Genomic DNA, 142,812 nt, shown 5'->3' on the forward strand with positions numbered 1-142,812 from the left:
CAGTAACAAGCTTTCTGCTATAATTCGGTATCAAACACCTTCTTCTAAGAAGCAGGTAAGAGGTTGGTGGCTTGGGGTTTTTTATTATTATTCAACTTACCTATGGGATAGGACATCCATAATACCTCAGTACAAATATCCTCTCTGCCTACAAAGATTTGAGCATTCCCATATTTCCTTGTTAGCACGAAACTACCATACTGGTATGAAATCATCTTGCACTGAGGTAGCTCCATGTTGCAAGGAGCAGAGTACTCTTTGGGATTGAAAACAATGGTAAAAAGCTGCGTGGTAAAACCCATTTACTTGCAAGCAATGAAACCTGGATTGCAGATCCTGCTCCAGGAAATACTTAAGTAAAGCACCAATACAGCCAGCTGCTTAAAGGGAAAGGAGTCTGGAGGCTCACAGGCAGGAAAAGGAACTAAACCTTGGCCTCTCCTTTCTAGGCAATGTGCAACTGTTGAGTATCTGCTTGTATCCACTTGTGCAAGTGAGGGAAAGGGACTTAATGCAGTGCCAAGCACGCTCTCAGGATGGCAAGTCCTCATCCTCCCATCTTACCTATGTTGTGACTCTTAATGGGGCAGAGACATGAGGCACGTGCTCAGCATCTCCTGCTGTCAGGACTCGGTTATGCCCATATGTGTTAACATAAACTTTGATACCTGCAAAATTAGGCGTGGGTTCATAGATGTCAGCGATACCTGTGAACAATTGTCTTATACACCGTTTGAAAATGATGCACTGCTTATTGTGGGAGAGCCACATCAACATCTTGGTCCTCACGGACCTTTTTTCTGCTGTCAGTTGTTATTTCCCAGGCCCCAACAGCTCTCCAAGTCACATGCCCAGCAGCTGTGTGGAACTCTACCCCCATGAGGATGTATGGATGTATGTATGTATGTATGCAATGCTAAGGCAAGGGCCTTAAGTTATCCAATGAAGACGCAGGAATGAGATGAAGAAAGGTGCCTTCTGCTACATGTTTGCTGAGAGGAAAATGACTCATTCAGTTGCAGGGGTAGGCAATTGAAATGCACAGCACATCTCTTCATTGAAGGAGGAACCTACCTTAATCCCATTGCAATTTTATTTATTTAATAACAATGATGGAAGAGATTGCCAGAGGAAAGTCAGCATGTTCTAAGGTGCCAGTTGGGTACGGTTTCTTAAAACTAGCCCCTTAACCCTAAAGACTTAGTTGCACTACTAAACCCAGAAATACAAGAGAATTGGGTTTAATGAACTGGACAACACACCAAAGGAGACCTCCTTGTGCTGAGCTGCTACTCAACAGGAACAGAAACTGCCTTAACATAGCAGCTAGGTTTTGTTGTTTTGTTTTCAAAAACCTCATCGATGCAGTCCTTCACATTCTCATTTGTCATGTTGTGTTTTAACAAGGTCCTGACTATTTCACCCTGAGCTGTCATTAAAAAATTCATCTCCATCCTGTCATGGCCAGCAGCCTGGAATCGTCCTTGCAGTGTTGGGTTAGAAGACACTCCACTTGTGATACTTGATACTTCTAGGACACACATGGCATAAAGGAAACATCGGCTCCAGTGAATAAAATGGAGGAAGCACATTAATACAGCAAGTGCTTAGGATCCCGAAGTAGATTTAAGGAGTGGCATCAGCAGCTCTAAATACAACACTCAGCCTTTCTTTTGAGATAATGGTAAATAAAACAGGAGTGCTGCACAGTCACTGTTCAAATATTGCACAAAGAAGAGATGCCTGCTGAGATTAACGTTACAAAGAACTTTCCCACAGTTAAATAACAGGTGACTGGGCGAATGTTTTGTCATGCTAGCCTAAGCGAAAAGGGATCAACCTCCCTTTAGTAAACTCTGCAAGGGAAGCAACTGTAAACAAGAAACAAGTAAGTGTAAATGCAAGGCAAGTCACTAGCACTTTATCTCAATACAAACTTAGATCAGCAACTTGCCCTCGAGATGATCAATTAGCGATGACAGAATAATTTTGCACAGAGAAGCAAGAAGTGAGGTTACAGGCAGTGCTGCATGCCCAAGGACATGACAGCTGCATGCACTTGTCCTGCTCAGAATGGTAAATTCCAGATATGCCTCTACATCAGGCAAACCCTCTACTCCCCGCTCGGCTATAAAAAGCAAGATTGTTTTAACCAAAAAGCCAAGAAAGGAAGCATCTGGGTGCTGCAGCAATGATTCCCTTAGATTGAGAGGGGAAAAGCACACAGCAGGGACAAGCAGAAAGAATGTATCTATAGATATGTACATATACCACAGTGCTGTAATTTTTGTATGTAGCAGTAATGTAAATAAATGTATGGTTTTTATAAGATACATATTATAAAAATCTATAAAGGCATATTTTTAGTAAAAACAATGCTCTACTTCTTTTGTAAATAGTTCTCTTCAGAATAAAACAGATCATTTATACGATACCGTCTCAGCTCTCAAGTCACTGCTTGTCTTGCCTAGCTGCAGAACAAGCTCACTTTTTGAACTGTCATCTTAACACCTAACAGCACCTTTAGTACTTCATCATCCCAAGAAATTCAGCCACATAAAGCACTTGCATGTGTTCAGAAAAGAATGGTCCTGGAGAAGAACATTTGAAGCATTTACATCTCCCACCACACAGGAAAATAGAAAGGCGAGCTTGTATGTCTTCTCCACCTTCCAGCCATTTGTATCATTTACTGCCCTTTACATGGAAGGATCATCAGACTTCAACAAGTTTAGACACAAAACACAGATGGACAATGAAACACCTCCAGCTTGTGCCAGCTGCAGTTCAGACCATCTACGTGTCCTCAGGATTCCCCTGAACATACCAGAACAGCGCAGACAGAAGAAAAGGCACCTTCCCACAGCCAGCTTTCATCACGCTTCTCCGGAAGTGAGGATTTGCCCTCAGTAGCCCGCTTGTGCATCAAGGGCAGGCAGGGGTAAGTGAATGCTAAGGGCAACAAGCACAGCGATGGCTGCCTAGTTCCTATACAGAAAAACATACGTTCATTTCCTGGGAAAGCAAGGAGAGACTCCAGATGCTTTTTAATCAACTCGGGGTCTGACCCCTGCTGCCTTCAAGGAGAAGCTTTCAAAGCTCTCTCAATGCTTTTTGTTGAACAGAAAGACAAAAAGATTACCATAAAATCATGAGCATCTCACTTTCATGCAGAAATAAGGTTACCAGTTCCAGCTTATTCTTTCATTCACATTTAAAACTAGAATAGCAACTAAACATTTGAAAGGATTAATTGTGGTTTTGCCAATAGCCTCTCCCAGGAAAAAATGCCCTGTACGTACAGCAGAAGAGCTCACCCCTGGCTTGCCACCCTCCACCTCCAGATGCTGGACAGCAGAGGAAACAGAGCCTCGAAAAAGATTTGGCAGCTTGTAACCTTTATTTTTAGTTTTTTAAAATTATTTAAAAAGCATAATTAGAAACTTTCATTACAGAAATAATCCTAGCAAACCAGTTAGACATTCCATTTCTCAACATTTAGGAAACTTCACATCAGCACCACTAGAAACACAGTCCCCACCCCTTCCAATTGAATAGTCAGTGGCAAGAGCAGAGAGATAATCGCTCCTCTACAGCCAGCTCTAGGAAAAAAAAAAATAAAAAAAAAATCCCACTTTAAGCCAGGAAGTTGGACACCTGGATTGGCAGAGTTCGAACTGTGGCCACAAAGACCCGGACTCAAAGAGGACCAATCTTTCCATATAACAGAACACTCCAGGCTTGGATGCACCATTTCCTCATTTTATTGCATCATTTCCAGTAAATTCAGACATTTTCTTTACTTCTGCCTATATGAAGTTACTCCCTCCTAGATCTGCACACATGCTACCACAAGAGTCCCAAAGGGACGCAGCTGGGCCCTTTAATCTGAAAGTGGTGACTGTCACAGGACAGCTTCATTTCAACAGGAAGGCTTTGAGGACTGACCCAGCTCCTTCCTTGGGCACACACCACATTCGACATTAGAAAGCAGACAGGATGGACTGGTGTAACTTACGCCGCCACTTTCCATAGCTGCTCAAGTCTTACAGTTATCAGAGCTCACACTAGCAATATCATTCCAGCTCATTCTTATTCTTGGGTTACCAATGAAAGATATGTGAAGAAAAGAGACGGGTGAAGGCAGCTGGATACATACTCCCAGCACCTGAACTGATTAAAAAAAAATGTGTTACACATTCATTGTTTGCATTTTTAAAAAAGTCTTTAAAGTGATTGATTGTGATGTGATTGTATGATTAGGGGTCTTACCACAACCCATAAAATCTAAAAAAATGCAGGCAAAATAAGTGACTAAAATTTAGCCTCTCCTGGGGAGGGGGAGGAAGGGAGAGAAGTGGGCTGTTTCAAAGCTCGTGGACACTGGTGAATCATATCCTACCAAACTAAGGCCAGCAACTCCACAGGGCCACTTACTGACAAACTGAGTACGTCCACCTTCAAGGTCTTAAAGGAAGTCCCTCCATGCCCTTTAGTCATTTTAAGGAAAAAATCTTTTATTATTATTTCAGCAATTATTCAGGTGCTGAGCATGTACTTTCAGCCCAGACATTTGATATTTTAGTTACACGCACACACACTCTCCACCTTTAACTACATCTATTCAGGCTGATGAACTGAGCCCTTGTTTTCCCAGAAAGGCCAACAAGGGCCAGGAAAATGTTGCTGAGCATAGTGAGACCAGTTTGTTTCCAAGGGTGATCCTCCACCACCACATAACCCAAGCAAGCAAGCTTTCCATTTCTTTACATTAAACAGCAGTCCTCCTTTCTAATAGAAGACTCCTGGGAATGATCCTGCAGCAGCTTTCATGTTCAGACATCAATCCAGAACACCTGGGTTTATTTTCATGCCTTTTCTCTCTCTCAAAAACAAAAGCTTTGCGCCCAAAATTCACATTCAAGTTCAGATCACCTATTTGTGGACAGGGCAACGAGGAGAAGTTTGGGGTTTTTTGGCAGAATCACATGGGTTTTGTTGTTCCCAGAAGAAATGGACCCTCACTTAGGACCCTGGCAGAACCAGAAGCAGAAGTCAGAGGAGTTAAACTTTGCTTTTTTTTAAAAAAAAAAAAGTTTTATCCAAATAAATCCCACTTCTGCAGGTCAGTTTGTTTTTCAGTATCTTGATACAAACTAAAGGACAGCACAGGTACAGCTGGGCTGCAGTGCAAGAAGGTGAAACCCAAGGACCCAGCCACAAACCTGGATCACGGCAAACTGAAATTCAAGGCCCCAGCAGCAGCACCAGCTGCCAGCCCAGGGGCTGGTGAAGTGAAACCCCAGGCTCCAGCAGCAACACCTGCAATCCTGGTACCTAGAAAAACAAAGCCTGAGCCCCAGCAAAAGCCTGGAACTCCAGGTGAAGCCATAGGCCCCAGGGGCACCAGTTGCCAGCCTGGAGCCCAACAGAAATGAAGCCGGAGGCCCCAGGAAGCAGTTGCTGCCAGCCTGACGCCAACTCTAATTAAGAACTTTGTACTATTTCTTTAAAAAGATGAACTCTGCAGTCCATGATTGGTTGACATTTAGAAGGCATAAGCCGAAGCGACAACAGGGAGGCGAGGCTGGTTAAAGCAATATACATTATATACAAACTCTTGGGTTAATTAGTCCACTTGGTAGGCAACGTCCTTTCTTGTCTACAAGGCGCACTGGAATGAGCAGGGGAGGAGAGGGGGGCAATATTCCATCCGATACCTTCTTGGCACTGAAGTGGTAAGGTGCCAGCGCCTCTTGATAGAAAACATGGAGAAAAAATAATCTTTAAATAACGGCACAAAACTGAGAAAGTCCTCCCAAAGCCTGCCCCAGTGGAATTGCCCGAGTCTAGCTGGAGGGGCTGATCTGTCTGAGAGCAGAGTCTCTGCAGCAGGGAAAGGGCATTAGCAGCACCGCTTCTTCCTTTTACTGTTCTTCGTTAGCTTCACCACATCATTCTGTTGCTGCTGTTGCTGCTTTGCTAAGTTTTCTTTCTTTGCTCGCAGGACTAGCTCTGTAATGCAATTAAACATCTGCAAGAGAAACAAGCAAGTTCACACCACCTAGGAACTCAGGATAGCTTTTGCGGGATGCTGTTCTTTCAAAGCAACTCCACTTTTCTAGGTATTTCAGTAATGTTTCAGAGATCTTTCCTAACCCACTATGGGCCAAGCGGAAATCCAGTATCTTCCTGACCCAATCCCAAGTTAAATCAATAGCCCCTCTATCCCCTTTCCCAAACATGAAAATAAAAACAGGTCAGTTTGCCAACTGAGGCCAGGAGTGAAGATAGGGCAGTCCTCCCTCCCAGAAGCATCCTCCCTAGTGACAAGTCTTTCCCGAGACCATGCCTAATATGTTAGCACTGTAAAGCTAGTGAAAATGCAACATAGGCTCCTTCATTTCGCTTCCCTAACTCTTCCAAACACAGTTGGATGTCTCTTCTTGACATTTTACCTACTCACTTGCAACTTGTACACAGCATTTTATCTTTCTTCCTCAATGGGAAGAATGTAATTCTTATTTTTTCCCAAACCATTATCCCAAAACAACTTTATCTATACTCTTCTGCATATTATATTACCTCTTCCACATTAATATTTTCTTTGGCGCTGGTCTCAAACAATTGGATCTCCATCTGCCCAGCAAATTTATAGGCATCTTCTGTTTCTACAACTTTTCGCTCTGGGTCATCATTCTTATTCCCCACTAAAAAAGAAAAGGAAAAAAAGGAAAGTCAGTTTGGTACTTCAGAAGGTCATCCCACTAAATAAGATGTTGTAACTCTCTGATCAGAAACTTACCTAGTATCCGGCAGACATCATCACAATTTTGATTGATTTCATGCAACCACCGTTTTACATTCACAAAAGATTCTGCACTGGTTACATCATAGACAACAATGACCCCATGTGTTCCTCTGTAATACCTACGGAACAGGAAAAGACAATAATTGTTAACTCAAGCTAAGTATCACCTTCTCAGCTCTTTCTCTTTCACTTAGCATTTACAAGGTTCATAACAAATCCCCATGTTAGTTACAGCAATCAAGTGCCCCCATTTTCTTTCCACTGGGAGTCATTTAATTCTTTTACAACAGCTAGATCACATGCTATTCCTCTAAACCTAGAGTTCCCTGCCCATTTAGTCAATACAACTAGGTTTCAAAGTCCGAAAACTGCCATTTACTTCCTTGCTCAGGTTGTCAAGACCTTCAAAGATGAATACTGTCTTCCAGCTATGTGAGCAAAAGGTAGCAGTGCCCTCAATATGTCCTCAGAACCGGCTGTGATGCGAACCTTCGCGTTGTACAAACCACATCAAGTTTTCGCAGAAATTTTGTTATCTGGGAAAGATCACTTAGAGACTAAAATTCTAGCAGATCTCCAAATATACTCAACTCTCAGTCACAGTTCTCACGAGCTCACAAAAATTTCTGTCTTGTTGAGTGACTGTGTTCTGATCGCACCTTCCTACTCAACAGATCGACTCCATATGTGCATTCAACTCTGCTACCTTTAGCCATTAAAAATAAGTTTCATTTCAGTTTATTCCCATTAGTCTTGGGCAACCAGCACCTTTAAAAGATGATGAGCAATTCTGATATGCAAGAAAAATATCTGAATTCAAGTTCCAACATTATCAGCTGCATGAACCTACTAAAGGCAGACAGTATGCACACCATGAGAATGCTATATTAAAAAAAAGTAAGCTCCACCTTCTCAGTTTTCAGCCACATTCACAAGGCTACCAGGTATTTTGCCTACTGCAAATTAGGCAGCTTTGGCCAAAACAAACAAACAAAAAAACCCAAAAACCATAATTGAAACAGTTGACAGTGAGGTCTTCACCAGCATCCAGTTTTTATATTTTGTGTAGCTTTAGTCTTTCCCTTTCATGTCCTCCTCTTTTTTATGATCAATATGGAAATTTTTAATAAAACAAATTCAAGAATCCAGCATACCAAAATCGAGGACTTTCCCTTAAATTGTGACAGCATTTCTAGACCTTAATCTCTTACCACAAGCACCTCTTGCAGCACTCTCCCTTCCACTGCACTTTAGAGATGTCCATAGTGTCTGCTTTAGTCCTCTTTGATAATTTATTCCAACTCAGCGAACACACCTTTGAACTTCAAAGCCTTTTAATCTAACCCAAATGCACTACCTTTCAGAAGATCTCAAAGCTTTGGCTTACTACTTCTACTGATGCCCTTGAGCAAGTCACTATCTCTTCCCCATCTGTAGCCTCATCATCCCTTCTGTAACAGAAGCCGCCTGCCTTTATAAACCATCAAGACAGCCTTCCACAGACAGGCGTGTATCACAGACAGCATGCACGCATCTCCCCCTGCCCCTTTCCTCTCATGATCATTTTGTAGTGACAGTCACTGGGTATCAATACTCTGCTACGATACGATACGTACTCACTCTACAGAAGTAGGAGAGCCTGCTCCTATTGCTCATCTGAGCACTTTCAGAAGACAGTCAAATACTTCTTCCACGCCATGTTCTACCAGTAATTTATGCTGTACATTCACTTTCCTTGGCAATAACTAACTCAGGTAAGAATTCCTTATTCCCAGCCCATAAGAGATCCTGCACTTTCAAATATTCTAGTCCATTCGCAATCAGTTCCTTTAACAGCTTTAAAACTTGCTACAGCACTGCATTTTTGCTTTACTTCGTTACAAGTCGACTTTATTTCATAACTTAGATCCTTTAGAGGAAGAAGTATTCCATAGCCTGAATCCACACATTGCAAAAATAATCCATCCTCTCCTGACAATAACACATACTGCACACCATTTTTGATGAATACTGTTTTGTGTGATAACATCAGAAAGGGAAAGATCTCTGATCCTATCAACACACTAGATTTCTCTACATCTGAACAATAAACTAATTATCTTCAAACTCTCCCATATCACCTAATAGTCTTTTAATTCAGCAACCCTCAGGCTGACATACCACTTCCTCCCCGAGTATTACATTTGCAAAGACAACACTTAGCCTTTAGAGAAACGGAGTGGTTCAGCTACACCTACGCAGAGCTGCTTCATTCTGCTGTGCACACCATAAAACCATGCCTGGTATCCCAGTCATCCAAACCCGAGGACCCAACGGAGCATCCTGCTGCTCCTACCTTGCCCACGCACCTAGGTTTTCTTCTAAGCAAAGCATATGATGTCAGGGAGTAGAATAACATGCACCCTGCACACATAGATCCCACTCCTGACATGTCATCAGCACAGTCGTCATTTGCTCCTAGGGATGAGGACTCGGGGCTGGACCATGCAGCACAGACCACTATGGCATTCAGAACTCTGCAGGAGCTGGGAGCTCCTGCCACAAAGCATAATATTGCCAACCTACTCATCAGAAATATCTTCCTTTGTGCAAGACAGCAACCCCTGACTCCTGCTGAGTTCCTACCAGCATACACTGCTTCTATTTTTGGAAGGGAAAATTGTCTGGCACGTCGTTCTAGAAAGGTTGCCAACCCCTCACCTACACTAAATGTCATTTTCTCCATTGGCTGACATTACCTTTTAGCAGCCCCAGAGATAAGACCATGACTACCTTTTATTCTCTAACTCTTAAGCCCTATAATACACATTTTTCCTCAAAAAGCTAGTCATGCTATTTTCTGTCATCTGTTAGGTACAGCCTTATGTCCTACATAACATTTTAGGTTTAACAAGTACGGCAAAGATTCTCCAACCCCAAGTGCAGGACAGTAATAGAAAACAAAATCTGATTTATCCTACCCCAAACTTGAAATTTCAGAACGATGCAGTGCAGAATTGGTTTTATAACAAGTTGTAGGCTTTGGCAAGTAGAGAACAGATGGGGCTTTTGGCATTCAGGGAGGAGTAGGTGTAAATTTTGTGTTTTTGGCAACCAAGAGGTAGTTGAGGCTTTGACACCAGGGAAAGAATGCCTTATCTTCTTCCCAGCCACATTTTAGGGAAGATGGAGACCACAGAAATGAGAGCAGAAGAGAAATGAAGTTCTCAATCTCAGCCTTCCATTCAAGGGTTAAACGACTGATGCTAGCTGTCCTCTGTAAGGTAGGTGTGCTCTGCCATGTACCCTACAAACCTCAAAAGCCAGTACCTGCTACTACTCCTAGTAATAAATACATTAATGAAATACAGAGAAAAAGAAAAAAAACAGTTATAGAACAGTTATTCATGTTTAGAGTGTTCATGAAAGTATCTTGTGGAGGTGAAAGACAACCAAACCTGACCTGTATATGACCTTGGATGCTTGGTAGCAGCCAACTATCTTCCATACAGTTGGAAAAGTTTCCTAGAGCTAAAGGCTTTACATTTAGCTTTGGTGTGGAAAAGGCTTAAGAATTATAACATTTAAGTTGAAATAAATACAGTACCACCTAAGTTGTTTGTTCTACTTACAGAATTATATTTAAAGAAGCTTAAAGACATAAGCTTACTGCCTTTGAAACATTACCTACTAATACTGCAGACTTGATACAGAAAATCTTCAGAACTGGTTAACCAAACTCATCGTGTCGTTCAGCCACCTGCATTCTTCCTCCCCATCTCTGAAGATTACCTTTCTAAGCAGAAGGGAACATTTTTCCATTGATTGTGGTACTCCCTACTGCAAGATACTAATAAGAAAGTTCTCAGATTTCCTCTAGTAATTGCTTCCCAAGATTAGCATCTGGAGTTATAATAACTACTTTCGTGAAGCATGATGGTAGCTAAGTCAGATTTAGAAGAGACAGAGTATTATTGACTGTATCAGTTCAGTAGGACACGTACATTCATTTTTCCAGAAAAAAAAATGTAACTGGCCAATTTGAAAGATAGGCCATTGGATAAATCCAACATCTTTGTCAGTATTTCACTAGTTTGTAGTATACATGTTTTCTTGGTTTTCAGTCCTCTAACCAATTCCACAGACTTCTAACAATCTGGTTTCATACTCATCTTTTCTTCAGCTTCCTGGAAGCACATCTATTGTCACAGGTCAGTTGACTAGTCTTTCGACCATCATATCTGGTTTACAAGATACAGCAATTCTATCATCTCAGAAAGCTTATCCCTCTCTTGAACATGCCATTCCACAGAAATGCATGGCAGAAAGTCCCTCTGCTATCACTATTCATCCTGAGCTAGCATCTGACAACTATTATTTAAAGCTTAAATCCTAAGCCCACAGTCCTGAATCAGGACAAAGTAGTCCTATCTAAAAGGTCAAATCAAGTACAGGAACTGGTTGTTCATGCATCTTAAGTATTCCTGCTAATACAGCTTGAGTCCTGGCCTGCTACATCTCTGGTGAATTTAAATCAAATTTAGAGTTTGGATGACGTTCCAAGCCAACCAAATTCACACAACTTGGCCTCTCCTCCCACTAGGCACCAGCTATCCCAGTATTTCCACATTTAATAGACAGTAAAAACAGCTGCTGTCTTTTATACTTCCCAGTCTGAAATTCTGATCTAGTTTATTTTTCCTGAGTTTCTGTAGAATACTCCAGATCAACTTGATTTCTGTGCCTTAACAGTTTTATTCTGTTCTTCAGCTTCTGTAGCTCTAGTCAAGTAAAATCAAAATAGTATATAACCTTTTTATGTTTCCCAATTTTCTACTGTTAACTTCCTACCACCTCTACCATTTTGCAATTCTAGTACCCAGCAGTACTTCCAACCTATTACTATTATGACCAGATGGGCTCTAATTTCAGACTTCCTTGCCAGGCTTGGCTCAACATCAATCTGAGCTCTACCTTTAACTGTAAAGAGACTTCCTGGCCTACAGTAATACTGCAGGAGCACCTTTTTATATTCTTAACCTCAATCTAAACCTCAATCTCATCAAAGACTAAACAAAGACTACTACACTGTTGACAGTGCACTCACACTCCACCCATGATTTGGTAGCCAAGCCCTTTCGTAAGTACTAGCACGCTAACTCAATTTGTCACGCAATTTGGGATAAGCATATCAGTTATGGTAATACTTTGCCAATAAAAAAACAAAAAAAAAGATAGAACCATTTCCAAAATCAGAATCTTGTTATCTCCTGGTTTTATAGGTGATATGTTTAGGTCCAGAGTGCCTCTTGAAAAATATCAGTGAAACTAGACAGTCACAGCTAGCCGACCTAGCAGCAAGAGGAGCCCTCATGACAACGTAACCAGCATTCCCAGAGTGTTTTCCTCAACACTTCAAACGCACTCGGACACAGGAACTTCTTTGCTTAAAGTTGCAAAAAAATCAAATCTTTCTTTCCTGACCATGGAAGATTCTACAACTACTCTACCAGAGTTAAGGCAGGAAAACTGGGGCCTTCACTTCCCCAAGAGTAAAATGTACCTCATTTTGGTAAAAAGCTATGCACAAGAAAGTAGTAGCAGAGTTCAAACAGGTCATGGCACAAACGCCTTCATTTGAGCTTCTCCATTTTAAATGGTAATCAAAGAAAAAAATGTACATAAAACACTACACGAAGTCCCATCTGTGGCTATTCCCGTTCAAAAAAGAAAGCCTCCTTTCCTGGTATTCCCCGTTCAGTGCCGGATACCATGGCTTTCTGAACTAGCTGGCATCAGCCCCACAATCCAACACTCATTAACACAGCTCCAAGTCGTGTCAGGGAATCTGAAAACAGGAAAGCCATTTGCTGACTCAGCACTAATTGGGGCACTCTGTGACTAGCCTGTACGCACAGCTGACAGGAGCCACAGCAGCGCATTGCTGCCTCCCCCTTCGCCACTTCCTGCCCGAAGCTGCCTGCAGCGCTGAAACAAGAAGTGATGTCACACACAGGAACCCTACAAGAGGCAACAGAGTTTTTTCAAGCTAAACACTTCAGAAACAATGGAAGTAATCCAGTAATACCCGTATAGGAGCACAGAGGAAAGGGGCGGTGCACACATCAGGTTCAATTTTCCCATTTCTAGCTGTTTAGATGTAATGCACATGCAACCAAACTTATTATTTTTATGTCTGAGTAAGTTAATTAATACATCAGCTGAAAACGATCCTCCTCTCAATTAGGAGCCAAAAGATAAGTCAGTCATGAAAGACCAAGTGAAACACCTAGGTCTTTCAAGAATTTTTAATATCCAAAGGAAATAAAAGTTCCATTTCCAAGTGTATTTTTTCCTCTTCCCCCAGCGCCACGGTAAGCAGTCCCACCTTTACTGCAATCAGTTTACAAACACATTTTATTCTTAGTTCCCACCGCTGCAGCCCTGGGTGTGGTTTCTTCAGGAACAGGAAAAGCTGTGCACACGCTGTTCAAAAGGACAATGAGCATGAAACTGAACTCAAACCAAGCAAAAGGTTAACTTCATGTGGGCGTCTGCTTCAACAGAACTCCACACAAAGATAGCCGCTAAAATGCATTTTTCAGAAAAGACGACTAAATATCGGAAATCCTATTCTTCGATCTCAAAGTTATTCTTTAGTTATATGACACTAACGGAGGGGTTGCACTCTGTACTCCTGCAATACATACAATCAGAGGATGACCTTCTTGGACAGGCTTCTCAGACAAGTTTTCTAGTATATGCAAAACAGTGAAATAACTCCAGTTCTATTGTTTGGAAACTAAAGCAGACGAATAATCCAAAGCCATCATAGAAACGCCCAGAAGAGTGAGGAAATCTGAAATCCCAGTCTCAAACCTAGCCACAATATCACCACCACTATCTGTTCTGAAACAGCTGAGAGAAGTCCCACTGTACAGACAGCAAAGCTATTGTTAGCTAATCAACTGCAAGGTTAAAATATCTAAACCGTAACTCTAAACTACAAGATCCATACATGAAGCTACATATCACAAAGCCCAGTTATACTCACGTTGATGTGATAGTCCGGAAGCGCTCTTGTCCAGCTGTGTCCCAGATCTGTAGCTTCACCTTCTCTCCATTGATCTCAACTGTCCGGATTTTAAAATCCACTCCAATTGTGGTAATGTAGCTGCCTGAAGGGAAAGCGTGGATCAGTGAGAACCTAAGTCTTGTTTATTTTGGACGTCCCAAAGCACACTTCTGAACGCTATTTGGCAGTAGCTCTCAGATTGGACAGGAGTACAAGGTTCCCCCTATCTGCTTATCATTTAAAATACCCTATCAGGTTATGCTGATCTGCATATTTTTATCTGCAGCTAACAGCTTTTTTCTAGCCATAAAGCCACGTCTCCCATCCCACCCTTAAAATTTAAAACTCAGTGTTACAAAATAAAATTATTCTTCTACCGCATTGGTCATCAAGAGTAAGCATCCAAATATCTCAAGAAATGGACAGTAACTATGCAAGTAATTCACTTGTGAAAATTCTGAGACACAGCTTTGCTTTAAATGCTCGTGCAATCACTTATTTTGAACACAGTCTGTTCTAAGAGTTTTCTCCCAATAAATTAATTATGTCACAAATGTAAGTGGTTTAGCCACAATATTCAATCAGTCTAAATCTCAAAGGGACAATGGGAAGTCTGCACAGAGTACAGCATAGGCTAAAAAACCTAAGCTATTTCTGGAACCATGGCAGTATTTAAATACTGTGGTACTTTCAGTTGCAAGTGAAGATCAGACAGGATGGCTTGTATAGGCTTATACCAAGAGAAGCAAAGTTAGGAACGTAATGTATTCCTAGTACAGCTATCAGTGGGTAAATGCAGAAGAGAACTTGCCAACCAGCGGCACTAGAGCAGACCTTGACCATTTTGCTTATTGACGTAAACAAAACACTTACCTGAGAACGTATTATCTGCAAAACGCAACAGCAAACTGCTCTTGCCCACACCTATGACAAACAAAGACAGCAAGATCTTTGAATACAGTCATCTTGGGTGTCAGGTAACATAACAGTATTTTACCCATTCACTGCATTTTTAACTCTAATTAGGATCTTTTCTCAGCAAATCATTTAGTACCATCCACCTTGACTATTCAAGTCAGTACTCCCCTTGAAGATTTGATCCAGCACACTGCAGTCACTCCAAGACTCGGTATGCTTCTTGGAGCAGTACGGGGAAGGGGGGGGCGGGGGATGGTGGTGGTGGTTTGTCCCCTCTTTCCTCCAGCCCTCAGCAAACTCTCACACAGTAGCTTTTGAACTGTGGTCAGTTCTAAGAGGTCATAAAAGAGTAATAACTAAAAGCAAGTTTACGATCAGTAGACTTGCACTTGCTGAGGAAAGATCCAAAAATGAGTATGTCATGCTAATTAACAAGTACTCAGAACACTGCTCTAAACTACTCTGTTGAATTCCACTTGCACATCGTGCTTAACACCACTGCCTACCTCCCATTCATTTATGCTGTGCTGAACGGCAGTGGAATTTGGACTACTTAAGACAATGAGACTAGAGTTACTATAAAGCTTATGTTATCATGGCCACAGTTTAACAGAAGCCTAAACCAAACAGGGGAGTTGGGAACCATTGTTCTATATTGCCGTCCAAAACAGGCTTGTTCCACATCTAACAGGAAGGACATAGACCCTTCTAAAATTGTACCTTTTGCCAAAATGTTCCATGAAACATTTCTCTAAGTGCTTTAAGTAGCACTTCATCCAGGCTTTCCTTACATGATTGTCTGCACCATGATCACACCCTGTTGCAGGGAAGCATTTTTCACAGTGCTTCAGACAAACTCATTCCTGCACACCCAACCAAGGGAACCTGCATATCAGAACGCCTCAAAGCTGTTATCTTTGCATAACTTTTCTGCTGTTAATGTCCCTTCCTCTCCCTTCTCCCCAAAAAAGAAGTCTGCTATGGCGTGAAGATGAAATTAAACTTCCCCAGGGTGATTGCCTATTAAATCTTTTCAGGTAGAAGTTATTTAAGCTAATCATTTTGATGATGTGTAACTTGCAAGTTCTTCTTAATAGAAGACCTGTGTAAAAGGCAGATGCAAAGACTACACAGAAGTCCACAAGTTCTCAGCTGCTGGCATCTGAAGATAGCTACCAGCAAAAAAAACCAAGCCTAGAAATCTGCATGATTCCAGTAAGCCAAATCTCATTTACAAAGAGTTCAAATCACAGGACATCTGGAGAAACCATGCTCATTTCTCACTGAGTAGTACAAATCTTAAAGAAAAAAAAGCATGCTACTAAAAAATACAAAGTTACAGTGTGCATACACTGAATACCTCTGAGCTCAAAAAAGGTAGCAGAGCAGTTCCTAAACTTTAACAGATGACTGGTTATTAAGCAAGAGCTAAAACCCTGCAAAATAACAGTTGGCTAAGGTTAAAAAAAAAGAAAAAGGCTTCAAAAAGTACTATGCTTCTTGATCAAGCAGCCTTGGCCTTCAGCTTAATAAAAAGAAAGTAGATGCTGAAACCCACAGACTCGTCAGACCACACCACCTTCTTAAAACATCAGTCAGCCTCAGGCTACACTGCAGAGCTGCCCGGACTGCACATGACCACTGCTTTGTCAGACTGTCCACTGCTGCACAGACACAGTCTTGTCGATACTGCTCTTAGCACTCAGGCAGCTTCCAGAGAAGAGAAACCTCCTGAACTTAGGAAGTTCTACATGCTCCCGATGACAACGATCTCACTAAACAAACACTGCTTCTGACCCATACTGTTCACATATAGAGAAACCACATTCTTTGTGACCCTCTGCTTCCTACACAGAGTTATTTGAAGAGTTGAAAAGAGAAGGCTAGCAGGGCCTCTTTGCTTGTTGAAGACAGCAAAATGAAACAACAACAAAAAAGGCCTATTGGCTTTGCAAAATCAAAATTAAAAGCAAATTTCTGTGCCATACCAGTTTCTAAACCCCATATTTTACTGAATGGTAGAGTGAATTAAAGAAGCACAAGTGAATTAAAGAAGCACATGCAAAGCACAGCTCGTCTGTATTATTTTTAAATATTTGGCACAACTGAGATCACCAGCAGCTTTTCAAGATGATCTGGTCTAAAAACACACAAACCTACTACCCTCTTGACATATTTGCATACAGGGGAAAGCAAATGAGACACAATCATCCTATCCAGTATCAGTCCACTTCCTATTGCAAGGAATAAACATCAATAAACAAGGCAGGCAACCTGTTTTGTGAAAGCAGGGACAAAGCCTTCCTGTTGGGGTTAGCAAAAAACAAAAATCAAAAAAGAAAAATCAATATTCAAACTACATAGTGAGATTTAATTACAACAACAGAGAACCACAGGCAACCCAACAATTCTCACAACACTTTTTTCCTCTCACTGGATACACTATAGGGACTCAAGAAGATGCAGCTGAGAAATTCCATTTAATTGTTCAAAATGAGAAGTCTTCCTCAGAGTTTTCACCATCCTGTTTATCTTGCCTGAACAGTTTTGAAACTCATCAGCAAGCAACAGAGTTACTGCTTTACTCAGAACACAGCATTTGGGTTTACTAAATCCATAGGCTCCCAAAAGTGCCTGGGGTTTTAAGCTGTTTTGAAGCTGTTGCCCTTTCTCCTTCTTTAGATCCCTTCACGCAGACACAGTTTAGTATAGAATAAAACATTTTTACATACAGCTAAAGCTTCTGGAGGTGACAACTGCCAAGATCATGCAACATTACACTTTCACCCAAGAGCCATGCCTAACTGCATGCTGGGACCTGCTGCCTTATGGACCACACCTCTATTAAAAGAAGAGGGTGGATGCCTTCTTCTCCAGTTTATGGAAATTAAACTGTAAGCTGTTGGAGTGTTACCAACACTGAACTGGACTGAAGGCAGGAATCTTCCCAGTCCCAATTCTTACGGACCTAGACTAAAGCACCAGACACATGCTGAGTTCATGCTCTAGCCCTCCAGAAGTTTCTGAAACTGCTGCAGAAATATTCTCAGGTCTATTTTCAAAAATCTAACTACCCCTTATCCATAACTATTTTACGTATTTGCATCCTATAGTGTAACTAGAAGTACACAAAGCTACCAGCTCTTCAAGGATTTATTTTATAAAAAGTGACAAACTCTAGAACTGAGACTTCAGGTTGAAGCATGGAAAGGGTCTTAAGAAACGATTAAGATAACAAAGAGTATTAAAACGTAGTAGTTGCCACACTGGAAACAATGGTGCCTAGGGCTGAGGAGCAGCCAGCCCTTCCCATCGATGCCTTAAACCGCCTGTCACAGGGGAAGGGAATTCCCTCCTCATCCCAGCGAGGGCTTAGTAGGCGCCCCCAGAACATGCGGCTCGCGAAGGCTGATGCTAGCGCGGACGCCGACGCTGCCCTTACTTCTACGTGCCTAATCTTCCTTTTCCTAAAGCCAGCCGGGCTATTTACCATAACATCCTGTGGTAGCCAGTTCCGCAGGTTCATCAGATAAAAACTTAGGAAGCCCAAGCAAACGCGCCCTCTCATTCAAAGCGCGGGGGTCCCCAGGCGACCCGCCCGAGCAGAGGCCAGCGCCGCGGCACCGACAGGACAACGGTGGCGGAGCCCCGCCGCCGGGGAACCGGCCGCAACGGTCCCGCGGGTGCCCCGGGAGGGGGCCGCCCTCCCCGCCTCCCCCGCGCCGGCCGGCCCGGCCCGGCCCCGCCGCCTCCGCCCTCAGGCCCCTCACAGCCCGGGCGGAGGAAAGGGGCGGCCACCCCGCCAGCGGCCTACCCCCGCCCCCGGGCCGCGCCGCCCGCCCGCCCTCACCGCTGTCGCCGATGATGAGCAGCTTGAAGAGGTGATCGTAGTCCCTGGCCATGACCGGGGCGGCGGGAACGGCCGCGGGCGGCGGAGCGAGCGGGGAGGGGGGGAGGGGGCGGCGGCGGCGGCTCCGGGCCGGATCCACTTCCCGAACAAACAGCCGGAACTGACAGCGGTGCCGCCGCGCATGCGCACCGCCGACAGAGGCCGCCAGCTGCGCCGGCACGCCGCCGCGCACGCGCTGCTCCCCTCCTTGCACGCATGCGCACACTCCGCAGAGCGCGGCTCGACGCGCCTGCGCGGGAAGGGCGACACCCTCCTCCTTCCGCTCCGCGGCGGTCGCTGCGCATGCGCCCGCTAAACGGTGCGGCGCCCATTGGCCGCGCCTGCGCAGAAGGTGGGGCGGGGTGAGGGCTCCTCACGGCCTTTGGTGGCCATGACAGAGCTGTGAGGGACGGGCCGTGCTGCGGCTGTCGCCCTCCCTCTTCCGTACCGGGGCCCGTGCCCTGCTTCCCCTCCGCTAGTAGCTTGTTTTCCCCCTTTGCTGAGCTGCCGGGTCACCTCCGGCAGGCAGCGGTGTGTCCACCTGGGCTCCCATAGGCGCTTGCAGGAAGCCTGCAGACAGAGAAGGGGGGGCTGCCCCCAGGAAAGCCCCAAAGGCGTGAAGGAACCCCCAGCGCCTTCAGGCACTGTCAGCTCCACTTCTGGGAAGCCACAGGAGCAGACCACAATGGCTAGGAACGCGTTTTGCTTCTTCAACAAGATGCCTGTGCGCCAAAGCAGCAAGCTGCACAGCTTCAAGAACAGTTCCCATCAGAGCCCAACCTGCAGGTGAGGAAGCCCACAGCAAAGTGATATGAAATGCTCAGGTGTGTCATGCAGGCCTGGCAATTCAGGCCAGTCTGGAGTTAGATTCCACGGGTTTTTAGTCCAGAGATACGCCTGTGTTGGCTCAGGAAGGGCCTTGACCTCACACACGTTGGCAGTTGTGCCTGCACCATCCACAGCCCAAATCCACAGTTTCAAACAACACTCTGGCGATTGTCTAACACACAGTCCGCCTGAGTGATTTTGCTATCAGTTGTACAGATATTGACTACACAAACTCTGCAAGACTCTGATCGCTTTTTAGGTGATCTCCACTTCTAGGTGAAGACATAGCACAGGAACAGTGCTGGTTTTCTCTTTGACTATTTTTCTGCAAATACATTTGTTCTTACTGGTACTTGAACTCCTTAGATCAAACAATGCAGTGTTTAGGTGTAGAATATGTAAATTACCTAGGACTTCCTTTCCCAGTTAGTAAGGCTATTCAATACATATGTAAAAACAATAGCAAAAGGCAATGTGCTAGGTATTGCATCTATCTTTAAAGTAATTTTAGTTTAGCATAGATTCAAACCAAAGTATCGACATGATCATTTAATTAAACTAAGTTGATTTTTTTTTTATTTTAACCATACGTTTACAATTCATTGACACAAGTATCTCATTAACATGCATTTGTCTTTCAAACGGGAAGAGCTGTATTGGCACTGAAGAACACAGACCTTTATGGTCAACTGAGCTTACAAAAAGGCAAAGGAAAGGTGTCACAGAATCAAGGATAGTTAACTTGAAAATACCAATCCATAATGCTTTTGATAACTACAATCTAATTAGGTGTTCTGAAGGTGCTTGAAGAGTAGGATGCACCTACTTTGAGGATCTTTTTGGTAGGACCCAAGCAGAAGTAAAAGATTGAAATCAGTGGAACATCAGCACTGCAAACCATGTCAGCGACACTGTGAGGGTGTTCCCGCACCAGAACAGGCTGCCCAGCGGGGTTGTGGAGTCCAACCCACCTGGACAGTGCCCCGAGCAACCTGCTCAACTCGACCGTGCTTCGAGCACAGGGGTTGGACTAGCTGAAATCCAGAAGTGACTTCCAGCCACAACTGTGCTGTGATTTGTGAATGTTTCTTGAATGATGGACAGTTTTTAGCAGTATTGTTTTTTCCCTTAACATTGACTTGAAAGCTATAGACTCTTTTTCTCTGGATTTATACAGTAGGGTTTGGTTAAGAGGAATAAGCGTATTTTTTAAGGCAGTTGTCTCTAACCAATTCTAATTTCCTATTTCTTCTGCATAGGCTATTGCGGTATGGTTCCACAGTTATATTTGTCCAATTTGTATGCAATTCATCTGGAAACAAACCAACCCAGTATGGCTAAAATAGCATGTCTGGGTTGAAGATTATTTTTTTTAGCACATAAAATTGCATCTTCTAAATACTTCTGATCAGCAATATGGCTAATGTCTGTGGTTTTAATTATAAACCTTCCTTAATATCAACCTTCAGAAAAGTATTCTAGCCTTCAGAGCTCGCCCCTGCCAAGTCCCACACATCCTGAAATCAACTTAGATGACCTCCATCTCACATTCACTCTGCAACCCATGCTTTTAGAACACCACACCCTGTAGCTCATTCTGCGTTATCCTCAAATGTACAATGTAGCTAACTGAGGAGCAGAAGAAAGGCTGGAGCATTACCAGGTGTGAGCATGTGTTATTTAACAGCCTTATGCTCACAGAAACCCTGCTAGAAAAGGGTTTGCAGCTAGCCCAATCCTAAAGCAACCCCCACCACATATCACCCACCCCAGTAATGCGCTTGGGCAGCCCATCATAGAACCCAACACGTGCCCCGAGCATCAGGGACATTGCGTAGCTGCAGGGAGATCCCTTGAATCCAGCGTACAAACCACCAGCTCAAACCCAACATGACAATGACTCCTATTACCTTTATTTTTAAGCTCATGAAACCTCATCATGTGAAAAGCGTGAGATGGCATGACATAACCAAATGAAATGGACAGTACAAAGTGTGACTTACCAAAAAAAAAAAAAAAATTAATATTTTATGCTTTCACATTTGTCTCTTTTCCATTGAAATTTTTAGCACCTTGTAAGTTCAAACATCTCATAAATTATTTTTTGATCTTGAAATACACACAGTTCAGCTGTCACTCAGAGGCAGTTGCTTGACAGTTCAAAGATGTTATTACAGTCAGTTGTGGGGAGAAATTATCTTTTACTGACAACTGGTATTTTTAAGACATTTGAAATGAGAAAAAAATTAATTCTTTAGTCTCTGAGTTGGCACAATCAATTTATCAGATCTCATGTTGTGGCAAAAATTATGGGTATTTTATCTCTGATGTATTATATTGCAGTGTATAAATACTTTAGTGAAAAGTAGCTATTAAAATCCAAATTCAGTGTTCCGCTGTAATTGAAAAATCGGCATATTCTCAATAAGCGCAAGCGAGCTCCTACTTTTTACTCCTTCCTCTCAGAAACAACTAAACTGAGTGCAGAAATTCAGCTGCTGTTTGGAAAGATGGGTGAATTTTTCCACTTGCTACTACATAAGCTGGAAATACAAATCATCAAATTACCCTTAGTAACAAAAGATTTTATTGGCTAAAATTAACAAGTTAATAAAAAAAAGGCTTCTATTTCACTGTACTTCTCTCCACGTTTACGTGGAGCATCAATTAGAATCGAAGATAAAATCGGTAAGCCAAGGTGCCCATGATCAAGAGCTCAAACAGCCATTCTTCAGAGAAACTTGCTGTTTTTTTCTTCCTTCCTGTCTGCAATGATGAAGTGAGTGATTCCGATACAACCACTGAGCATTTTGCCACCTATTTAGTAGTTTTTGAATGGCATAAAATTTTGTACATGTTTCAGTGCACAGAAGTGTTTGCATTGCTTGGTTTAACTGCTGTTCCTCTGTTATCCCAAAACATGGCTAATTCATTATAGGTAAAACTAATTGCAGTGCCCTGAGACTGCCTAATCCTTAAGAGCATTTAGTTGAGTTTTCACTCTTGGATTGTTACCAATTCAGTGCAAAATACATAGTTTTAAGATGGTTTAAGATTTGCAAGTATTTTGGAAGGCAAAATCAGATTTAAAAACCACCTTCAGAATGCAGATAAATGTTATGAAATAAGTAGAATACAATTTCAGTAAGACCAACTGGAAAGTACCGTAGTTCTGTAGAAATAGCCAACTGCATAAATACAAGATTGGAAATAAATGGCCAAAGAGCAATTTTGTAGTTTGGCTTCATAGCTGATGACGAACTAAACACGTCAACAACACTGTGCTGTTGCAAAAGAACACCACCCAGACCTCGTGCTGGAATAGAAAACAGTGAGTTACGTAGGGCTTGCAAAGTAATATTCTCCCCTGGAAGACCCGGTCCAGCAGCGGACACCATGAGGCAAATATGAATCAGAATGGAACAAATACGGAGGGCAGCAGTTTAAGTTTAGAAAACATGAAAATCTATGAGAAAAGACTTAGAAAATCTAAACTTGTTTCATCCAGGGGTGAGAACAGTGAAGTGACAATGCGGTTGCTGCAAAAATGAACTATTTTCCATGTCTGTGGGAATAGGACAAGCAGCAGTGGACTCAAGTAGCAGCAAGGAAGATTAGTTTTTTTTAGACACAAGGTAAGCTCTGACAGTCTGAAAAGGTTATATAATGAAATATATGGCATAGAGAGGTTATAGAATCTCCATCATACAATGCTATAAAAACCAATTATATGGAAATCAATTAGGAATGGTTCAGTTGGAGCTGAGCCTATCTTAGGTAAGGGGTAAAACAGCTGATTTGCCCAAGTCTCAACAATATTCCGCTGACTCCTACAGTGAATCTCTGGTGCCAGGAGCCTACACCACAGGCTTGGGAGCTGACATAACATCAAGATCATTTTGACAAGTTCTGGTACTTTTGACCAGAATAGAGCACAGCACTCCCAAATACCTATTCAAGATTGTATCTTGCTGTTTGAGACATTAGTATCATGAAGGTAAAATGTTTTTCTGTTTGCTGCTACTGCCATAGCCATCAGCAGATTGGTTCTAGCAGAATGTGTGTTCCCATGTGGTTACATTTTATGTTCTATTTTTACAATGCGTAGTATTGTGTTCTCCCTTCATCATGGTTTGAGCTATCCAGAGTTACATGCAAGGAAGATTCCCCCCCCACACACACACCACCCACCCATTTGAAACAACAAATCTTAATGCTCTGGCTTCTCAGGTGCAACCAGCTTCTGTGTAGTTTCATAAAATAGATAAGGCTCATTTAACTATTACTCTACATAGAATGTAAAGCTCATTTTTCCTTCTAAAACTTTGTATTCTGCAACAAGATTTTCACTATTTCCATCAAATGGCATAAAAGGTATTAGTAAATTAAATTTTTTTTTTTAAAAAAAGAGGTATATGTGGCCAGGTAAAATAAAATACTGCTTTCTTGGAGCAGTACAACTCATTGACACAAAAAAAAAAATCTGTATGTTGGAAGTGCCAAGTATCTTGTGAAGCCTTTGAAGACTTAAAAATAGAGGACTTTCCACAAGTTGAATAACTAAAAAGCTGTCTGTAGTCAAAAATTCTTTGAAAATTAATAGGAGTAATTACTTACAAATTTCATTAAGTGTCAGTTCTGGCTTGGTTTTAAAACCTAGCTTGTCTCTAGTTTTGCAAAAGGTTTTTATAGATTACAGCACTACCCACTCTACAAACTGTATGCCCTAGAAAAAGCAGGTCCAAAAAGTAAATCACAGTATAAGTTTGTTGACAAATGAATTTGTAAAAAGAACAGTTTACACCAGAAGGATCAAAGTCAGAGCCTTTATTAAATGTTCCTTCTTTAAACAGGCTGCATTTAATCCCCCTTTCGCATTTGTGATTTCTAAGGCTATTTTAAATACTTTGTTTTACAGGGATTTTCAGTCTTCAGAACCGTCACAAGCAGCAAGTTAGCAGTACACAAAAACAATATGCTTTAACTTCCACCAAGTTCTATGCCAGCTTCACAGGGTCCGTGGAAAAGACCAACAATACTTCCAATACTGGAGTTTTTGCACAGACCCTGGAAAGGAAATAGGTGTCACCAGAGTTTAAGCCTGATGTGCTCTAGCCACATCTCACAGTTGGCCACAATTTACCAGTATCGATTAGTATATGTTTCTGGTGTATTATCTGTTTCAAAAAGGGGACCAAATTTTCAATTTTCAGCTAATGTGGGTCTAATTAAGGCTATTCTGGTATATTTGATACTAAAATACTCTCTGGGAGTCCTTTTCATGAAATCCCATCAGAATTAACATTTTCAAAAATGAAAACATTTAAAATAGGTGTTTGAGTTGAAATGCTGATGCAGCGGTTGGTTCAGTGTTTTCTTGTCTTCTGGAGCTTTATTATCACGTCAGTATAGTGTCATCTATCTGTTCATCAGAGTCAGCCTGGCCAGCCAGCTTCTTCAGAGATCTCCTGCAGCTTTCGTTGAGAAGCTCCAAGCTGGCAGCATCAAGAATCTTGGAAACCGACTGTGGAAGGAAGACAACATCAATCACCAATTCCTTATGACATACCATTCAATGTAAGAATAAATGTAAGTGCCTTACAAGCTGTATTTAACATCTTTCAAACATACCCAAATCCTTCATCTGGTTTCATGATTCCAGACATGGCAACTATCCAAAAGCAGCTAAGACTTAGAAAAGAGGTCTGGTAACGGATGTACAAAGTAGTCCATCCTAAAATACTCTCTCTAGCACCACTAATGCTGCAGTAGGATTATACAAATGACAAAAGCAATAAACTAGCAATCCTAGCTACGGTAACTATAGCACCGTAAGGGCTTAAGGCATTCTGAAAGCAAGGCTAGTATGTTGAACATGGGAGGTATGTTAAATGCATGGATTTTAGCAATACTGCACTGTAAGGTTGTACATTACTAGTATTGCTTATTTCTTCAAGGCTTAGCATGAGAATACTGATGAAGGCTTAAATGCAACTAGGAAGGTCCCACTCCATCTATTTCGTAAGAGACTGCCAGCACGTTCTGAGGCTCCAGGCACAACGCTTAACCGTATGCAGAGCAACGTGACACAGCCTTCTACCAATGATTACATTTTCTTCTGCCTCATACCTCAAGCACTTCTTCACCCGCTCTCATCTTCAGAAGATTGACAATAGCTTGGTCGCTGTACGCTCTTACACTGGTGTTTTTGTCCTTTGTGTTATCCAGAAGTGCTTTGAGAATTGGTTTAATTGTCTGAGGATCCAGTGAGGGAAGACGGTTTTTATTTGCCCACCAGATCATCTTTTCTGCGACTAACTTTATGTCACTAGATGAGTTCTGGAGACACTAAAGGAGACAAAGGCAGACATAAATTCAGATATACCAAGGACACGTATTTGAAACACTAGTTTATCTTTTTTCTAATTTAGGTATTTTAAACTATAACAAGAAAAGCAAGCAGTTTTCAACTTACAGGTACACAAGAGACAAACTTGTTATCAACAAGTTTGACTAAACTGTGTAACAGTAAGAGAAGATCAAACCTTGAAAACAAGGCACTTTTTCAAAAGAAAACCTCTAAAAATGTGGTTGATGACAGGGTCACACGCTTCTCTCAACTGTCTCAGGAAATGACAATGACCACTAAGTGCAGCAAAAGCTGGTAGTGTCAGTGCCTCTGTAAAATACGCTCCATGAGCAGCAACAGCCAAGTCAATCTCTGGTTGGAGTATAAGGTGCATTTCAACAGTGGATTTCATTTTAAAATAATAAAAAAAAAATTAAGAGCTTTGTATTTTTTATTTAATCTCAACACATTTGAAACATGAAAGCTGACATCTGAATGTCAACTGCATTATTAATACTGTGATAAAGGTATTGTGACAATTGTGATACTTTATATTTTAACACAATACTATGATACAAAATAATATGTGAATGTGGGATTTCAAATAAAAAGTCTGCTTTGAAGAATGATGGCATGCATCACATCAATTTGCATGTTTGGTAGTTTTTCAAGTAAATTGAAAAGAAACGTAAAACCTGAAAATGTAACACATTTTTATTTACGATAAGGGTGACAGACAAATTAAAAAGCACTCTGTCTTCCCCTATCTTTTCTCAGACTTTAAAAACATCCTGAGATTCTAATGTTCAAAATTCAGATCCTGTCTACCATGAGGGATACATTTATGGGGAGGGGGGAAAAAAAAGGCAAAAAAAAAAACCTACACCAAAAAACTCAGAACTACCAAGAAAGAAAGGAATTTCGACATAGAATATTGAAATAGAGGTGAACTGAAAAAAAGTTAACTTCAATACTCTCTTTTATCTCAGTCTTTAGGAGCTAATCCCTTCCACAAAAGTGGAAGTCAAAAAGTACTGCAGCAAAACCAGTAAGGGAGGAGTAGGTGTTTGATGCATTTCTAACAAAGGCCCTTTAACCTTTAGCAACCTTAAAAAATGGACAACTCCCCCTCACTCTTCTCTGCTTCTCTGCCAACTGTTTGTTACTGCAAAGGGAAAAATTAATTCATAAGAATCAAAACTGAAGTTTACCTCAGAAAGATCAAGAGTCAACTTTCCATATTACAGCAGGGACAGCGGTATTGTATTCACAACTGCAAAGCAGTCCAATGAAGTGACTCTGTCTGTACTTTGCCGCAAAAAGAAATACCTAGATTTTCAGGGATCAGGGGATTTAGAGCTTCCCAAGATAAGGGAACCGAGCTTTCAGTTTCCATCCTGGGTTACCATACAGAAATTTTGTAGAGAAAACCATCCATGAGTTAGCTCAAAGAGTCAGATCACAGGAGAACACCACCAGGTAGTTCTCTTAAAAGTCTTACCTTAATAAAGAGGTTGGAAAGTTTTGGAGGCAGGTTCCCTCCTCCTTCCATGTGGTATTTCATAAGAAAGCCCATCCCTCTGATGCCGCTAACTGCAATGGGAATCTTCAACATAAAGGCAAAAATTGGTATTACTACAGCAGAGTTCAAAAGCCTTTATAACTGGGCTCACAGTCACACAGACTGGTGAGCTGCTGCGGAAGGCTAAACACATCTTTCAAAAAACTGCAGCGTGCAAAGCAGGTTAATGTTATTAGGTAAGATGATGAAAAAATCATAATGCGATTACGAGCTACATGGAATAAGATGGCAGGCCCCACAGAGCCCCCGGGTTCCCTACACCAAATTAGACCCTAGATTTAAAGTCTTCCTCCTAAAATGAAGTATTTGCACTTCTTGTAAACCTGGCCCGTGAATGAGAACTTTAATAGGGAAACAGAAGCATAATTTACTCCCAATGAAAACTACCTGGCAGTTGAAGATTATTTAATCTTCATCTCCACAGAGGTCAGAACTCAAAGAGTCAGAACAGTCACGTAATTTCACTATAAAACTGCATCTAGCCAAGGGAGACCCTTCAGATGGCACCTGGGGATTTTTGTTCTGTTCTGTTTGGTAACACAGCGAACCTGCACACCTTTTAAAACTACTCCCAACAAGCGCTCGCAACAGAACTCGCCCACTCTCACGTAGCACTTACCCTGTCGGCAGTGGCATTGCTGAGGATCATCTCCTGAACGCTGTTGTAATATTTGGGGGAACACAGCCTGCTAGGAGCAACATTTACGGCCACGGAGAGAGCCAGGCTTCGTCCGTGTCTTACCATCCAGTCAATGCCAGAGACATCGGCTGCAAATGCAAGAACAGAACAATAGCAAGGCTCCCCCTATCCATTCCTCCTCATCTAAGAAAGCTTTTGTCAGTTTGACAATTCACTTCCGTAAAATGAAATAAGCAGCAGCATCTAAAGCGATACCTTGCTTCCTCCACTCCTCCCAAAAAGCCATATAAACAGCACTAAAACACACCACCTCTATTAGACAGGAACACCACTTGGGCAGATGTGGAAAACAGACATAAACAAGTGACTCTGTATTGTTCAACCCAGTCAGGCCCACATCCCTTACTGCATGAAGGAGCTTGGCACCGGAATTACACGAGCTTTGACCCTCTAATAAAATTATAGAAGTCATCTGTAATTTGAAAGTAGCTAAGAGATTCCCTTTTTAATTCCATAGAGGAGAGTAATCCCATAGCACTTCCAGCCACTATGAGCTCCTACGAAATTCATGCTTTTATCTAACTTAGAGACAAATCAGTTAATTCTCCAAAAGCATCTGAAGCCATCAGATGTGGTCTGCAATTAGCATAAGCCAACCTAAGATCACAGTGTCATCAAAAAAGGTGGAACAGCCCTCCCATCCACCCTGCCTGAACATCCTGTCACCTCCCATCCTCTCTGTGTCAGCACTAGCAATCACTCAGCCATGCTGGTACTTTCATCAACTCATCTGAAAACAAATCCAGAAAAAAAGTATGGGTAATCCCAAATTACAACCACGACCCTGTGCTCCACTACGTACCAGGGTGCACAACTGAACAGCCACGAGCAAAGAAAAGTACAAGAAAATCTAGAGTAGAGATTCAGGTTTAAGATAAAGAGGAGGAACCTAAATAATTAGTCAGAAAGTCTTTCCGAACCAGTGGCTAAGAGAGTATCTTCCCCTGCTTTTCAGATTCAGTTCCAGTCACCGTAAACAGCTTCACTTACCCAGCAAGTGCTGGTGGAGAACAGTACTGAGCTCCTCTTCTGACAGAAATGCACACAGTTCTGCTAAGCAGCCAGCTGAGGCCATGCGGGTGGCATCCTAACGAGGAAAGGAAGAAAAGAGTAACACCAGCTGAGCTCAACACACATCAGAGATAAGGAGCAGGAAGAGCAAGTGACAGAAGATGATATGAAATAGAAAGAGAAGGAGGAAATAAATATTAGTAGTATTTCACTCCTACCACCTGTGGATTTCTGTCAGTTCGCAAGGTTTCTTGTACATAATGGAACTTAAAGCCAAATCCACAGTCAAAAAAGCCAGCAGAGACTGAAGAATTACAGACCTTATGTAAATTCTGGCTTGTTAAATGGAAAAGTCATAAAGATGAAAGTGGACATTTTAAAAGACGTGTTCACAAGAGTTAAGTTTAGATCCACAATCTAGACAGTCAGCATTACTTCTAGCCATCTCTAGATGAGCTTCTCTCTGTGATAAACTCATACTACTTTTAATTTAAAATGTCCAGGCTTTTGTTGTTCTAGCTTGCTTATGTGATCATCCCATCAGTGCTCCTCTCCACCCTGCAATTTACAATCCAGTGGGAATTTTTCAATTCTTCTACTTCTAGCAGCCAACAGTTGCTTGTCTATGTTGCACAGATTAAAACATAAGGAAGAAATTACTAGATGATTAATTTTATTCTCACAGAGGATACTGTTGCTATCTGCCATATACAGAAGACTCTATATTCAACTTGGAGAGCTTCTTGCTCAGTGGAGAAAAATCTGCCATTATCTGAAAAAATTCTCACACTAAATTTCAAACCCCACCTGAGAGCCTACAAACACAAGTATGGGCATGTAGTGAAGGTATTGCACGTTTTCTCCAAGACAACAAGCAAATCCTGACTTCAGAGCTGCCTCAGACACGGTGGTGAGGAGCTGCAGGTCATACCCACATACATGGTTACTAAGGAAACATTAAACTCACAGATTTTCAGAGTTACCAGTGATTGGCTCGGGATCTCCAATTCTTGCACCTGACTCTCAGCTAACACACTACAAGGCTCCAACAAGATTACAGATCGTATTCAGTTTATTGAGTAATGCCCAACCACATGCTTCTTCATATAAGTTCCTTTCCACTCTATCATTAGTAATTTCCCCCGGAAGTTATTTTAGAAAATAATTCTGTTAGAAAGTTCAGATTTTAAATTTAAGAATAAGACTGTCTGTAGCAGGGATCCTTTGCAGCTGGCTGAAGCAGTACCTCATCATGTCCCAGCATCCCTAGAAGCACCGTGCTGATATTCTTCCTAATTGCGGCATCAACTTTTGCACCAGCTCCTCGTGTTACAAACCGCAGAGCTTGCAGCATCGTGTCCCTAGAAGTGATCACAACGTACAGTCAGCTGTTGCCTCTCCACCCACCCTAAGGAAGAAATTGAGCTCTGGATACCTGTAACAGTTTCTTACACAGCAATGACACTAATATGACTTACACTTCAGGAGACTGATACTCCCTCTTCACTGCTGAAAAATCCACGCTAGAGAGTATTTCCGCATTTGTGTATTTGTGTCTGTCTCTTATAATGTAAATATTTTCTGACTAGTCAAACATTTAAGAAATTCTCAAATCAGGAAGTTCATTTCTCAGGGATCTGTGCAGCTCTTACAAGAACAGCTGCATTACTTCAGGTCAGACTGACAATCGATAGAGTCTTGTATCTGAAAGCGGGCTGCAGTGGGGTGTGCAGGAGAGAGAACGAGGCAGATACCATGCAACACTTCCCCTGATACACTGTCACAGCTTAGCTTGTGACCCAGGAAGTCCGTATCATCAATGTTCTTTGTTTTACCACCCTTGATTAACAGTCAACTGCTTTCACTAATATATCTTACTCTCAGAATTAAGGGCGGGTGGGAATAGCTTAATACTTTTGTTCATTCATCCTAGCCCTTTCTTTCACCCTCAATAAGCAGGAAGGTCTGAGATATCACCTATGGCTTACCTGATGGCAGAGTCATCACTGGAACGAATTCCATTCAGTAGCTCCGTAAAGAGAGGATCCACTTTTACATGGATGACAATGAGTTTACCGAGAGCATCAGCAGCTTTCAGGCGAACAGCGCGGTTTGAGTCTTGTAGAGCTTTGGTGAAGGTTGTTTGCAACTGGGGCAAAAATGGTTTCAGGGCAATCTCAACCTATACCAGAGATGAAAGAAGGGAAGTGGTGCAGTCAAGTCTGAAACAGTGGCTAGAAATCGAAGCCTGAAAACAGTATGACCTCTTCTACAGCAGTTAGTTATCACAAATAGCCCGTATTCAGATCTAACACACTGCTAAAATAGGAAAAACACAAAACAGTCTTTTACCATGCAACTTTTATCCCTTTCAAATCTGATTTTATTTTCTATGTACTGAAATACAAGGGTAACGTTGTTGAAAGACTTTACACTGTCATGAAGTCTTTTGTACACAGAGCTCTAAATAAAAGCTCAGCTCAGTTCAAATACATCGGATGATCATTTTTGGACTTAACGTTTCACAAAAATGGTGGACACAGGAGAGAAATTAATTACATGATAGTTTTTAATCATTTGAAAGTGTTATCAGCATTTTGCAATATTTCTATGAGGTCCCGAAATTGAAGCATTGGGGGCTTTTTTGGTAGGCCAGAGGCTGCTGGAAGAATATAATCCAGTTACACTGCCATTCCTAAATATCAAATCCACACCAGCAGACATCCCAGCAGTATTTACATGAACAGCAACAGATATTGCTGAAGGTTACCATGGAAAATGTTCACAAACCACAGTCAATTACTTTGAATCTTACCTTGGCTAAAAGAAGGCTTAATGTTTCAAGCAGAGCCACCTTGACATTCCAGCTGAACCGATCTCCCAAGATCCGAATAAGTGGCCCAGTAATGCTCACCACAGATGGTTTAAGAGCTTCAGCAGAAGTCAGCTTAATAACTAGCCCCAAGGCCTTTGCTGCCTCCTCCTTCTGCTCTGGATTACCAGTTAAAACACCTTCCCGCAGCACCAGGAGTATGGAAGTCACTCCCTGTCATGAAAATTGGATGAGAAAGGTTAGAAGCTAAGATGCAAAAAATATGTATCTTATTTTTTCTCTTCTCATACACCAGATGCACAAACTTGGAGAGTTTCCTCTCAATTTCCTGTTGACCTTCAGCTGCCTGCTTCCACATTTACAGAGCTACTTTTATTTGGTTTGATTTCGTGCATCTACGCCTTACTAAGCCAGTTGCTATGAGAAAAGTGGTGGCAGCTCAGGGAATTTTTAAACCAGAGAAATTTGGCATAGAAGTCCAGTTTTACTCCCCCGCAAAAAGCAGCCAGCGACCATGACTTACATACATAACAGAACTGTCAAAGATCTTGTAAGAAGAAGAGTCTTCTGTAGGGTAACTCAAGAGCAGCAGTAACCTACAAAAAGTCTCTCCAATACACAGGTTTGGAATGCCCCAGTAGTCACTGCTTCTAACAGCTGTAAAGTCTTATCAATCAGTTCCCCCAAAAGGTGGGTATTATGGCTGTGATGAATCCATGCTCAATCTGATCCTTTACCTTCTTAGGAATACAGAATCCCGGCACATGCTCGCCTTTGGCCTCATTCCCTACAATCCGGATATCCTTGTGCAGGTCCTCAATGAGAGCAAGCTGGTTCCCAGCATCTAATTTCTGCAGGAGAGAAGGGTAAGACAAAGATGAGGCAACATGGCAATCAGCTATTCTTTGTGAATTCTCCTCAGGTGTGTCAACAGAAGATACCTGTTTCCTGCCTCCTCACTCACAATGCTGAAGTCAAGCTCATCTTACAACTCTCAAATCTTTGCATCATTTGCAAATGTAAACGTAGTTTACAGTCAAAACAGAAGCTTCAATTTAGGCAGTATGTTACCAGCTATCCCAGTTTTCTCCTTGCCAGGCATTGCCACTGTAACCTTCTTCAGCTGCCTCTCACCTTGGTGATGGAATTAAGCGCATCCCAGCTCTCATTCAGAACTACAGGGTTGGTATCATTAAATAGACGTATCAAGCCTGACACCAAGCTCTTGAGATGACCAGTATAGTCTGCTTTTGTCTTGGAGCAGTAGATATTCAGAATGACAGCTGCTGCCTGTCTCATTCCCAGCTCAGGGCTGCGGGTAGCTTCTAGTAAATCTTCAGTTATAATTCTTTGTCCAGCATCATCTTCCACAGACAGGATTACAGACTGACAGTTTGCCATCTCCTAAAGAGTCCAAATTAACTTTATGTTAACTCTCAAACTGAACAAAGCCAGATTTAGCCCCAGGTTTCCCCATGTTATCCACAGCATTATGTCTTCAAGAAATACTACAACGTATCCCACTTGCTAATTGTTTCTCATTAAATAGCTGGTCACATCACCACTAAAGGCTCAATTCAGCCCTGGAGCAGAGATAGGTATACAACCAACTCTCAAAATTTAAGAAGTGACCAAACTCTACTGAACTGATTGCTGCACAGGTCTCTCTCCAGCTGCAAAAGGCCTAATTTACAAAAATGAGAGTAGCTCAGTCTTCCCCATCTTACTCACCCCTCAGAGACCGTGGGTCTTGTCAGATAACATTTTTTTAATTTAGGTAGTTTAATGCTGTGTGTCATAATACTAATTACAAGCACGTCTGTGGGTACGTTAGAGATCTCCAGGCAGAATTGGGGCTAGAAGCTGAGCTAATGGGCATCTACAGCAGACAGACGACAGGACTCTGTCACTAACATTTCTAATTCACCAACTTGTGTGCATGTCTATCTGCAATCCCAACTCCAGGATGTTCTCTGGAGTCCAAATACCAGATGTTTTGGAAAGCAGTACAGAAGGAGTGCTGCATGCAAAATGGGAGATTTCCTCCCTTCAGCCCTTTAATCTCTCAGTCTTCTATACCAAGAATAAATACAAAGTTAACTAGACACTCTGGCAGTTCTCCAAGAATAAGTAAACTGAGAATTGTGTCTTGTTGCAGGCCAAAGAGACTTTTACATGGATACAAATAGATTTGGAAAGCATACGTTTTTCGACTCACAATATGCCACCAGGCAAAAAGACTCATCCTGAAGAAGCTAATGGACTGAATTAAAACATGCAATCTGTGAATCTAGAGAACACAGATTCTGTGCTGGGAAGTAAACCTGAAGCTCTATCTTCAGGCAACCTGTCATAACAAAGAGCTGAGCCGTGCTACTTGCCAATTGCTCTTCACTGGTCCCCAGCTTCGCTTTCAGCGCAGACATCATAGCAGGCAGGATGACACTCAAGTGCCGTGTCAGAGCGTCCCCTGCCACTGATGAGAGGAAAGCCAGCACACGGGTGTTCACAGGGGGAGTAGTCAGCTAAAAGAAAAACCAAAAAAAATGAGACAAGCAGAAAGGTTTTTTCAGAAGGAATCTCACTTCATCTACAACATGAAAAATTTCTAAGTATAAATGCATCACAACCCAAATGACAATGTTTTGAGCATAAAATTTCAAACTATGCTCTTCCTTTTGGCATATCGGTCCAAAGAAAACTGGGAGCAAGCAGATGAAAAAGCACAGCTCTGAAGTTTAAAATTTGTTTCCAGTTGTACCTTTGGCACCAAATAAGGCAGCACCACACGGCTCTTGACAGCCATAACTTGTTTAAGACCATCCACAGCAAAGTCAGATGTCTCTTCATTATCCTACAGGGAAAGAGAAAATTACAAACCTGAGAGATGATTTGTGACACACCAAGCTAAACCCTATTTCAAGTGACAATTTACCATGTGATCATAGAACCAACACACAAGTCCTTCTATCAAAAAATGCTCTCAGATTATGTAGCAAAAACCCAAACCAAACTCTTCTGTCACATCAGAAAGATTTTCCATATCAGGAATGGTGGCTAAGCAACTTAAGCAGGCGACAATGGCAATTCCCTAGAAGAGCCAGATGTAGCAATTCTTAGGCCTATGCTTTAGCCACAAGACCTTCCCTACCGATGACTAGGATAACTCCATGGAGGAGACAAAATAGAGTTGCCACTCCCTGGAAAGTCTGCCACTACAATCCTGCTTCTCCTTTAAGTTAATTATTCAAAACCTGTCCCAGAACAGCATTAATCAAGTTGTTGACTAATGTTGAGCAATGCTTACCAGCTGCTTCAGCAAAAATGGCAGGATATCTTCAAGAGCTTGATGTCCAATTGTTGAGTGCAACTGTTCAAATGTTTTAGCTGCAGCCTCTCGGACTTCTTCCAGAGGGTCACAGAGTGCTTTTCGCACTGTAGGAACTAGGGACTCTGAGAAAAGCAGTACCTAAAGATGTAGAGGTAAAATTACAGAATGTCTAAAGCATAGACACATGCATCTCGGTAAAGTAGCTAAGAATGCAGAATTTGCACAACTGAAACTAAACTGCAGTTTGCTTGAAATATATTGGAAGAAAAGCAGGATTAATCAACACAAATAGTTGCAGTGCTCTAAGGCTACCTAGTGGATGATTTCTATTATTATATCTCACGAAAGTCAGAACTGTGCAATGTTTTAAATTTACTGACAGATACAAATGCATACGTTTTCCTGAACAGCAACTCATGTTAGTTACAAGCCCTGAATTCAGTTCATAAAACAAGTCCAGCACTAGCTGTATTATTCTGTCTCAACTGCAACACCTGCATCATAACATAGATACCTAGGCAACTGGAGATTTCACCTTCTACATTTAACTTACCGCATCCCTGCTGGTAGATTTCATTATCTCACTCAACCCAATGCAGACTCCTTGCCTCTCATCACTCTTGTCTGACCTCAGTCCATCTTCCAGAATAGGAATGATTTCAGGAAGGATCTTCTCTCCTAACTTTCGGACAAGGTCTCCTAATGTCCGTGCTGCAACCTGTCCCCAAAAACATACTAATTAACTATTTTCCTGTTTTATAAAACTTAAGAAGGTGAACTGTGGGGAAATATTAACTTTTGACCATAAACTACTCTTCACAGTATAGACAGAGTAGCAGGAATGGAAACATAACTATTATAAGTAACCATAGCAAACTGGTTTTACTGTCATCACAGTTGCCTTCAGCAAAGAGAGAACTCAGACATACTCATGCTCAGAACAGTTAAATTAATGACAGCTTTGGAGTGATTTATAGAAAAGATTTATCCTGTGTTCTTCAGGAATTAGTTTATACAGTCACCTGCAGTAACAGGAAGGCATTACTCAATTTCTCACCGTTCGCTTATCTGCACAAGTACTGGCCAAGAATTTCAGCAGAAGCCCAAAGAGGGTTGGCAAAATTTCACGCAGTGTGCGAGGAGTGTTTGAGACTACAATCTTCCAGACATGTAAGGAGGCTTGACGCACTACCAGCTGGGTGTCAGAGCGGCCCATGTACAGCCCTGCCAGCACCCTGTTCCTCCTCTCCACACCAAGAGCATTAATAATAGCCTGAAAAGAAACAGCACGAAGTTGTATTACCCACTCCTGAAACTTATAAAAAGAACAAAAGACATGATTATTCAATATGTCTTTCCAGCAGGCTTTCCATGCTGATTTAAAAAAAAATTTAAAATTAAAAAAAAAAAAAAAGGCACAACAGACAAGAACAGCTTTACCTTGTTTGACTGGGCTGTTCCAAAGTTGTCGTCCTCTGAGGCAGTTTCTGTGGTCATTTTTCCAGTGACTCCTGAGATATGGAATAGAAGATCTCCAAGGAGCTGCACTGAGCTAAACCTGGCAACAAGGAGCAAGTCAAGTGTTACAAATAGGGTATTCAGGTGGTACCTGTCCAAATATGCCAGTACATCAAATACAGACGTGAGCAAAATGCAAGGCAAAGAGCTAGGTCTGCACTGAAATGCTGCATGGGCTGATATGTAAGACCAGGCTGCCTACATGACTGAGAAGAAGCATGCTGAAGAGCAAGGGAAGGAATGAATTCCAAACAGGAAGGGGCTGAGAGAATTCCCATATCAAAGCAATGAATCAGGGAATAGCCTAGACTCTAAAAAGTAACAGGACATTGCCAGCATCTGTCTCAACCCAAAAGACATTCACCTGGGATAAGGGCAGCACTCAGTGTCAGCACTCGGCTGACACAAGCCTTTTAGTAAAACTAATTTTTGAGCAATTGCTATTAGCTGTGAGCGCTCCACTGCACATTTCCATACACAGGAGAACAATAACTTACTCAGCATTTTGAAAAATGAAAAACAATATATGAGGGCTAAATATTGCCACATCAACTGCCTTGAAGTGCTTTTCAGAGTCACTACCAGAATTAACAATCTAGTAGGAATGCTCTGCAGGTACCAGGAAACCTGATCCACAGCTGGCAGGGCTTTGCAGACTCAGTGCTACAAGACACCATGTTCAAATCAACAAGCAAAAAGAGAAACTTGCTTTTGCTTCCCAAGAGGTCTTTGCATTTGCTTGAGGAGCAACATAGAGTCTAAATCACACCAGTTTTCCAACCATGGAAGAGAAATGTCTGAGAATAAGATGGTTCTCCCTTACCTTATCCTCCACAAGTCATCAAACAGGCCATCCTCAAGCTGCGGCAGGAGAAGTGCAATGGCAGTCTCAGCATACATGCTTATGATTCTCTGGCCAGCACGCAGGGCAGTGTCCCGCACAAACTCATTCTCATCTGCCAGTGCCTGAACAGAGAAAAAAGGGTCTGTGTTTTTTTCAGCACAATATACAAGGCCAACAGGAGGAAAACAAAATGATGTTTTCTCTCTCAGCCATGAAAAGTAAATACACTATAGAGTTGTGAATGCACAAAGGTGATCTCAAGAAATTACTAGTGACTACAAACAAAAGACAGCAAGCAAATAACCTGGAAGAGGAAGTAATTTATAATTTAATTTTTACCTTTTTTTAATAGTCCAGCAATGCTGGACAAGTCTCTGCATGTCCCACAATTACTGGAAATGATGCTTAAAATACTCTAGAGGCTTCTTTTTATCCTCTAATAAATACAACTCTTTGGGCCTCTGCTACATACCTTAAGGATACAAGGAATGATGGGACCAACATAGGGAGTGAACTTGTCTCCAAAGGTAATGGGCAGATAGTTGAACATCATGATATAACCATCTCGTACATGTGGAGCAATATCCACTTTACTGGCAGTAGCTACAATCTCTGGCATAAGTTTCTCCAGCTTTTCTACTCCCAAACCAGCCATAACTTCAGCTAGACCTGGGGAAAAAAAGCAGGGAACAGAGCTGATATACACAAGAAACAAGCAGCTAATCTGATTTAATAGGAGAAAGTCCGAGCTCAGTATTCAGACCCAGCTATCCTCACCTTGAGCAGCACCGGATCGATCCACTGAGCTCTGCTCATATGTCAGTGTCTCCATCAGCCATGGCAACAAATCCTCAAAGCATGATTCTCCCATACCCTTCACCATGGCTCCCAGTGCCTTTGCAGACACTGTACGTACCTAACAGACAAGAGGGATGGAGATTTGCCAAATATCCAGTCAAAGTTACTAAGACAGAGATGTGTCAGCCTGATTACAGATCTACAGAAGATCAGGACAAAGTCTAAGCTAATGCACTGAAAGACAAACCGTATTTGTACAAATGACTTACTTCAGGTACAGGATCCAACAGAGATGCCTTCAGTCCCGGAGTCACACTGGGTAGGTAAGGAGCCAGATCCTGAAACAAAGAGCCCAAAGAGTAAGAACTGGATTCAAAACAAGAAAGAAACCTAAGTCACCTTCAAGGAAAGGGCATTCAGCCCCTTATTATTAGCAATCACCCATAACATCCTGAAAGTTTAATCAGTTGCTTTCACAATCCTGCAAATAAGCACATTGAATTGTTCTGTAAGTCCAAGAAACACCACCAGTTCCACAGAGACCACTCAAAACCTTTTTGATGCTCACCCACAACCTAGCACTTTGTATCTAAGGAAAATCCAACACTCTAACATTTACACAAGGTTTAAAGGTAGAGATTATCAGTACAAAATTAAACATGGATCTTTAGCCTACAGTGAAGTTCTACAAATACTTTTCAAACAAACCCTGGATCCATTTGTAAGCAGCTGATCTGTGGTTTACTGGTACTGGTTTTGCTTGTTTGTTCATTAAGGCATTTCTTATATGGTAAAAAGACCTTTTTGCAGGGATAGATCTGATAATAACTAGATGATCGAAGTACAAAGCTGACAGTCTTAAGCACCTGAGAATTGTCACTATCTTTATAGCCATTAAAGAAGCTGTGTGGATTCTAATATTGTCTACCTAAAACAGCAAAATCCCAAAACCAAATAAATTCTCTCTAGTGCCTGCTCTGTTATCTCCTACACAGTACCTTCAGCATACAGTTAGAGAGCACTTTCAGCACCATACCTTCTGATCAGTCAGGGAGTACATGTTCCCAATGATCTGGGCAGCCATTTTCCTGGTGTCTGTGGAACGATCTTGAAAAGCTCTCTGAACAATTGGCATGATCAGTGCTAACGATGGCGCATCAATAAAATGAACAAATTTGGTATCCAGTAGAGTTTGCAGACACTTCTGGGTCTTCCTGGAGGGGTCAGTGAGAGCATCCAACAAAACTGGAGCGATTGCTGAACATTTTTAAAAAGGAAAGAAAAGGCTTTATTTGTACATAAAACAAAAACACATGTCAGGGTGAGCTGGTGTTCTCTCATGGGATGTTTTAGATCCTTCTAAAGCAACCAGCAGCACAAGAACATAGAAAACCCTATTAATATTAGCTGACAAAATGGAAAGGAGCATTCAAAAAGCCTTGAAGCAGACAGCTGCTGTTAAGCTTTCACGTTATACTTTTCTAGAAGTAGTTTAATTTCTATAGAAGTTTGGATTTAATCCTAAATACAGTGAACATAAACCTTGCTATTATAAACCACGGTCATGTCTGGACTGCTCTTTGGCGTTAGAGATGCAGACAGTTCTTACCCAGTATCTCTGGATTCCTGATGACAGACCCAATCTGCCTGAGAGCCTGCTGACCTGCATTCTGCACTTTCACATGAGAATCTGTGAGCACTTCAGTAAGTTTTGGCACAATATTGGGTAAGCAGGAAGAGAGCTGTTTGGGAGCACAGTACGCCATAGCTCCCAGCAGTTCCACTGATCCTGTGCAGGAAGTACACAAAAAGAAGCAAAATAAAAAAAAAAGACAAAACACAAAACAATACACAGCATTAAGAAAAGATATGAAAAGATGATCACATTTACCTCAAACTCAAATCTACAAGTGGTATGACCAGTCAGAGAACACACAGAATGGCTGAAATGCATTAAGCCGCTCTATGCCACTTTAAGACACTAAAAACTCTTCTTTTTTTTTTGGTACCAGGGAAAAGAAGGAAGCAGGGGGGAGGAAACTGCCAGCTTCTGGAGTACTTCTAGAGAGATGGGCGGTAAAAGTGTCCCTTGAATCTGCTGGGGGGAAAAAAGTTGCTCAAATGTGTCAGGAAACTCATTTGTACCTCAAAAGCTCCAAGTTCCACAGTTCCCTTATGAGACAATAAACTATCACAGCTGTCTGGAGGGATGAAGGAATAAACAAGGGGAATGACAGCAAAGGGAGCTGTGAGTTACTCTCAATCACGTCAGTCAGATATTGGTCCGTACCAGCTTTGGTTCTCCAAGATTCCTCTTCTAGCGCTGCAAGAAGTGATGGCAAAACCAGCTTCACTCCATGAGTACTCAAGTTGCTCATCACGGCTTTGGCACAGTCATCTGCAGCCTCCAAGGAGAAGGGAACATTTACAAGCTGTGTCACAACGCATGTTTTTTCCTTCCTCAGAGACTCAATGCGAACAAAGCCTTCGTGTAAAATAGTGTCTAAGTACAACGATGCAGCTAGCCAAGTAGCTCCCAATTAATGGCCAATGAAATAAGATTCTTTCAGTTATTAAGAAGATCAAATTGTTAGTAGTGGTATCTCAAGGGATAGGTCACCTTCTCAGTTTGCCTGGTTACAAACAGTATTCATATCCATTCCTGTTTTCTCTTAACACTCTACATTCTCAGAAATTTAAGGCATCTTACCTCTCGCACATACTGGTTCCCATCTCCAAAACAAAGCAGCAAGTGAGGCAGCACATGAACCACATAAGGCTCAAAGAGCTTTCCAAGCATGCTGCAGAGCATCTCGAAGGCAAACAGAGCCCCTAAAAAACCAAAAAGGACAGTCAGAGGAAAATAGAACTTCATATAAAGGAGGTGGAAAAAGAAGATACAATTTGCCAAGTATCTGTAGAATTTCTCCAGAAGCACTCAAATCTCACAGCTGAAAGTCTCTTGCCTTCCGACACTTGTAGTTAGTGCTGTAGTGGGGATTTCTGGTCTCAGAAAGGACAAGAAGCCTGGTAGCATTAAAAACAAGTAACAGTGCCCCGAGTCCTAGCCTAGGTAAGCAGAAATATGGACAGGAAACGTCCAGCAGCAAAAGGAACACTTAGACTGTGAGAGCCCCTCTGGACGAGCTGGAGCAGAACATGTACAGTCTCACAGGGAGCAGGAGGCACCCCAGCAACACTTGCCTTTGAAAACAGGAAGGAGGGGCGCATGCATATTGTCTAGGACCAAAACCCCTTCTTCCACCACAACGCAAATAGAGCAATTTTAGGACACTACACACAATCAATGGCCTCATGACAGACACTCCCCATTTCTTTCTCTGCAAACTTTAGTAAAATAATCGTAGATAAACCAAGCAGAGGGGTTCAGGTATCATTTGATCTGACCACAATGGTAGTAGGTACAAGAGAAATACTAAATATTTGGAGGCAAAAGCTTTTGTCCCTTACCCTCACGCCGACGGAAGTTTTTCTTGTCCTGGATAGCATCAGTCAGTGTGGTCATCATCTCCTGCTGCTTGAGAGAGAGGATGCCAAGGCCTTTCACCAGGCCTGCCAGCCCATAAGCCGCACCTTTGCGCTCAGCGTACTTATCAGACTCTAAAAGCAACTGCATTAGCTTCTGTATCATTCCTCCTGCATCCTCCTTAATTGCAGGCACCAGAGGTGGTAAACAGCTTGCCACCGACTCTTGAACCTGTAAAACAATCCACCAGCTATCAGATCACAAAATATTCATCACAAACATAACTTCCCCCTATCTGCACCCACAATGACAGCTTTCTGTCACCAGAGCCATTTTTCATCTCTCTGACATCCCTAAAAGTATCATAGTGTTAACCTGCCTCTGCGTGGAACCTGAGAACTCCTCCAAGAAGGCACCTACCTGCTGAGATGGTGTGGACAAGGCTGCTATCAGTTTGCCAACAATTGGTTTCACTTTAGGGTCACTCTTGTCCAGATGTTTTGCCAGTGAACCCATCAGAATGACCACGCTTTGCCTGACAGCATCATAACTGGCATCATTAGGAGCATTTTTCAGGAATTCTTCAAACACTGGCAAGAGAGAGTTAACATTGTCCTGAAAAACAAAACCACAGAACTTGCCACTAGAGTCCACTCAGAACGAGATTTGCTATGCTCAGTGGACTTGTTTGTTCTTCTCTGAGCCAACAAACTGAACAATCACACTGTATTTACAGTTCATTTAATGTGTCACATCACATAAAACCTTATGCCACCCCAACAGGCAACAAATACTTCCTGCTAGAGAAAAGTTAGCTCTCAAAAATCAGATCCCCCAAACCTGCCAGCATGATGTTCTGCCAGAAGCCATGCAAGCTACTAGGCAAGACTGCCAGCCTAAACATCAGTGCCTGCTCGTTTGCTTGCTCTATTTGCAAAGGGAGAACAGAAAGATAAAACAAACCTCACACTGCTTTCCTAAGAAACAGAAGGAAAGAATGAATAATATGAAAATACTCCAACTGTCTTGGCCTTAAGAGGAATGCAGAGGGCTGTCTAGAAGAGGTGACTGGCACATATGAGGAAATCAGAAGCTGAGCAGTTGACACGCTGCACACGTCCCCCATCTAACACCGCTAGGGAAGGGCTAGCAGCGAGGAGAAGGACAGTCCTCAATTCTCTGAATTACTTCAGTTGTTTTCAGTTTAATTAAGCCAACTATCAGCAAGCTTTCATGTTTTGCTTTGCATGAGGCCTGAAAAGGAATTCTCACCTTCCCAGCATTAAAAGATCTGTGGTCTGATTTTACTTTTATTACTGTAGTTTTATATCATTTTAATTCCAGTTAATTCAGGGCTATTTCTTTAGCAATGACAGGGAAGTACTACACTTAGTCAACACTAGTCACTAACAGTGACTAGTCAAAAAAAAACCTGTGGGCTCCAACACAGTATCTACATTTTCATTCCATCTTTTTCCACTGCTAGAGAGAGATGCTTTCAGACTTACTTTGCCATGAGTGTTGAGCGTTGAAAGAGCTGCATCTAACATGCACTTCCTGACTTCAGGACTGCGATCGTTCAGAGCATCCGGTACAAAAAACTGAAAGAGGGGCTTCACCTGAGAACTGTCCAGATGCTGTGAGAGCTTGTTGAGGGCCAAAGCTATGCCACACCTGTAAAGATGGTGAGCCTGTGAGCCTACTGACTTTTGACAGAATTTGCTTGAGATCACAATCACATTTGCTATCAGTAGTACATTACAGAAATTGAGAGAGAGAACCACTATGAAACCGAAGAGCTTCAGAGTGTCCAACCTACATGCATTCCATTACATAACCACATGCTGCAGGTTCCCAAAAAAAGGGCAATCCTTCAGCCATATAATGACTTTTATCCCAATTAAGCATTACAGATACTTGGGCCAACAAAGACAGACATCAGGATCACTTCACCTACTGCTGAAATACAGCTGCTTTACAACAAGGTACATCAGCGCTGTAGAACAGATTAGACAAGTAGTGAACAAGATGATCTCCAATTAAACCTGTACAGCGCAGTAGACAAAAAGCAATTATCCAAACTGGAATTTGTCCAGTTCATTAATGCTTGCACTGCTGCTCTTCAAATAATCAATTGCCCATACAGAGGTGGGAATCCAGTAAGATAAGACAAAAATCAGACAGTCTGAGAGGGAAAGACTCTGTTCTTCTCAGAAGGACATAGAGAAGATAGCATCCAATATTGTGATGGAACTGAGGGCATTTCAGTTCCATCTGCCCAGCCTGCTTGAGGGGCACAAATATTCTCTACCAGAAGGAAGCATGAAAACAGCAAGTCAATACAGCTGCATATATTTTGTTCCTTTGACATTCCCTTATTTCTCCACAGCCTGAACTTCTAAATAAAAATCTGGAACAGCTCATTCGGATGCACAGGAAGTGATGAGATCAGTCTGAAGATGACTGTACCTTGCTTCCCACTGGTCAGGTGGCGATTCAGATATCACTCGTCCCAAAGCATCCAAAACTGGAGGTGGCCTCTGCAAGGAGAAAAAATTTCATCAGAATGCCTTTTCCAAGGACACACACGCAGAGAATACTGTCAGCCATACCTGCAATGCCATTTTAATACTGCACAGAGGTATGACACCACAAGCAGAAGAGCATGATTAAAAAAAAAAAAAGCAGAGAGCTAGCGTAGGCCCATAAAGACTTAGACTGACCCTGCTCTGCCACAGTCTTCCTGTATCACCTAAGGCACATCTTCCACCTGTACAATGGTGCCCTTACTGGCTGATAACTTGAGGATCAAGACACTAAAGTTTGTGATAAGCTCAAACACAGCAACAGTAGGCTTCATGCACATCCCCAAGATAGAGAAAAGGAAAAGTGATTAATAAAAGATATAAAATATAGCACAAGCTTCTACCTGTCAACCTCTTAGGACTTACGTAGAGCTTCTCCTGGTAAATCTCTGTAAGTTTATGCATGACCTCTGCTGCTTGGTTTCGATATTGAGCTACAGCTCTGGAAAGAGCTTCAGCACCTGCTTGTCGCACTGCCTCTTCATGGTAGATGACATCTTTGATCAGCAGAGAACAGAGGTCAGGCTGCAGCTCCAGACCCATGGACTCCCACAACCTGCAGCGCACACAAAGAGGTGACAGATCACCCTTCAGCAAGGGGAGCCACTGCTACATGTAAATAGCAGGGTGACCTAAAGCTGCCCTCCTGCGGGAGGCAAAGCCTCTGCCAGTGGAGCTCCATGAGGTGAGCAGAAGAGAGGTCCGCTTACAATCCAATCAGACAGGAAGAACTCTTACCTCTCTGCCAACTTCTGAATCTCATCTTCCACATCAAACTTCACCACCCAAAGGCGACGCAACAGATTCAGTCCATTCTTTTCATCACTGTCTGGCGTTGGTAGAACCATTTGTAGCTCCATCAGTCCCTGAATTAGTTTACGGGAGAATCAGTGCAAGGATTTTATTTTAGAAACAGGTCCTTTAAAACACTTAAAACCTTTGCCAAGTCAATCTCTCAGTGATTGGAAGAGTCAAAATTAATGTTTGCTTGCGCAGCACACTGCCAATGTTGATCAAGGACTTCCTCTTGTTAATAGGTGAGATGGTGAAACTCAAGAGTAGCACTCCACAGGCAGGTTGCAGAGAGGCAGCTAGGCACTAGGTTGTGCTCTGGTGACTGCAGTCTTTTCTGCCTCTCAGTACAGAGAAGCCAGCTCAGATGAGCTAAGCTTAAATTTGTTTCATGGCAAAGAAAACCAAGCACCCTTGGTTTCTTTTCTTTTTTATGTTCTCAGAAATGACTAAGCCTGAAGCTTTCCAAAAACACTGGGCCCAATACACACATAGGAATTTTTTGACAGCTTCTCTCTTTAAGACTAAGGTCTATGCAACTGTAAAGAGAAGGTGTTAAGTTGCCATAATTATACCTGTTTTAACAAAAACAAAGGCATGGATAGACCCAGAGTATTCCTTTTTGCAAGATAAATCTAGCACAAAGAGCATTACTTAGAGCATTATCTTTCAGTAGCTACTGCCTCCTCCTGCAGACATACTGCCCAATGACTGGCAGCACAGCTGAAGCCTTTCTTCATCAGTGTTAGAGAAGATTCACCTCCCAAAAAATTAAGGAATTCAGTGTGACCCTGAATGATTCCCACCTACCCTGAGAGCTGCATCTCGAACATTCATGCATGGAGATTGCAGGGCCTGAAGTAACACATCAATCTCCTCCTGTTCTGCATAGGCACAGCCGTCCTCCCCGCTGCTGCTTGCGCACAGGGTGGTCAGTGCATCGGAAGCCAAAACCTAAAATGCCGTGAGGAAGCATTAGAGATTCCACCACTGACTTCTGCTGCTGGGCATTTGGTCAAAGCAAGCGCAGGGTGAGGGTTGAGTGCTATCACAAGAGAAGAAATGCTTCAAGAACAGTGACAAGGGTTTGTGACCAAAATGAGAACTGATGGGTTCAGTCCAACCCTCTGCCTTTTTGTTATTTTTGACCTTTCTGCCATCTCATCCCTTAGAACAAAGTTTACTGCTGGTTACTCAGGGAAGCAACTACTAAACTTCTTTGCCAGAACAAGGCCTTAGAAAGGGAATAAAATGTCATCTGTGGAAAACTGAAGAATATGTTTGGTGCAATAAAACCCACAAGAAAAAATATTTTATCTCAAGAATACCATAAGCATAGGAGAAAATCAGTAATGTATCAACCACCAGCCTCAGAGACTTAAACCAGGTGGGTGTGTTTCCCTCAGTTAGATGCTGATGAAACTTAGGCAGAATCCTGACTGTGGTTATGAAGCCGAGGACTCACCTGTAACCGTGGAGAACCCATTCCTATCACCCGGGTCAGAAGAACCAGCATGTCCCTCCGGGGCAGCAACTCTGGGCCATTCTGAAAGGTAGGAGGGAAAAAAGGCAGACAGAGGAGAAAAAGCCTTATGTCTTGTGACTCCAAAGCATCTTGCCTGTATATGGCATTCCTTATAAAAATCACAATCAAAACCTAGGGCTGGATAGGTAACCAAAACTGTGACAGAAAACAATCTTACATTGTTAACTTTAACTTGTATAATTAATCTGCTCTGTCCAGTTTATACATCGGCAGTTTTATCCCATGCCTCATGTGAACAACTGTTGAAGCAGATCATCTGATCCCCACAGCTCTTACTTACCTCATCCACCAGCAAAGCCTGGCCGTTTGCTGATGATCTCAGCTGAGCATGGACTGTAAGGATCTGCAGAATCTTGACCAGAAACTCCTCCTTGTCTGCACTGTCATGAGGTGTCTCAGTCATAACAGTCTTTAGGAGAGGAAAGACTAAGGAAAACGCTGGAGCTGATAATGGGGCAGCACCTACAAAAAGAAAAAACAATCGTGTGAGCATAGCTGATCTTGTTATATTCCCAAACGTTTTAACTCTAAGCATATCTTTGTTTCATAATATCGACTGGTGTAAAATATACAACGTGGTAGTGCGTAATGGATATGGCCAGCTTCAGCCTTATGTACAAACAGGCGAAGTGACCCCAAGTATTTCTATGCCCCTAGAAACACCCGGACTAAAGGACACTGTCTCATGTGTATCTGGACTTACCCCCCATAGACAAAGTTTAGCCTGTTCAAAGCAGCGCACACAGCCGTCCCCCTGTTTAGCCTCTACTACTCTGCCACTTCAGCTAATGGCAGCAACAGTATGGCTCCAACAGTGACATTTAGCATTTCAGTGTTAGGTTAATGGTTGGACTTGATGATCTTAAGGGTCTTTTCCAGCCTAAATGATTCTATGATTCTACCTAATGTTGTTGTTGCTTGCTACACCAATGAGCCAGCTTTAATTAAAGTCACATGAGGATTCCATATTACTTTCAATGCTTCAACAGTGCGAAAACACACAGTGTAAACGAAATCGAAACAATTCAATGGATTAAAGTAGACAGACAGGCAAAAATGAGGTTTTGTCTATCCTGGAAATACTTGCGGGCAGGAGGGATAGGACACAAAATCAAATCCATCACACAACCAAAGTTGAAATAAAGTATATTAAAGTGCATTACGTTTGTGTGTACACTCTGAGAATTAAAATCAATTAAACTAAAAAAAAAAAATTATGGTTGATTTTACTGCTGAGCAGGAGGATCCACACAGGGATCTGATGCAATTTAACTAATTCACATTTAAAGTTCATTTGTCCCAAAGCAGGGGCCCATTTGCCAGATATATTCCCTTCAAACACTTCCTACCAACCTAGCTAACCTGTCATTCCAGTCTTCAGCTGGGTTCTTGAGAATAAGGTTCCTCTAATTCTGGTGCAAGTCTCAACTTGCCTCCGCCCTTGAAAAAATTAAAGCTATTGGATTCCCATTGTTAAAGATTTTGATCCTTCCTTCTCCCAGGGGCTTGGCTATGGGACAGAACACATGCTTCTTCCAGTCCTCCAGTTAGTCCAGTTAAACCTCAAGCACTAGATGTCTAGGGAAAATGTTTGCTTTCTACATCCGATCTGTGCTGTCAGAGAACACCAGATTTTAAATTTCTAAGATGCAGATGAAGAGCACTGCAGATAGAATACTGCAGTATTAGTCAGCTTATGTAGGGCACAGATAATGCAAAAGTAGTTCAAGGGAGAAATATTAAATACCAAATACACTGTGAGCTCCTAACTATTTAACATGAATAGCTTAAGTAAAATGCCCTCTGTTTCTGATGTGGGATTTTTCTCTCTGTTTGCTCGGTATCTGTTTGCTTTTATGCTTCTTTATTGCTTTTTTTTTTTTAAATTATTAGCCAGATATTTTTAGGCTTAAGCAACTGTCCCTCTATATGCAGCAGGAGAAAGAAAGCTTTATCTGAGAAGACAGATGTTCTATTAGCACAGTAGCTTGTACTGACCAATAGGACAAAGATTATAAAATGTATCTTGGCATTTCAGCAATGAATGATAAATTTTATCACCCACATTATAATGAGGTATGGTCTCTCTTAGGTCTCATGGTAACCTAAGAAACTAACCTCTACTAAATAATATTGCAAGATTACACTCCAAAGGACTTCGAAAATGAGGAAAAATCATTTCAGAATATAACATGACTTGTCCAAGTTACAGAACCTACTTCCTTCCTCTTGCAGGAGAAGTGGAAAAAAAAATAATCAGATATTCATTTAAGTACTGTAGGAAATCTTGAAGGAGGAGGGTTGAAAATACTTCTACTACTTTCTGGAAATAAGCCTGAAAATAGATTCAAATGTTAATGAACTTGCACTTACTATGGAAATAAATTGCATAGTGGAGACACTGACTTATCACTGAGATATTCAGCACTGAAGTGGTGCTCAACATGGTCAATTGCTACTACTCAGCTGTGAAGATTATGTGTGCCACAGTCACACAACTGTGGCTCTGACTGGCAACAGAACAGTAAGAGGAGAACTGAACTACTGGGGTAAGGGACCAAACGGAATCCTACATTTCCTTTAAAAAATTATAAACCATCTACCACAGCAGCTTTTGATTGAGCTAGATGATGAACAACTCCAAAGCCTGGATGAACCACCTCTATCACCACAGTACACCAGATGCTTTAAGACAGCCTAAGCCATCCCTGCCTCCAAAGGAAGCTGACCTACCCTCCCTCTACTGTCTTCAATGGAGTGGTACAAGTACTTGCGCACCCCATCATGAAGCAGATTCTGGAAGTGTTCTAGATTAAAACTAACCCGGGAAAAAACAAAGAAAAAAGAAAATTAAAAAAAATCATTTTAACCCAAATCATATTCTTGCACTGTAAAACATTGGTGCTTCCCTTCGCATTACAGAGCGGGAAAGAACTGCTTCTTCTGCAACTGTGCCAGAATAAAATATTCATGAACTGCAGCACTACCTAGCAAACAAGCAGAGGCCACAGGCACTTCACTGCTGATATCACAGATAACAAGCAATTATTTTGTCTTTCTACTTAGTCTCACTGAATCGCTTATGCTAAGTGGTGTTGAAAGGTAGGAACTGTCCTTGGCAAAGATGAGCCTTAATTTCACTACTATTATTTCTGTATGAACCATTTTAAGAAAAAATACTATTTCATTTCTACACTTACTGTACTTGTAACATCATTTCTACTACTACCACCACAAAAAAACCTTAAGGTTTTTCGTATCTGTGAAGACTTACTGAATTTAAAAAAAAAAAAAAAAAAAAAAAAAAAAGAAGAGTGAAGTCTCACCTATGAAACATTACACAAACCATCAAAACTAAAACAGCTCACAGAGTTATTGGGGGTGTGGGGAGGGTCAGAGGGATCTACAATACTTTTTACCTGGCTCTCCCTTGCCTGCTCGGCTAGGAATGGTATGGGCATGCAGCAAGCTAACAACTCTGTTCAGAGCAGTAGGCAGCTCTTCTTGACACCAGGATTCATCTAATTCACATTCCGGTTTCATCAGGCGCAAGGTCACATGGCTCACTAAAGTACCTGGTATGAAAGAATAAAGAATCCATGAGAGGTCTAAATCCAAAGATTTCTTGAGAGAAAAATCCCCAGGAACACACACTCCAGAATTATAACAAAGCTCTGGGCAACAGGCCAGCCTGCAAAAGAGGCGCAGAGAAGGAAGCACAGCCCTGAGGCTTATAGGGGACAGCTTCCTTCACACACATATGTGTGAGTTTCTCACATCCTCCAAACTCAGCACAGGGGAGACAACCCCATTGCGACCAAGTGCTACTGAGAGGTGGTCACAATGACTAGACAACTCCTTGTCTTTGGACCCAGTCCTGTCCAGCAGTAGGATCTCTGGGATGTCACAGTCATCTCCCTAAACATTGTTCCAGGGTGTTTTTTCCTCTTAGTTTTCTGTGGTACATGGTCATGATCCACAGCTTGTAAGAGCAAGGATTTTCACCGCCCTGCCATAAAAATAATGCACCCTGCCCTTAAATAGCAACTGCAAACACTAACCAAACGTTTTCAGTCGAGCAGGCATGACACAGGAAGCTAAGGAAAGAAAAGGTTCCTTAATCCTTGGAGCAGCCAAAGGCGATCGAAAAAGTGGCAAGAAGGAACCGATGAGACCAGGGATGTACTGAGTTAGACCAGGAGGTTTTCTCTTTATAACAGTGTCCAGGAGCCCTAGAGCTGTTTCTAGCTCATTATCAAGCTGTAAGAGACATAATTCAAAAGGTTACCATGAAAAACTCTATCGTGAAAAAATCAAGTTGTTAAATCTAATTTCTAATGAAAGAAACAAATAGGTTATTGCCAAATATTCTCTATGCTACTCCATTTTCCTTTTATGAAAATGACTTGGGTCATGGTAGCTGCAGAGTTGGCAAAGACCATCAAAACTTACCTCCTTCAGCCGTTTTCTTATCTGAGACTCCCTTTCCAGCTGTGCATGCATCAGCTCCTTCTGCTTGCTAGTCAGTTGCACCTCATCCTTTATTCCTTTCTTCTTCTTTATTTCCTGCAGTAGAGAGCCATGGACATTATTAACCAGGAGCTATTAACACCATCCCCTCAATTAGGTAGATAAGAAAGTTGGACGCATTGGGATTTTTTGCAATTTCCTTTTAAAACAGTATCAAAATATTCTTCCAAGCATATCACTCCTAAGAGAAGACACAAAATGGAAATCAGCGGGTTAACAACACTGTAGTGTCCTATTAGCAGCATAACACCAGTCTCTCCCATGATTAAATTGGTCACAGATTATTTGATATCATTAGAAAGAGCTGTCCAGCTCTTTCTACAGCGGATGGGCATGTCATCCTCCCCACAGCAAACAGAAATCAACCTTTAATAAAAAGAATGCTCCAGCCAACCTGGTACGTTCCCTTCCTTTCACCAAATTCTTCCCGACACCTACACACAGTGCTCTGGGTGGACTGAACAGAACTGCTGGCTGTCTACAAGATGGAAGCACCTATTTAACCACCCTTACTGAAAAAGTTACACGAGATACATTGAACAGAAGGTGAAGAGAAAAAACAGATATTACCAACTACTGAGCACACTCACAAACAAGTAGAATACCACATAAATTGATACAAATACAGATATAAGAAAAGATAACATTTAGGTATTCAAAGAAGTTCAGAGAATCTTTCCCAACAGTGTACAAACATATGCGAGAAGCCATGCAATAAAACATATGAGATAGCCTGGTGTCAGAACCTTCACTACTGGCTTTTCCTTTCCCATCAACTCACCTCCTTCAGCTCCAGCTCTATGATTTGCTCCTTGAAGGAATAAGCTTTGTTCTCCCTCTTCATGTTAGCCTTTTTCATACTATCCTGTTGAGCACTGAGAAAGAAAAGCAGAGAAAAGAATCAGCACGGCTCTGGACTAAGATCCAGGCACACAAATCCAGCAACTCCTGTCCAGAAAAATCTGACGAACACACGAACCCACTGGCTAGATGCCAGCAGCAATCAATCCCCGGGTGCAACAGAGAAAAGCAATTATAAAGTCTTACCTCTGTATTATAGATTTGTCATACAGTTCTCCCTCTGGTGTCTTCATGATGGCAAATTCCTCTCGAGTAACCTGGCACAGAGCTGGATTCTCCATTGATGCTGAGATAGTGCTGATGAGCTGTGGGAGCACTCTAGCCGGTGAAAGCAGAGAGAGAGATCCCACTGCATTCATGGATGACTATCAAGAAAACAAAGGAAAAAACATTATTATCAGTATTCCTTGAAATTGTATCAAAAAGCACGCCCTGCTGAGGCAGCCCATGTTATGTTCGAATTCCTGATTCCTTATTCAGTGGGTACTTGAATCTTATCTAGAATTCTACTCAGTTGCTGGTACGCATTGTTCCCCCCTTAAATCCCAGCTCCTTTTCACCAGAGACATTCTCTTTGAACCTGCCTTTTCCCTACCTTTCAGACAGATCTCCTTCCTTATAGACCAGTTAGTACTTAACTCCTCCAGAAAACTCTCTGGTTCAAAGTATCTCCCAAAACTAATACAAGGAAAGCAGAAGTTTATCACCTGGTTCTCCGGAGCGTAGGCAGTGATCCTGGGTAATATGTCATTCAGGTGTTTGGTAATGAAGTCTTTGGGATCTATCTTCATCTTGATGAGGAGGGCTGGCCAAAGACCCGGCTGCACTGCCACTAGCAAGAAGAATAAATAAGCATAATCAATATGAAGCAGACTGCTGATACAATGAAACAAAAAGGTAAGATAAAAAGCTCATACATTGGCCATGAGAGCGGTCTTGTCCCTTCACTTACCCACGGATGGATGATGGCTCACCAGCAGCATCTCCAGAGCCAGCTTTTCTGGCTCAAAGGAATCCACATCAAGCCCTGCCACGCTTGAGATGACACAGAGTGCCTCATGAAGGACACGGGGAGGAATGTATGTCTTTCCTAGCTCCGACAGCTCTCCCGACTCCATCACCAGGACCTCATGAGGCAGAACCTGAGTAGACAACTTGTCATTAACACATCACACCAAGCTTTCCTCAGCCCTGAGCACACTTTCCCACAGTAACACCGTATACCAAATACCAACGATCAGCTCCCTCTGCCAGTACCAACCACCTGAAGTTTTCAAAGGAAAAAAGGGATAAAGGGTAACAGTGGAACCAAAGAACAGAGATGACAGCAACAGACAGACTAAGAATGGAGGACTATACTAGATTTGGCAAGCTGGGGTAAAATAAAACTAAAACGATCATTTTTGGCAAAGAGGACTTTAGAAAAGGTTGAACCAGCTGGCTGGGAACAGTATGGCCAACTTCTGCAGCCTAATTTTACCCAGTATCTTTTCAGAAATACCTTATTCAGGCTGTATCTGTGACACAGGAAGACTGTTTACAAAGTCCCTGCCTTGGTACCTAATTAATGCAACTTAATCTATTATACAACTTGACACGGTGCTGGCTTAGCAGCAAGCCAAGTAGTATAGCACTCTTTGTTTCCTTTTTTTATTTTATTTTTATTTTTTATAATAGCCGCTACTAAAGTATTTATATTACATTTATTTTAAATAGGCAGCCTGAGCTATAAGCCAGGGCCAAAGAACTAGAATACCAAGAAAGGAACGAAGTACTTGGTCTTCCAGTAAGGATTAAATTTGGATTAAAATAATAGAAGGATATGGAAAACTGCAGCTTCCTCCCCAAATAATTTTCAATAATATGTCTTCTGTGTATATAGGGAAGACTAAGCACACCACAGACACTGATACAGTTAATATGCAGTAATCTAGTAACAAGTGACATTCTAGGAGATCATCTGGAACTGAACCATCTTCATATCATGCTGTATGTCAATACTAACAGCAAATCTAGGGTAGGGAGGTGATTGGCAGCATACAAACAACTATCTAAGCAGAGCCTAGGCTTCTTGACTACTCACCTTATGAGAACTGAGAACTACTTTCAACTCCTCCAAGAGCCCATAGGCCAGTTTGTACCCTCCCAGAGAGGACAAGAGCTTCTTAACTGTTTGATGAGCCTGTCTTCGAACATGCCAGGTCCGACTCAGCAGTACTGCAACAAGGGCACGGTGATACTGCCTGAGAACGGAGAAATAAAAAGATTTAGCAAGAGAGGCAGCTCTGCAAACCAAATGGACACAAAAGCACAAAGAGTTCAACATTTTGTGCGAAGTCCCAAGCCCACCCTCTCCGCTGCTTGCATTAACGTTCAGGGATCAGACACAGATCAGTGGCAGCAAGTGCACTCTACGTACTGAACTTTACTTTCAGGCAGCCGTTGTGCATGATCCAAGAGAAGGCGCTCTGTCAGCTGCAGTACTGTACACATTGCTGTGGGAAAAGACAAATATTTAAAATAGCATGAGACTTCATAAGGAAACAGATTTTTTTACCTAAAAATAAACAAACAGCAAGCGGGACACATTAAAATAGCTACCCAAACTGAGCCTCTACATAATCTTCTCAGTGAAGCTCGAGACAAATCCAACTCAGATCTGCCAAGACTGGAAACAGAACCATAATTTCATAGAAATGTTGTTAGCTGGGTCCCAGCAGAATTTTCCTGACCACTATGTGTGACCTGTTTTTTGTCTAAGTCAACAGAGCAAACCAAACAATAAACACCATGCTTGCTGCATCAACACTGTTAATTCCTGAGCCCTGCCAAAATTCTTCAGTGACAATAAAATGTATACTGAATTCAAACACAAGCGCATAATGCTATTTGAATAGCAGCCTTGCTATTTTACCTCATACCATTTTCTGAGCTTCAACTGTCACTAGGCCCTTTGGTTTGTGTATCAACGTTCAACCATATCACAAAAGCAGGAGCAAAAAGCCCTGAAACATGGGTGGGTTATAACCCGTATTATGGTACAGGGGACTTTCAACATTCAAGGCATCAGATAGTTTGGGGATGTTAAGCATGTCAGCTGGACGGTTTTGCTTAAATAATCAATAACAAATCATAACAATATTTACTCTCAAAATATCAGCATTAGCTTTTGGAGCTAACATCCAACAGGAGCAATACAAAACTTTCCAAATCATGCTGTTTCAGGATATTTGCAGACTTGGAAGGGAAAATGAATGGATATACACGTTGCCTTCAGGAAACAGGAATCACAGCAAGCAAAGGAGAAATGCTGTTATTTCCCACTTAGAAAACTTTACCTCTTAAAAGCTTTGTACAAAAGGTAAATTAATTCATTTCAGAGAAATTATTCGTGAACTCATTTTCAAAACTTTCAGTTTAAAATGTAGCCAGTAATGTTTTCTGTTGGGCACATTCCATTAATTTTTTTCCAACTAATCTTCAAACACAAGAGAACAAAACAGAGCATAAAGACGCTAATTTATAACCTAATTTATTTCCTACCTGCTATTGCTCTTCCCCCACATAGCTTAAGATTTTCACCTACATGTTTTCTTCTCCAGCCTTATTTTACTTTTTCCCATCATCATCTTAATTTTAGGCTTCTCCACATCCCTTAGATTGGCTGCAACTATTTACTTACAAACTGGGACACTGCACAAACACATTTTGTATTGCAAAGACTTTTACAGAATATACGCATTTGGAATTATAAATGTTTGATAATTCAGGTTCATTAAGACATAAATTAATTCATTGTCAAGCTTAGACTACAACTACTCTAGACGTACTTCTGACAGAGCACACTGTTCATTTTAATATGAGACTAGATCCTCCAAGGATCATAGAACAGGGCTAACAGCAGCAGTAGCTCTTATAAGTACTAAGTAATAAACAGCAACTGGATACACAATAACTGACAATTTACCTTCCTCTGGCGCAGACTGCAAGAACTTCTCAGATGTAAAGATTTGTTTTTTCTCATCCAGAATCAGCTGCCAGAAACCACTCAGCTTAGACTCTGACAGGAAAAGAAATAAATGTCTATCAAGGATGTTTCAAAATAAGTCAGAACTCACCAGCATACATAAAATACAGTAGAAGTCTGTCTCCTGAAATCGCTCAAATTATTTCTAACTTTATTTGTCTTCAGCTATGAAGTCTCTCATCTCTCTCAGTCAGAACTATAAGCATGCCCCAAAAACACCTGCTGGAAAAAAAACCATATTCTTCTGACTTACACTCGTGAAATGTAAAGTCTGTTTCAGCTTAATCTTTCATAGGGCAAGCCTTCCTAAAAATGAAGGAAAGGAGGAAAGTGGTATGTTGCTTTTGATAGACAGAACACACCTGGATTTTATATCCTGGCAGATGTATGAATTCAGACAGTTCTTGTAATATCCTCTAATAGAAGACAGAATTCCAGTATTCCAGTCCTCATGCCTTCCAAAGATGGTTTGGAAAAATACTACCCAAATAACAAGGAAGTAATACTTCCAATGTATTAGTCAAGTCCTAGCATGTGAGATCTGGGTGAACATCTTCTGCCAGAATAAAGAGGAATACTGCCCTAAGTGAATGGAAGCTGGAATTTGCAAAGCCACAGAAGAGCAAGAACTCTTCATTGACATAACCGAGAGAGATGGGAATAAATCCTTCCCTGGTTTACAAAAGGGCAATGATTCTCTATGTAGAAACAATACACAGATTAAGGAATAATATCTCATGCACATTGTCAAGAAAAAGGGTTAATGCTCAGAACCTGTTTATATTGGATTCTACTAGATGTTTTGTGACCTTACCAGTTTGTCCCTCAATTACAGACATCCTGCAGATCAACAAAGCTGCAGCAACTCCTTCAGTTACCATGGGAACCTGAGTACTTTGAGATGCTGCTTTTTCTACTGTCTGGATCAGCATTGGCAGCAAGTCCATTCCCTGTAATAATGTGTCACCTGAGGAGACAGAAAGCGACAAGTTACAAAACAACATCGTCCTTCACACTATACACCACAAAGGTATCAATGGTTCTTCTGTTGTCATGAGACAAGGAAAGGAACCAGACACATACTGGGAAGACTCTGAATCTCCCAGAGTATTTGCCAATCACTACTATCATTACACTTTTTCATAAACTTTTTTTTCATAAAGTTTAGTGGGAATAGGACCAACAGAAGCAAATCTCAAAAAGATCACCAAAAGTTTAGAATTTCTGAAGATCTTAATTTCAAATACATTACTTCTAATTTTTTGTATTGTTTTAAAGCTTCTGAGAGCCAAAGCCACAGACCAGGATGCCAGTGTGCTGGGTGCTATATAAAACAAAAGCATGGTCATTGAGCTAGAAACCTTACAATCTAAGTCTAAGACAAAAATAAAGCAATCAAAAATTACTTTGGGGGTATCTGAAAAAAGCACGACGGGCAGTGATGCTAGTTATACAAGGAGACAAACCATCTTTATAAACTTGAAGGCAAAAGAGAGTTTAAGGAGAAATACAAAGGAGGTCATTGAATAGATACTGCCTTTTAAAATCTTTCTTAATCCACACAGCTATCTACTTATATCAGGAAGTACAAAAGTTGATTATTCTTCTCTTAAGTCACACAGTCAAGAGAGTTATTAATAGCTGCACAGTTTTACCTTTGAAAGAGGCTAGCATGCACTGCAGGTAGGCATGTCTCACAGCTGAAGTAGAGGTTTTAAGGCTGAAGGCTTTCTTTAGCCATTCTATCAGCTTCTTAGGAACTTCTGTGGTGAACCGAACACACCAAAGAGCCAGGACAGAGACTGCATGAACCAATGTGCCTTCATGGACTAGGAAGTGACACAAAGTTCACATCAGTACAGCAATTGCATAAAACACAGGAACATAAAACAGAAAGCAGGTAACAACATCAGGAGCAGGCAGGAAAAGAACGCACGTGCTTCTAACAGACACTGCACTGTGTCCATGGGGCTCCTCATCAAAACAGGGCAAGGGATTTTATAACACAACAGGCGAGAATCCAGATTTATCCTGCGTAACAGGCCATATGAAAACCCTGCTCAAGACGAAAGCAGCTTAGCAAATCCAGAACAAAGGCAAGAGGTCTCACCTTCTTGTTGCAGGAAAGGGATGAAAAGCTCAGCCACAGTTCCAGTCAGAGCTTGGCTAGAGGATCCAGAAACCACGTGATGACTAAGGCTGCCAATCCCTGAAAGGACATTGTTCTCTCATTAGTTGCCGAACTACCAGCACTTGCTGCACAATCTAAAAACAATCAAGAATGACCCTTCACATTTCAACCCTTGCACAGACATCTCTCTCTCGTCACTACATCTGGATGTCACATCCACCATGTACCAACACTGCAGGACCTCTGTCTTTATTTTAACTCAGGATACAGTCATCTTCTTCCTTGCATAAAACATTTTAGCCTACCAGCCAATTATTTCCTTTGAAGAGAAAGTCAAAAAGTGGCATGTGGTATCCAGCACCCTCTATGACATTAATAACAGCCAATTCAGAACGACAGGCAGGGAATCCTAAAGGTCTAAGTACAGATCCCTTTCATTCAGCCTTCTGCTGAATTTCCTCCACCAGAGAAGCAGCTTTCTTCTAGGATCCTCACCTGAAAGGACACTCATCTTCTGAGCAACAACTGTCAGCTTCCCTTCTGAGCCTGCCAACAAGAAACAAATGGGTGACGGCTGACTTACAGACAGCTATGTGCTACATCAACAATCTTCTCCTAAAACACAAAAGCTTGCCCTATTAACCTGATCCAGGTTGAGCCACCCCCACCATACAGGCAGCTAAAGACAACAGAAAATACAATACACAAAACTCCTTGAAGCTGGCAAACCTTTATTCACCCCCACTGCTTATCCTACAATTTACTCACCCCCTAAGATGGCAAAAAGGTGTCTGCCCAGAGACTCCACAGCCGAAGGATCACTACACTGTCGAGCCAAGTTCTTTAATGCCACAACTGCTTCATCCATCAGCTGCACGCTGTTGGATTTCAGATGACCTAGAAAATAATGCATACGCTAAGAGCTCCTTATGACAAACTGCATAAAATCAGCAAGACAAGGACTTATCTTTACATGTGGCTTGACTCAGCTTCTGAAACCATCACGTGAACTACTCCAGTTCCAAGCTACAGCATCATCCTCCCTCCCACATAAAACAACCTCTTCACCAGTAATCAAGCTGTTAGATGTACAGCCAGAAAGTTGAAGACAGCTTTATTCTGAATTCATCATTCCCTCCAGAAGTTAGAGTACTTACTGGCCAGTCCTTTCACAATGTCTAGAGCATACTGGCTGAGATCCAGGTTCACAGATACAAGCAAGCAAGAGATTGCTGAAGACAGAAGAGATAATGGCATATTACATTTTGTTAAGTAACCGGTTTTAGCATTTTAATACACCCTTCCCACAGTTCACATCGAGAGCAGACAGGGTAATTAAGGGGTAGGAAGAAAAAATGCCGAAATTGATGCCCAGTGAACAGATTAATTCAGGTTTATTCTTAGCACTCAGCTGTGAAATTCTGTCCTCGGTGCAAACAGTAGCTATCACATACCCAGACACTTGGGATCACACCACAAGTGTTGCTTCTCCACATCCAATCCTTAGACGCCAGACAATCCGGCTGCCTGCGCTCACAGGACCAAAAGCATAGTCCAGAGATACACACTCCCCCGGCAACTCCAGACCTCTAAGGAACAACTGTTCATGCTCTTTGACAGAGCAATGCAGAGAGATGACAGACTCACTTTCGATTACATTCTCAGGACTCCGTAGCAGGGATTTCTGCAGAGTTGGCAAAACTAAGTCCTTGAATTCAGCGTGAGACATGTACCGAAGAAGCGGGGAACAGCTGTCCTGCAAAGGGAACAAAGCGCTCAGCACAGCAGCAGATACTGCACTTAGGACAAAAGCACAAACAGCTCTGTAACAGTATGTCTCACCAGCACATGCTTCTGAGGCTTTGTCTTGCTCATAAGGATGGTCTTCAAGTAGAAATCCAGAAGAGCACTCTGAAAAAGCAGAAACACCAAATTACAGCCACATCACAACTTATACACAGCTCCTCACACACCATCAGGAAGCCAGGCTTGACACCCCACCTCATTCTGCTCCAGAAGGCAGGCCTATCCACTAAGCAGAAGCTTTGCTTCCATCCTCACATAAGACAGTCAAGCAGAGATCAGTGCTCTCTGCTCTACCCTTCAGCCCAACGCTCAAAACGCAGAGAGCTAAATGCTGCCTTCCATTCCTACAACAGGGGAGAAGGCAGAAAGCTGCAGTGTTAGTCATCTGCATAAATGCACAGGCCACAGCAAAAAGCCACGTATCTGGCACCTCCTCTATAAATCTATCCCAGATGTTTTAGTCAGAAGTACATGACTACTGAATTGACAGATAATGAAACCAGGGGCAGATGCAAAGTACCAACCTCACTGAGACATCTGTTCAGCTCCCTTCTCCATGATGAGAAATGACGCTACTTATTACCAAAAAAAAAAAAAAAAGCAGTACAACAGATTTACCTTGTATCGTTTAATAATATCAATCTGTTTCTGGGCTGTGCAAAATTGCACCACAAGTCCCAGCATTGCAGTGTAACTCTGGTTTGGTTCAAGACCAAGAATGACGGATAGGTACTGATCCACCAGATCCTGGTTCTGAAATGAAAAAGAGCAAGGCACGTTAACACAACAGAACCTAGAATAGCTATTGAATATGGTCACGTAAGGCATACATCACCTCTTTCCACAGCCTGTTCAATTTCTTCACAGCCCCATCCACTGCCTGCTTACGAGAACCTCCCAGGACTTCCAAAAGGAGCAAACACTGAACCTCCACCTGCCAAGGGAAACAGCCAAGAAAACCTTCATACACCTGCTTCTCAGAATGCTCAGATCAAACAAGACGTGTCAGATTCCAGTGATTAGCTGAATCTGCTCAGGAAAAAGTCCTTAGGTCGTGTAAGTTCTTCCAATAAGCTGCCATTGCTTTCATCCCACACACACCACTTTGTAGAACCATATATAACAGTTTTGGAAACTCTGCCTTTGAAAACAGCAATTTTGTATGAGATTACATCTCTTCTTAAAATGTGTTCCAACTATATTCCAAGGTGCTATGAGCATGGTCACAAGTTCCAGTTGTCAAAGTAGGTGAAAATAAAGCAAAAAGCTACTTGACACAGTATGACAGAATATCACATACAACTACTTCAAGGGAAGCACAAGGAATTCATGCCATGCTGCAGACTGCACCTTGGAGGCACCACTAGCACACCTAGTCTAGAAACACTGGTATACACTGCAATATGCAGAGTAACTCTGCACAGGTGCAAGACTGCCCCACTCTCATGCTTTATACACCTCCTGCTTTCTCCAGCGGAATAGGAGAGATCAAAACACACCAGAAAGCAAAAAAGACTGTCATGTAAACCTGGATTTTAACACGACATTATCAGTTATGTTCAGAATTATTTGCAATGTTTCAGCAACTTAAAAGACATTAGAAATGTTTAAGTCCTTATCTCCGAAGGGATATTTCTGCAAACCAAAAAGAACGTACCAGTTTTTTCCACGTTTCTCCCTGCCTCTTGTCAGGTGTTGGAAAGACTGTGCGTACAAGCAGGCATGTCCAGGAGAGGGCCAGCAGAGCTGCAGATCCACTGCTCTTACTGTTGTACAAATTGGAGAAGGAGGTAAATCTACAGCTCCCAGTATGTAACTTATACCTACTAGTCCATAACAGACTCATCTCTGCCTAAGTCAGAATACCACCTTATCAATGTTATCACAGAAAAATACAGCTAAAGTCTTAGCATTTAAAGGAAATAATCACTGCTCATAAGCTTTTTTTTTTTTTTTTTTTTGTTCCAGGTCCTGTTTAACTTAGGACTTCTGAATGGCATAAAAGAGGCTAAATCTTTCCTGCTGGGAATGAAAAACCTTAGCAGAAGAAAGATCATTTTTGGATCTGTCCAGTGGCATTACAGAAATAAGAGTTAAATATTTTGCCAACTGAGAGTGCCCAAAAAGTGACTCAAGATTTCTCATCTGCTGCTCATCTTTACTGTCAGAGCTTCCCAGCCTTAGATTGCCAAATCGTTTCTGAGCTTACATTCCCTCCTGGCATACTGCTCAGTTCTGGTTTCTGATAACTCTCACCTCCTCCCTCCACTTCACGTAACAGATCCCACCTCGCAGCTCCCTGAGGATCCTCACCCCATTTTGATCTCTCCTTCAAAGAAAGAACATAGAAAGTGTCCCTGTGCACAAGGCCTGCCACCGTGACTGGAGGGTGAGCATGGTATCACTGCAAGCCTTTAAACCAAGATCAGATATTTTTCTAAAAGCTACACTTCTATTCAGCCATGGAGGCACTGCAGGATGGCACTCTGTGGCCTGTATCAGCTGAACAATACCTTATATCACCTTTTGGAACCACCAGTGTTCCCACATGCTACCACAATAGAAGAGCCATGTGTTTCTCAGCTCAGTTTCAAATTTCATTATCTCCCTGTCTATAATAAGGTCTTGAATTCCACCACCTGAACACCAGATGGGCGAGGAAATCCTCTTTCCTAGTAATTTTGGAGACTGTTTCTTGATAAAAGAGTTTGTTCCTCATCTCTCCCGACTTGAAGGTCAACAAAGGCAAAACCGTAACTCTGACCCAATCCACCAGCAGTAACACCAAGAAAGTCCTTCTGCTTTCCCAGAAGACATGAAAGAGGTAAGACAGGAACATTTGCATGGTCATTACCAGCTTTGTCTCTAAATGTTTTTAACACCTCTGGCAAGCAGCAGCAGAAGAATCATTCTGAACACAAGAGCAACTACCAGCAACTCAGAACTGCTTCCCCACAAAGCAACTCATTCAGCACCTGGGAGCTCCAGCCTTGCCGCCGATCCCTGAAGACTGAAGCGACTGCAGAAGGTTTTTTGCTGTTGCTTCCGGCTGGGATTCTGCAAGCTGCTGAAGCGCCAGCTGCAGGGCTCTGCGGGATGCTGCATCGCTAGAATGAAAAATGTATCTCCGTGAACATTATAAATCCTGCCAACATTACACATGACTACATTTGCGTCACACAAAGGGCTCTGCTTTCTTGTTTCAGCAGTCAACCTAATAGTTATTTTATCCTTGCTGTTCCAAGAAGAGGAGAAGTTTCTGGCAAAAAGCTCCACTTCCCTCTTCAGCTGACAGAAGTTACGTCGAGGCTCTCTGGCAGGTTACAGAAGAAAACATGGGTTCTGAACAGCTTCTCTACAATAGGCCGCAATTTAATCCAATCTAAAAATGTCTAAAAGACATCTAAAAGACATCTTAGTCTTGCTTCACAAGAACATAGGCATTCATTCTTGCAAACCGAACCACAGGATGCAAGTTTTAATTTCAAAATTAAAAGTGAAACACAGGGTAAACGTTGTAAAACTTTTTAATGTCAAACCTAACTTGAGAGCATAATTATCAGATGGCATCTTCAGTGTCATACGCATCTATGTGACACTGCATGCTAGCATTTCCAGATGCTCCATATCAGTTTAAGTAATAAATACATAAATACTAATAGATTAAATAATACAGCCTTTCCCCATCAACTTACTCACCGGTATCGATGCAGAGTAAGGCAGAAGAGTTTGCAAAGGCCTTTCACTGCACCCTCTGGAAGATCTGTAACAGAATGTATTTCAAAAATATTTCTTCGTAAATTGATGAGCTCTTCAACACAAACATGATTCACTTCACAACTGAAATCAGTGAACTGCTCACAGCCTCTATACATCTAGGAAATTGTTTGCAAGGATCACAGTCAGAGTTCTCTCTTTTTATACATTTTATGCCTATTTTTAAAAATAAGGGCAAAATTGCAACACATGCTATTCCACAGTCACCTTCAGAAAATGAAATAAATCAAAAACATTTTTTTAAATGTGTTTCAACCATTTTATTAAGGCTATTAAAATCTTCCATACGCTCCCTCTCTCTACATATATATATATATATATATATATATATGTAGAACTAACTGGAAAAGCACACATGCTAGTAACTGGAGTTCTGTGTTACCTTCAAAATCCATGCTTAGAATTAATGCCATGAGAAAGCATAGACTCCAAATGCTGCCAGCCCCCTAGTTTCAAAAAAACTACCTACAAGTTTCACACGGCCTTTTAAACAAAACATTTTAAAATTCTTCTCCACTCTGGTAACCAGAACAGTGCCCCAAAGCTTTTACCTTTCCCAGAAATGCATTTTCCCAGTTCACTGAGGATCTCTCTCCGTTCCTTCACGCTGGCTGTAGTTACTTTTACCGCAAACCGCTTCAGTGTATCAGAAATCTAAAAATCACACACAGAGAGGAAAAAACATCAGACTGCCTTCGATATCAACACAGAGAACACAAAACCAGGGCAAGCAAAACATGTCGTCTGCTGCTACATGACTTCTTACTGACCAAATGTGACCACTCATGGTCTTGTCTGCTGGGGAAAGGGTCACTGTACATCATACATGATGAAACTCAGAAACCTCCCCCTTCAGCTGAAGGATGACTGCTTTCTGTTTGGGAACCTGTATCCCTGTCACCGCACTCATGCTCTCTAATACACATTTACCCCTCTAAAAGTAGGACAGAGTGAGAGGTAAGATCAACAGCCTAGAGCACAGGACCATTAAGAGCACCAAAAAAAAGAACTTCAAGAATGCAAAGGTGCTTTTCAGTGTATGTTATCTCCTAAAGCTCATGCACCCCAGAAGGGGACTTCTAACTGCTGACGGCCCAGGGCTGACTGTAACTGCCTGTCCTGAAAAACTCATCTGTGGTTTCAGCCTCTCAATAGTTGTGAAATTCTCTGCACAGGCCCAGCAAAAGAACGAACCGCTCGCCTTTAGTCTTTTCCAGAATTAACACGCACGTTGCAGGGATTTTGTAAATTGGACTCGCCAGATTACAAAAGGCTGCACTTCGCTATCAAACTCCTTCCATGCACTATCAGTAGCGCCCAAGGTTACCCAAGCAAAACAAAAAAAAAATCATATCACACAACTGATGGTTTTTTTTTTTAATGCCTGAGCTACTGTGTGCCTCTATCTGCCAGCGGGAAGGGAACAAGACCGCTCACTGAGTTTAACTCCTGTAAATAGTTTGTTCCAGTTTTCAAGTGGTATTGAGACAGTGATAAAAGACTAAAAAAGTTTAAGTTCTCCTTGACCTGCTCCTTGACCTACTGAAACTATTTCCATGAACTTCCAAGTTTCACAAAATATGCAAGACAAAAGACTTCGTGCAAGCTGAAGAGGGGTCAGCCAGGTCTGTGCTCACGGCTTCTCTGCATTTACGTAAAACAAAACACAGCTCTCCAGGAAAGGCTTTTAAAATTCAGCTCTTAAAGCGAGCAACTTTATATCTTAATAATAATAATCATCATCACCACTATCACCAGGAAGAGTAGCAAATAAACATGCCTTTGGAAACTCATTAAAACTGTTCCTTCCCTCTTCAGGCAAAACTCCGTCAGTTTTGCCAGAACAAGACTTTTTATAAGCACAGGAAACATGGCAATTGAGAAATGGCAATTGCCTTCATCCTTCTCAAGAGCTGCTTTCAGGGAAGCTTTTTTGCTGACAACGCAGGAAGGGTGATCCTGTACAGTGGCCACCTGGGGTTTAGAGAGGCCATCCACACCTGTGACCCCAACCTGGGACCATCTCACACCCTGAGCTCTCCTTAAAAACTGGCTGAAAGCAGGGCTGCACCTCTGAACAGTAAGGTACAGGTCGACCTGCGGAAGAGGACCAACATCGTTACCATCTGAGCTGACAGAACAAGCCACCATTAAAGAGCTCATCTTCTTTCAAACCTTTCAATTACATGAGTTCATCATATGCAAACTCAAACCAAGCTGCACTTATTCATGCTGCTTAATCACAAGCAGGGAGATGTGCAGACAAGAAAAATACATTAAAATTATCCCAACCGTCTAGAAATCAAAAATATAAATCATGTTTAACACTACAGGACTTCCCAAGCAGCTTAGTGACTTACATGAACGGCACAAACTACAACTCCCCAGTCTCCACAGGGGACAGCCTACAACCATTTGCTTTTTCTTTTTATTAGGATGTACACGCGTTACAAAGTTAGAACACAAGTAATGCTGCTGCAAACAAACACAAAGAACAAACGCAGTATTTGTACTAGTAAGGACCTGATACAGAGCAGGCTGGGTTTGCCTTGGGAATATCCCAACCAAACGCACCAAGCTGGAGGAAAAAGCCCATCAGGGCGTAACAAGCCGATCCCAGGCAGCCCGGGAGCGCTACACCCCGGCAGGCCGCGCTCAGCAGCCCGGACCGGAGACAACACTCGGGTTCTTCCTTCCTGAACGAGACCCCCGGCAGCCGCGGACACGGCGGGGGCGACCGCAGCCCCCGCTGAGGCGCTGCGAGCGGGGGGGAGCGCCGCGGGCCCGCCGAGCCCGGTGCAGGGCCGGCAGCCGCAGACTAGAGGCAGCCGGGAGGGACGCAGCTTGTGCCGGTCGTTTATCGGGAACTCACTTCGGGAGCAGGCGGGACCCTCCCGAGCGCGACAGCCGCCGACCCTGGCTTCTCTCCGGGCCGCAGCCGCCCCCGGCAGCCGTTCAGGGAGCAGCGGCTCAGCCCGGGCTCCCCGGCCGCCTCCGCGCTGGAAAGAGGCCGGCAGCAGGGCGCCCCTTCCATTTCCCCGCGGGTCGGGGCACGGCGCCGGTACGGCCTCCCTGCGGGCGACTCCAGCGGGCAGCGCCGGCGCGGCCTTCCCGCCCCGGGACGCGCCAGGGCCGGCTGCCACGTCCCCGTCCGGCCGCGGGCGCCGGGCCGGGCCCCACAGACGGGCCGAGGGAGCGCAGCGGAGCGGGAGCACACGCGGCCCCGGGGGCGGACCCCCCCCCCCGCCGCCACCGTCACCGGGCCGCGACCGCCGCGCCGCGGGCCCGTCCCGCACTCACCTGCGTGTCGGCCGCCATGGCGCCGCCTGCGACCCCGGAAGCAGTAGCGGCTTCCGGTGCGGGCCGCGCGCGCAGCCGGCCGGGGCGGGCCCATCTCCCTGGCGACGGCGCTGCGGCCTGGCCCGGCCCGGGCTGCCCGGCAGCGGAGCGCCACCTCGCCCGGCCCGAGGGCGGGGAGCCCCGGCCCCTGGGCACGGCGGAACCGAGCCCTGAGCGCAGGGGAACGGGGAGCGGTGGGCGGTGCCTCCCCCGCCCAGACAAGCGCCAAGCGAGGCCTCCGCTCAGCCCTGGCTGCAGCAGCCACCCCGCGGGGAGGGCCGGGCTGCGCCGCCCGCAGGGCAGAGAGCAGCGGGGCCTGAGGAGCAAGGGCTCCTCTGCAGCACGCGGGAGCCCCGCCGATTACGCTCTTCCCAAGCCCCCTGTGATTTCAAGACTACGCCATCGATGCGGGCACGCAGGAAGGTGTAAAATAGCTTTTTATTTCTCCAACTGGACCAACTCTGAACACAAACAGACAGACGGTGGCTGCCGTTAGTCAAAGAGACCGAATCCCATGTCCTCATCAGACTCCTCCGATTCCTCCTTCGCTGCCTCTTTTGCCGGAGCAGCAGCGGCGGCGGCAGCAGGTGCAGCCGCTTCAGCTACCACAGGGATGGCTGCCACAAAAGCAGAGGGATCTGCCAAGAAGGCCTTCACCTGCAAAAGGGGGTAAAAAAAAAGGTAAACTCAAAGGAAACAAACATTTTGAAGGACTGAACTTTGCAATCATAAAGGCAACACTTGCAGCTTGTCATAAGCCAAACAGATGCACTTATCATGGCCCTATATGAAGAAGCAGAGATATTTCAGCTACACTCAAGTGTAATAGCCCCAGGGAGGAAGGAATGCCAGGTAATTCAGCTTTCTCCTGCCATTTCTACGCACCATATGGAAGCAAGCGCCCCTTTTCAGGACAGGTCCCTCGCACACAGGTGTCTCCAAGTCCTTTCAAACTTGGTGGCACACAAGGTGTTTCTGTGAAAGTGCCCGGCTGCATTTTTAACACCCCCTGGAGCAGCAGATCACTCGGCCATTACCTTTTCAGCCAGCGGGAAGGTGTAGTCGGTCTCCACCGCCACGGCTAGGACCCGCTTGTACCCGTTGACGATGGAGTGGGGCACAGACGCAATGGTTGGGTACCCAATTTGCAGACAGACACTGGCAACATTACGAACACCCTGTGAGGAGAGAGACTCATGTTTCTGTGCTCTGAGAAATAACCTGGACAAGAAGCCTTGGCAGATGATGGCACATTACACCAACGTAACGAGGGGTAGCACGCAATGCATACAAGTAACACAGATCTAGTGAAATTATACAAGAAATGAAGATTTAAATGGCCTCAAACGCTTTCTGAAGTAGCTTCAGATGAAAAAGCCTACAGCAGGTACTCCCTGACACACTGTTTCTGCAGGGCACTGGGGAGAGCTCCCAGCTCTGCAGGACCCCGCAGAAAATACCAGAGATAATACTTCATTCTGGGGCAGTGCTGGCTGCCACAGCAGTGAGGCAGAGAGGTAGAACGTAACGGATAAGGGTTGTGGCACTCACTCACCTCCAGGAAGCGCTTGTGCAAGGTCTCCTCGGTGATGTCCAGCACTTCAGGATTGTAAATACTGCCATTGTCAAAGACCTGCTGGATCACCAACCCGAAAGAGAAGGGGGAGATGTTCAGCATGTTCAGCAGGGTGGCTTCGCTGGCACCCACTTTGTCTCCAGTCTTGATGAGCTGCACATCGCTCTGAGGAAATAAGGGGAAAAGGAGTGAATATGAGCAAAGAAATTTAGGCACATCAATACAACAGGACACAAACGCACATTCCTAATGGCAAGAAATGGAACTGAAGGAACAAACAAGCACAACAAAAACAGGCTCCAGGTTCAGCTCCACAAGTCGAGAAAGCCCTACACCACACAAGCAGGTCCATCTCAGCTAGATGAGAGGCAGCGCCCTTCCTGCATTACCTACAGGTAGCTCGCCTGTTCCTCCAGCAGAGCCTACCAACACAGCTGAGATCTGATGGAGAACTTAAATCACCCCGCACAGCACACCTGAGCCAAGCCAGACACCCTCCTTCAAGTTCCCAAAGTGCAGCAGTCAGACTGCTGATGCAGTATTTCAGCACTAACAGGAGCTTTGATCTTTACAGCTCCCTCAACCGCCACAATGGGGGCCCCTCCAGTCAAGGAAGAGCTTCAACAACAGCAGCACGCTGCTCACTAACCAGAATTTCAATGGTCCCTCTGGAAATCTTTGTGGTGATGCCCAAAGCCTGGAAAAAGGAGGTCTTCTCAGGTCCGAGACCAGTGTTCTGGGCTGGCACAGTCACGTCACAAGGAGCAATAGCACCGGCACGGGCAGCGGCTGGCACCTGGAGAAAAGAGAAACAAGAAGCTGGAAGAATGCTCACCTCTCAGATCCCATGGGATGGCATCAATTCCTTTCTGAAGCATTCCTCCAGGATGGACAGCACCCAGGCACACAAGTGAGACAGCTGAACTTAAGCAGTTTGGCTAAGGCTGCAGGGGACTAGTTCCCAACCCTTGAGGACTCCTACTAATCAAGTATCCCCCATGAAGATTCAGTTTTATTTCTAATTCTGTATCTGCCAGCCCAGAGACATGGCGAGGGCTGATCTCCCCTACCTTGTTAGCCAGCAGCATGTCCCGGATCTCAGTCAGATCCTCCTTGGTGAAGACAAAGCCCACGTTCCCACGGATGTGAGGCAGCAGTCTGAAGGAAAGATGAGAGCCTTCAGTTCTGCCTCTCAGACAACACCTCCTCCTCCCAGACAGAGGTTCCAGGAGTACATTCAGACAGCGATACCCACTTTTCTAAGGCAGGGTTATTCTCCAGATGACCACGAATAGCTTTGCGCATCATAGTATTCTTCCCCATCAGCACAACAGCCTTCCCACGCAGGGACATACGGATTTGCTGCATCTGCTTGGATCCAACATTGTCTGCTCCCACAATGAAACATTTTGGGTAATCATCCAGGAGTTGCTATAGCAAGAAAACCACTGTAACTATACAATGAAATCTGGACCAGTGCACAGAGCAGCATTAAAACCTCAACAAGTTAAAATGTAAAAAAAAAAAAAAAACCTGTCAGAAGTCTGAGAGTGCTCAGCTCAAACTGACGCTGGGTGCACCACAAGGCTGCACCTTTCACTCAGCTATCTAGTTAGACCCCTGAACAAGTTATCTCTGTAACTGCCACAGCAAATCCTCACAGGAGCCTTAAAAATGGTCTGGACTGTCTTAATCTCTTCCTATTACCCCGTAATCGCTCTTCAAACAGACAAACTATGGCACCCCATCTTTTTTTTTTAAAAAATCCCCCCGCAGACACACTAGCCCGATTCTCGCTGCCCCGAACAGCTCCAGGACCGCTCCCTGTGGGCCGGGATCGCCCCCGAAGCCCAGGCGGCGGCAGCGCACCACCAGGGCCGGGCCTCCGGGGCGGGCCTCGCCCTCCGGGGCCGCGCCGACACTCACGATGATTTTCATGAAGTAGTTGGACTTCCACGTAGCCCTGTCTTCCCTGGGCATCGCGGCGGTGCTCCAAGGATCGCCCGGTGGGTTTAAAGACGAGCTGGGGCCTGCCAGGGAAAAGCGCGGCTCAGGCGGGTCCGCACCCTTCCCTTCCCTTCCCCCGCCTCCTCCCCGCGGCTCCCCGCCCGACAGTCCGGCCGCGGCCCAAGACCCCGGGTACAGTCCGCGTCGGGTCCGGGTCGGGTCCAGGTCCGGGTCCGGGTCCAGCCCGGCCCCACAGGAGCCGCCGCGTTGCGGACCTACCTCCACGAGGGCTCCGGGAAAGAAAGGCCGGAGGGTGGGGCTACCTCCTTTTATACCGCGGCTCATGCCCAATCGCAGCGAGCGGCGGCTATAATTCAGCTCATCCCATTGGCTGCCTGCCGCGTGTCAATCAGGGCAGGCCGCCGTTCTTACTGCGCAGCGCCCCTGTCCCCGGCGGAAGGCGCGGGCGGCGCAAGAGGCCGCGCGGCGGTGGAAGGCGCGGCTCGGCGCGGGCCGCCCCCTGGTGGCCGGAGGAGTGCGCTGCGGGGCGGGTAGGGCTCTGCGGCCCCGGCGGGGGAACGGGGCGAGCTGCGGGGCCGCGGGCTCCCCCGGGGGAGCTTCCTTCGGAGCACCCCCACCCCAGCAGCCCCTGAGGGGTGACCCGCTTTGTTTCTGGTTTCTCTCAAGCTTAAGGGCTAGAAACAACAATCGCAACACACAGGTGAGAATAATGGTAAAAATTTTATTAGCATAACTGCAAGAATTTTAAATGGAAAAAAAAAAAAGCGGAGTTAGAAGTTTACAAGGGAGAAAGATATCAAGTAACTGTCGACCCAGCGGAACATCCCGCAGCCCAGCCCGGACGTTGTGTGAAAGCCCTGTCCCAGGGGTAGCACTTGGTCTGGGGGGGCTGCACCCAGGGCTGAGGCCTTTAAAGACAAAACCCCCCCAGAGCAAACCCCCCCCAGTGCTTGGGGTCCCTCCTCCGGCAGCACCCCCAGCCCTCGCACCCTGTTTCTCCCCACACGCCACCCTCCCGGACAGCTCGGGCAGCACTGTGGCTGTCCTACCCTAAAACTGCATCAGAAATGAAATAACACACGTTTTTGGACATCCACAGTGGCAGCAGCCACCAAAAGTCATTATTTGGCAGAGTAGCATCCGTGTAGCATCCCAGCATGTCAGAAACCAGACAAATCCAGGACACACTCAACATCTCACTCAGGAGGTAAGTGTTTAACGATCTGTTTAGCATTAAGGACAGACGAGCCTCCCCTTCAGCGCCATGCACCACCAGCACCCCTCCGCAGCACCCCGCACCCAGGGTTTTCCGTGGGTGCCAGAAGCGTCACTTACACAAGCCTCAACTAGCAGTGAGGTAGGTTAAAGACTCCCCGGACAGGGAAACTGAGGCACACGATTACACAGTTTGCAGGTATCACACACCGAGCAGTAGTGCCAGAAACATCTTCTCCCCCCGGCTCTGGCACTCCTGACACAACAGCTTTTCGTCCAAAAGAAGTTGACCTTTTTAGTGAGATAAACACACCCAACTGAGAAATGTCCGTTTTAAGTCAGACTGATTTCAAAGATGAAAACAGAAGTGCGTAAGGTTTCGTGCCTTGCAAACTCTCCAGGAGCTGCGCTCAGCCCTGCTGACACAGCTTTAGCTCTAGTGCTTCCACAGCTCCCTTCTGTCTCACAACCACAAACTGAGGTTCATTTTTACAGAGAAACCGGTGAAAAACAGTTTCAGTGACCCAAGCAGGGCAGTGAAGCACTGCAGCAAGGTTAGGCGGGACAGCAACACGTGGATTCCAGCCTAAGGTTGGGCTGGTTTCTCACACAGTTGCCCCCGGACCCCTAATGCACCTGCCAAGCTGAAAAGCACAACCAGACATCGATGGCGATATTGCTGTAGCGCTCTGGAGAAGTAATTCCAAACACTACACCCCTGGGCTGCTTTGGCTGTTAACCACAGAACGCCATCAGGTATTTCAACGTAGTATTTCACCTTCCATAGCACCCTCCAGTCAGAGACCTAAAAGTGCTTTAGCAAACATGAACTAAGCCTCATAATAACCTCACAAATCCAGGCTAAACTGCCCCCATTTTACAGATGGGGAAACTGAGGCACGGTAAGGTTTAGTGACTGGCCCAAAGTTACACAGCTAGTCAGGAACTGAGTCTGTCTCTCCCAATTTCTTCTCCTTAGTCACAAGACCTTTCTTCCACAGGAGAAAAAGGAACCCTTCCCCAATTAGCCCTCTTCCGGTTTCAGGTGGCTGAAGAGGAGAAACTGAGGGCAAAGGTATGAGCTCTTCCCCCCTGCAGCATCATATTAAGACTCACTATAACATCCTGCAAGCTGGGCTTTGGGAGAACGGCAGGTGATTCAAATACAGCAGTTTACAGGTTACAATAAAAACCAAAAAACACACTTTTAGGTGACCCAGAGGAAGGGGGAGAAAAAAAAAAAAAGAAAAAAGCTATTCACAGTTCACCTGCCTGTGCTAGGAAAAAAAATACAAGTCACATTCCCTTCCCCATAGATTCCAGCCCCTCCCAACCCGCAATAAAAAGAAAATATTCAATGTTAGTTAGGCTTAACAAAGCGTTGAGGTTACAGATGCAGTAAACCAGCACAACTGGCATACTGCCTAGAACAGCACAGCTTGATATAAAAGTTGCTTTCTTAAAATCACTTCAAAACCAATTTCTGTATAAGAGGATTAAAAGTAAATTAGATATGAATTCAAAATCAGTGTAGAAATCTACAGTTCTTATCAAAGACAGGATACAGTATTTACTTCGATAGTAAAACTGCAAGTGTGTCACACACACCTGACCCAAGGGACTTGTTATACCAGTAACAGTCGATATAAAAGGTTATTGCTCTAGCATCTCTCAGTAGAACACATTTAACAAGAGCACAGAAAAGGGAAATACCAAGGGCTGACAGGTCTTATTAGCAAAGAGGGGAAGAAGAAAGGATATAAAGTTTGGAATTTTTTTTCCCTGGCTTCTTAAACCCCTCCACTTCTCCCTGCTCTTGTGAGAGTTTCAGGTCCCAAAAGATGGGAAAATTTCAGGCCAGATAAACATACACACATCATACTTGCTCATGACAGGGATGGATGAAAAATGCTGCTCTTAAAGAAGTGATGATGACTCTTCCTCTCTCCCAGGAGCAGCAGGCAAGGGGAGCAGACACCCTGAGCAGGCCTGGGTGCTGACGGAGGTGCCTGGCACAGGATGTCACCCACAGGAGCAGACATCAGTGCTGAGGAACGGTCAGGGCTTACTCCATCTCCTGCTCCAGTGTGTTGAGAAAAGGCAGGAATAACAAACTAGGGACAAAAAAACCCACCACCCCACACAGTAACATCTTGATTCCTCTTTAAAAAAAAAAAAAAAAAAGTGGTATCATCTCCTTACAGTGTAATGGAACTGGAGAGACCCTTGCAGGGTCTTGGCTGCCTGCGCTGATGCTCTGATCTCAGCAAGTCACACATGCCACGTGGCTCTAGTGAGCGGAGCCAGGGTGGCGCTGAGATCACAGGGTGCCCTCGCTGTGCTATTGCTCAGACTGCAGGCGTGCAGACAAAAGCCTGAGAAAGAGGTGTCGAAGCAGAGGGCTGTGTTGTCTGCAAGTGTCACAATTTGCCCAGAGAGCTGACACAGGCTGAAACTACTGGCAAAAACTCCTTCTGCCAGGAGGGGGCTGGGTGAAGTCTCCCTTTTGGAGCCCTCGAGCTAAGCTCAGCTGTCAGTCACACACACAGACATGCACATGTAATGAGGGGACTCGGCCTCTCTCTACTGAGACACAGCAAGGGCATTTCCAGTTTAATGGTCCATCTCATCTCCGGATCTACTGCCTCTCCATAGCAGCAGAAAGCACTCCCACCCCACCCCGCCCCACCCTCCTCCCCTGCCTGGTAAGGTTTCTAAATCACAGTAATGTTCAGAGAGACAGAACTGCCAAGGGGGTGGCAGAAAGATGCTTAGCGCCCATCTATGATGCCTCTAACAGAAGAGCTTGAGAAAGCAGTTCTGGCAGTAGGGCTTGTCGTTCTGTTCTTTGAAGGTTCCTTTGTTGAGCTGCTTGAGGCAGAAGGCACAGACAAAGTGTTCAGGGTGAAATTTCTTGCCCATAGCAGTGATGCAGCGTCCTGTGATAGGCTTCTGGCAACCGGAGCAGAGCGAGCCGCGACGCTCGTGGTAATGCACCTCGCAGTAGGGCTGCCCATCATGCTCAAAGAAGCTGCCATTGATGAATGGTGTGAAACATTCCTGCAGGAGGATAAAGCAGAAGGGGACAGATTGTATAACAAGCTGGGGACACGGGCAGCTCCACAAGCCTCCTCTGTTCTGTGACACAGCCCAGCTGTACTGTAAGCAGGGTGAACTGCTGCCTTTCAGCATCGTCCTGTTGTCCAAAGAGCCAATCTCTGTCCATCAAGAAGAGTTTCCAAGGAAAGGCTGATAGATGGACAGATACAGCCATAAGCAAGGGAATTAACCATGCCCCTTCCCCCAGCTGGTTTCACTTCTACAAAGAAAATACTACAGATGAGCTATCAGATGTGTCCAGCCAGGAGAAAGGAAAACACTCCTTCCCCCGAGATGGGAAACACTGCAGCACCTTTCCCTCCCCCCCCCCTTTTTTTTTTCTTTTTTTTTTTTCAGTCTCACTCCAGCTTCCCCACAATGGCAGGCAGAAGCAGGGACCAACACAGGTCTCTCATGCAGCAGAATTTTGATGAACATGGGACTGGTTCCAGCTGAGAAAATGAGGCACAATTAATCTTTACAAGTGATCTCTCCAGAACGGCTGGCATTACGCAGGTACACTTTGCACAGGATCATCCATCCTGAAACGTCTCCACCAGGTACACACACATTGCTACTGGGAGAAACTGTTTGTTCTATAGTGCTAATGATTTTGAATAGATGAGGAAAAGAGGATACACCAGCTATGCACTTACTAGTGTCCAGAGCTCCTCATCCCCCTCAGTGTCACGCAGCTGAGGATGCTACACTTCAGAACTTGCAACAGTTAGCACCCACTGGGTGGGACTCCCCTCCTTGTGCAAGTGGGAAACTGAGGCAGCTGGGTGTGGAGGAGAGTCGAGGATACTGTCAGATTTACCAAACAGATCGGCAGCAAGGACCAGAGAAGCCAGACTTCCAGAATCCTGGTTTTGCTCAGCCCTAACACCATCCTCTTCCCCAGGAAGGATATACAGTATCACACACAGCTGGACACCAACATGTACAAAGGAGTCCAGCAAACAGCATGCAGAGCCATGGACAGCTAAACACTCGCAATACTGGGACGAATGATGCAGTTTGCCTGCAGCGAGTCCAAGACTTTTCTAATGCTGACAATCAGTTCAATAAACAGTCTCCTCCCTCAATCAGCAGGACAGCTGAAAAGTCTGCTCTGCTTTAGCAAAAACAGGAAGAGCATCCCATCTCATGTCGTGAAAGACATCAGTGCTGGCCCCACTAAAACTCGCAGCGTGGCAGCAGGGGGAAAGGAAAGCAGAACTCCCTGACAGAAGTCTCAATCTCCGCACAAAAAGGCACAGCCCTCCCCAGCCCCACACAGCCAGGACTGCCACCTTCTGCTTCCACTCTCTGCACACCACTCTGGGAGCCACAGATAGTTCTGGGCAGACAGTCCCAACAGCATAGTGACAGTCTGCTCTGAGCATCATACCAGGAATCGGCAGCTTGTGGTTCTGCTGCTTGTTCCGGTCTCTGCTTTTCTTTCCCACTCTAGGAAACACTGGCTGATTTTGCTCATCTCTTGGGGCCTGTAAGAGTTAATACTTACAAGGCTCTCTGAAGGAGTGCCAAGCATTTAATCTGCAGTATTCCTGTTTATTATGCCTGTTGTATGGAGCCTGCCACTATTTCACTGACTTGCACATTTGCCTGAACAAGGTCAGTCTCTTTAGTTTACATTGTCAGACAGAGCATAGGAGGAAGATCCTCAAAATCTGATTGCTGAGGCAAGTGCTTAGAGAGAAGCTTAGCTTATAATTATTTAAAGGTCACAGAAAATGTCTCTGTTTATCTGTGAGCTGCTGCAGAAGCCCATAATTGCAGCTGGGAACAGAAAGAGCAAAGCAGCTAGAAAGTTTAATGTAAACAGGCAGAGGAACAAGAAGGTGTTTGGTTGCTGACATGTTTTTATCTTGTGGGGCTGGCTGTCCTTCACTGCCCCACAGACGCCTTTTCCTGATAAGGGACCAGATGCCTGCAGGGTGGAAATGAGAGGGGTCGTACAGCAGCAGCAAAAGACCTTGGGCTTCTTACCCGACAGACAAAGCATTCAGGGTGCCACAGGGTGTTCAAGGCAGAGATGTAGTTTTCCAGGATAGCCCGGGCACAGCCTCCACACTTGGGAGCGAACATGTCAAAATAGTCCTTGCGGCAATAGGCTTTGCCATCCTTCTCATGAAATCCTGCCAAAGGAGAGGCAAAGAGCATCAGCTCCTGATCTTTACCCATGGACAGCCAAGCTTTGCGGGGTAACCAGTGTGGGTAGGATTATCCTTTCCCCTGCCGTACACACACAACAGGTAGCTGTTCCTTGTTCTGCTGCCCTTCCTATCCCATGCCCACACATGCACACCCTTCCTCTCCAAGGAGAAGATTACTGCTAGCATCCTTCCCCCATGAACAGCTATATCCCTCGGACCTTCCGTCTTCAGTAGTTCCCCGGTCATCTCTCAGGCTGTCCCCTAATAGCAGCCCTGCCTTATACACTTGTCTGCAGTTCAGGGAAGAGATTGCATAAACCAGCAATACCTTCAGGTCCAAAGAAAGCTCCACATTGGGCACAGAAGAAGTGCTCAGGGTGCCATGTCCTGTCCAAAGCCGTCACCACTTTCTGTTCAGAAGACAAAGTGCAAGTCACGTAAATTATTGCTTCAGCTTAGAGGTAAGGGGGTCTGGGTGGGGGGAAGAACGCATTCATGTTGGTACTGACAAGAGCGTGCATTAAAATAGACTGTCCTTTAGAGAGCTGAGTCAATTCTCCCCCGCCTCTGGCTCATTCAGGCTTTCCCCATGGCACACTTTTTTTTACCCTAAAAGGATCTTACACACTGCTTCCTCCCTTATACAGGGCCCCGTCCAGCTCTCAGGACTAGCACTGGTGCCTGTTACTACAGGCTACCAATAGACAAATGCTGAGGAATCGTTACCGGAATGATAGAGCAATGTGGGGTTCTGAAGGAACTTCAGTTACAAGTAAGAGGTACTAACTCCTCTCGCTAGTGTAAGAATTTGACTGGGCCAAGTTGTTTCCCTTACAGAGCCAGGGCAAAGGAAAAATTGAAGTCCCCAAACAAAATCTTCCACCCAGAGACACATGGGTGAAGTGGAGTTTTTAACACCCAGGCCTGCAGCATCTTGCCAGCGCCCTTAATCCCCCCAGGGAACTCACATCAAGGATCGGCCCATTGCAGTAGTAGCAGCGAGGGGAGAAGAGGTTGTGATAGTCCTTCTCGCAGTAGGGCTGACCATCCCGCTCAAAGAAGTTCCGTGACCCGATCTCCTCCTGACAGTGGGTGCAGACGAAGTGCTCAGGGTGCCAGGTTTTCCCCATGGCTGTAACTACCTGTTGGGAAGACAAATTATGAAGGACAACTCTATCTCCCTCTCCCCTAGACCACATGACAAGATACCAGCTGGAGGTCAGCAAGAATGACAAGTTCTACTACTCAAGTGAGCCCTGGACTGGGGTAGCATGAAAACTGAATTACCTATCATCTCAGGAGAGGGCAGTCCCTCAAGGGCAGGGTAGAGGTCACTGGAGGAGCTTACAGCGTACCTAGCCAGTGGATAAATAGAGTACTTCAGTTTCTCCAGCATCTCCAGTCTCTTCAGCCTCACGAAACAGCCCTCCCCGTTACTCCCAGCTGCAGCCCAAGATGCAGCAATGAGACACCACCTTCAACTCACCTGCCCAGCAATAGGCTTCTTGCAGGCTCCACAGACACCTTTGGCAACTGTAGCTACACCCAGTTTGTTCAGGTCAGACTGGAGACTTCCCAGCATGGTGTCCAGCTGACTGCCAGGCTTCGAGGCTGTGGATGGAGGGGAGCTGCTCCCAGCCTTCCCCTGTGCCATGAACTGCAGGGAAGAGAAAACAAAAGACTGTAAGGCGAGTGCTGCTGTGCTTACAAGATAAATGCCTACTGCTGCTGCCAGTGGCTCCTCTGTAGAGACAGACAGGAGATTGCTAGGAGACAGCTACACTCTCTGCAGAAGCCAGTGAGAGCCAGGATCAAGTACACACATGTATTCTGCCCATGCAGAGACATGCAGAGACCCTGGGATGTGTAACAGCAGAACTGTGAACTGAGAACTTGATTTTCCTTCACTGCGCATACAGCAGAAGTCACCAGCAGATCCCAAGCAGTCAGTACAGTGATCTCTGAGCCTCTGCCAAAAATCTCCCTTTACCTCATCAGTTCCTGGCTAGCTGACAAAGCAGAAATGCCATCCAGAGGGCCCCTTCCCCTTGACCTCTCTCTATTTCTATGCTGTTGCTCTCTCCCAGTTATCACTCCCTCCTCTCTGACAGAAAGCCCTCTCCTCTTCCTCATATCACCTCCCTTTCAGCTAGAATAACTTCTCCCTTCCCCTCCCTCTCCCTTTGCACCAGCTTCTGCAGATCTTTTTGGCAAGTGTCCCTCACCCCATCAGGTGGCTCTCATCCCACACCTGAGCTAAGCAAGTGGAAGCAGAAAGAAAACAACTCCTTTCAAGTTGCCTGTTTACCTACAGAGAGGGCAGCGCATCCACAGCAGAGCCCTAGCAGACAGGACTGCAATGGAAAGACTGCCACGTTTATTGTCGGATCGCTGGAAATGCACGGGGGTGGGGGGAAAGGGATTAAGATACTTGTCTCAGAGGCCGTTTCTGAAACTCACACCACCACAGCATACACAAAGGCTTCCCAGAGAAGGGGAGAAATGTTTTACTTAGGTTCATTAACTTATAAACAAAGTATATATTCTCTTTGGCCACCAAAGCTCCCTTTGCAGGCAAACTACAATAATGAAATATAGATTATTTTAGCTGACTTTGCACGGCAATAGCTACTGTCAGGTTTAGAGACACCCAAATAAATCCCTCCCCAAGATGTTGGTCTGGAGCACGTTTTCTCCTACTAAGACGATAGATCAAAACAGACATAAAATCTACACTTGTGAACAACCCACCAGCCTGCTGCCAGCACAGCCAGGGGAGCAGGGATACGCTGAAGTGCTTCACAGCCTTGGCAGAACCTGCCCTTCCAGCCACAGGAGGAGCTCTCTTCCCTGTCCCACAGCTGGTTGTACTTGTAGTCAACTAGTTTAGTCAATGACAAACCCTGGTTTCTACTCATTTGTATAAAAATTCTCATGACATACATAATTTTAGTTTTACACACACGCTCATCGGCCTTGCCTTGCATGCAGAATGACTCCAAAGGGAGCCTAACACACAGCTTTTCCCTTCCTCTCTACTCCCAGCCATCTCCTAGTCCAGCAGCCCAGAGCAGCCCCATCACGCCCTCCACATCCTGAGCCTAAAACAAACCCTCTGCCACGCAGCAGTTATTTGCTACCAAACAGTTACAGTGAATGTCTCCAAAGCACACCAGTACAAGGAGACTTCTCAAAGGAGGAAGACAACAGGCCTTTGTAAACAAAGCCAGGCCAGAGTCCCAGGACAAAGCCAGGGCTTCCTGCATGGCACAGCAGGAGGAAAAGGGCTGGACCATGTGGAGAGTATCACATCCTCTCTCACTCTGACCAGGGGCTTGGGGCCACCAGGCAGGGCAGGCACAAATGCCACGCACAAATGATGAATACCATCCAGAGAGAAAGGAGATGAGATGAATTCAACATGTAGCAACCACACACTCCTGCAAGCCACAGCTGACCTCAGTGCAGGCACAACCACCATGCACACTACAATTTCTACCCGGCCTGGTGATCCAACCTTCTTGACAGCTCACAGATGAGTCTCCACCTGAAAGAGGTTTGTTTCCACCTCTTGCATGCAATGCCTGCTGTTTACAGGGGACACTCAGCACAGCATCCACATAAATTCATCATGCAAAGGCCCTTCAAATTCCCACCCTTCACCCATGAGATCTGCCATCACTCAAGTTCAGTTAGGAGCTGTACGAGCAGCAAACCATGCACTATAGGATATCATCTACATTAAAGGCGCTGAGAGCTCTCAGAGTAGATCCTAGTAGCATCTGCAGCACACATCGACCAGAAGAGCACACCATGCTGAGGAAAGAGAAAGGAAGTCCTGCCTTCTCAGGGGTGGGGGGGCCCAGGGGTGTGACAGCAGCCAGCAGATTGGCACTGCGGACAAGGGGAGGAGCAGAGGTCACCTGAAAAGTACAACAGTTCAAGATGCAGAGGTGTTTCCTTGCTCACTGCTTGAGAGCTGTCTGTACACATAACATTGCACACCACTGCACTGCTCATAGACATTAAGACTTCCTACCATCCTGGAGCTGCAGCCCTTCCCTGAAAGGAGATGCAGAACACAGCTCTTGATCATACCATCGCCTCCCCAAAATCCACTCACACTGTGGACACCTGTCTCAACAGGCAAACACGGGAAGGACTGCCGATTTGCTCCTTCCAGTATCAAGATTTTGCCATCTTTTACTCCCCCCACTCCAAGAGAGATTGTGGCACGGAGAGTTGCAGCCTGTGTTTCAGAGCTACCTTCCTCATCTCAGAGGAAAACAGAGTCCCTGCTGCACAAAGTGATCATCAGGACAGACAGGAACCACACACACCCCCCAGCAGGTTACTGCACAGACGTGTACTTCACGGCGCTAGACAGGCACAGCTGGTACTAGATATCAGCAGTGAGTCCTCTCTCCTATCTAGCAGTTCAGTACCAGCCTTTACCTGAACATTACATCTACTGAGCTATCAAGTTGGCAGCAGTAGTTAGACTGGAAAACACTGCTAAAAGAACAAACCAGAAGAGAGAAGCCTGCCTGCATCTGTGGGAAGAAAGCATCATCTTCAGTCTGACAGCCAACAGAAACAACTGTCTTGGTGCTAGGGGTCCAGGTCTGGGGAGAACAGGAATGCCTAGGATCTTCAGAAGGAGGGGTGCCGACAACAGAAAGCTCATGATAATCATCATCAGAAGTTTCCCACTGGAAGAGAGGCTGGGGAGCCAAGCTGAAGGAAGAGGAGGAGACTGGACTAGGAGCTGGGGTAGTTGGCACATGGGAAGGCTGAGGTGGGAGTGGGAGGAAAGATGCAGGGCCAGAGAGATGAGAGGGAGCAGCACTAGCAGGGACTGTCTTTGCAGCTTCTTTGGAACGCTGGAGTGGGGGAGAGGCTGGAACAGAGACCGTCCTCCTTGGGGGGAGTGGGGATTCTGGAGGAAAAACCACCTAGAAAGACACAGAGGAAGAAGAAAGGTGAATAAATCCAAAGAGGAAGCAACAAGCACTTCCTGTAACAGGAAGGCCAGTTGTTACCACTATGTTTATCTAATGGGAAAAAGCAGCAAGAAAGAGAAGGGAACTAGAAAATGTGTTTCCCTGTGTACCTCAAGGAAGAGCACCATCTTGCACCCAGAACTTCCTGCACAGGTACAGTATTGGGGAAAACAAAGCACGCTTTTATGACAGACGTGGTTTTAAAAATAATCCCCACATGGACATCTGGTATATGATAGTAGTAGACTGCCCAAACAGATACCATCAGCAGCACCCTCAGATCCCACTCCAATTCTTAAACATCAAAAACTAGGACCTGAGTGCCAGCTCCCTTTTCAGGCCAGACAAAGGTGAGTAGAAAGAGTTAGTTCTTCATTTTGTGTTGCTTAGGACACTCAGAAACTTAATCTGCACCTCCACACAATACTATCTGGATAGAGGGACATGCTGGAATTTCCCAGCACATATCCCTGCTTTCTACCTTCTCTACTTGCTGTCCACCATTCTGCTCTTCCCCCTGGGGTCTAGCAGTGATAATGACCCCTGCTGTCAGCCAGTCATCCTGGCTTTTCCATTCTTCCTGTTCCTGTTCAGCGATGCCCAGTCTGTCCTGCAGCTCTTCAATCAAGCGATCTTGGGACTCAGTCTTGTGAAATATGGCAGGACCTAGTTTACGCCTTGGAGAGAGGTCACGATACATTGGATGCACATTCGCAGTCTCTTTTGTCCTCTTGATTAAAGACTTAATCTAAATGACAAAGGTAATAGTATCAGCATAGAAGAGCAATGTCAGAGCAAGCCCCAAGATGCAGCAGCACAAGCTCAAGCCATTAGTGACAACTGTGAGCAGGAAGAGTGATGACATTTATTCCACAATGCCAAAATTCCTCTTGGCACAACCCAGAACAGTGACTCAGTGCAAGGAAAAACCCCGTAACGATAATCACAGCAGCCAAAAATAACTATCTAGAAAAGGAAGGGAAAGATTAACCAGCAGGAAGCCAAGATAGGAGGTGCAGCATGACCACTCCACTGAGCATTAAAGAAACCGCAGCATCACAAGGACACAGAGCAGTCTCTCTGCATTTGCCCTTTACAGGCATAAGACTCTTGATCAGCGATGTCTGGTGCACAAAGTGTACTTCCAGCACTGGAAGGAACACTAACATCCCCAGCAACGAGACCTAAAAAGGCGAGCAGAGCAGAGGAGCTGCCATCCCAAGTCAGGAACATCCTCCAGTGGCATGAAACAGCTCTTTCAACTTTTCAGAGGCCTCTATGGACTGAACCTTACCTCAGTTAGGGAGTAAGAGTCCATTCCACAGGGAAGTCCCTACAAACTGCCATGTTCTGTGCTGCTGACTGACATGCAGAAGAAACCACAAGATAAAGCAGAGGATTTCACACCTCCGTGACATGCAGCTGTCAGTAACATTGCTCAGAGCTGCATGCTGTTAGTGTGGGTGAGTCCAGGCACACTCAGAACACACACAACAATGTTAGTACGCTGTCAGAACAGTCCTAGCTAGCACTCATCCTACTCCTACATTCATTCAGTGCCTGCCTGGCCTGATGCAGAAATCCTCTCAATGGGTGGTTTGGAGACACATGGCAGATCCCATTCAGCTTTCCAAACGTTTTCAGGAGATTCCGGTGTGACTGCAGAGCTTCTGAACTGCTCATTTTCTTGGTCTCCTCTGGCTTTGTTCATGTTAGCAGTACCTGCCTTCCTAGTTCTCTCTCTGCCCTGCCTCTTCTTGACCAGATCAGGACAGCCATCTAACTTGGTTTCATGCGGTACTTCAGCTTTTAGTTCCTGTCCTTGCTCCACTACAAAGCCCAACTGGTTTTTAGTGTCTGGGAAGACATGCCACCGATCCAGGAGCACAACAGAAGGTTCATACACAGGATTCAAACCACTGTCACTCTTTGCATGTGTATCTGGCACATGCGCAGACAGCTCCAGGGCCTGCAGCTCATCTAATGCTGTTTCCACACTTCTGCCCTGGGAAGAAAGGGCTGAATTGTCCCCGAATGCTCCCGGCTGATCCAGCTCTTTAGATATCTGCCCCTTCCCCTGACCATTTAAAGCATTTGAAATTGGTACATTTGAGATTCTGGGTTCAGTTTTCTGCTCCTTCTTCTCAGTCTCTTTTGCCAGATCTTTCTCTAGGCCTTGTGCCTCCACATTAGCAGATCTACACAGAAGCTCCACACTGGAAGCCGGCACAGCCTGGGAAGAGTTTCTAGAAGACTCAGGCTCTCTGCTCAGCCAAACCAAGCTTGCAGAGGTCATCTGCTGCCCACGAGTAGCATAACCAGAAGAGACCCGTGGTGGGGGCGCAGGGACCGTTTGTGGCACACAGGGCATGCGTGGAGGAGTGGCAGAATGCCCTGAAGTAGGCAGAACTACAGTCTTACTGCCTTCCTCAATGCAGAGGACTGCTGAGGGGGCAGGTGCTGGCACTGTTGAGTCCCCACTGTGACTTGCAGAAGGGTGTTTGGAATGGCACAGCACTGTTAAACTGTGAGGAGTGTTGCTGGAGTCTACATTTGCTGAACTGGGAACTGGTTCTAGGAAGGGTTCAGAAATCAGAGACATAGTGGAACTAGTCTGCAAAAAGGAGACAGAAGGAATAAGGAGAGAAAAAGATAAAGACTGACATAAGGAGAAGAAAAAAAGCAAAGAATTAAGCGTTATAACAATCACAACCTCCAAATCAAAGAGCCATTTTGATCCAAAGCCTTACTTCCAAGAGTAAGGAAGGAAAATGAGATATCAAAGAGCAGAACCAGCATGACACTGTGCTGCTCTTCACATGAGATTACAGGAGATGAAGTTCTACAGCCATTGAGATCCTTTTCCTATGCCCTCCTTCTAAGTGACAGCTCATGTGTTCACCTGCAGCTGCGATGAGGGCATGCAGCGGCCACTGGGAAGCCAGCTACAAAACCAGGAATGTCTAGACTATGAGTAAAGGTCACATTAACTTACTCAGCGTCAGTGTAAATTTTACATTTCAAAGCTGAAAAAAAAGCAATCAGTGACTAGAACAAAGCATGACATTTTCTTCTTGATACACTAATAAAATGCTCCAGTTGGCTGAGTACATGGCAATGAAAACAAAGCTTCAGGGCATTCACAGCAAGAACAGATCACATGGCCTTTGTTCTATTCACATCACTAATCTCACCTTGGACGCGACACATACTGAATCTATACAAGTCTGTCAGTCACTCCACGCCCTTGTAAGCATTGCTTAGGTGGCTAGATTAGTCCCTTCCCCTTAGGCCAAACGCTCCACATTTACATTGTAATAAAATCAGGATTAATTTTGATCCAAAATACACTCTAGCAAGAGTGACTGATACAGAGTTTTTGGTTCTCCTTGACTTACAGGGTCTTTTGAAAACAAAAGATCATGGGCCCTCCTCTCCGCATTTTCAGTGGTTCCTGGCTGAGCTCTAGGAGACGAACTGGCACTAGTCCTTTTTCTTAAAAGAAGAAAATCAGAACAGTGGCTTGGACAAGTTCACACAGCAGGTCATCCTAAGACCAACGCTGAGCTCTCCCAGTTTTAAAAACTTTTCCACAAAGGATTTCCAAATCCAAGAGCTATCAAGACCTGCTCTGATTCTTAGTCACATTTTCCAAAGAAGCCTCAAGAAGTTGGATGCTTATGCTGTAAGGTAGTGGGGCACATAACTTCCTAAGCCCATGTATGGTAGGTATCTCAATCTTTACTTACCTTTCTGGGATACTTATCATGAATAAAAGGATAAAATTAACCAGAACATGTATAAAATCTGCCAGTAGATGGAAGAGACATATACCTTCAGCTGACCTAAGCTGCCACCATCCCGAGGGGTCAGGAGCTGGTGCACACGCACACATTCGTGAAGTCACAACAGCACTACAGGGAGACCGCACTCAAAGAAAAGAGCAATAGGGGACCACAATTCATTACAGATCGCTCCTCCCCTCGAGTAGCACAGCAAGACTCACAGTCACAGCAGAGACAAAAAGGACTAGTAAGTATATTCAGTAGTTACAATGGGGGAATTTCCCACTACTGCCTTCCTCCTGTATTTTGCCTAAGCTGCATGCACCTGTAAAAAGTAACCTGGTTTTATGCTGTGGTTCACACTCAGTTTCCAGACTTCCTAAAATGAAGTCAGCCATTTTCAAGGCAAGACTACCATTTCGCTCAAAAGCAAGTATCTCCAGCATATTAAAAACATACTAGCTCCAAAATCAGAGCAATGGTTAAACACTCAACAGTAATAGAATAGTTAAATGCAAGCATCTAGCTATGCAGTAAGCAGGCATCATATTACACAGAAATGGCAGAGGTTGAAAAAACAAGTGCATTAAGTAATCTCAGTGCCCACTGACTGATGAGCCAGATAACCAAAATCAAATGGATTCTGTAAGCAAAAAGAACGAGCAACTCATTAAAGCGAGCAAGAGATGATAAAAGGGTAATGTATCGGTCTGTAATAGCACCTTTTACTCTGGGGTATGAAGGAAATTAAACATCAGGGCCTCTACTCCTCCCATCCCCATCTTCTGCAACTTCTAGTTGTACCAACTCCAACTAATTACACATCATACTTAGTTTTTCCGTCCTGTTTCTTGCAACCATACACAGGTCTGGTACTCGAACGATAGCCTTTCATCTTTCACCTTTGCAAAGACTCCACTTCTCTCCCTTACATCCTGCCACAGGTACAGAGTAGAAATATATTTTTACAGACAAGCTAACACCACTAGTTGGCACAAGCAGAGGAGGTAAAAACAAACAAAAAGGACTGAAGGGAAAATGAAGCAACCTGGAAGACAAGAAAAAGGAAAGTAACTGTTAAAAACAGTTAATGACAATATTAACAAAAGGAAAATGATCACAGAAACCATGTTCTTCGTGCTTCAGGAAGAACATTTAGACACAAATGAGCTCAATGCCTCACAAAAATACTAATGCTGTGTTTATAAAACCCAAATCTTAACATCTTGCTGCAGTTCAGTTTGCTCTTAGAGCTCAACCAGAAACTAAGCCAGGAAGGCGAGCAGTATTACAGAAAGCATCTAGTCTCTGTCATGCAGATTTTATTGGAGTTGCACAAAGATTCTAAGGCCTTTTCTCAAGACCGCAAAGCATTTGAACACTTAAAAATGTCCCCACCTTGTATCTTGCAAGAAAATCCTGTGCTAGGCAAGGTCGTTCTCAGTTGCCAAGAGCTCACCTAGGAGCAAAGGCTGGTGGCAGCAACCACACCCCGAGCTTGTTTTCTGACCCCTGATAAAAGCAGCAGGGGCACGAGGCCATAACGCTCAAGCTCCCACAGCATGCAGAAGGAGCAAGGCAGGGTATGCCAGCAGCACAGGTGGGAACTCTCTCCAGCTTCGCAACAGTGCAGTTTTTCAACCAGATTGAACAGACACTAGTGCTTATCCTGCACACTACCTTAGGACTGAATATGAAGAAAAAAGGCAACATTAAGGTGTCAATATTTGCAATTGACTAAATACACACTACAGTAAGCCTAGAGAAAACAGTAACTTCTAGATTCTCACAAAATGAAGTACGTGTGCCAGAAATGGCAGACTGAATTCAATTCCAGCAAGTGCAAGGCAAGCGAAGTCCTGCAGAGCATGCATACTCACTGCTGGGTTCTGAACTCACGCACTTGGTCAAAACCCCGGGTATTGTAATGACCTCCATGAAACCCACAGCACACATCAAAAGCGCTCACATGAATGGTGGCACAGAGAGAACAACAAACAGCAAAGCTGTCATTGAATGTCCTGTCTACCACTCCTCACAAAACATTCCTCAGCTCTGGCTTCCCCACCTACAGTTATGGTAGGAGGAGATGGAGGTTCAGCACAGACAAGAAACACCAAGCATCAGCAGAATCTTCCATATGAGGAAAAAACAAAGAGTTAGGGACTTTCTTAGGATTAAAAAGTAGACTTGTATGTGTATGCAAGAAAGGCAAACCCAACAATGACAAGAAAGAGAATATATTGGATATTTGCTTTCTCCACCTCTCAGAATTATTCAAGTGAATAATTCAGTAAGGCTATAAGCAAAGCAGCTGAAAGTAGAAAGTAAGAAGAGAAAATATTTTTCATTTTTCTATGATTATGTGTAAATGAAGTCTCATGAAAATAAGCTCCACAGTTAATCATGTAGTGCAAGAATGATAACATACCTATATGAATAAAGAACAAGTTATCCAAGTACGTATGCCGAGTGCTTCACATATCAAGAGGACCATGGCCATGTTACTCCTGAGCTTATCCTATTATGGGATTTTTATGTGCTACTTGTGACTGAAGTAGCAGTTCTTTTCCAATACAGTAGTTTGACTTCCAAACAAGATTCTGAATAGTATTTGCCATCCTCTGCACCCACAAGAAGCTCAGACTTTAATCCCATTTTGAGATGAATAAGAGATAATGTTTTAAGATGGAAACCTTTGAAGTCCCCAGCTGCCTGATGCAAAGGCTTCAGTGCTCACACCACAGGCCTGGAAGATCCTTCTCAGGGAAAGCACATCAGGGTAAAAATACACCCCAAAGAGGAGGGTCATCCGACAGAACAGAAGAGTCTGGTCTCTGTCAGTAAGCAGACGGGTGTCTCATGCTCCCCTACTTCTTGTTAAATTGTAGCACAGCAAAATAATTCACCCTGTACTGAGCGGTAACTAAGCTCATTATCTTTGGCAAACAGACAAACTGCAGAACTGCAGGAAAAAACAGACCCCAGAACCGCCTTACTGCCTTACCCTGCCAGTGATGAGAATTTATAGCACTTGAGAACACCTACAGCAGAAAGCACAAATATCACCACAGCAAGTTTCTTGGAGCAAGTTTGAGAGGTAAAGAGGGCATTCTGGGAGACCAAACAAGGTCAGCAGATATGGCTAACAGCAAGAGAGTCTGGGGGTGGAAAGGAACAAGATGAAGTATTAAGTTGTCATGATAGGGTACCTTGAAGTCAGAAAGAGATGCCATCAGCTCATCCAGTTCTCGAGTAGCTGAAGAAGCAGATATACGGGTCTGCTGCTGACTGGCAGTGACCCGCTGGGGGCTGCTCACCTCGCCTTGGCTCACAGTGATTGCAGGTCTGACAAGGAAAAAAAAAAAGGGGGGGAAAAAAAAAAAGTATGTTTAAGCCTGGGAGAGCACTCCTAGGCTGAAAGTCCCACCGTTTCCCCCAGCAAGCACAGCATGACGAGTTTCATCACCACTGCCCACCCTGGCCAGCCCTCCCCCAGGCCTAGCTTCCACAATGCACGCAGGTCCTGTCTCTCTGCCAAGTCTAACATGAGTGTGTACACACGCACACCATCCATTAAGAAATGGACGATGACCAAACATTCATTTTGTCAGACAGTGGGTATTTGCCATCAGTTATAAATCTGAGTTCAAACAATCCACCTCTCGTAACATAACTGAAGTATTTTTTCATCCAGGAGCAGATAATCTTCACATGCCTGCTTGATTTCCGACCCTTTAGACAAAGCGCATCTTCTGTCTGTCACTCTCCTGCAACATCTGCCCCTACGCTGCCGTCACTATTCCCACAAGAGCCTGCCCTGCCCCACCCAAGCCAGCAACCACCAAAACACTACTCACACTGGACTTGGCACAGAGCTCTCCAGCTCATCCAGCAGGCTTTCCACACTGGGACGCACATCTTCGATCCCACGTGCACCATTTCGCTTTGGCTTTTCTTTTGTAGGGGGTGCAGCCTTCCCACCCACAGAGCTACTGCTCTCCGGGATGACGTAGTGAGGTCCAGTAACGCTGGGCAGCGATGGGCTTCTGCTGGCTTCGTCTTAAGAAAGGGGGAGCAGAAAAGAGTCATTCAGACCCCTAAGTCCATACATACATGCTAATCACAGACAAGAGCAACAAATTGCCCAGAAACCTTGTGGAACATCCATCTTTGAGGATATTCAGACCTTAACAGCGCAAGGGCCTAAGCAACCTAATCTAACTCTGAAACTTTAGTTAAAGCCAATTTTGAAGTTGGCCCTGCTTTGAGCAGGGTGTTGCACCACAGACCTCAAGAGATCCCATCCATACTAAATCAATCTTTGATCAGGAGCTGGAGGGGCCTCCCTCAATAAGGATGCTGGAAGGAAAAAGTATGCTACTATTTTGAGAATCAGACTATCTGCTCACACCAAATGTCTTGCTATTCCTTACCTGCTGGGAAGCCACTGGCAGGATTATGTTGAACAGCATTCAGTTCCAGAAGAAGTCTGTCCAGTTCTGAGAGGTTGCTGCCCAGAGAGGAACTAGTCATTGTGGGAGACGGTTCTGCAGACTTCTGCTTGTTCGGGAAACTAAAGATAAAAGGGGAGTGTGACACTTCTACATCAAGATACAGCAGAAGGATGGAGGGAAACTTACATTAGGTTCACAAAGTTTACACATGTACTGTATTCTTTTCAAGCCGATGCTTTTAGCTCTGGGGGAAAGACGATGTGTGCTTTGTGAAATGACTACAGCGCAGGCACTGCTTAGCCACATCTTGAGTTGTCAGTTACAAAGAAATAGCATTGATGGAAAGGGCCTCAGGTTTTAGGACTGTGTGCTGTACAGCCCTGTAACAAAGAGTTAACTGTCTGCAGATCCAAGATGCATAGAACAGCAGCAGAAGCATTAGCTGGCATACAGGAAAATGACTTGTTTCTGCTGACATCACACCAAGCAGCAAAAACCTCCCCCCCTGAAGCAAGGGAATGCAGGGCCAGCACAGACTGGAGAAAGAGGCAAAGTACAAACCTCAAGCCATCAACAAAGAGTCAAAAGCAGCAGGTTATGTGGCAGCCTCCTGCAGCACTCAAGGTCTCTTTTCAAGTCCTCAAACCTTTAATTTGGGGAACTCTAATCAATTTATAAGAAAGTAATTTGAAACTATTTTCTACTGTGTTAAATACACAAGCCTTGAAAGAAGTTTACCTGTGCACAAGCATGTATAAAACACTGGCTGTAATTATTCCTTATCCTATATGCGTGATCCCATTTACCACACACAACTGCAAACTGTTTCAAAGCAAAACTTAGCACCAATACAGTGATTTTTATAGTAATTACACTGTAATAACAGTTTTCCCATTGTAAATGGCAGGAAAATTATTTTCTCCTCGTTTTACAAATGGAGAAATAATTTCTCATGCTCTAGAGGTTCTTATTTCATCAAAAAGATACTTTCCAAATCCAAAATGGCAACTTCTGTCTTGTGCACACTACCATATTATGCTCAGAAAGTTAATATGTAACAGGCTTTAGGACTCTGACACCTATAACACCAGCGACAAGCATGAAATTCTGTAAGGGCAGTTATTACCTTTCTTTTCAGACTAAAAAAAAAAAATGCAGTCTGAGGAGGGCATACTTCCTTCCTGACCCAAGCACACAAGCTACAATTCAACCAAGCCATGCCAGACCCCTGCACAGGAGGACTTATGGCTGTAATTACCTCCATTTTGTACTAACTGCATGCAGCCATCTGAAAAAAATTGCAATTACTGCCTCCATTGGGCCATCTCTGGATATGCCTGCCTCTACCCAGAATTAGTTCTGGTTGAAAGCAACTTCCTGCTCAGCAGAAAGAGCTAGGCATGATTAGCACACGACACCAGAGAAACACCAATCTCCACACTGTAAGAAGGTACTCAGGACAGAGTGCACTGTACAGGGCCATCAGAGATGAAGTTCTGACAGCCTCTTCCTCACTCATCCCCATGTCAGCAGAATGGTCTGTCCTACCATATAGGCTACTCCTCCAGCCTCTCAGTGTAAAAGCAGCTGCCTTTGCAAGTATAAACACTAGTTATCTATATATCATCTACTGAGATGAAAGTTTTAAGTTCTAATTTACTTGAAAATTCAAGTCAATGCACATCCTTGCTAGGCCACAGGTAACTGAGTTCCCCAGGATAAATAACCCAAAGGCCACCCACCTCCTAAAAAACTTTCAGGCTGCTTAACAGGGGGATGGATTTGTCACTTGTCTCTGGATTGTATCCTTCACAACACAATCCAGATCCTGTTCTGTCTGATGCATCCTTACCTCTTCTGCAGCTGAGCAAACCAAAAGGGCCAGGTCAATGTTTGAAGTGAGTATGAAAGGCCTCTTAACAACAGAGGTAATCAAAACCAACACAGGGCAACATAACATACACAGGGAGTGCAGTGTTTGTTTCCACTTATAGAAGGCAGCTTGAGCCACAGCAGGCTCAAGTTGTGAGTTGGGCTTATCTCTTAACAGGGACAAGATACCTGTAGACGTGTTCCTCTTCACTGGCACGGGGAGAAGGAGAGCTGAGCCCGTCTCTAGGAGCTGAGGCACTGGAGCTTTTGGCACTAGAGCTGTATATAGGAGACTGGGACTGAGGCTGTGGAAATGAGATTTGCATTGGAAACAGAGAATACAAAACGAGTATGTACACTACTGCATTGCAACCCCACACATGGATAGGGCAGCACAAAGCCCAGAAGAAAAAAAAAAAAAATCTGCTATATAGCCAACCAGCCTCTATCAGATGAGCTACACCAGGAACAACTGTTCTCCACTTGCTTCAGATTTGCCTATGAGTTACAGATCTGTGCTGGAAACCCCCAGTCTGCTTTCCATAGGCTACAAGACAGATGACTAACACTAATCTCATCACACTACCATTTTGTCAGAACAATGATGATGGGTTTCAAATTCTTTTCTGCCATTTGCTCCAAACAGTCAGTTCTATTAAAAACCCACACCTTCCCCCACCTCCCCACTCTGTTCATAGCCAAACACATCCCCACTTCTTGCTGCTCCCTCCCCTCATCTAGTTCCTTGAGAAATACTCTCATGCATGATAAATACATGAGAAATACAAGCATGCACCCTCCCCATCTGCACACGCTCACTTACTTGCTGGTGGACGTATCTGGATACGTTGGGTTGCCACTGGTCTAAGGGGTCAATCACAGTGCCATTCAGGGCCTCATTGGAAGGTGGCGGGGGCACTGGAGGCGGCACAGCAATCTCCTGGTACGTGTGGTTTCCAGTTGGATAGGAGTAAGGTGTTTCCTCTGTTAGAAACACTGGTCGTTTGGAGATATGTGAAGTGGTGGATTCCAGGTCTGCCAGTAAGGCGTCTGCAGGAAAGGGGAGAGAAAAAAAAAAAAAAAAGGTAAAATCCTGGACTACAGCTTTTTCTCTTTCATCTCATTAAGGATATCTGTATCAGAACGTCTTTGGGAAGTCTTTCCATCTAGGATGATCTACTCAATGCCCTGAAAAACATTACTGCAGCCCAGGGCTGAATGGGTTAATCAAACTTCTAGTACAAAGAAAATGCCAAGAGGTAACAAAGCAGCCAGAAAAACTGTGTCAGTCTCATATTTTTGTCTTAACTGGGAAACCAACGCAACAACAGGGACCTGTAGTCTCACTGCACCCTGCAGAAGAGCAACCTAAGAGAAACCTGCCCAGAGATCAACTCACAACAGGATATTGACAGAGACTAATTACAGGACCCACATCATCATAGAGTCATTTACTGTGGCCGCAGGCACTGCTTTCTGCAGGAAACAAGATCTTGGGAGGGGTTTTCTCCAGAGTCTAAGGTAGTGGAAGGAGTATGAAACTTTCAAATTAGTCCATTGGCGCAGTAGGAGTATGTGCTTTAGTTTTCCTAACAAAAAATCGCTCTCAGTACATCACACAAACAGTTAACTAGTTTCCAGAGGCTGCCAGGTAAATGCCATTTCTTCTCCTGGAAACAATTCTCAACTTGCTGGGTGGAGACTGCTCACAAATTCCTGAAGAGAAGAAAAACTTCCACCAGCTAGAAACACCGTCACTCGTGCCAGACAGTGGAACCCACGTCATATAGTTAGCACCTCTCAGAAATCTCAAAGCAGGAAAAATGCTCTCCCTCAAAGATGGGTCATGAAAAGGCATTCCCACCTTTCCAGATTTCTCCCTCCAGCCTATCCTCTGCCCACTCCCAGCCCCGCACTCCTCTGCGGTGATTCATGGGCAAATCCCAACTTGTTGGACCTTCTGTCCTGTGAACCCACCCTGCGGAGCCCACTGCAGTCGCCAGTGGGGGAAACTTCAGCAAGCGACTGCAGGTCTGCACTGTACTCACTTTCTAAAGAAAGTCTCCCTGGCTGGGTGCCCAGCTTTCCACCGGGGCAGCAAGCTCTAGCACACACCTCTCTAAGGCTATTAGAGAGGAGCCGCTTCGCTAGGGACATCAGCGCTCTCCATTATAAGAGCATCAGGACATAGCTGGCAGGTCCTTCAGAGATGCAGAATTCAGCCAGACACCAGTAACATAAATTCAGCAGAATTAGGAGAGGGGGTTCCCGGGAACCCCCGGGATCTCCCTCCGCACAGACCCAACTGTCTTCAGGCAGTCTCAGTTAGCAGGATTTGTCTTTCTCCTCCCGCACACAGCAGGTACTTGATACTCAGGTTTGGGCTGTGAGGGCTCAGCCTGAGCGTAGCCATCCTGCAGTATCCTCCACCAGGGTCTCAAGGTGCCACCAGAATAGCAACCGAGCAATCGCTCGCCCTAATGGCTGCCTACCGGCTCTAAGAGGGCAGGCACCTGCCAGCTCAAAGCCACTTCCTGAGCAGAGCAGACCACATCAGCCAACGCACTTAGCAACCCTTCAAGAAAATATATTAAAGGGTCAAATGGAGGACAGTATTATTGCATTACAAGACGAGGAAGGTGCTGCTTCTATATTCACTCTCTTCCACAAACCAAAGCATCAGAAAAGAAAAAAAGCAAGCATCAGAAAAGAAAAAAAAAAAGTGGTCCTGCCCTCAGAAAACAGAATACAGCCATCAGAGCAAATTAAATACTGTGTTAAATTAACTCTATACACCTTTCATTTAGCCAAAAAGATGCTCCAAATCATTTAAGCCACAGGCATCTTCCTACAGGGGCCAAAATACCCCAGAAGCAGTTTCTCCAAAGGGATACAAGCTTTCTGCAGTTGGGGAAAAATGAACTTAATCTTCTTTTTAAGCAAAAGAACAGCTGGTGGATTCCAGAGTGAAAGGCACATACCTCAAGGGAACTGCCGAAGAGCTGCAATTCCTTCAACCAGGCAGGTCCTATGACTGGAGCTTTCATGCACACAACCGCCAAGAGAAGTGCTATCTGAGAAGGTGTGGTTTTTGCTTCTCCGCACCAATGACAAAGGCAAATCAAACTCCACCAGGAAGTGAAAATCCCATAAGGGTGCTGGGCTCCTCCAGCCCTGCAGTGGGGACCCTAACCATTTTTCCACCCTCCACCTCCAGCCCTCGCTGCAGGACAGGCAGATGTAACCATCTCGCCACAAAATTCTCCTCCTCAGCTCAGCACTCTGCCCAATGAACCATCGGACAGAAATCCACTGCTTTTTACTAATGGCACAGAAGTGCGTTCGGCTACATTTACTGGGTTACTTTTGTAAGTCTGCAGAAGAAGAGGGGTCTAGGAATACCAGGAGCACTCTGCCCCCAGGTTGCGAAGGAGTTAAGGAGAAGACATTACAGTTTAATGATTAACTTCCCCCATACCCTCCCCCCTCCTGACTTGAGCAAACAAGGCAGAGCTGAGGAACAGGAAGCAGAGGGAGGAGAAAAGGCTGGAGAGGAATCACTCGGTTACTCAAACTGCACTTCAACTTTACAACCGATACCGAAGCAGCTGCACGAAGGCACTACCCCACCCAGCGGGACAGGGAAAGGAGCAAGCCATGAGCAGGACAGGCGCACGCATGCTGGTTTCTGGGTGGCAAAGGACCTCTCCTTGTGCTTGCTCGCCCCCATGTTCTGCAAACCCATGGTCCACCCTCCCTCACGCCCCAGGCGCTCCCTCCAAGCTCGTTGCCACACAGAGGGAAGGTCTTCCCCATTGGCATCCATCCCCACTGCTGCTTCCAGCCACACAAACTGTTCCCTCATCCAATCCCATCAGCAACCACAGTCTCCTGAAGTTTTGCTGGACTGGGGACTTCTGCTGCCCTTGTTGGACCCTTTGAACGGGCACAACTGCCCCGAAGAGGGCAGGGCGAGAGCAGTGGTGGCACAGCACCCACCCAGTCCACCCCACCTTGCGGGGCTTCACCCTGCGAGAACAACTCTGAAATCTGCAAATCTCTCCCTTGAAGGTCAACCTAAGGAGTTTTACAGACCAGAGACTGACTAGAGGCAATTATTCAAAACCCAACCAAAGGGATTAATATGTCGTTTTCCACACAGCACCTCATCCCAAGAGGTCCCAAAGCACTGTGCATTCATTTAGGATTTGTGCAACATTTTAACACTACCAGAAGACAACGTGAGATAAGAGGGGAAAAGAGGGGAGATTTATTAATGGAAAAGAGATGCATCACTATCTTTCTTTCACAAAAGGGACCAGACAGCTGTAACCTGATGAACTGTAACAAAGATGCCATGCCTTATGCAGCGCTGCACCTCAGGTTACAGGATTGAGTTCACTACAGTGACCGCTCCTTAAATAGAATAATAAATACTTAAATAGAAATATTAAAGGTTCAATCGATTTATTGGGTAATGAAGTGTTCCTTCCCAAGGCGACTCCTGAGGGACAGTGCTGCAGGAGGTGTAAATCAACCAGTTAGTCCCTCCCAACCCGTAGGAAGCAGTTGACTGGATCATCCCAACGCGCTGACGCAGACCAGTCCACACAACCACCAGCCATCAGAGGGCACCACTACATCCTTACATGGAGAGAAAGATGAAACCCGACAGCAATGGCTAACTTGGCAGTAACTTCACCTCACTTGTTCTTCCCCGCAGAGTCAGGAACCTGTCCCTGTTTTAGGCACGCAGAAACTTGCCGCCGGTGCCACGTGTGCTGCACCTCCCCACAGAGATACTGCAGCATCTCAGGGACTATCGCCCAGTACTCTGGAAACAACCACACACACTGACCTCACCACAGTTTTACTGCTGCCCCAAATACTCTCTAGAATACTACAGACACAGCTCTAGGAGGCAGAATCTCCCAAGGTTAAAAGATCAGAGATTCGTTTATCTCTAGAGGATAGATTTAACCATTTTGTAGCAATAAAGTAAAACAGACAAGGTTATACTAGATCTTCAAGCCATTGTTGCTCCACAGGATCACCCCTCCCTTCCACTCTCACCCCTACAAGAAGCCACTAACACAACCCACGAACAACATGTCAACTCACAGACACGTGGATGGAGTGGAATCACAGCGTCCAGTTACCAAAGACTCAGCAGGGCTCAGCCTACCCACAGGCATGGGCTGTGCATATAGACATTTGTATTTCCACTCTATTAACAGCGTGCTGCTCAGTGAGGTATGGAAGAGTGAGGGATACTTGCTAGCACACCACCAACCCAGACACTCCTGCTTGTCATCCCTGTGCTGGTGCAGTCACACAGCTGATAAAACCCTAACTCACTGTCCGCTGCAGCACAGTGCATCTCAGTGTGTGCGTGCCTGGGTACTCCACGGGCTCAGGTAATTTGGCCAAGCACCTGGTAAAGCTGCATGCAAACATGAGACAAAGTCTTCTTCCCTCCACTGGGCAACCCAAAAAAACCCCAAAATTACGTGCTCAAGTGAAATCACGTTCAGGCCAAAGGGTTATTCAAACCACAGCCTCCCCAGTATGGGAGGACATTTGTGTTCACATTCGAGGTGTTTTTCTACATTTTCCTATGGAGGAGGGACAGTTAAAGAATGGTCTCACATTGGATACCTTTACTGCTATATAGCACTCCAAGACATCTGGAGGTCCAGATGCATTAGTTTGCCCCCTCTCCCTTCCCTCCCTTTTGCCAAAAATCATTATTAACTATAAAGTCCTTGGGATTCTGGTCTTCAAATCCCATGCACAGCTCTGCATATACATTAGATATGTATGAGTGGTCCTTAACAACAACTGCATTGCTTCAAGGTAGTTCCCAGCATCTGCCAAAGCTCTGCTAGTCACTTAGACAGCTTGGGACAAGAACTCTCAAGCTGATGTCCAATGCATTGAACCACTCAGAAAAATCCCTTTTACCAAGAAAATCAGCAAGGTAAAAGAGCGGGACAATACCTTAAGGTACGTCCCATTTACCAGTTCAAGCTGCACTAAAAAGAGTAATCATCTCCCAAGTTATATACTGCACATTCCTGCACTATCTCCCCGGCCCACACCTCTGTCAGGCCGAGCAACAGCTCACACATTCCAGGGGCTCCGATGTAGGCTCCTTCACCATCGCTGCGTGTCAGCACTCGCTGTCCTGCAAATGCAGTATCCGCTGGCAGAAACGGCCTCCTGTGCAGCCGCAGGGGCACATTCTTCAGCTTCCTGCATCCCAGGTTTGTCTGATAAACAGCAGTAACACCAGACTAGGGATCACAACGCAGTTCTGAGCTACAGAACAGGAATGGATAACACGGGGGCCCCTTTCTACTGACGCGCACATCAATCCCCTTTTCTATAAACCTGAGCCACACTCAGCTCCCTTAAATAGATGAAGTTATTAAAAAGATTTAAAAAATTTAAAAAAAAGGTATTTACATGCATCTTCCCATGCGTATCAAAACATACTCTTTGTTCACTCCCCTCTTCCTGTGCCTTTTGTGCATCTCAAAAATGCTCCTGGATTAAGGTGGCACAGGGAAGCAGAACACATTGTGAACTAGTTCTGAAAAAACCTACATGACAAGGCATTGACAAATTCACATTTGCCAACTGGCATCAAGTAGCTTTTTAATGCTAACTTTTCCTCAAGCAGTAAATAGTTTTCCACTATTCATAAGCAGTCTAGGATTTTTTTTTTTTTTTTAAGTGAGGCAATTTAGAGAAATCTAAATTTGTTTTCCTCTGTTAAGGAGAAGCCTTCTACTACTGAGTGTCCAGCATAACTCCAGCCTGTGCAAGGGCTAGAGAGACACAGCATACTCAGCCAGCTCAAAGATGGTAGCATTAGTGCCAGAAGAGAGAAAACTACCTCAGATTTCTATATGCAGTTCATCTCTCTCAACAACTGAGAATGAGCTATTAAGCCATGCTGACACAGCAAATCAGAGCATTATCAATATATTAAGTAGATCAAAAGGATGGTGGTCTTCTCCCCAGCAGTAGGAAATGGAAGCATAAGTGAGGCAAGATACTTCAAATGCCTCAGATATCAGCCTTTCATTTTCAACAGCTGAAAGCCACATCTGTGCATCCATCAAACCGCACGTTGCCTGTAGCTCTGCTTCTTGCATGAGACATCTGGAAAGTGAGCGACACTGGAGACAGGATTCTTCATCCAGCCACCGCACAGAGCAACTGCCTTCAGCATTCAGCCACAGAGTCCCATCTTCCCCAGCATCTCTACTGCCACGTGTCCCTGGTAGCCCCGACACAGCACACTGGGTAATCAGGATGAGATGTCTGAGCACAACTACAGTATTTCCTCTAATGCAGTTGCAGAGAACAGGTGCCTGCACCTCCCCTGTTCTTCCCCAGGCCCTGTTTACTCAAACAACTAGAACTGCTACAGGTTTTCCTGGTTTAGGCAGCAGAAGATTCCCATAGGACTGGCAAATGGACAACAAAAAGCAAGATAGCTGTAAGGGCAGGTCTAAATGAGGACATGGACTTCACATGATAATCGTGTCTCACTTGGCGAAGACAAATTGCAGACCCCTCATTTGCAGAATGACACACCATTCTCCAGCCCTTTTTTCCTTAGTATCTGTAAGATGATTAATTCAAATCCTTGATTTTTGCTGTCTCCTAAAAGAACGAGGGGAATTGCATCGCCAGAACTGAATCCTGAGCTTGCAGACTCATCTGAGCAGCCTCTTTGAAAAATCCCTGAATGCAAACTTTAAAAATCTCATTAGGTTCAAATAAGTCTTGTCTCCCCCACCTCCAGGAGTAAATGCAACTCCAGCTCATATGTAGGGAGAGAGCTCAGGGCAGTAACCCAATCCCTGGCAAGACAGTTTTACGTTGTGAGTAACTGCAGAGGAATGGGGAGCTTGGGTATATTTATCTTATTAAATAGCCTTTCAAAAGAAACATTTGCAATGCTCTAGAAGAGCTGCATCAAAAAGACTTGTTGGAGCCTTGCTATAGGACTTCTCACTGCCCTCTAGTTTGAGTCTGGAAGGGGTGGGGAGCCTCAGAGAGAAACACTGACAACAGGAATTCCCTTTTTAACAGCAGCTTTGACTTTTCTCAGCAAAATGGAAGAGCATTATCAGAAATAGGAAAACCATGAACAAACAGGTGAATGCAGGCATTGACTTCCAGGTAAAAGAAATGTAATAACAGGTTCTTAAGGCATTATTTTCTAATCAATGTTTTTAAAGATCAGAGACTACAAAAGCAATAAAATACAAAGACCACACTCAAAATGAGACCTTAAAAATTCAAAGTGTAATTAGATGCTCTTAAAATCCTGAAGTTCTCTGGTTCACATATATAGAAAGCATGTAAAATAGCTTGGCTTACTTTCTAAAACGTTTTGGGACAGAGACATTTAAAAGTTTTCCAAAATTTAACCAATACGGTGAGAAGGTGGCTAGAATACGGGACACGTAACAGCTCTCGGCTCTCTTTTGAAGCTGGGACAGATTGTTATTTACGATACAGAAAAATTCAAGGCACAAAACGTAAGTCATTTGCCAGACCTAACAACTGCTGGAGTACCAGTACAGAGCAACCATTGGTATTTTTACTTCACGCTGTCTAGACCTGCCTAGAGGAAGTTCAGATGACATGATTTAAAAAAAAAACAAACACTCAGCTATTTCTTTAATGTATTCCCATGACTGATGTTTATTCGAAGCCTTGCGCTTTCTCATTATCAAGGTATTGGTGCAAGTCATGCCTTGTGTCACTGCTTAATAAAAAGAATGTCCAGCCTAGTATCAATACGTGGTATGGTAAACTCCGATAGAAGACAATATGCATGAAAATCCTTGAAGCTTCTCTGTTCTTTGAAACCAATACTGCCCCTTAGAATTAGCTAGACTATGCATTTGTGGCACAGATTTACAAAGTTGTGCGGGTGCTTCAGAAAAGCTTAACAGCAAAGGCAACCATCTAGTAGTTGTTACACCTAGCTACACCAGGCTGCAGAGACAAATTAAACAGGAATTCATCCCATGACAGACAGAACTGCTTTCCAAATCATGTGATGGCAGCCACCATGAATCCCATCTATGCCATAACTTGAATACGGACAGCCAAACCAGTTAGCTTTCCCCAATACAGCAACCCATGCACCCAGCTCTGACCACTATCAGCAAATGTCTAAACAAAGACAAGACACTGCACTGCGAGATGTGGTCTACTCGATCAGCTGCAGCAGTGACTGTGGCTTCCTGTCCCAACCGCTGAGACCCAAGCTGGAAACTTTATTCCAGAGCTTGTGGCCAACTAACTGGTCACAACTAACATGCATTACTACCATCCCAAGCACGGGGTTGTAAAAGAGTGTGCAAATACAGCCTGTTTGAATGGAATTTCAGTAACTGTTTATCAGTAACTACTCACTGCACATTTGAGGATGAAATGCAAACCCCTTTGAGTGCTCTGGCTGTAGTTTCAGCAGAGCTGACACCACCACATGCTGCCAATATAAGGGAAGGCCCCAGCAATCCCCCCTTCCCCCAGCATGCAAATCCCATGCTGTTCCGGGAACTCGCCCTACTGATCGCCAGACACTTTCTGAACTCATTCAACTTACTAATCCCGTAAAAGTTTGCTGGGTTGTTGGTTTGGATTTTTTAGACAAACTTGTTACATTTCTTGGAAGCATAGCTCCAGCCACTCTATGACTTAAGCAGCTTTTAGAAAATGCTTTAAAGAGAATAATGCCAGAATTTAGCCCTTGTCTAAAGCCAGTGCATAAAGTTTCTGCTTTAGATAGGAAATACCATACTTTCACCTCCAAAACTCAGGCCAGGACACAAACTGTAAAATCCAGCCCCATCCTGCCATTAGTTGGAAGAAATCACCCATCCTCCTGTCTGATTCCCATAATTAATCTGCATCTCAGATCAAGATGAGAAAAACTGCAGCCTGAAAAGGGAGCAATCAGCAGACAGCACAAACCGAAATGCTCTTAAATTCTGGAGACATCCCTCAGCATTACCAGCTACTTCCACCTGAGCCTATATTGACATTTTGTTTTGGCTTTGCAGCCCCAGAATTATGATATGCCTCAATCAGTAGGGCTGCATACCTTATGCACCTACTGGTGCTATCTCATTTGTGCCACTGAGCCGAAGAGTTAGCTTTTGACACAGACTACTCCTGACCATAAAATTTTGAAGATGAGCCAACTCTGTATACTACAAAAACCCAACAGAAGCCATCATGTCAGCTCAGACCTTCCACCAGATCCCTCTGAGGGGCAAGAGGGCTATTTGTACATGTGCTAGAAAAGCATAAAGGTCACTGCAAGATCCTTCCTGCAACTGGCCACACTGTTTCCTTTCAAATTAACACAAGCATCTGAAACTCAGACCTGTCCTGTAACCTCAGCAATGGTGTATTTGTCAGCATGGCGAGGGTGCTAGAGTGCCAGCATCACAAGGGGTCAGCTAGTTCCCATATAACCCAGCAGCAAGGCTTTCAAGGGCACAAGAGACACTCTGTAGGAAGCCAGCTGACCAGTTTGCAGCTTGACACCAGCAGTCCCTGGGACTCACAGCCCCATTCCTTAAGTGAGCATCTCAGATCCACCTCCTGTCATCTTTGATGCAGCAGGCTGGGAAATCCTTCAAGTGCTGGCCTGGCTCTGTTCACATCACCGAGTTGGCAGGAAGGTAACCTAATCTTAACTAGACCCACAGGGCATGGGATCATCAATGCAGCATGCAGGCTGAGAGACACTGCAACTGCCTCTAAGATCTGAGTCAGCACAATTTCCTGGATGAAACAACACAAATCCACAGCACTCTCCGGCCTACAGTCCAAGCTGTGTGAAGGAACCACAAAAGATTTTCCTGTAGGACCAGAATTTTTCCACTTAGCTCTTTAACACTAAATTAGACCCCAGCTCAAACTGGCTGAGAGAAATGAACCACCACCTACAAAAGAGAAATGCATAGTCATTCTGCTTTCCTCCAACTTCCTTAGAAAGACTTTCATCCCCTTTCCGGTAACTCAGAACGGTTCATTAGATGGCTGAGGTAAGAAAAGTCTCACAAGGCACATAACTGCTTACATGGTCAGAGAGAATTATTCCTCAATATGTTACAGGTTTGCTGAGCATCCTCACACTAGAAGTGATGTACCGTCTCCTTTCAGAAGGGATGTACCTGATGCTCCAGAAAAAAACAGTAAGGTTACCAGACCAATTTCCAAAGAAAATATGGTTTGAATATGATTTTTTTTTGGTTTTCAGATGAAAAGCTGATAAACCAACCAGAGCCTTTTCAAGTTCTTCAAATTAACCTAAGCTGTCCACTCCACTGCCACGGCTATCCCATTCAGAAGCCGTCAACAGAAACACCAGGAAGAACAAACTCTTACTAGCACTGAAGATCTAAGGACAGCATAGAGCAAAGCAAGGTCATACAAATCCAACTTAAGCTGGCTGTTGTATTCTTCATGTATTGCCTCCATGAGGAGTACCTGAACTTACTAGCAGCACTGTGACATCTCTGGTTTCAGAGCCTGCTCCCTCCCAAAGGTGTGTCCGCCCAGTTATTTCCCATTTCCAGTAAGTGCTGGCAAGGGGCGGAGGGAAGGGTTATTTCCTGTCATATACAGCATCCTCTTTTTTATAGCATGGCTTTCTCCACCCCTGAAGTGAAGAGACATCTTATATTTACTTCCCTCTGTTTATAGTCCTGAGCAGCAAACAACTCATGCCAGGAAAAAACACCCTATGCTAAGACCTGGTGCCTTAAACTAAATTCATGTTCCAACTTACACTAAACAAATAAATGTTTTTAGTTTCACAGTTACCAAAAGCTTCTGAGAATGCCAGATCCCCAGCTACAGAAGCCTTGAATGCCTCTGTATAGCAATTCACAGACAGATGACCCACAGTTGTGTGGAGCTAAAAGAGAAACTAATCCCTTGCATGGTTCCTTTCTATCTAGATTCACTGTACTCTCAAACTGAGTCCTGAACAACAGGAAACAATTACCAAAGATGGATAAGCTTAGTCAAAAAATTCTTCCACTGCTCTATGAACAATCTTCAGGAGGGTCAGGAAAAGTTTGTAAAGGGTTTGCAAGTCATAGCTCCAGCACATCCTGTGACACAGCACATGCAAAAGGAGTAGGCAGAGCTGATCTCATCACTTGTACAATGTTTAAGAGCACAAAGCCAGGTTCTGGTTTACTGAACAGAGAAGCTGGAAATTGCACAAGAAAAATTTGTGATATGTAAAATGTTTCACACAGACTTAGCCAGCCTTTACTCAGTACTCCATGACCTCTAGTGATTCAGACCACCATGATTTAAGTACTACTGTCCTCAGATGATTGTCCCACCCCCAAGTTACAGTACTAACAGCGGAAGCCATTTTCAGACACATTTTTCAGTCACAGCAGTTGACAGCTCCACACCCTAAACCTCCACATACTTCATTTTATATTGATATAACAGGCTATGACCTGCACCAACTATAGGCAGTAACATCCACAGCCACTGCATCTGAATTCCAACGAGGATCACAAATCAGAATCCTCACGTTAACATTCACATCTCCTTGATAGCATGAAAAAACATCTACCTTTCAGAAATTGAGAACTGATATGCAGCCTTGAACAGCCCCACATAACATGGCAAGTCCATGTTATATCAGAATAGAAAGCAAGTCTGAGTCTCAGGCCTGTACTAAAAATACTTAAGTTGGAATTTCTCAGTCTGAATCTGCAGCCTGCTATGAGTTCCACCTGCTACTGAGTCTTTTGTCAGAATCCTCTCCTTCTGGAAGCAAATAGACTGGTTCTCCTCTGGACAGTTATAGTTATCCCTATGAGAGATTACAAGGAACAACAATCTGCACGAACCAGAGTCCCCACCTCTCTCCCTGTGTGTCAAGTGCCAAATTGGAAACAGCTTTGGTCTCCAAGGAGGGCAAGTACAGCCTCTGACGGTCCTCTCCTAGAGTAGCTCTTCTTGTGCAAGATCTATTTCTGATGTCCGCCTGACAGCAAATAGATCTTCAGGCATTTCCAGGAAGTCCCAGACAAAGGCATTAGCAAATGGCCAGTATTGACCTAACTGTCTCGGGGAGGGAGGCATGCTGGCTCAGAGAAAATTTAAGGACATTCATTAGCTCTGTTCAAACTCAGCAACACTCAAACTGAACAAGAGTGAAATGGCATCCTGGCTGAGTTTGCTGGAAGGAACAGACTGGAGTGAGTGTAAATGTTTTACACAAGCAACTAAGCAGTTAATACCATCTCAGTACTGACCTGGGCTGGATTTCAGCCAACATTCTAGATGGGGAAAAAAAAATTAAAAATCAAAATAAAAACATTAGTCACCAATGCACTAACCTTTTTAGTCCTCTATTTATCCTTACGTGTGCAAAATAGTAAGTTAACCCTCCCCTATGCATGTCAGAAGAATTTTTATTTGCTGCTGGCTTTCCTCAGAAAGTTTCTAGAAACTGGGATCAATGTTCAAAAAAGTCCAGCAAGATCTGCTCTCCTCTGCCAAGACAAAAAAAAAAGTATTCATGAAAACCAAACAAGCAGCCACTGAACTGACCCCGCAGGGACAATTTCCCAGGGCCAAGGCCTCTGATCAAAATACCAACTCCCTTGTATTCCTGCAGGAAGAGGGGCTCAGCCAAGCCAGCTATCTGAGGAACCAGACCCTTCCTGCTATATCAGCATGCAGCTACTCCACAAGCACTAGGTCAAAACACAGCGCGTGCGTGCTGCCATTTTACAAATAATCTAACAAATCTGGTACAAAGGAGACCTCCATTAACCAGAGCAAAGAGTCCAAGGATGGGTATAGACACAGCAGGAAACAAGACACTATAGATTTTAAACCACAGCTCTGGTAAAGGGAATAAACAGAAGCTCAGGGCTCAAGACATTTCTAGTCCCTTGGCTGATCAGTCAAGCAAACACTCATGGAATAGTGCCAGCAGGCACATCACAGCGCTGGGAAATTTATCATACCCTACAATTTTGCTACAGCGGATGCCACTCTAAACCTGTGCTGCTCTCTCCAAGACAGGTATGTCAGGTTGATGCCATATGATTAATATCTTGCCAAAAGTCAGTTTGCCCTCCTTGTGTAATGAAAGGAAAGACTCCCTCTACCTATTATTCTTCTTCCCTAGCAGCATGTAGAGCTGCTGGGAAAGAAAGTCATCTGTCTCCTCCAGCAGACTAGCTTTCTTCCTTCAACACGAAAGTATGCTCTTTAGAGACCTGAAGTGGGTAATTTGTTCTCACGCCTTTCTGGAAAACAGACAGGCAGAGAACAGTAACAACTACAAGGACAGTAGACCGGAGTGGAAAACACTGCCATCATTTGTGTGCCAGACCCTGCTCGGCCCTGGGCTACAGGACTTGGAGAAAAACTGCCAAGTGCAAAGGTGTGTGGCACCCAGCCACTACCAAGCAACCCTCTACGTGCCCACTGAAATGAGGGTAGACAAAGGCATTTTTTAAGCCCTGGGTGGACTGTATTTGGTTGAGATTTGCATAACTGTAGGCAACTGGGTCTGACTTGAACTGAAAATTGTCATAAGCAGCATTGAGGTTACAACACATGCTAATCCAGTACTGGATAACTCTTTTGAGCAGCAGCTTAGTGCCATAAGCAGTGGCAAATCAGAACAGTGTTAACACACAGCAGTGGTTTCCAAACCTTTGTCAAGAGCAAGCCTTGTTTGCTGGCACTCCAGGGCCCCCAGGTGGAAATGACAACTGTCTAAGTTTGACCACTTAAGAGGACACCTTACAACAGCTGTAGAGCACTTACCACTTGGAGATCATAACTTGGTAACTACTGATTCTAGGGAAGGAAAACACGTTACATCAGGGTTTACATGGGAACAGAGCACAGGAGTTCCATTGGACAGTGAGCACTGTGGAACGAAGGATACACTTTCACAAAATGCAGAAAGGTGAATAAACAGTTCACCACTGCCAAAAATGGAGAGGTTTTACTCCCTCTTCCAGACATGTGCTGCTGCCACTTGGGCTCTGGCTCTCACAAGACCACTCTGTGAACCAGTTCAACAGAATATACACCCAGCCAAAAAAAAAATCGACTGCTTTATTTTGGGTTAGAAAAGAGAGATGAGCACAGCTGTCAGCAAGAAGGAAGGGGTATATCCAAACAGCCAGATAAGGGAGCAGAAAAGGGGTAAGGATGAGTGAAAAGTAAAGCCAACCCTCCTTTCAGCAGCAGCAAGCCATTATATTGACTCAACTGCCAGTAGGACCCCCACCTCAGATACCTCAGCATCTCACCTTTGCCACAAAGATAACCATAGTCAATAAGATGATTGCCAAAGACCGTTACGATCCTATCCATCTGCATATGTAAAAATGGTGTTGGACATAGCCAGAGACAAATACTGTCCAAGCTTGCACATTGTAAGTTAATTATCTGCGTTTTAAAAAGTAACAGAAGCAGGAAACCATGTGGACCCTATAACCAATAAAGGGAAGGATAAGATTTGCATGATTATGCAAGAATAGACGTGAAACTTAAGGGAGGAAAAAATAGTATCTTTTAAACAGTGGAAATCCTATCCAAGCAGCATAAACAGATCTGAATATAGACCCGTCCAGGCAAAGTGCCAGTTACAAAATTTGAGACACACATAAAGATGATGAAATGAATAACAGAAATATTGGTATAAATTCTGAATTCATTAAAAGCATTAGAAGCACAAATTCTGCCCATGAGATGTAGAATGCCCTGGCTACCAGCAAAAGGAGGATGCCAGCAATAGAGAACAGGGACACTGAAGAGTCACTGCAATCGTACAGACATTGCAATCATACCCATATTTAGTACAGTCTTATTGAGACATTCCTATCCTGAAGGCTCTTAAATGGGATATGAGAATGCAAACTTGAGAGATTTTAGTCCTTGAAGAGAGTATTTTTCATTAACTCCAGCAACTTTCCGTTCAGTAAGTAACAAGCACATCTCCCAAGAGTATAAATGCAAAGAGCATTCAGCAAATGCAAATCTACCCTTTAAAACCAAGGTATGTCAAGTTTGAAAAGCCTGTGCCTATAAGGAGAAATAAAGTCCCTGCAAATCTCACCCAGATTCTGGGGATGGCAAACAAAAGGTTAGCATATTGAGATATAAATAAAGACAAATTAAAAAGACTTGCTGGCTTGACTTGCCAACTACTCTGAGGTGGGTTGTTTCCCTTTTTTTTAAAAAAGGAACTTTTGCCAAATGTGGTGTGTGGTTTAACTGGCTTGTTAAAAATCTAATTACTAAGAAAGTACTCTCAAAATGGTGGCTTTTTCTTTTTAAGAAGTTTTCATTTCTGCAAGGATTCTCGGCAACAGAGAGTGGGAGCAGACTTGGAAGCAACACCAAACTCTTTACAAGCCAGAAAGTGTAAGTCATCATCAGCAACTGACTTTACACAAAGCACTGCCAAAAGCACAATGTAAACTCACAGAGCAGGGCAGGGGGAAAATGACAACAAAATATTTAACATTTTTCAGTCATGTGGATCTTAGTACTACTTATAACTATAATAGGTAGAAAGTTCTAAAATGAATCTTTCAGCCTGATGAGCATTCTCCTAAAACTTAAAGATAACCCAAGCAATTACAGATAGTGGGCAAGCAACTTCTTTGAAAGACGGAGTGCAAGGGGCCAAGAAGCACATGGTTAAAAATCTAATTAGAGCAGCTTCTTTTTACTTTAAAAGCAGCTTCTGAGAATGAAAGGAGGACAATGTTCCAGAAATTAATGTGGGAACTGGTCCCCCAGCCTGCTCTGGGAGAAGATGTGGGTGGTAATTTGATGGAGATTGCTGATGGCTCTATAGCTCTGCATTTTTTTTTTAATTTTTTTTTTTTTTTAGCATCAGCAGAAGAATGTGGCTCAAGAGTTTCACAATGTCATGACAGAGGCCTACAGAAAGAAAGGAAATTGTCAAAGCCGGACAGAAAACTTAACATTTTTAGAACTGGAACATATTATAGCCAGTGGATGGAGAAGAGCTAGAGAATCTGTTTAAGGCTTTTCTATCTCCTCCCACTGTGAGAGGGTAGACAACCTATCATTCTACCTATTATTTGGCATCATGACAGAAATACTAGTCACAAGCCACTTGCTTGTTTTGTCTCCAGCAAGAGAAATGGCAAGGATTTCTTTTTACCAAGAGCAGTACTAATAAAGCAATTAAACGCATGACAGTTTCTTCATCTCAGTGCCCTGCACAGAAGTTGTTGTTCTGTTGTTAGACAAGGAAAAATTTTATTCTATCAACGCAAGGCTGTTTTACTCAGCAGAGAACTCATGACAACAGAAAACTGCAATTAAAAAAAGATTCTAAAGACCAAAGAGAAAGTAGATTTTTTAGAGGTAAAGATGAGTAAGAGAGACCAATCTCCAGCACTGACCAAAAATGGAAATGCCAGCAATACTGAAATAGAAGCAGCATGAGAATAAACTTCCTTTCATAGGTGCATGAAATAAATCCTTCTTCAAATTACTTTCTAAAAAAGGGTTTTCAGCATGATCACTGATTGTTCCTCTACCAATCCTATGATAAAAGTCAACAATCATCTGAGATAACTGGAGAGAATGTTTCGCACTAATCTGCAGAAGTCAAGATTCTCAGCAACTATATTTCTGCTTTGCTGAAAATTAAGTTGACTTCTTTGTCTCAACTCATCATATTCTTCTCTGCTATACACTGAACTAGGGCATAGTGGAAAATTGACTCATTTTCCTATCAAGTACCTACATGCATATATATTTTATATGGACATGTCCCTACTCACATCACTATCATCCCGTTACTGTTGGGTACTTGAAAATTAATCTGATCCACTTCAGAACGACACCAATATTCACAACCCACAGAGAAACAGAGGGACCAGGCTCTTCCACTTACACATTGAACGTACAAAGACAACCTCACACACACACAGAGCGGTGCAACTGCCCCCTCGCTGAGAACAATATTCCACTCCTATCTCTGCAACAAATCCAAGCCTAACTGCTTAAAGCAGCTGGAAAACAGGCTAACTCCAACTCCTTCCCCCCCCCCCCAAAATAGAAAATAAAAAAAATCCCTGTTTCTGCCAAGCAAGCACTGAATACACTGCATTCCATTTCATTAAAACAATTACTCAGAAGCCAGCCAAGAATTACATAAAGCTTCCTCCCTGCACCACCCCCAGCCCCTTCTCTTCAACCCTCCTCCCCAACATGCAGAGCAAACAGCTTCCCAACTCTGCAATGACAGGACCACACCAGAGCGATACTGCTCCGGAGAAAGTGGCACAGAACACCTCACATCACTCTGGCTATTCCATCCCACACAGAGCATTTTTCAAACCTAAGCAATGCCATCAGAGGACTCTAGCAGATCCAGACAGCCTAGAAGGTGTCTGAATTTCACACCACCATAAGCTGTACCATGGCAATCTGTTTCATGTAGTTTTCTCCCTCACATTTGATAGTAAATGAGCATCCAACAAATGGAGCCCTTAACCAACTTCTACAGAAAAATTAAAGATAACCTAACAGATTCTACCTCTAACTTGCATGGCCAAGGCTTTTAAGCGCTATGCGAAGGCAGAAGGTGCTGGAGACGCCGGATTTAAGCATTTAAGAAGTATGGGAGCAGCATGCCAGAGCAGCTGTGCTTGTGAGGCACTGCCCAAGGGAACTGCTCTGGACAGCCAAGCAGCAAATCTCAGATTAAGCACCAGCAGGATAGATTGAAAACTACAAGCTTAGGGTTATAAGAACCTGACTGACAAATTCATCCCAAACTCCACACAGCCACTCCACAGCTCCCAGCCTGACTGACATCGCTGAGCTCCTCACATTTCACAGCAGAAATAAAAGGCAGCTTCTTCTGGCCAACACTGCTCACCCACCCACACCAGTGAGCTGGCCACTGATAAGAGATTTCATGACGTGGATGAAATGGCATTTCGTTCCCTCCCCCAGAGCTCCAGCTCTCTGCAGGGATCCTGTCTAACTGCTGGAGCTGCTCGCAGCCAGGCAGAATAGTTCCAGCTGTGCATCACACTGCCTAACCAGACCTACGCAGCCTAAGAAAAGTCTCCCACAAAAAACCGTAACGAACAAAGGGAGAGCTGCAATCCAGAAATACTACTCCTAGGCATCTTACTCTTGTGGACCACCTCCACCCAAAAGGGGCAATTTGCTAGCAGCAACAAAAAACCCTAGTCCCAAGGCAGCTGCCAGTGCTGAGGAATGGGGAACAGCAGACATAACTAATGGCCAAACACCATGAGCAGCAGAGACGACCTGGTAGGCCATCATCTTATTCCAGCTCGTGGGGCACCAGTAACCTCAACTGGCATGCAGTTAGCCTTAGGCACTTTTGTCCGACCCAGCTGAAATTCACGGCTCCAACCCAACAGAAACCTTTTCAGAAAGAAGCCTTGAACTTGTTTAGAACCATGAAAGAGGATAGAACAAGGGAGTATTAAGCCCCTAATCCATGGCAAATCATTTAGAGCCCTCCTGCCCATGACCGTTTCCACTTCTGGCATTTTTTGCCCCCTCCTGCTCTTAGAAAAACCCAGCCTAATCACAGTCCCCGAACCACCACAAACTTCCCTATATCAAGAAGTGAAATTCTCTGCTCACCTGGCTCTTCAGGGATGGAAATAAAGCAAGATCCTATTAGGCATCTAGACAGACACAGGATTAATTCTGTCTGCCACCTCAATTTTGTGACAAAAACATGGGATTGGTTTATTCCTGGAGACCCCATACAGCTTGATTTATAGCTGAGCCGTTTAAAGCACAGTTTCCCATGCAAAGTGTCATTCAGAAAGTTTATTCCCTGGAGCGCCATTTACTTTTTTTGATGTTCTTCACATAATTTGCAAAATGTCAGAGGTTTAACACACGCGCAATAAACAGTAAAAAACAAGAAATCAAGCTACACTCCACTGCATGCTGCCAGCCAGACGTACTCAGTAGCTCACCCAGCAAACCCATCTACACCAAACTTGCACATGATAATAAGAACACTGTGAGAAGGAGCATGACAAACTTCATTTGAAGACTTCATACTACCCCATCATCATTTAAATAACTTGAACTAAATTTGTTCACAGTGTGGAGACAGTCCAGCACGGGGAAAAAGGAGCCAAGCAGTAACAATGCAGGCTGCCTCCCCCTGTGGCCTGCCGTAAGTTCTCGTGGATCCTCAGCTTATACTTGTCTCAAGCTGCTTAGATAAATTTCCCATGTAAATTCAGAATAATTACTGTCTGCTAAAAGAAAAAGCTGCATTTATATGAGCAGAAAAAGAGCTTACCAGACTCCTAAACAGCACAAACACACAACCTCAGGGACTCAAGTTCCTATGACTGAAACACCAACACCAAACTTGTTCCACAGCACTCCAGTTGCCATTTCTACTTTGTTTGCTTCATTGGGATTTAAAAACATACATACACAGAAGACAAAGTAGGGATTTTAACGCCAGTCAATCAAGGAAGACTGTCCCCAGTCAGCTGGTTTCTGCTGCTCTGGGGCCGTTTGCAATGAGAATAAGCAAGAATGGGGAAAAGTAGCTAAGAGTGATATGAGAAAGTCATCACCCACCTCCTATTTTTATGGTATATCTTTCTTTAGCACACGACATTCTTTGAATGACTTCATGACACTCTGTGGTAAAGGGAAAGACTAGAGTAGAACTACTGTGGCGAACTTGGAAGGGAAAGGAAATCTTTTCTCCCTACTCACAGCCTGTCATAACAGAGGATGAAGAAAGGATGAGCAATCAGAAGGGCAGAAAGGGAACATTAAACAGGGCTGAGAAGGGAATAAAAACTTACAGATCTAATTCAAACTTGCCATTGTAAGCTTTTCCAGCAATGGTGACTGGAGAAGCTTGAAAGAGTTACTATTCTGATATATTCAGCTGAAAGCTATTTCAGAAACACAAAGATCTCAACAAACTTTAACCATACTTTGCAGGTAAGGAGCTATTATCCCTATTTTGCAGATGGAGAAAGAATACACCGAAAGTCAGGGCAAGTTTTTGAGGCTGTGGATAAATGGTTACCTTATGCTGGATTAAACATAAGCCACAGCTGAAAGAGGTGGCCTCACCTACTTCCCAGTCCACTGTCCATGTAAAAAAAAAAATACTTTCAGAAGAATCAGGTTGCTGATCCTGCTAACTGCCCAATGATTATTATGGACACAAGGAAGGGAGATGGGGAAACACAACACACCTTACAGCAGCCAGCAGTTAAATCAAGTTAAACCGATTTGAAATCACAACTTGCACTTTCTCTCAAATCCATTTAACTTCAGCCCAAAATGGAAAGGAATGGTGCCACTCCTTGCTTATACACTGCATGGGATCTAGTTGTCTTGCCACAGGGCAAGACAGGTCAGCTTATTGATCCAAAGGCAATTAATTTGTTCAATTTGGGGGAAAGGGCTGGTTTTCCAAAAGATCAGCAATTTGAACCAATTTGCTCTGAAGCCTGATACTCACTAAGTGAGCAGCAAGCACACAAGAGATGGGGAAGCTGGAATCACCATTTTTGGCTGCTATCTGAAACTGGATGAGATGTGAGGTGTGATTTTATAAACACTGAAACAAGAACAGGACCCAAAGGTCTCCACAGTTCCCTACCCAGCATTTTAAAGTATAATAGCTTAGTAGTCATGACAACCTGTACTTCCAGGGCTTGTTATTAAACCTAAGTTAGTTAGGACAGGCTAAAGTGAGCAAGAAACTTATTCCCTAAACCCCATCTTCTTATCATAGCCCAGGGAAGTTTCCCACAGACAATGTCTGACTTTCAGGCAGCTGGAGCAGAAGAGCATCTTCATTAACAGCTTCCGCATCAGACAAAAAGGGACACAGAAGATCAGTACACAAAGGGAGGGAGGCGTAGTCCAAGACACAGAGCGGAAACTGGGACCAGAGATCCTATTCACTCACACTGACTTGCCACCAGCACAACACTACTGAATTCAGAATCTGTTCTGGCTTTCTCCAAAGCTGCAATAGATCCTGGGCATCACAACTAACGCATTAGTCCAATTCAAACAGCTTTGTTTTGTGGCGATGGACAGGCTTTCTTCCCCCTGGTTGCACAGATTTAACTTAAGGACTTTATATATGTCTGTCGCAGCAGTAGATCAGAAAAACAACTCTGATCTAAGTAGAAGTGCATTGTTATTGCTTGTTCTGCTGCCAGACTTTCGAATGTTATCCATTATATCTGCAGTTTCACAACTTGTTTCCTATAATAAATACACTTCAAGGGGAAAGAGGTGAGGAAAAAAGGGTCTGAAGAAAGTAAAGTATCATGATTCCCTGAGAAAGGAAGAACAAGTAGAGAGACAGGGTTAAAGAACATGTATGAGAAGTTACCCATTTCTTTCTCTAGTGGTAGAGATTGTGTCGGAGGATCAATTTTAACCAGGAGGGCAGCTGAATGCTTGGGATAAGTTGACCTCTCCCAGCGAGGGACAAAGGAGCTAAAGACAGCACAGAGTCCAGCCTTTCCATGGAAATAGAGCAACAAGAAAAGAAGCCTCTCTCTGCATCGCACACTGCTTGAGGCAGAGGACTCCCTGTCTGAGTTGCTCAGGACAATGAAGTCCCTGTTTTACGAGGGGTCAGAACAGCTAAGAAGCTGAAAGAGTCAGAACCCCATTGTGCAGAGTATTAGTTCTGTTTACAGTCTTCTCGCCCAGCAGCAGGAATGACTCAGAAACCTGAGCCAGTAGAAAGCCAAAGGACCAAATTACTTTACCAGTGTTTCCCCCCCAATGCCATTTCCTGGGCGTAGCTGACTGTAAGCAATTTCACACTAAACTTTCAGTCAAATAAGACCAAAACCCACTGCATATAACTTCCAACTGAAGGAACTGAGTCAGAAACAGGCAAGCATCCCCCTCAAAAGAGGGATGGACAGCATATCCCTGCGGAGCACAGCAATCTTCCAAACGTTAGGAGAGATGACAGATGGAAACACATGCACTCCGCTCCACACTCCCATGAAAAATCAATGGCAAGATTGCTCCCTTTAAAGTCAATCTTGAGAGGATTAAGCCCTGAAGAGAGGGTGGGTTAGAGTTCCTAAAACAGAGGGAAACAACTTTGAAAGTATAATCTCGTGCCATTGAACCTCTGTGCCCAGAATTTTGAAGCCACACTGCTAGACAAACCTTCTGCAAAAGAAACATCCTTCTAGAAGTGAGCAAGCACACCTAAAATAAGAAGCTTACAGTCTAGTTTACATGCACAGCCAAAATACTGCCATAAATACATTCTTATTAAACAGAAATAACTTCTTTGTAAAACATCTTTTACAAGGTCTAGTGAATGCTGTTTTGTCTTTGATTGCAAAATCCAGTTAAAAAAATTTGAAGCCTTTTAAAAAAAAAAAACAACCCAAAAGCAAGCAGTAGAGAAGTGAGAATTTCAAAGCCATCAAAAGAAAGCATCTAAAAGCAACATCATTTCTGTTTGGAGCTACCAAAGCTAAAAAAAAAAGGTTTCACAGTAGTGTTTGCAAAAAACCCCTTTCAGAAAAAAGCTGTAAGACACGTTCAAAGTCAAAATCAAACAGTATCTGACTAAAGCAAAGGTAAAGTTTCCTTTCCCGTACTCCTCTCACCATAAAATACGTGACAGGCTACACGAATTAGGTTTGTTCCTCTACAACCAGCAGATCCCAATGGACTGTTCACACATACTACTTAGACAAGGTAGCACCACAGAACCAAGACTAATTCAACATCTAATTCAACATCTCAAATTGTCTGAAGCAAATATGTGCGGTTGGTCACTTGCGTGCTGGCAGCACAGCACGTAACAACACCACGCTGCGCTTTGGTAATCCCCTGAAAGGGGCGATAGCCCCGAGTGAGGATTTTCACTCTTTAGGACAAAGTTTTACTCTCTGTGCCAATTCACAACACTGCAGAACGGCAAACTCATTCAGCAACCTTCCTGTCAAACTCCAAGCACATCCGCAACGTATGTTTCCTTAGAGAGATTCGAGGAAGACAATCTGGGCAAGTCTGGTCAGCTGCTCAAATTCACCACCTCCTCCCCCCCTTCCCACAATGTGCTATTCTAGTTTATACCCGGACCCAGCACTGAGTGTCCTGTGCCACGGGGGCTCCCCCAGCTCAGTGGGGTACATGAGTTCCACCTGCAGAGCTCTGAAAGTTTCCTGTGTGAGCTGTGCACTGTAACACCACTTCTTCAACACTGAGGCCATTTAAAAAAAAAAAAAAAGGGGAACAAAGTTTTTTTCAACTCCAAATGAATCCTCAAAGCAACACACATCCATTCTCACATATGTTTTGTAACCTCTCCAGCCCAAGCAGCATGAAATTGAGATACTTCTGGACCTCCATTTTACAGTACACAAGTACACACTCATCAACTCCATCAGCTCCGGGAAGAGGGAGGAGATTTTTGATTAATTCGGGGACTTAAGAACAGAGATACCAACAGGCTCTGTGAGGTGTTCCCTGAGGCCCAGCAAGGCCCGTCAATCACTAGTCATTTCTGCACCACACAGATTCAGAAGCATGGTGTGGAAATATCCATGCTGATTTTACTTGACATCAACTCTGAACCTGTAAGGCGTATTAGCTCAGGCTCAATGCGCTAAACTACTTTTGGGCCAAAACCGGCCCTGGAAGCAGTGCAGCCATGTCCGCATGGCATTGTGCCTGAACCAACAAGTCCTGCCGGACCAGCTTGACTCCGGACAGAGCCAGCACAGCCGTCTGTATCCATGGCACAGTTAATCCACAACTCAGATAATCCATCCATAGATAATGAGGAAAGAAAAACAAACAACTCTCACTTCAGTTCAAAAGTTTGACTTATTTCAGGAGAGTTGTATCAGCACAGCATTGTTCCCTTATGTAGGCATCCCAAGGTGAATGGCTTTAGAAAAATCAGTGAGCAATTTTGGGGCTAACGATGATTTGCAGAGGGAAAACAGCTGGTGTGCCTTTCCATGGTGAATTTTGTATACCAAAGAAAAGCTTAGAGAGAAAAGGTCCCACTTTTTTTGTTCAACTGCTTATTGATAGATAATCAGATCTTATCCAGTCTGGAAGACTGCACAAAAATTGAGAAAGACATGGTATAATTAAGACTTGATGAAATCAAGTTGCTGAGACAAAAAGTTCTATTTTAAAAATCAGATCATGACTTTAACTTTTGGTTGTGCCAATACATTTAACACCTCAGAAGAACAAAAGAGACACAAATTCAGATCTTTTTCAGAATTTCTTTGCAGTTCACCTCCAATGCTCCTAGAGAGGAAAGGAAAAATGTGTTGAAACTGCAGTAGCCTATTCGGACAACTGGAGAGTCACAGTACCACTGGTTCAAGTAACGCAACAATTGCAGTAGGCACAGTACAGCTCCCATGGTTGTTAAAGAGCATGGTGAAGAGATGCTAAACTGGCCCTACACAATGCTATCTGTATGCTCACCTTGAAGAGCCACTCAGCAAGTCAATACACAGACGGGGTGAATCCTGTTCTGACTAGCAACGCATTCCTGAACACGCTAGAAACTTGCACCAAATCTCCAAGAGATAACTAGGCTAAGGGATATGAGAAATGGTAAACAGAACTATCTCCACTTAAAGAAACAATAACAGTGAGAAGAAGGAGCGGTAGAAATTCATTCTGTTTGCACCACCAGCTACTTCACCCGGGGCAGAGGATGAGGTTTCACTCCCTGAGAATGAACCCTTCGTGCTGCACCTTTCACCAAGAAGCCATGCAGCTGACGGACTCCCTGCCCTGAAAGTCATCTTACTAGCCCAATTCAGAGTCTGTTTTCTGAAGGCGTGACCACCAGCTTTATGCCAGCGCTGTAGTGTGAGCTTCCAGGTCCAGTAATAAAACTGCAATTTTCCTGCTGCATATCTTAACAGAACGTCTGGTTTCTATTAAAGGTAGGATGGAAGTAACGGATCAGGGCCCCTCCCCAGTGTCTGATTTAATCAGTTTCATAAGCGGAACTCAGTCACCCTAATGTCTCCCAGAGCACAAGGGATTTTGGCAGATCCACCCCCCTTCCGGCTTGGTACCAAGGAACTCAAACTCTCTAGATCTTTCCAGTGAGACCAGCTGCCTGACATTTCCCCACTACACGGTTTCGGAAGGTTTCGGCACACCTGGGAGAAGCAAAGGGAGGACAAGGACGAGCTCCGAGCCCGGCGGCACGCTGGGCAGGGGCTGCGCTCTGCTCTGCTCACCCCGCAGGGCTCCCCAGCGATCACTCCGTACCCCCGCAAAGTTACAGATCTCGCCCCAGAACAGGCTCGAGAGGTTGCGGCAGCGGCAGGGCGGAGCTGTCTGCTGAAACCCGACCACGCTGCTCCCGGGGTCCGGGACCGAAGGGCGCCTTTCCCGGCCGGGGCAGAGCCGGGAGAAACGCCGACGGCCCGGACCGCGGGCGGCGGCCCCACGGCAGCCCAGCCGAGGGGCCCGGGGGCGGGCGGCGGCGCGGTCCGCGGGGAGCGACACGTCCCCGGGCGCCGGCAGGCCCAGCCCGAGCCCCCACGGCGCGGAGCCGGCGGCGGCGGGGCGGCGCTGAGGGGCGCAGCGTGGCCGGGCGGGCCGCGGCCGCCGCGGGGGCTGCCCGGGGCGCTGAGGGGCGGCGCCCCCCGCCGCGGCGCGTACGCGCAGCTCGGAACTCACCCAAGTCGTCCATGGCGCCGCCGTGCCCGCTCCGCCGCGCCCGCCCCGCCGCCGGTGCCGGTGCCGCCGCCGCCCGCCTCAGCGCCTCGCAACTTTCCCGGCCCGCCCCCGCGCGCGCCCGCGGCCCGCGCGCGCGCCCCCGCCGCGCCGCGCCCGCCCGGCGCTGCCCCCTGCCGGCGGCAGCGGGAGCCGCCAGCCCCCCGGGCCGGCCCCGGGCGGCGGGACTCGGCTTGGCGGGGCTGGCCGCGCTCCCTGGGGTGGAAAAGCGCCCTGGGAAAGGCCGGGCGGGGAGGGCAGCGCCCAGAGCTGCCGCCCGCCCACCGGCCTGGCTGCAGCTCCCTGGTCCCGCGGCAAAGCCGGCCGGGCCGCAAGGAGCCGTCCTGCACGCCCGCCCGGGCGAGGCACCGGCCTGCGACCCCACGCGCGTCCCAGGCTGCGGGTGCCCGGCCAGGAACGCAAGCCGAAGCCCTGTCCTCTTCCCCCGAGGAGCAGGACCCTCCCCAGGCACACGCCCCCCCGGGGGCAGCGACGCCGTGGCGCCCAGCTGGGCTGGGGTGTGCAGCCCCCGGGAGGAGCCCTGCACACGGCCGCTCCGTGCCCCAAAAGCCTTCGAACAAATTGACGTTTCTGAGCCCCAGACGATTTACCCGATCCCCAGGAAAGCTTGGGCAGGTGAAACCTTTCCTGAACAATTTTCCACAAGCTGTTGCCACCATAAAGGAAAGCCACCAACACCACTCCTCCTTTGCTGTTTAAAAACCCTAACAGCCTTCCCGGATTTATCATGAGATAGTGCCTCTTGAACCACCATTTCCCACTTGCTTTTCCTTTCAAATCACTACCAAACCACGCTCCAAGTTCTCAGCCTTGCCCGAACCGCAGAGCAGCTCCACCCTCATCATAGCTAGTGTTTACCATCGCACTCCGGCCAAGTCGACATGGCAGTAAAAACAGTCGCTCAGCCCAAGTGTTCAGCTCCTCATCTGATGCGAGATACACCAAAAACTATCAGTGTGGGAACAGCTAGGGATCCAGGAAACATGACTCTTGTAGCACTTTTCCTTACAGAATTACTACCGAGTCAGAGAATGTTCTCAGAGCTGAACAGCACACGTCCTGTTGTCGAGCCGAGATTACGGGATTGCATTTTCATAAAAACAGCGAACATGAGGTCAGCTGCTAGCAATCTCCGATGCTTTGTTTTTCACTCTCTAGGCACAAACACACCCAGTTTCCCCAGCTAGCACAATTCAACAGACATCACTATTTCCTGTGTTGAGACATGCTATAATGAGAACTATCACCAGGGGGGCATGGAAATATCCCCTCCCTAGTCCCAGCCAATGCTTGCAAATAATCCACAGCCTCCAGGAAATTCATTCCAGGTTTTACTCCAAATCCAGGACTTCTCAGAAAATGACATCCTTACCTAGATCTGACTACAATACAAACATAAGCAAAGACTTTTCACCGTGTGCTTCACCATCAATGCTAAGGATCTCGCTTGATACCCCCCTTGCTGGTCCCTCAGCAAAATTTAAAACATTATTTGAAGGGACTGTTACATTTTCTCAAAACCCATCACTGGCTATACAGCGATGACTTCAGGATGTGTCCCCCCCAGGTGGAGCAACATAAACCACTAGCTGGTAGTGTAGTGGACCTAAGGTCATCAAAAACATGTCTTTTCCCGGGATCTGTATGTTTCTTCTAGCAACATGTGACAGGCATCTGTCTTGACTTGGGTTGTATTTTTACCTCTGCATAAATGAAGTGTCCACTGTGCTCTGTTCCTATTGTAGCCTGGCATGCAATTTTTATCTTCAGCTTCCTACAGTGTCCTTTGGGAGTCTGGAAGCGAGTGCAAATCAAGAAAGCAGTTTCTATTCTGTCTCAGGGCTGAAATTAACATGTCAGAGCACCAATTAGGGTTGCACCCGCAAAGAAATACCTTGTGTCCAAGCTGCTCAAAGTAAAAAAAAAAAAAAAAGAAGTCATTGCCTCTAAAGCTTTGCCTATGGCTTCAGCACGGCTATGAAAGGGTCAGTGAGGTGGAAAGGCAGGGCTATCACATGAGTCATAAAATCCTTTAGCAGTATGGCTTTTAAAACCAACCTTATTCTCATTGCACTCCTCAGAGCCAGGTGCTGTTCGTAACTGAATTCTTCTTCACACACTAACGTTTCTTACCTAAAATTGCCAGTCCTTAACCCTCCCGTGAGAGCCTAAGGAGTAGGGGCAGGTTAAAACCCAAGCTGCTAAGACTACTGCTCAGTGGTGTGGGCTCAAGCTTAACTCAACCAATTTCACCCTCTCCTGTCCTTCTTAACACCCTGGAATTCCTGTTTTCTCACCATCTACATGCTCTCTGCCTCTGAAGCTCTCACTGACTCATGAACACCTGCTTGCTGCTCAAGCGCCATTCTTACACAGCTGCCGGCAGAAGCAGCTGCAGTTCCCCGGTTATGGCCACCTCCAGCAAACTCTTTCCCACCAAAGCAGCGTACCCAAGGCATGCCCAGAGGCTGCTGGCGGGGCTGAGGGGGAAGCAACGCGGAGAGCAGCTACATCCCTCATAACTGGTGCCGGACGGGAAGCGCTAGGGAACGAAGGCAGGTAACACATCAGAGAAATACGTGGCTTCCTCTCATATTGTGCCCTGTGACTAAGACATGTTATGACTCAACTTACCCTTATCTTTCACAGAAGGTGCGACAAGAAGTTATTGCCACCATTTACAGATGGGAAACAGGGCTGGGAGCTGGAAATAAAGTCAGACAATGAGTCAATATCAACCTAATGTTGGACTTGAGGACTTCCTGGGTCCACACAACCCCAGTGTTCAGAGTGCTTGCTCAAGGCATCTTTCCCTCTTGTCAAAGCATTGTTTACCAGTTACGGACCAGCTCCATAGAAGGGTGGCTTAACCCACTGACCTCCACACACCTGACACTCAGAGACTGATGGATTAACCATCCACCTGTCCCCTTTAGGGCTGTAATCTCAGACTGGCTGTGAAACAGAGGAGCAATCCAAGCTCATTTCATAACACCTCTTACGAAAAGCACCATTACTTACAGCAGCCTAAATCTATGTCAGAGAAGAACAGATATGAAGCTACACTGACTTGTAAGGCATGTTTAGAGCCTACCTGGCCACTTTCCAGAGAGTGACTTGAAACTGCAGAACTTCATTGCAGCGTGCGTCCTCTCTGCTGTGCCACACGGACATCATGCAAGGGGATGTAGCTCCTTCTTCAAGTGAGTGCATAGAAGACAAATTCAGGCAGAGCTTTAGGCTTAAGGCAATGGCAGTAAACCTCAACGTGCAACTTCACCATTCAAGGTCCAGCTTTACACTTGTTGGAAGGATCTATTACAGCAAAACGAACAAACTTTGTTTCTAGCATAAGATGTAGGACATGCCTTCGCAATGCAGAATGAAAGCACCATGCCAGTGCATTATCAGACAGTTTTGGCCAAAGAGACGAGAAACAATCAAGTTATTAATCCAATACTTATCAACACAGTTTCTATGAATCAAGCAATTACATGAACTGTATTACTCACTGCGAACTACATATGCCTTTGCTATTTATCAGTATGGCTTATTCTGCCAAAGGGTAATGGCATCCCTACACTTCAGGTTTTGATTTCAAATTGACATTGCTAGCAACAAAGTACTAATGGGGGAAAATGCAATCTAGGAGGTTTCACTGTCACTCTTTGGTCACTGTTGTGTATGATACCCCAGCATAGCTGAATGTTACAAATAAACCTGATAAAGAAGAAACATTAATGTTGGCTACTAAGTTTTCTACTCTGCCTAGGTACAGTTTAAAACAGCTGCCAGGCTCAGGCTCTTACAGGCAGGGCAGGAGCATCCAGGTGGCACACACAACTATACAGAGAACTTCAGCGGTAACTTGTCAGCAACATAAGCTACATCTAATTCACCCGAAGTGACAAGGGGGCAGCTGCTTCCAACTCCAGCGGAGATTCAGCCCAGGGAGCTGGTGTGCAGCGGCCATTAAATGGACATTAGTCTCCCTCGACGGGGTCTGCTTAGGTATTAAATAAGACAACAGCTGCAACTTAGAAATGGATGGGGTTTACTTAACTTATAAAATAGGATTTTACACCAAACTCAGCAACTGCTTTTTCCAGAGTAAAGGTTTGTGATTCCTTTGACAATAAGGAGCTTTTTTTTTTTTTTTAAGCAAGTGATGCCAATGGATATACATTAACAAACCCACACAAAACGCAGGTTTTGGCACTGCGCGCTGAAAGCTGTTCCCTAAGAGGTTTTGGAGCAGTTCTGGAGCAAGTCAACCACGATTCAGACTTTCACCCCCCTCACTCGCTCCAGAAATGCCAGCCCTCTCCTGGCTGCCTAAGCTACCTTCTGAGCAGTCATGCTCCTCAAGGGATCCTCCTCAGCAAGAGCTACACGAGAAACGCTTCTGCAGTACCCCAGACCCTCCTCTTCCGTTTTCACGGACCGATTCCTCCTTCAGCTGCTTTGAAAGAAAAAGGCAAAACCAGAGCTTTTCATGTAAAGGCGCTCTCAATTTATTAAACCATGTTTTTGGCAGGGGCTGGCTGCGGCAGCGGCGAGAGAGAACAAAAGCCCTCGTACCGCCGCACAGTAAACCTCTGCCGTCTGCCTGAAGCTACGGGGGATAACAACCGTTCCCAGATTTTAAAACGTGGACATCACTCCCCCCTCTCCTTTTTTCTCTGCTTTTCACACCAAAATTCAGTCTCCGTAGAGACTGTCAAAAATTGCCAATGCCGACTATATTTCAAGTCGTCATGGCGGGGTATTGGGAAAAGTTTTCAATTAGCAATAATCGCGCCTCGGATTAACCTCATTGGCTACGATACTGCCACTGCGCAAAGCTAACGCCCTCCTCCCGCCGCCGCCACCCCTCGCCCCGGGGCCACCGCCGAGCTCGCGGCGAGCCCCTCCACCCGCCCGCGACCCTCCCGCGCCTCCGCCAGCAGCGGTCCCCGCCTGCCGCCGTGCCCGTCCCCGCGCCGCCGGCGGGAGCGAGGTGCCCCGTTCCCCCCCCCGCTCCGTGCCGAGCGGCGGGGCGGCCGCGAAGCTTGCTGGGAAGAGTATGCAAAGTAGGCGTGACGTCATGCCGGACACTCCCTGCTGAATGAGGGGCTCCCCGGCGCCTCCACGCACCGCCACCCCAGCCCTGGGGCACCCCAGGGCGGTGTACCCCAGCCGGCCCCGAGGAACCCCAGCCGGCGGTGAGCTCCCGTCCAGCCCGAGTCCTTCTCCGGGTACCGTCGCCCAGCGCCAGGAGCTCCCGTGCGCTACTCCTGTTTTTTCCGCTATCTGTTTTTAACCACGTAAAAGCAGCCTCCGAGGAGGCTCTCAAAAATTGCCGATGCCGACTATATTTCAAGTCGTCATGGCGGGGTATTGGGAAAAGTTTTCAACTAGCAATAATCGCGCCTCGGATTAACCTCACAGGCTACGATACTGCCACTGCGCAAAGCTAATGGTCGGCTCCGCCCTCCCGCCCCCCCCCGCCGCCGCCCCGCCGCCGCGGTCAGAGCGCGCCGGCGCGCCCCCGCGCGCCCCACCGGCCCGCGCCGCCGCGCGCCCCCCACCTACATCGCGTGCTCCCACTGGGGGCGGTGGGGGGGGTTTACCGGGGGGAAGCAGGGCGGCGCGGCGGCGGGGCACGCGGGGGGTGCCGGGAGGGCGCTATGGTAATGAGCGGCAGGGAAGGGGCTGTCCCGCCACCGCGGGCCCGAGCCGGGGGGGTTGGCCAAAATCGCCCTTTTCCGTCCCGGGAGGTCGCGCACCCCTTTCCCGGGGTGAAAGGGGCTTTGCCGGGCCCCGGCTGCCCTCGCCACCAAAGCAAAGTCAGCACCCCACGATGTGAAAACACGTTTAAACTCTCAAAACACGCACTAACAGCCTACGGGTCACTTAACACTCACGAAATGGCCAAAAAGGGGGTCGTGCCCCCCACCTCCACGGGGCACAGAGGCAGCACCGCAGACCCAGTGAGCAGGATGCGCTTCTGCCTTGTCATTGCAAAATTACACACTGCTACATACAGGCTCGGGCTGTTCTGGGCTTTGAAATAACTATAAAAGGCAAGAAAAACAGATTAAAAATTCCTGCAATGTCTTGAACTAATTAGCAAGAGCTATTTGGAGAGCCCATTTGAAAAGCGCTCCAAATTATTAGACCCCGTTGTGTGTAAAACAGGTGAGTACCAGGCTGCTACTGTGCAGTGGTCTGGACCTCCTCCTGTTTATTTGCTCTTAAAAAAAAACCCACCACCATATTGCCAGGCAATTCGTACAGTTTATCATGCAATTATCAAGACTGACACCTGCACCAAGCAGAGGGGCACCATCAGCTCCTGCCAGGGAGCACTGGGTAGGCAGCAGGCAGGTCAGCACAGCCCTGGGGTTGAAAACCAGCTGCGTGGCATCAGCTCCGCAAAGCACCGCGGGCCACGTTCACACACGGACTCAGAGAAGTCACCACGAGTAGCCACCCCTGCCCACGCCACGCTTAGGAAGGAGGATCTGCTGGATCAACTGGAAAAGGCTGGAAGAAATCCCTGCCGCTAACGCGGCTTTGAGGGGTGGGTGTGGTTCTGCAGAGATGGGTTGCACTGATCCACCAGCTCATTCCCGCGGGGAGGTGGTCCCTCCAGCCCAGGGCTCCCCGTTCCCCTTCTGCCAGCTGTCAGGTTTCGCTGAGTCAGCTCACCAAACCAGCAGAAACCCACCTCTGGCAAAACGGTGACGGGTAAGGCAAAGGATGGCCTGAGCCCAGGAAGGAGTCGGTGAACTGCATGACTGGTACGAGCCCTTCGGTGGCAAAGAACTTAATCCTGAAGCGGCTTAGGGTGTCTGACTATGCCCTGGGAGAGGCCCAGCCAGCTCAAAGGAACAGCCACCCTCTCATTTTTCATCCATGCCTCCTCTGAAAGCTGTACAGAGATCACTTGTCCCATGCTGACCTCTTGGGTTTTATCTGGCCACACTAATTGCACCGCAGTGGACCAGAATTTCATTATTTGTCCGCCCTTGTTGCCACAGGCCCTTTCCACATCTTTCTCCCAAAACTTTTTCCTGTCATCCCAAGTGTGCTTAACCATGACTGCCAGACAGGTGCAACTCTCCTGGGACCAAGTGTAGGTACCAAAGGAAGAGTGCCAGAACGGGGCGAAGATATCAGCCCGGCGTACTCCCACAGCCTCCAACAACTTAGGTCTCAGGGAATTCCTCATCTAGAAGAGATGTCTTTAACAGCCCTCAGGGGATTTTTCTTTCATTATTTGTTCAGCCACATTTTAAGACGAAAACCTGTTAGCATCAGTGAAAAGACAATGCATGCTTTTATAAGGACAAGCATCTACAATGCATTTTATCAATGCTATTACTCGCATTTGTATCAAATCATATCTGATTTTATTCTTGTATGTTTCCTCGAGGGCAGCTATGAAGCTCTCAGCATTTTCAATTTGACTTTACCAGTGCCAGGAACCCGGCTTTTTTCCTTCTTTGAAGCATGGGAATTGTAGTTCACGAAGGAATTAAGCCCTAAGCACAAAGACTATATTTCCCAGAAAACTCCTCTTCCGGCAGGCCAGCCCTTTCCTTCCGCCGTCGGGCACGGCAGCATTACGAAAGGTAAGTTTTCAGGCATTATTTGCCTTATCACTCTTATTTCATTACATGTGCTCAGTTCGACTATTACCACCATCACCCCCACCACACCCCCACCACACCCCCCCGCCCCGTCATTATTACAGCAAAAGAGACTCGGATGACGTGGGTGTCCCTCTGAATTTCTGGCCTGTAAGCATTTCTAGAAACCTCTTTGTCTTCTACCTTAAACTTCTATTCTTGTGGAGCATCTCAGATGTCTGTTAAAAGCAAACTCTAGCCTTGGATCTCGATAGGTACGTTTAAAGAGTTTCACTTATTATGTATAGTAGTTATTTTTTAATCTGAGCACTTTCATTTTAAAAGCAGCTTTGCATTCCACAGGAGATATTCTGTCCTTTGTAAGTTTCTCTCCTACATTGTCCTACTTACTACGCTTCACAGCAGCTCTCAAATGTATCTGTTATTTTTAATGCTGGGCCTACCGTTGCCTTCTCTCTCTTGTGGGCCAACCCATTTTATATCTCCGTTTCATTCCCCCCCGAAACATTTCCTTCTGAGAGATCTTTTGATAATAAGGGACAGGAATGGAGAATTTTCATCACTTAAAGCAATTTAAATACTGTCAAACTGGCTTAACGGCCTTTGGGGAGCATCATGACGGAAGTTGTTCTCAAAGCAAATTACAGTTTATTGGGAGACTTTGTCCCTTCTAATTAATTCGTATGGAAAATTAAACCTCTTCAGAAGGAAGGCCCAACACAACTTCTGCTAAACAACAAAACAAGGCAAAAATCATTGCAAACAGAATCCACTGCTTAGATTTAAAAAATAATTCAGGACTATGGAGGAAGTCCAGTCTTCCCTGTAATTCAACTGATGGCAAGCAAAGCCTTGAGAACTGGAGATTAACCGAGACAAATCTACTCTTTGCCACTAGCAAAAATTTAGTATCATGATACTTAGAGCTGAACACCCAAACTTTAAATGTATTTAAATATTGCTCCATTTACTGTAAGAACTGGTACTTGAGGGGGACCAGGGACTTGAGGCAAACCAATTTAGACACAGCAGGAATCTAAAAACCAGGCACTGAAGCACAGGTCATCAAAAGTACTTAGGTGCCGGCCTTTTACACAAGTAAGCTCACCACTTGAATACCTCTGACTTTCTCAGAGCTGCCACAGATCTCACAGGCACTGCAAGTTTATGAAACTTTTATGAAAACATTTATGAAACTGCCCACATGCTTTAACCATTTGACAGCTAACAAGCTGCCCAGAGCCCTCCCTCAAACCACTGCCTGTAACACCTGAAAGGGATCTACACCAGCAGCTGAGGACTCCCAGTGAGGCCCAGCCCCTTAGGTGTCCTCCCGGAAATTTTGGGTGGTGAGGACAGACGTGTGAGTGGCATGAATCTGCAACCAGGTGTCCCACATTATCTAGGGCCTGTTGCTATCACTCTTTATAGAGATTATCCCCTTTTATCAGGAATTAAAGTCCTTCCTCCATCTTCCAGATCTCACACAAGCCCCCTTGCTAAGGGAGATGGTGGGAGGGAGAAATACCAGACAGTCAATTCTCAGTACTGTTTCTTTTAAAATTTTTTGTACTTTGAATGCAAAACCATAGAAAGGCCCAGAAAAAATAGTTATAAAATAGTGAAATGGAGAAGGGAGAACTACAGACTGCTAGGAAGACCAGACAAAATCAAGGTCCAAACCAATCCACTTCTGTCACAACAGGTCCTGCACACAATTCCAGGCTACGTGTCAGCAAAGCCATCCTGCCTGTCCCCAGCTGGGCATGCCGTTCCTCCCTTAAAGCAGGATATCACTCCCATTCCTACCTGCCAGGCAGTTGTTTCTGCCCCCCATACATTTGGGTGATCCCTTCTCTCTCAGCAAAGCCCCCTGTTCCTGCTGGAGAAGCAAAGCAGTGCCCCTCCACCTCTTCACTGACTCTGGGGAGGTGGCACCCACAAAGGAGGAGGTGCCAGAGGCATTTAGGCAGTGTCCTAATCATCTTCAGTCCCATTTCAAGGCCTGTTACGTTTTTATAAAAAAACAGGAGTAACTCCAGTCAAGGCCTTTGTCCTGAAAAAGCAACATTTCAAGGTTGTTTTTCTCTCCCACAACACATGCAAAGGGTGGGGTAAATAGAAAGGACTGATTTGGAGCAGGCAGAATGTTAAAGAAAGCAGAGCAAGGGTCTCTGCTGGGGAGGAAGCAGCCAGCCAGTGTCTCTGGGGCGGGGTGCTTGGCCTCCCTGCCATTTCTTCTCTACCCTGTTGCACGTACCTGGGAAAGACTTTGCATGCTCAGGTCTTTGGAAGTCCTCTTAGGCAGCCGTCCTTCACACCAGAATAGAAGAGCAGGAATCATGCAAGTCAGGGATGCTAACTTTGTCCTTGTACCTTCAGCAGCCCTCAGCGGTGCCCTCTGTGAAAGGGACATATGAACCCTGTCCTCAGATGGTGTGCTTTAGTTAACATCTCCAAAGTAATTTGTGCTTCTTTACTAAAAAGAAAAATAGAGCAAAGAATACTTATCAGCATCCAGAGAATCCCAAGAAAATGGAATTAAGGACATGCTCTTTGCTTTCTTTAACCTGCCATGTGTTCTGCTCTTGGCTTTTAGCTGAACATGTTCTCTGCCAGGAAGCTGTCAGGAGTTTGCAGAGCCATCAGATCCCATCATTTCAGATCCCATTCTGTATCCAGGACCTCTCCAAACTTGGCTTTCGTGCCAGCCTGTCTTCCCCCAGATCCTGTGGAAGTAGAGGAGCTGCAGCACTTTGTTTCCAACTCCAAGAGGCTGTTTGTAATGACTGGAGCTGGAATCTCAACTGAATCAGGGATCCCAGATTACCGCTCTGAAGGTGTCGGGCTCTACGCCAGGACAGACAGACGGCCCATCCAGCACGCTGAGTTTGTTCGTAGTGCCAGTGCCCGACAGCGGTACTGGGCAAGGAACTTTGTGGGCTGGCCCCAGTTCTCCTCCCACCAGCCAAACACAGCACACCTGGTACTAAGAGACTGGGAGAAGCTGGGGAAGCTGCACTGGCTGGTGACCCAGAACGTGGATGCCCTTCACACCAAAGCCGGGAGCCAGCGCATGACAGAATTGCACGGCTGCACACACAGGTACTCTCCGTTGTCAGAGGGAGGATGATTAATCCTGCGGTCCCTCGTTCAGGGTGACTGACAAGCAGGTGCAATGTTAGCTGCTGAGAAAGGAGGCAAAATGTCGATGCTATGTTCCTGGAGATGACAGACTCAAAGGTGTTGTTGGGCTGGGGTGGAGAAAAAGATCACAAAACAGTGCTGTTCACAGCACAGTATTTAAGAAACATGAACACCACTCCATTTTTAGGAGCATTATTTGGACCATTTCCCTTGGAGCCTGCATCAGTCAGAATTCCCCTTTCCTTGCTACAGCAAATGTCCTCATAGTGAAGAGGACAAGGGGATCCTGAGGATGCAAGGCTTATCCAGGGCTAAGCAGAGTGGATAGTGCCAGAAATGTACAGGATGAGTAGACTGGAAAGGGGCCACCACAGTCTGATCACCCAAAGTTTCCAGATGAAAAAGCACAGCCTAAACGGGGAGAGAGGATGCAAGGAGGGTTCAAAGCGCTTCCTCTAGAGCATTCCTACAAAGCAACAATCAGAGGTAGAAAGACAGCTCTTTAACCTATACTATTTGGTAAATAAATGTGGATAATGACAACAGACCTTCCTGGCCTTCTAAGGAACAACTTACAGGCTCCAGATCTTCAGCTGACATGAAATTCTCCTTTAAGACTTTGCTCTGAATTTCAGGGTTTTCTGCCTGGCCTGTGGAGACCAGATCTTGCGCTCTGAGCTTCAGGAGCACTTTGAAGCTCTGAATCCTACTTGGAAAGCTGAAGCGTTCGGTGTGGCTCCGGATGGGGATGTCTTTCTGACAGATGAGCAGGTGTGTAATTTCCAAGTCCCAGCCTGCCGTAAATGTGGTGGAATCCTGAAGCCCGACGTGACGTTCTTTGGAGACACAGTGAGCCGGGAAAAAGTGAATTTTGTGCACCAACGTCTGGCAGAATCGGACTCCATGCTGGTGGCAGGATCTTCTATGCAGGTAAGTAGGTCTTCCTCCCACACTACATTCCTATTTCTGTGCTACTCTGCCTGCAACAATCCTTGGTCCCACAGTTTAGGACTACTAATTGGTTGTGGATCAAAACAGCCACTCCAGAGCTTCTTTGTATTTTATTTTTACTGTGGTTGGAATCTGGCTTCACTGTTGGCCTGTTTGGGCTTCCCTGTCACTCTATTGCCAGTCTACTTCATGCTGCTATAAATAACTGCATTCACACGTTCAGACCTCTCGCTGCTACCTCCTCCATCAGTATGTTGTAGGTTCACAGTTGCCCATAAAGCCAAGATACCTGATACAATTCAGTCCTGCAGAGATCACCACGCCACATTTTTTTGCTTGAATTTTTTAGCCTTTGGCAGCTTTCTAGACCTCCTGGCACACTGTGTGAAATACCAGATTTTAGGACCTCTAATTCCTAATTAAATTCTGAAGAAGAGAGCAGAAATATCTCTGGTTGGTGCTTAGGATTGTCCTTTATATCACAATGTGTTTTCTCTATTAGCCTCTTATCTATAAGATAAGGTAGTTTAGAAACCCCTGTTGTTTAACCTGTGGAAGCTTTTGGAATAGAGTTTGTATAAGAGAAATTTTTCCAGGAACAACTTCTATTACATTAAAAAAACTAATGCCTCCCAGAACGAGACAAAGCCAAGGCTGCCTGACTGTGATTCTCTTGGCTTCAGGATACTGGAGACAAATTCCCTGAGCTTGCACTTCTTAAGCTTATAATCCTTTGTACAGGAATGATTGAAATGCCTTAGGTTCATTCTTGTACTGCCTAAGCTGGGCCACATGAGAACCATCAAAGTAGAAGCATTTAAGTACCTATGATAACTAATAAATAACTAATAATCTTTCATTTGCTAAAAGACAAGGACATTTCCCTTCAATGTACTATGAAGTTTCAGTTTCTATGAAACTGCAAATGACAGAGGTTAAAAGCTGTTCTTTTCTGTGCGCTCCTGAATGAAGACATTTCCTGCCTGAATTAAGTGCAGTTGCCTAACACAGCACGTACATACAGCCCCTTTTCCCACTGCCAACAGCAACTATTTTACTTTCCTTACTCCTTGCTGTAGCTCTTCTTTTGCCTAAGCTGCCAGTAATTTTGTCTTCTGGTATTCCTGCAGGTATACTCTGGTTACAGGTTTGCTCTCGCTGCCCGGGAGAAGCAGCTGCCAATTGCGATCCTTAACATTGGGCCCACAAGGTTAGATCACTTTGCATCCTTAAAACTGAATTCCCGCTGTGGAGAGCTGCTGCCTTTGATTGTTGCACATGACACAACAAGCTGAGCTTCAGTAGCTATCAGGAGTAAAATTATTTCTACAAGGTGAGTACCTTCCCTGGTCAGTCACCTTACAGGGTAAGAAGATGGGTTCCCATCAAATGCTGAGACTGAGATGTGCTGACTAAAAATATGTTCCCACAACGTGCACCAAAACGTGGCTATATATTTTCATCTATAACTGGTATGCTCTGATGGGCCATGATACTGTTTCCCATGGTCATAAAAAAAAAAAGCACGCTAAGTGCTAACGCTGCCAGAAAACTGGGCAAGAGTGGCCAGAAGGCTCAGCAGTGTTGAGTTCCAATTGATTTGTCACAATCAGAAAACTACAGGGGATCATCTGCAGGTTCAGAGAACCTGATTGGCACTGTTGCCTTTGCAACTGACAATTCAAAAGCTGTGCCTGGCTGAATTGATCCAGCTAATCCTGATGAAAACACTGCTGTTTAAAATAATCAATTCCATCTATAAAGCAGCTTCTTCCCTCCACACCTGCAGGACTCATCATCTCAAAAGGGGAAAACCTCAATCTAAGAGGCAGCTATGAGATCCAATGCATGGCCCCTGATGACACCAGGAGAGGGCAGCAAGCCTCGCACATGTCAACCTGGCCGGTTTTCTCCATTGAAACCATCTCTGCCTACCAGGAACCAGGATGATGATGAAAAAAGTACTTTTCTGCCTTACCTTGCCATTTTAAACAGTGCCTTTCCTTTTCATTCACCGAGACAGGATAATCAGACTACCATATCTGAGAACAAAATACCTTTCTTATAATTGTCCCCAGAGAAGAATGAGGGATAGGGATTTTGACCGAGTAACTTGAAGCTATAGCACAGGAAGGCGATGTGGAAAACCACAGTATCTGCTGGAGGATCCAATATCACTAGCAGGCAACTGTGGAGTGTGCGAAGAGGAAAAGGACGCAAGAGGAACTGTAGTTGTCATTTAAAAAAAAAAAAGGTTCAAAATAGAAGTTGAACAAGAATACTGCTCTTGTAAGAGATTATTTGAAAGCACAGACTATAAGGCTGATGTCTTCCAGCAAGGAGGGGAAGTCAGCATTTCTCTCAACCATCAATTGAGAAGCTAAACTGCTTACTATCTGAACCTTTTAAAATTATGTATTGTTGAGATGCCAGAGGAGTTACTTTAAGCTAATCTGACCAGCACTGCTCTCAGTGTGGCTGCTACGTTTTCCAGAATGCATTTTTGAAGATGTTATTTAATTAATGAGTGGCTAAGTAGTGAATTAAAATTGTTTACAAGACTGATACGATTTGCATTGTAATTTCCTCTCCCTTGTATGATTTATTTAAGTACAGTCTCCATAGCCAGTTTAGATTCATTTTTTCCATTGCAAAAATGCAGGATGTAATTATTAACAGCTGATTAATTAAGAGAGAAATACAATTAAATCTGTACAATAGGTCTCCCTCAGGAGGTAATCTCAAGCTATTAATAGATGTAATTTTCCACACTCCTAACAGAAGATCCATCACTACTGGGTAACCATTTTTTTGTTGATCCTTAGGGTGGTAACGTAAGACATATTAAACCATTTATGGAGTAAAAGACAGAATCTTTCCCAGACTAGAACACTAAATTTTTGACCCGACCTTCTGCATGAATCTACCGCTCCCCTTCTGGCTATGAGGGAGATTAATTGTTGGGGTCTTCCAAATGCCCCAGTCCTACTCTCCACATAACGTGTCCTGCATTAATATTTTGACAAGAACTGTAACAAGGAGTTGGAAGCAAGGATGCCAGAGTCATCTGCTAAAAGGTCAAGTAGCAAAGCAAGGACAACCGACCACATGATACAAAGTTCTTTTTTGCTTCGTTGTTGATTCAAATCCATGCTAGGCCGGAGCAAGTAAAGCACAGAAGCTAAGGGCTACTTAGGCACCCAATTTCTGCAGAAGGTAGAAGGAATTAAGATACTTAACATGTTTCAAGATTTGGCTATTATGGGCCAGAGGAGAGATGGCTACACTTAGAAGCTGAATGAGATAAGTTCAGGACCCCTACCTGCATTCTGCTCTCATTTAGTGGAGACTTTCCAGTGAGTTAGTTATCTGCTGTTTGGCAGTGAAGAAAGCTCACAGATGTCACTCCATCTTTAGCATAGTACAGTTGTCCTGCTAACCAAAGCTCTTGCAGAAATCATTGCTAAGGCATAGCAGACTCTCCACATACAGCCAGGGAGCTTGCACAGAGAGTTTATTTGCATATGTTTTTCCATGTAAGAAGAGACATTTATGCCTCCTTAGCAGAGGAACTGGGGCTGGGTTTCTCACTATCCGTGTCATCTTCTGCACCACCTTGAAACTTGGAGGACATAGGTGTGTTAAAAACAGAGGCTGCAGGTTTAGTGCCAGTAGAGCCAGCATTTTGAGAAGGTGTGGGAGCATTGCCAAAAAGCTGAAAACAAGAAAACATTTCCATTGAGAACTTGGCTTTAGCAACGTGACCGGTAACTAAACCTCCCACATCTATCCCTGCCTCTTCCCCTGTTCAGCAGCTGAGCCTATGGGAGAGGAGGAGTCAGTGTGTCTCTTCAGCGTCACTGATAAATGAATCATGTTAACCTGACCCTTCACTGATTGCACTATACATTTTTAAATTACTAGGACAATGACTTACAGTAAATGAACATTACAGTAAATTTCCTGTGCATGGTTTGTTACTGTATGTTAATAAGCATATATACAATAAGTATATGAGGCTGAGATGGAGGAGTTCCTTTTTTGTTTTCTGCCTAGCTGATCCAGCACCAATAACATTGACTTCTTTTAGAGCAGGATCAGAGGACTTCACCTCTTAATATGTTCCCCAAGACACCACTGAGAAGTAAGTTCACTCAACTGAGAAATGCCAGAGAAAGCCTAAAGTTCCTACACCAAAAGCCAGACCTGCATCACTCTGATGCTGATTGACACCTTCCCCTTTCACTCCTTGGGGACTATTTTTGTGGGAAGATGCAGTGCAGAGAGATAGCAGCTATCAGAAGATAACTATGTCATTGCAGGTAGCTAGCAAAGACCTATCCTGAGAAATTCGTGTTTCTCAGCTTACTGATGTAGTTACCAGCCTAGAGGGAGTTATAGAAACCTTGAGGGTTGAGCACTATAGGATGCAAATTAGCCATGCTGTGGGAAAACAACTGACTCAGTAAAAGAACTGACTTAGTGTTCAGCTTTATCCTCTCAGCCTATGCAGAATTTGCAAGGGAGGAGGGTTTTAAAAGGGGGAGAAATACTGTTCCTAAAAGATTAAACAAAAGGACAGTAATCTTTGTGTTACTGGCTGAAACTAACAAAAAAAAGAGTGCTACAGAGCCTGAGCAGTGTTCTCGTCCACCATCACCAGGCAGAAATGCAGATCCTTTCTATCTGCCTTGTTTGCCTTAAGCCAGCTTTATCCTCCACATGATTCAATCCTCTCCTACCTTTTCTGGCTCACTGTTGTTAGACCAGTCCACCAGTATTTTAGATCAGGGCTTGAAGTCGTAGCTCTGTCCGCCTATGGGTGGCAAAAGTACACATCAGACAACAGCACAAGGACAGGTTTTTTACCATGAAATTAGCAGCTGAATAACAGCTTATGCTCTTCCCTTTTTCTTACAGCTGTTCCTACCAGGACAAGCTCTTGAGGTTTGGATAGAGGAGCTGAGAGTGCCTTATAATGGATTTTTCTGCCGCTCCTCTGAAAGTGGGGTTGGACTTACCCAAAGCAAATAAAAACTACTTCCTATTTGGCAAATCTTATCTTTTGTTTCTGGGCAAATTTTCAGAGCAAACTTTATAATCAAGTCCTGCAGCCTGAGGAAGATATTTCACACACTGTGCTCCAGTGAGGGCAGCACAGACTGCAGGTGACCCAGAGGACTCGTGCCTGGTGGGTATGGTGCAAGTGCAGCCTCCCACATCTTACAGTCAGATTGCTCCTACTCACAAACCTGCTTATTCACGACTTCTGGAAAAGGACCGAAGACCCTGGCCATGGTGAACTTAGGAGGTTCAGGAACCTTGGAGTGAAGGCAACTAAATCTACCTTCTAGAGTGTGCTTCTTCCCCTGTGACTGCCTTGGATGTTGCCCTTTCCCAGTCTTTGCAGCTGTGAGGAGGAAAAAAAAAAAGTATTTCAAACCAGTGCCAACCTACTGATTTCCTCAGTCTATTCATTCAAAACCTGGGGCTTGGGCAGGACAGATGGAGTCTTCCTCTCACATAACCTGTCCCAGGGCAGCCCCAGGTAAACAGCAACTGAAAGCAACAGTCTTAGGAGGCTGTCTAGAGTCAATGGGAAAGGAATGGGAGGGTCTCAGCCAAATGCCCGAAGTCAGAATTTCTTATTATTACACCCAGCCATTCTCTATGGTGTCTCAGTGCAGGGTTTTTGAGATCTGAATTAATTTGGCCTTAGCAATTGTGGTTTTAGATTACAGAAAAGATAATAGTGGTAAGAGAGTAAATTTACGATAGAGGACTTTGCCTCTCCAGTCCTACTGGTCTGGCCATTTTCATCACTGATAGATACTGTGAAAATATATTTTAGATGCCAGATTCCTCCTGGCTGATGCTTTCTTTCTGTAGGGACAGGAAATTCTGGTACATGGGCTGTTAAACAGCTTTGATTTGTTTGGTTGGAGCCTTAAAAAAGAGGCAGATGATGCGTTTGGAATAACACCACGCGAGCCCATTAATCCTTTTCTTCCAATCCTATTGGTTCTGTGAGCTTTTCTAACTGCAAGGGTCCCCAACAGGGGCTGCACAGCTGAGTGCTCTGTCACCTATGCACCCAAGTCCTGATAGATTCAGGAAATCATGCAGGAGACACAGATGGACAATAAGAAATTCATACCCACTCACCCTGACAGGACAATTAGGCAAGCAGGTAACAACTACTAAGGCTGAAAATAAGAGGAGAGGGGGGAAAGAAAAAAAGAAGGAAAAAGTATCTTGTGTTAGAGGGCCTCACAATATAGAGCTGTGACTTTTACACACTACAGGAGAGCAGTTTTGAGTGAATGACCTAAATTCTGCTTGCCCTTGCCGAGACCCAGACAACATATGCAGCTTCAGCATATGCAAATCAGAGATGGTGCCTTTTTGCTAATAGAAGAGGATTTCTGGGACATTCTGCTATTCCTTTATCAGAAGACACTTGCAAAAAAAAATGCATAGAAAGATTTAGACACATGCTGCACCCAGATTTCCAGCATGATCCCACATCTTCACATTGGCAAGGGCCAAGGAGAAGAAAATCCAACTGGACTCTGTAATACTAAAGACTGAATATCTGCAACAACTCAATCTGTGCCCTAGAGTTCATAGTCTGACACAAATCACTGCTGGTGGGAGGGCAGCAGTGCTCAGCTCCTCACTCAAGCAGGTGGCATATGACAAAAATCAGATTATGACCCTCCCCTATTTAGCACTTGGCATGACAGAACTTAATTGGGTTTAACAATCGACTCCTGTGCACAGAACTGACCACAGCTGCAGCGAGACTCCTCGTCTCTCTGTGCACCTAATACTACTGCAATAAGGAAGCTGTGCCTGCAGGTAAGGAAAGCTGGAGGATCCTCAGGAAATTGAGGCTATCACATAAGTGGGATTAAGGCTGCCTTCTCACTAAGATGAGTCCCTTTGTTGCTTGGAGAAAACAGCATTGGAGCTGAGACAAGAAGCAAATGCTTTTTGATGCGTTTTCACAGCTTAGCATGAAGGGGAATAATAACCTCCATTTATTGAGTTGCACACAGCCAAATGGGTTGAAGACAATTCCTAAAGCTCTGCCAGATTTATGGTGATTGGCCCTTTCAGGCAGAGGGAAATTTGGAGCTGTGAAAAGCTGATCAAAGAGGAAAGCTTGTTTTAAAAGGGGTGATGAAACATGGAGCTCGTGGCTTATGAAAACCACCCAAAAAAATCCAGGAAACAAGTTTTAGTGATGCCCTGCAAAATGAAAGATAAATCAGATGTCTTGCAAAGCAAGTGAATATGTTTCTCCTATAGAAACTTGCAGTTGCAGCAAGCGGTTTCTGCTTGGGTGGTGATTAAAAATAAGAGGGACATACAATACTGTATCCAGCAGCAAACCAGTTGATCTGGGGTAGTATCTTCTAAAAAAGACCACAGAACGCCAGCCACCTTTCCGGTGCTTTCACTGAGCTCCTTCTGCAAGTCACACTGGCAGTTCCCATGGCGAGAAACATTTGGGGCAGCAAGCAAAGCGGAAGGGGCATTTCAGAAAGGCGCGGGCTGAACCACTCCTCCCTCCAGTGACCAGGACCGGATAACACTGCGGGGCCTTTCTCTCTCCAGCTTGTCCTATTACACTCAACCCTCTCCTGAAGTAGTCTACTAAATACTCTTAGGCTGTTACCAAACCCACAATACCACTACTTCGCAGTTACAAAAACAAGATGGTGCTTGCACGCAGCATTTAGCAGATGAATCATCTCAGCCACTTTATAGGGAAGGAGGTATAACTGCCCACAACAGACAGAGGCGGCCTTGCCCTCCTTTTATGGGTCATACTATCGGGATGCAGAAGAACTGGAGTCAGCAGTAGTTGTGCTACTGGTCCCTGCAGCAACACTACTGCTTGGTGTATTGGGGAAGGGAGCAGAAGTCCCTCTTAACAGCCTTTTACCCACCTTCCCTATGCAGATATGGTGCAGGGGAAGCATGTGCTAGTCGCAGATTAAAGCACAGGGAAGAGGAAACACGTAGCCTACGAGTTCACCTCATCCTCACTGCCAAGAGACAACAGCAGTTCAAGGAGGTAAGGCTGCGTGACAGAGCAATTAAATGAACTGAACATTTAGGTTCTTTCTAAACAGAAGTATGCAGTTCAGCTCAATGGAGCACAGACAGCTGAGCATCTAAGCATTTGCTCAGCAAGCCCTCACATCTAGGAAGTCAGGTTGGAGACCCATCCTTGTACACACTGTTGCAAGCCATTACCTCTGCTCCCTCACTTGTAACACTCTCAACCTATATTCAGTTCTCTTCATGTTATCTTAAAAACACTTCTCCCATCTATTTAGCTAGGATAAATTGCATGCTGTCCTCTGTACTCTGCCATAGCAGAAACACCAGATTTGTATAAAGTAGTATTGAACCTGCTCTTTTCTCTCCAGGTGGCAAAACAGTATCTGGCTCTGGGAGCAAGTTTTGCCAGGCATGTTTTAATAGACATAAGCAGTCTAACTGCAGTCCAGAAAGTCACTGAAACCATCAGAGACAAGCTAGGTGAAGTTTTTGTCTTCTGGTCCTCAATAGCCAATCACTGGTCTCTCAAAATTACCATGAAAAAAAGTATTCTGAGCCTTGTTCAGATCTCCAACTACCTCTGCCTTTCCAAGGGCCACTCTCCACAATGAAATAGGGTAAGAGAGGGTGACCTAAGAGACATATATGGGTCCCCATTCCTATGCCAACAGCAAGGACTTTAGAATCCCACCAATAGGCCCAGCCATGCAGATCCAACACACGGCAGAGTTTGCCAAGTGCTCTCTTTAATGGCTGGTTATTTCAGTTGATAGCAGCAGAGCAGAGTGACTGGCTTTGCAGGATTTCTGCATATTACAGATTCCTCTGTGCCTAGCAGGGTTGGCTACTCCCAAACTACAGCTTGGTGGGCTACAGGTGATTTTTGGTGTTGTACACACAGCGTAAGTTGTGCAGTTCCTCACATCAGGGCACACAGGTGGTGTCCAAGGAGATGGAGGCCAAGGAAACACACCACAGGAGCTCAGCCAGCCGAGGGAGTGGGGAGGGACCTTCAACAGTCCGCAGAGAAGAGAGAGAAGCAGGGAAAAGCAGCTCTGCAACAGCTGGCATATGAACCACACAGGATCTGATTTATTGCTCCATAAGGGCCTTGCCCCCACTGACACCAAACTGCAGGAAGCAGTCAGTGCTGAATAGGAATAATTGTCTAACTTCTGTACAGGCCTATATACACCCACTATATGGCCTGGAAACAAAAAAAATCAGACATGCAGCTTGGAGCCAGAGCAGCAAATATCAAATAAGGACCTCAGTTCCTCCTCTAACTTGTGGGCGTTTTGATACTGACTTCAACAACAGTAAGTTCTCACTCTGAAAAGAAAGTAAAAGCAATAGTTTTTATTAAATGGGAAGGGTTTGCAATAGCCTTCACTGAAGGTATTGTTTTCTGTATCTTGTCTGTGGAACACTCTGGCAGTAAAAGGTGCTTTTGAAATGCCGGATATTAATTACTCAGAAATGTTTCCCCGATCTATTCTAACAGACATTTCTGCTCCAAAAGATGCATATTCTTTATGTCTCTTATTTTCTGGGGCAGCCAGCCCCAGTGGCAACAGGATAGCCAACAGGCACACAGCAGATTCAAAGCAAAAAGGAAAGCTTTGGTAGTGTTGTCCAGGGGACAGAGCACTAGGGCTTGGAAGGATGAGACCAGAGTGAATTCTCAGTCCTTTGATCAATCCAGGAGTCACACTGTGACATTCAGAAAGCCACTTCGCCTCTCTGCATCTGTTTTCCATAATGTAATAGGCATAATACTGTGGCCCACACCTTTTCGTAAGGTATTCTGAGGTCTGCTGAGAAAAAGCATGAAAGAGATGGTAGATAAACAGTACCACTATTCTCTCTGAGATCTTTCCTGAATGATCACAACAAAACTGCTCTAGGAAGGTGAAAGGCAGAGTCAAGCCAGCTGGGGTTTAAAACCACTGTTCCAGATACAGATGATACCTGCAATTCTGTGTGCAGCCCCCTGTCCTCTCCCTTCCCACTAAGGAAAGATAACCAGTTACCACATCCTGCACTCTCTCCCTTCTGCATCACTAACTAGACAGTGGCACAGAGGAAGAAAAGCTGAGCCTGAGAGGAAGAGCAACAGTACAACTGTCCAGTATTGGTCTCCAGCCCAAACTGAAACACAGTCATTACCACAAGCATAGCTGTTCGCTCTCTGCATGTCTCGTCTCAGCTGGAGTACTTTCTCTTTCATCTCCGCAATGCCCATATAGTTAGAGTAATTCAGCTCTTCCTGCAGAGCCCAAAAAATCTTGGCCTTGAAAACAACAATAGAGAAAAGGAAGATAAGATGCTGAGACTTCACTTCCGCAGCGTAAGCCCACAGAGCCACCATCCCTCCAGCATCTCACATGCCAGCTGCAACGGCTGCAGTGTTGTGTAGGGCTTCAGAACTCCCATGCTTGCTGAGCACAGGGATACCTTGTTTCAGGTACTCTGTTTCTGATCTTGGAACAGAAATACAGACCGGCACGGCAGAAGTACTCTCTGTACTCCCCATAAGCTGGCAGTAAGTCAGTCCAAGCAATACCGGCCTGCTCTTAGACTCTGCTTTCCACAATGTTCCTCAAAGCCCTAAAAAGTTACTTCACAACAGCACAACCCCTTCAACCCCCTCCTGCCTCTGCCATTGCCTAGGGCATGCCACTTCACATTATGTGGGAAGATTCCCTATATATTGGGCTCACTCAGGGGGCTGTTTAAATTTACTGTTAGGTCTTTCACAGCACCAAAGCAGCATGTAAATGAGAAGCGTGATCAAGGGACCAAACACAAGTGCAGGCTTATAAAAAACTGTATGGAGTTAAGACAGATACAGAATGAATTGGCGCCTTCATCTGTCCCTTGAGTTTATCTAGGGAATGCTAGCATGCCCCAAATGCTGGATGCTGGGAGTAGATACACTACTCACCACAAATCTAGAGAGTTCCTACTACAGGGAAAATTTATACCAAAAATTTCTGAAATGCTTCCAACTGCACCCCAGCTCTCTTCCCTGCTTGTGATGATATAGCTCAAAAGTACAGTGTTTCTTCTAGATAGTCATGGTATTTTACTTTTTTTCTCTACAACGGGATTTATCATTTATCACTACAAAGGGATTTCAGTAACATTTACTTAGGACCTTTACTGCTCTACAAACAATAATTTCCAAATCAAAGCTAGAGTGTGAGGACAGGAGACCTCATCTTGCACTTCCAGCCCTAGGAATGATTCATCTTAGCCATATGATGGGAGTGCATCCAGGATCCTCAGGATTTCTGTGGAGGACCCCAAGAGCTCAATTTCCAGAAAATTCATGTACACAAACACACAAGGAAAAATAAGGAACAAATATTGGTATAAAACTAGGACTCGATCCACCTTAAGATGGAGGATCTGGCTGAAACACACACACACTTTTTTTTTTTTTTTTTTTTTTTTACAAAAAAGAACAAAATGCAATTCATCATCCTATCTCAAAGATCCAGTGACCTTCACTGGGAAGGCATTGCAAGTACCTTCAAATAAGATATCAAGCCAGCTTCTTCCTTCTCCATCTGTTTCTGCTTTCTCAGAGCCCTCTCGCAGGTCCTTGGGTTCTGCCCCATGTTTGAGCACAGTGCGTGCAGGCATTGCTGAG

General features: G+C 44.8%; 5 protein-coding genes and 2 non-coding genes across 7 annotated transcripts; 1 reads left to right on the top strand and 6 right to left on the bottom strand.

Moving 5' to 3' along the window:
- Positions 1-4,103: 4,103 nt before the first annotated feature.
- RAB35 (RAB35, member RAS oncogene family) lies at positions 4,104-18,719 on the bottom strand. Its single transcript, XM_059827579.1, has 6 exons — positions 18,634-18,719; positions 14,739-14,789; positions 13,845-13,968; positions 6,806-6,930; positions 6,586-6,710; positions 4,104-6,034 (listed from the first exon to the last, which is right to left on the bottom strand). Exons 1-6 carry the CDS (start codon positions 18,683-18,685, stop codon positions 5,906-5,908), a joined length of 606 nt encoding a protein of 201 aa, XP_059683562.1. The 5' UTR covers positions 18,686-18,719; the 3' UTR covers positions 4,104-5,905.
- Positions 18,720-24,312: 5,593 nt separating this feature from the next.
- Positions 24,313-67,326, bottom strand: GCN1 (GCN1 activator of EIF2AK4). The gene is made up of 58 exons (XM_059827524.1): positions 67,309-67,326; positions 64,560-64,662; positions 63,931-63,994; positions 63,207-63,338; positions 61,889-61,997; positions 61,067-61,165; positions 60,850-60,984; positions 60,268-60,336; positions 60,073-60,181; positions 59,583-59,657; positions 59,194-59,322; positions 58,921-58,971; positions 58,405-58,503; positions 57,950-58,123; positions 57,109-57,261; positions 56,235-56,327; positions 54,687-54,762; positions 54,351-54,510; positions 53,220-53,409; positions 52,975-53,099; positions 52,454-52,632; positions 52,188-52,281; positions 51,329-51,442; positions 50,938-51,136; positions 50,296-50,451; positions 47,157-47,338; positions 46,796-46,876; positions 46,141-46,284; positions 45,277-45,404; positions 44,905-45,094; positions 44,423-44,493; positions 43,462-43,627; positions 42,374-42,568; positions 41,938-42,184; positions 41,177-41,298; positions 40,757-40,871; positions 40,076-40,255; positions 39,503-39,723; positions 38,736-38,804; positions 38,446-38,584; positions 38,141-38,337; positions 37,648-37,790; positions 36,747-36,864; positions 36,364-36,579; positions 35,860-36,024; positions 35,283-35,444; positions 34,737-34,829; positions 34,357-34,500; positions 33,110-33,379; positions 32,713-32,826; positions 31,958-32,188; positions 31,131-31,324; positions 30,389-30,503; positions 29,122-29,218; positions 28,051-28,199; positions 27,351-27,455; positions 25,630-25,848; positions 24,313-25,024 (listed from the first exon to the last, which is right to left on the bottom strand). The coding sequence occupies exons 1-58, from the start codon at positions 67,324-67,326 to the stop codon at positions 24,899-24,901; spliced, it is 8,013 nt and encodes a 2,670-aa protein (XP_059683507.1). The 3' UTR covers positions 24,313-24,898.
- Positions 67,327-67,767: 441 nt separating this feature from the next.
- RPLP0 (ribosomal protein lateral stalk subunit P0) lies at positions 67,768-70,949 on the bottom strand. Its single transcript, XM_059827685.1, has 7 exons — positions 70,850-70,949; positions 70,179-70,354; positions 69,994-70,081; positions 69,573-69,719; positions 68,903-69,088; positions 68,385-68,525; positions 67,768-68,004 (listed from the first exon to the last, which is right to left on the bottom strand). The coding sequence occupies exons 1-7, from the start codon at positions 70,901-70,903 to the stop codon at positions 67,840-67,842; spliced, it is 957 nt and encodes a 318-aa protein (XP_059683668.1). The 5' UTR covers positions 70,904-70,949; the 3' UTR covers positions 67,768-67,839.
- Positions 70,950-74,826: 3,877 nt separating this feature from the next.
- On the bottom strand, positions 74,827-119,299 carry PXN (paxillin). Its single transcript, XM_059827906.1, has 11 exons — positions 119,287-119,299; positions 93,308-93,534; positions 92,674-92,789; positions 90,592-90,731; positions 90,016-90,217; positions 89,368-89,503; positions 78,854-79,024; positions 78,336-78,509; positions 77,696-77,777; positions 77,201-77,349; positions 74,827-75,166 (listed from the first exon to the last, which is right to left on the bottom strand). The coding sequence occupies exons 1-11, from the start codon at positions 119,297-119,299 to the stop codon at positions 74,900-74,902; spliced, it is 1,677 nt and encodes a 558-aa protein (XP_059683889.1). The 3' UTR covers positions 74,827-74,899.
- Positions 119,300-124,048: 4,749 nt separating this feature from the next.
- LOC132318930 (U4 spliceosomal RNA) lies at positions 124,049-124,189 on the bottom strand. Its single transcript, XR_009484412.1, has one exon. It is a non-coding gene; the product is annotated as a U4 spliceosomal RNA (small nuclear RNA).
- Positions 124,190-124,659: 470 nt separating this feature from the next.
- On the bottom strand, positions 124,660-124,800 carry LOC132318931 (U4 spliceosomal RNA). Its single transcript, XR_009484413.1, has one exon. It is a non-coding gene; the product is annotated as a U4 spliceosomal RNA (small nuclear RNA).
- Positions 124,801-126,942: 2,142 nt separating this feature from the next.
- Positions 126,943-133,637, top strand: SIRT4 (sirtuin 4). Its single transcript, XM_009819344.2, has 5 exons — positions 126,943-126,962; positions 129,580-130,085; positions 130,763-131,057; positions 132,209-132,411; positions 132,868-133,637. Exons 2-4 carry the CDS (start codon positions 129,586-129,588, stop codon positions 132,371-132,373), a joined length of 960 nt encoding a protein of 319 aa, XP_009817646.2. The 5' UTR covers positions 126,943-126,962; positions 129,580-129,585; the 3' UTR covers positions 132,374-132,411; positions 132,868-133,637.
- The last annotated feature ends 9,175 nt before the right edge of the window (positions 133,638-142,812 follow it).

The sequence above is a fragment of the Gavia stellata genome, chromosome 21, assembly GCF_030936135.1.
Source record: "Gavia stellata isolate bGavSte3 chromosome 21, bGavSte3.hap2, whole genome shotgun sequence".
Lineage (NCBI taxonomy): Eukaryota > Metazoa > Chordata > Aves > Gaviiformes > Gaviidae > Gavia > Gavia stellata.

Bases quoted from the DNA above. Each gene is read 5' to 3' on its own strand.
- RAB35 (XM_059827579.1), bottom strand. From the start codon at position 18,685: ATGGCCAGGGACTACGATCACCTCTTCAAGCTGCTCATCATCGGCGAC. The intron at 6,931-13,844 runs GTGAGTATAACT...CCTGTTCCGTAG, and splicing joins TTCCGGACTATCACATCAAC to GTATTACAGAGGAACACATG. The intron at 6,711-6,805 runs GTAAGTTTCTGA...TTTCTTTTTTAG, and splicing joins TGATGTCTGCCGGATACTAG to TGGGGAATAAGAATGATGAC.
- GCN1 (XM_059827524.1), bottom strand. The intron at 60,985-61,066 runs GTGATGTATGCC...TTTTCATTTCAG, and splicing joins TGAACAGGCTGTGGAAAGAG to AACCAGGATCTGGTGGATCA. The intron at 51,443-52,187 runs GTGAGTTGATGG...TCTCTACTGCAG, and splicing joins TAGAGCTGGAGCTGAAGGAG to GAAATAAAGAAGAAGAAAGG.
- RPLP0 (XM_059827685.1), bottom strand. From the start codon at position 70,903: ATGCCCAGGGAAGACAGGGCTACGTGGAAGTCCAACTACTTCATGAAA. The intron at 69,720-69,993 runs GTAGGGGAGATC...TCTTTTCTCCAG, and splicing joins ACATGCTGCTGGCTAACAAG to GTGCCAGCCGCTGCCCGTGC. The intron at 69,089-69,572 runs GTTAGTGAGCAG...TTATTTCCTCAG, and splicing joins GAGGGACCATTGAAATTCTG to AGCGATGTGCAGCTCATCAA.
- PXN (XM_059827906.1), bottom strand. The intron at 77,778-78,335 runs GTGAGTTCCCTG...TCTTCTGAACAG, and splicing joins GCAATGGGCCGATCCTTGAT to AAAGTGGTGACGGCTTTGGA. The intron at 77,350-77,695 runs GTATTGCTGGTT...CTCCTTTGGCAG, and splicing joins AGCTTTCTTTGGACCTGAAG to GATTTCATGAGAAGGATGGC.
- SIRT4 (XM_009819344.2), top strand. From the start codon at position 129,586: ATGTTCTCTGCCAGGAAGCTGTCAGGAGTTTGCAGAGCCATCAGATCC. The intron at 130,086-130,762 runs GTACTCTCCGTT...TCTGAATTTCAG, and splicing joins TTGCACGGCTGCACACACAG to GGTTTTCTGCCTGGCCTGTG. The intron at 131,058-132,208 runs GTAAGTAGGTCT...GTATTCCTGCAG, and splicing joins TGGCAGGATCTTCTATGCAG to GTATACTCTGGTTACAGGTT.